The sequence below is a fragment of the Taudactylus pleione genome, unplaced genomic scaffold, assembly GCF_031769625.1.
Source record: "Taudactylus pleione unplaced genomic scaffold, aTauple2 ptg000069l, whole genome shotgun sequence".
Classification (NCBI taxonomy): Eukaryota; Metazoa; Chordata; class Amphibia; order Anura; family Myobatrachidae; genus Taudactylus; species Taudactylus pleione.
Genome location: NW_028284471.1, coordinates 5,897,395 through 6,021,041, shown reverse-complemented (window position 1 = coordinate 6,021,041; position 123,647 = coordinate 5,897,395). Strand labels below are relative to the sequence as shown.

Here is a 123,647-nt window from a genome sequence, read left to right as displayed (position 1 = left end):
GGGGTTTAAGGTAAGTAGTAATATTTTTTGTAAGTGGCTTCATTACTGGGGGCACTACTACTAGGGGGCATTACTATTAGGGGCACTACTACTAGGGGGAATTTCTTTTAGGGGCACTACTACTAGGGGGCATTTCTATAATGGGCACTAGTACTAGTGGCAATACTATTGGAGGCACTAATATTAGGGGGCATTACTATTGGGCACTAATACTAGGGGGCATTACTATTGGGCACTAATACTAGGGGGCATTTCTATTAGGAGCTCTATTACTGGGGGGGGCATTTCTATTAGGGGCACTAGTACTAGGGGAATTACTATTGGAGGCACTACTAAGGGGCATTACTATTAGGGGCACTAATACTAGGGGGCATTATTATTAGGGACACTACTACTAGGGGGGCATTACTACTGGGGCACCACTAATGGGGTCATTGCATAAGGGGCACCACTCTTGGGGGCACTGCATAAGGGGAACCACCACTCCTGGGGGCACTACATAAGGGGCACCACCACTACTGGGGACACTGCATAAGGGGCATTAGCACTGTGGGCTCCACATAAGGGGCAGCACTACTGGGGTCACTGAATAAGGGGTACTACCACTACTGGTCGCACTACATAAGAAGCATTACCACTGTGGGCACTGCATAAGGGACACTGCACTACCACTACTGGGGGCACGGCGTATGGGGCACTACCACTACTGGGGGCACTGCACATGGGGCACTACCACTACTGAGGACACGGCGTAAGGGGCACCACTGCTGGGGGCACTGCATAAAGAGCATTGCATAAGAGTCACCACTACAGTGGGCATTGCATTAGGGACACTACTGCTGTGGGCATTATGTGTAAGGGGCACTACTGCTGTGGGCATTGTGTATAAGGGGCACAAGTGTGGGCATTGTGTAAAAGGGGCACTGTTGTGTGTCATACATGAATAAGGGACACGACTATGTGGAGTAATGTGAATTGGGTGAATCAAGATTGTACTACTGTATGGTATATAGCTTAGTGGCCCTCAGGCTTCATTTAATTTTTTAATGTGGTCCACACTGTGTAAAAGGTTGAAGACCCCTGCTGTACACCATACTTGCCTACTCTCCCAGAATGGCCGGGAAGGCTCCTGAAAATTGGGTGGCACTACCGGCCACCCGGAAAAGTGGGCAAGTCTCCCGCACCCATCCTACAGTACAGAGTACAAATGGGCAGTCCAGGGGGCAGATGAAGAGATTCGCCCCCCCACTATACAATGCCTGTTTTCTCTGCACTGTATAGCGGGGCCGGGGCCAAGATGATGCAATCATTTTGTCACACTACCTGCTCAACCCTCCTTTTCAGGGTATCCGGTCTATAGATCTACAGTAAAAAGCTAGACACTGTCTAGATAGACACCAGATGTTACACAGGCAATATGTCGACAGGGACCATAGGAAGCCACACTAAAGGTAGACATGTAAGAAGGTCGACAGGGTCAAAAGGTCGACATGAAAATGATCGACATGAAAATGGTCGACAAGTGATTATTTTTTTTGTTAGGGTTAGGCACTTACCGGAGAGTTCGGTTTAGGCACTACAAGGGACGGTTAGGGTCAGGCACCTACCCCAACGGTTAGGGTTAGGCACCAAGAGAGAGGGTTAGAGTTTGGCACCTTACATGTCTACCTTTAGTGTGTCGACCTATTGTCCCTGTCGACCTATTGCCTGTCTAACATCTGGTGTCTATCTAGACATTGTCTACCTTTTTACTGTAGATCTATCAATCCATAACCCTTTTCAGCCACCACGCCCCCTCTGTATACACATTATATTGTAAGAAGCAGGAATTTGCAGAAAAGGATCTTAACAGAGAAGTCACCTGTGACAATTTTGTCTTTTATTCACTTACAGCAAAAGCTGTTCCCATCCTCTCCACCACAGACCATAGCTAGTCCAATGTACATTAGAGAAGTAATATGCTCTAAAGTGCTGTATGTAAGCATTATATAAAGATTAACTACACAGATACATATCTGTTTGAATTATAGTCTTTCTCAGTCCCATACGTCACTCTTAACCATCCTAATTGGATCTGCATATACACCTCTCTCTGGATTTACGTGCCTTCAGCATGTGCACCAATAAAAATAATGCTTTCTAGAAGGGGAAGGTGGCCTAGCAGGTCTGGTCACACCAACTATGATGCTGCCACATCCCCAGAGTGCACAGACATGTGCCTGTGTGTCCTTATTCTAAGATTACACATTTTTTAGAAATATGCAGTCCCAAACTCGGAATGCACTGAGATACCGCATTCGTCAGGTCAGCCTGGTGGCAAATCAGAATGGATGAGCTTCATGTCAGTCTGTCCATGTACTACGGTGGGGTCTCAAATGTGTTACAAGGAAGAGACACGGCTCACTCTTAATGTGCCCACACCCAGTGGTGGATTTGACCTAGGGGCTGCTACCCCACCCCTCCCCACGTAAAATCTGCCACCCCCAGTGAGTGTTCACTGGCAGTGGCTTCCGATTAGAAGTGTTCCCTGCTAATCACAGCCAGACAGGCAATCCCAGGGGAGGTGCTGTCTCCCCCTTGGACTGCCAGACTGGACCGCAATCAGCAGAGAGAGCGCTTTCAGTGGTAAGTTACTGTCTTACCTTGACGTGAGCCCTTTCCAGCTTCTAGGAGCTGTAACAGATGCAGTCCCTAGAAACCGGGTCACAGGCCCTGCCAGATGCATTGCACATGCGTTATGCAACTTGCAGGAGCCGAAGAGAGATGAGGACAGAGCCAATTGTGTTACTGCAGTGCAGCCCCCCTGCCAGGAAAAAGTAGGAGCCACCGCTGCCCACACCCACTACATAGACAGGTCACACACCCCAGCCTGACATAGTGTATACACTTCTGTCCCCATGGGGATTTTTTTTTTATTTTATTTTTTTAAGTGTTGAGAGCAGGGCCATTTTAACAGCATTGTAGACCATGGGCAAAGTAATGCACTTGGGCCCTACAATCGGACACCCACTACCCCCATTAATAAAATCAGACCCCAGATCGGAAACCCACAGATCCCCACGATTAATTAAATCATACCACAGAGCAGACACCCACTGCCCCCTCCCCCCAGTTAATAAAATCAGTCTCCAGATCAGATGCGCAAATGCCTCCACCTCCCTGAGTTAATAAAAGCATTCCCCAGATCTGACAATCCCCTCCCCCACACAATTAAAAAACATAAGACCCCAAATTAAAAAAAAAATCATAACTACATAACTGCAGTCTACACCGCCACCACATGCTTCCATATAGTGAATGGTTGACAGCACTCTGATTGGTGGATACCAATTTTCATTTTATTATAGACCTTTGAAACGAGTACAAATTCCCAATGTGTCTGTCAGTCCAAAAATGGATGTGCACCATTAATAATAAATATATTAATATAGCTCTTTTCTCCAATAGGACTTAAGGCACTTAACAGATTGTATGAGCATAATACAGAGGTTTAGATTTTCATAAAAATATAGAATCCATTAACATAATACAGAGGTTTAGATTAGCATGAAATACAGGATCCAGATAAGGCAGTCATTTTAGGCACACTACATCAGATTATACAGGTCACAATAATCAATTCCTGGAATTGAAGAAATATCATGGGGGAGATAAGAATACTGGGCAAGATCTAGAGAAATAATCAGAACCATGCATTGATCATTATAGTCCTCTGTTGTAAATGGATCCTAAAGTTTATACAGCCAACTTGTTAATAATGTATGGCATTTCTGAGGAGATTTGTGTGTTAAGTGGATTGAATGACAGATCAAAAAGAGTATACTCATCACCTGTGGTACTGCCATGTGGTGTTCTACAGGGTTATCCCATCTCACAAGCAATTTGCTGTACATTCTACCACTGGGTGAAATAATCAGACGTCATGACCTGATAAATCACCGCATTGAACTACATCCAAGGAGGCTTCATCTACAGAAAGATTTGGAGCCTGAAAAGCTTGAACTACAATTTCTTCAATTACATGAAAACAGGACACTACCTTAGGAAGGTAACCCTCCTTTGTACGAAGAACAGCTCTATCCTGGTGAAAAATCAAAAATTGAGAGCGACAAGAAAGTGCTGCCAAATCAGAGACTCTGCGAGCAGAAGAGTGAGCGAGAAGAAAAAGTGTCTTCGTTGTCAACCACTTCAAATGTACAGAGTCTAGAGGATCAAATGGGGAGGCTTGTAGCCCCTTAAGAACCAAAGACAAATCCTATGGTGCTACCAGTGGAACATAAGGAGACTGAACTCGCAGAACTCCTTGGACAAAAAGTGTAACATCTGTTAATGAGGCAATCTTCCTTAGGAACCAGACTGACAGTGCACTCCCAAAGTGGCCAGGCGGAGACCACAGTCTAACCCCGCCTGAAGAAAAGCCAGTACCCTGGAAATCCTGAACACCTTAGGATCATACTTCCTATGGGAACACCATTGACAAAAGAATGCCAAACTCTGTAATAGATGTGGGCTGGCTTCCATGCCCTAAGCATCGTCTGAATTACAAAACTGGAAAAACCTTTTCCTCTTAGGATGGAAGATTCAAGAGCCATGCCGTCAAAGCCAGATGAGGTAAGACCAGATTCTGGCAGGGACCCTGCGTTAGCAGATCCTGCCATAGAGGAAGAGGATACGGACTGTCTATGGACAGATTCTGTATGTCTGTGAACCAATGACGTCTGGGCCAAGCCGAAGCCACCACTATTATTGTTCCGACTTCCTGCTTGAATTTCCTGAGAACTCTTGGGAGAAGAGAAGAGAAATCGGAGGAAAGAGATACGCCAGCCTGAAGTCCCATCTTACTGCAGTGCATCCACGAAGGGTGCTGATGGGTCTCTGGACCTGGATCCGTACCTGGGGACCTTGTGGTTGAGATGTGACGCCATGAGATCTCTCTCTGTTTATTTACCAGGAGCTAAAACACTCCCTGATGGAAAGACCACTCTCCGGCGTGTAGGTCCTGGCGACTTAGGAAGTCTACCTTCCTATTGAGTACTCCCAGTATGAATATTGCCAAGATGGCCGGAATTGACATTCTGCCCAAATCAGAACCTTTGTCAGTTCTTTCATGGCTGCGTAACTTCTTGTGTCTCCCTGATAATTGAAGGAAGCCACTGTAGTCGCATTTTCCAACTGAATCTGGACAGACCTGCCCTGGAGCAGGTCCTGTGCCATGATAAGTGCCTTGTACACTGTTCGCAGTTCCAGAACGTTTATTGGCAGATGACTTTCCTGATTTGTCCATCTTCCCTGAAAGGTGTGATGACCTGTCACTACCCCCATCCGTGAAGACTGGCGTCTTTGGTGAGAAGCACCCAATTTGGAATCCAGAGTGGGCGCCCTTTGTTCAGATGATCCTTTCTCAGCCACCACAGAACAGAGTGACGAACCTCTAGAGTGAGAATGATCCTCTTAGACTTTATTAGATGATACTGTCCATTCCACTTGGAGAGAATAAACTTTTGCAGAGGCCTGGAATGGAACTGAGCATACCCCACCATGTCGAAGGTGGTTACAATTGATCCCAGGACCTGCATTACTAAAAGAATGGATACACTTCGCTTGTGTAGCAGCTTGTGAATTCGTAATGACAGGGCCACAATCTTGTCCTCTGGCAGAAACACTGTTTGTGCCCGAGAATCCAGCAACGCTCCCAGAGGTACTATCTGCTGTATTGGAGAAAGTGATGATTTCTTCCAATTGATGATCCAGCCGTGCTTTTGTAGGCAGGCTATGGTCAGTTGAAAATGGCTTTGTAAATCAACCGGAGTCTGTGCCAATATCAGAAGGTCATCCAGATATGGAAGAATTCTGACTCCCTGATGCCTGAGACAGGCCGTCATGACTGCCATTATTTTGGTAAATACCTGTGGAGCCGTAGATAGGTCAAACCGTAACAATTGTTGGTGGGATGGTAGAATAGGAACATGCAGATATGCATCCTGAATGTCCAGAGAAACTATGTAATCCCCTGGCACCATTGCCAAAATAATTGACCAGAGAGTTTTCATATGAAACTTGGGTACATGGATAAACCTGTTGAGGTTTTTTAGAGTTAGTATAGGGCGATAGGCCCCATTCGGTTTCTGAACCAGAAATAGATTGGAATAATAACCGCTTCCCTGTTGTGACACAGGAACTGCGCCTATTACCCCTGCCTGCAGCAGAGAGTGAAGTTTTTACTGAAAGGTCAAGGTCTTGACCGCATCTGATGGAGGATCTGTGCAAAAGAACTTCTGGGGAGGATGCCTCCTGAAAGTGAGGGCATACCCCTGAGAGACCACTTCTCGGACCCAGGCATCTGTTGTTGTTCGATGCCAATAATCCTCAAACTGAAGAAGTTGGACTCCCACCCTGGGATCCCCCAGGAGGAGGCACGCCCCATCAAGCCGAAGGTTTGTCATCCAGTTTAGAAGCTGGACTTCTTGCCCGGCCAGACCTCTTAATTTGTCGCCTTGCAAAAAATAGTTGACCTATAGGAAGACTGTTCCCTTGCTCGTCCCTGAGGACGGAAGGGCCAAAAAGAAACCTGCCTAGACTTTATAGTTGCCGTAGATGGCAGACCTGCTGATTTTGAAACTGCCAGAGTAGCTATTATTTTATCCAACTCTGCTCCAAAAAATGAGAGTTATGGTAAGAACTTACCTTTGTTGACTTGCTCTCTTCGAAGTCCATAGGGTCCACAGGGAGACCTTGGGGTGTAGGTGGTGGATCAGGAATCCGGGCACCATGCAGTTAAAGCTTTAGCTCCCAGGATGCATTGGTCCATCCCCGTATACCCCGCCGCCAAGCCAGAGGCACCTCAATTTGTGACAAGCCAAAGGCCGGAGGAGAAGAGAGAAGGAAGACTGGTAGACACAAGAATCACACTCTCACGAAGGAGGAGACGGGAAACCGGTGACTTGATGGTTGATGTTAGCCACTGTTGTGGCATTGTCGGACTGAACCTGTACAGGTTTTCCGTGAAGTATGTGCTGGGCCAGGTTGAGGGCCTGTGTCACACGCTGCCCTGGAGACCCCAGAATCAGACCCCGTCACTTACCTTTGCGGCACTGACCCGCGCTGTGTTCCGGCTCCCGCGCTGCGTGCTGCTTTCTCCTCTCTCAGGGCGGTCTCCACTGTTGTCCTCTGGCGGGTGCCGCTGCTGTGCTCCTTCCACGCTGGCTCCTGCTGATCGCTGGTCCCCGCTGACTGCTTCCACGAAGCGCTGTAATCCGGTCCATGGACGCGGCCATCTCGGATTGCCCATGTGACTCCACTACCACCAATGAGGAGTCTTCTCCTTCTCTCTCAGCCTGTCAGCTCCCAGCGTCCACTATAAAAGGATCTCCTATGCTAACACAAGTTGCCAGTGCAACTAGTTTTCTTAGTTTACGCCTTCCCACTGTGCTCCAAAGGTATTTACGGCTACCCAGCCGCTCCAAGTAGCCTCCCAGCTACCAACGTCTCCACACGGCTACCCAGCCGCTCCACGTAGCTTCCCAGCTACCAACATCTTCACACGGCTACCCAGCCGCTCCACGTAGCTTCCCAGCTACCAACGTCTCCACATGGCTACTCAGCCGCTCCACGTAGCTTCCTAGCTACCAACGTCTCCACACGGCTACCCAGCCGCTCCATGTAGCTTCTCAGCTACCAACGTCTCCACACGGCTACCCAGCCGCTCCACATAGCTTCCCAGCTACCAACGTTTCCACACGGCTACCCAGCCGCTCCACGTTGCTTCTCAGTTACCAACGTCTCCACACAGCTACCCAGCCACTCCAATTAGCTTCCCAGCTGCCAACTCCTACCCACAGCTATCCAGTCGCTCCACGTAGCTTTCACGCTATCAACTCCTCTACTCGGCTATCCAGCCGCTCCAAGTAACTTTCCCACTATCTGCATCCCTGTACGGCTCCTTAGCCGCACCTAGTTCCTACCACATTACTTCAATTTCCTAACAGCCTTCTGCACCCTCTCATGCGGAGAAACTTCATCAAGCCTTGTCTCCTCCAGCGAGTCCCTGCGCCGGCTAATACTGATCCAAGGCCCAGCCCGGGAACACAGTCTCAAAATTCCACGATTGTGACAGTTTGCACTGGCCAGATGGACTCGGCAAGTGGTCAAGGATCTGGGGTAGATTCCTCTCAGGATGTACTATCTCGCCTGGAAAGACAGGAGACCTCTCAGGCCCAGTTGATCCAATTCATTCAAGATATGTCGTCACGTCTGGACAACATTCAGTCCTTACTGGCTCATCCCGCTCCCGTTGGCTCCCAAGCCGCCTCTCCTCCTGTGGGCGAAGAACCCATGCAGGTCAATCGCTCCCGCTTATCGGCTGAGGAACGGCAGAAAAGGCAGAGACAGAATCTATGTATGTATTGTGGATCTTCTCAACATTTAGTTAAATCCTGTCCCATCCGTCCCGGGAAACGCTTCCTCCTAACTTATGACAGAGAGGTTAAGTTAGGAGTTGCTATCGAGTCACATAGGAAGTTTGATTCCACCATCCAAGCTCATTTAAAGCTTCCTCGAGGTTCCAAAGCAGTATTAGCCCTTCTGGATTCTGGAGCGGCAGAGAACTTTGTCACCACAGACTTTGTCCAGAAATATCAAATTCCCATTGAAACATTGCCTCGAGTCATCACTTTAACCGCCATCGATGGTAGTCGCATTACTAGTGGAACCATCACCCATCGTACAACACCACTTAAACTTACCATTGGAGTGCTCCATTCCGAACAACTATCCTTCCTAGTGATTCCCAAAGCGTCTCATTCTTTAGTCCTCAGATTACCCTGGCTACAGAGACATTCACCACAAATTGATTGGACTACCATGCAAATAACCTCCTGGGGTTCTAATTGTTTCAAAGGCTGTCTTCAGCGGGTAGTACCTGTTCGATCTTCTGTCGTACAGGACTCTACAGACCTGCCCAAAGCCTATGTTGGTTTCTTGGACGTCTTTAGCAAACAGCGCGGATCTATTACCTCCCCATCGTGATTGGGACTGTCCCATAGATCTGATTCCCAGGAAGAATCCTCCCAGAGGCCGAACCTATCCTCTGTCTCTCCCTGAGACTCAAGCTATGTCGGAGTACATTAAGGAAAACTGAAATAAAGGCTTCATTCGTCCTTCCACGTCTCCAGCCGGGGCTGAATTTTTCTTCATAAAAAAGAAAGATGGTGGGCTACGCCCGTGTATTGACTACCGGGGCCTTAATGAAATAATTATTAAGAATCGCTACCCTCTTCCTCTCATAGAGTTATTCGATAGAGTCAAGGGAGCCACAGTTTTTACCAAGCTCAACCTAAGAGGAGCCTATAATTTAATTTGTATCCGCCCAGGAGATGAATGGAAAATGACCTTCAACACCAAGGATGGGCACTATGAATACCTCGTTATGCCCTTCGGCCTCTGTAATGCTCCGGCCGTCTTCCAGTTTTTCGTTAACAAAATCTTCCGGGATCTTTTATACAAGTGTGTGGTCGTTTACTTGGACGACATTTTGATTTTTTCTCAAGACCTCCAGACTCATCGGGATCAGGTGAAAGAAGTCCTTCTAAGGTTGCGGTCCAATCAACTTTTTTGCAAATTAGAGAAGTGCCTGTTTGAAGTCTCAAGTATACCATTCCTGGGCTACATCATTTCCGGAACAGGACTTCAAATGGATTATTCAAAACTACAAGCCATTCTTGATTGGTCTCTCCCTTCCTCCTTGAAATCCATACCAAGGTACCTAGGATTCGCCAATTATTATCGCAAGTTTGTGAAGGGTTTCTCAACACTGGTAGCCCCTATTACAGCCCTCACCCGCAAGGGAGCAGATCCAACTAAATGGTCCGTCGAAGCTACCGCTGCATTCCAACTTCTTAAACAAGCCTTCATCTCCGCTCCCATCTTAAAGCAACCGGATTCCACCCGGCCATTTATCCTGAAGGTGGATGCATCCTCCGAAGGTGTCGGTGCAGTGCTCTCCCAGCGATTTGAAGATGAAAAACTTCATCCCTGCGGTTTCTTTTCTCAGAAGTTTTTGCCAGCAGAAAAGAAGTACACTATTGGAGATCCAGAGTGCTTGCCATAATACTGGCCCTCAAAGAATGGCGATATCTTCTAGAAGGAGCTCAATACCCCATTACCATTTTTACAGTCCACAAGAATCTGCTTTATCTTAAATCTGCAAATTGCTTGAACCCTCGTCAAGCCCGGTGGGCGATGTTTTTCTCCAGATTTAACTTTAAACTCTCCTACGGTCCCGGCTCACAAAACCTCAAAGCCGACACACTCTCTCGTTCCATGACGAGCAACCCTGATCTACCCTTGGAACAACCTCATCCAATCCTGGATCCAGCTTTCTTCGCTTCTATCAAGTTATCTTCAATGCCCCCTGTCGGGAAAACTTTCATCGCTCCAGAATTCCACAAGAGGTTAATACAGTGGGCCCATGTTTCTCGCTTCTCTGGTCACTTGGGTATGGATAAAACTCTTGAATTCATCCAGCGGTCCTATTGGTGGCCTTCAATGAAAGAGGACGTAAGGTCTTATGTGTCGTCATGCATCAAGTGTGCCCAACACAAAATACCTCAGCAGGCTCCACTCGGACAACTCCAGCCTCTAGCAATTCCATCAAAGCCATGGACTCACCTATCTATGGACTTCATCTCTGATCTTCCTCCATCTCGGGGCCACAATACAATTTGGGTTATCGTGGATCGTTTTTCCAAAATGGCTCATTTTGTACTTCTTACTGGGCTTCCGTCTGCATCTCTACTCGCCCAGAACTTTATAAAAGAGATCTTCAGGCTCCACGGTCTTCCTCAAGAGATCATCTCCGACAGGGGAGTACAGTTTGTAGCGAAGTTCTGGAGGTCACTCTGCTCAGCTCTTCAAGTAAAACTCAAATTCTCTACCGCATATCATCCCCAGACCAATGGTCAGACCGAAAGGGTCAATCAAGACCTGGAACAGTTCCTGCACACTTTTATCTCCTCCCAGGATGACTGGATTGAACTTCTCCCCTGGGCCGAATTTGCTCACAATAACCATTATCACACGTCCACCAACTCAACTCCTTTTCTTACAGTTTTTGGTCATCATCCTCGGGTGCCAGATTTCCCTCTTCTTCCAACGTTAGATGTGCCTGCGGCCAAGATGTCTCTTCAATGGTTCTCCAACTTCTGGGAAAAGGTTCATTCCTCTCTGACTAAAACCTCAGCCCGGTACAAGAAATTTGCTGACTGCCAAAGACGAGCGGTTCCAAGTCTTCAACTTGGAATATGGTCTGGCTCTCTACCCGAAACCTAAGACTCCGAGTACCCTCGATGAAATTTGCCCCACGTTACATTGGTACATTTCCTATCGTCAAAGTCTTGAATCCTGTGGCTTACAAGCTAAAGCTTCCTCCATTTCTTCGCATTCCAAGTTCATTCTACATTTCTCTTCTAAAACCACTGGTCTTAAACAGATTTCAGAAGCTCCTTCCTAAAGCTTCTAGTGTTCAAACAAAGCAAGGAGAGGAGTTCGAAGTTGATAGAATCCTAGATTCCCATTGTCGATACAACCGTCTTCAATACCTCATCGACTATAAAAATTATGATCCGGAAGAACGAATCTGGATAAATGTCCATGCGCCCCGACTGGTCAAAGTGTTCCATATGATATTTCCTCATAAACCAAGGAAGTGTCCGGTGGCCACTCATGAAGAAGGGGGTACTGTCACATGCCACCCTGTAGACCCCAGAATCAGACCCCATCACTTACCTTTGCTGGCACTGATCTGCGCTATCTTCCGGCTCCCGTGCTGCGCGTTGCTTCCTCCTCTCTCAGGACGGTCTCCGCTGTTGTCCTCTGGCGGGTCCCGCTGCTGTGCTCCTTCCACGCCAGCTCCTGCTGATCGCTGGTCCTCGCTGACTGCTTCCATGAAGTGCTGTCCTCCGGTCCATGGACGCGGCCATCTTGGATTGCCCATGTGACTCCACTACCACCAATGAGGAGTCTTCTTCTCTCTCAGCCTGTCAGCTCCCAGCGTCCACTATAAAAGGATCTCCTATGCTAACACAAGTTGCCAGTGCAACTAGTTTTCTTAGTTTACTAAGTGAGCCTTCCCACTGTGCTCCAAAGGTATTTACGGCTACCCAGCCACTCCAAGTAGCCTCCCAGCTACCAAAGTCTCCACACAGCTACCCAGCCGCTCCACGTAGCTTCCCAGCTACCAACGTCTCCACACGGCTACCCAGCCGCTCCACGTAGCTTCCCAGCTACCAACATCTCTACACGGCTACCCAGCCACTCCACGTAGCTTCCCAGCTACCAACGTCTTCACACGGCTACCCAGCAGCTCCATGTAGCTTCTCAGTTACCAATGTCTCCACACGGTTACCCAGCCGCTCCAAGTAGCTTCCCAGCTACCAACGTCTCCACACGCTACCCAGCCGCTCCACGTAGCTTCCCAGCTACCAACGTCTCCGCACGGCTACTCAGCCGCTCCACATAGCTTCCAAGCTACCAATGTCTCCACACGGCTACCCAGCTGCTCCACATAGCTTCCCAGCTACCAACGTCTTCACACGGCTACCCAGCTGCTCCGCGTAGCTTCTCAGTTACCAACGTCTCCACACAGCTACCCAGCCACTCCAAGTAGCTTCCCAGCTGCCAACTCCTACCCACAGCTATCCAGTCGCTCCACGTAGCTTTCACACTACCAACTCCTCTACTCGGCTATCCAGCCGCTCCAAGTAACTTTCCCACTATGTGCATCCCTTTACGGCTCCTTAGCCACACCTAGTTCCTACCACATTACTTCAATTCCCTAACAGCCTTCTGCACCCTCTCATACAGAGAAACTTCATCAAGCCTAGTCTCCTCCAGCGAGTCCCTGTGCCGACTAATACTGATCCAAGACCCAGCCCGGGAACACAGTCTCAAAATCCCACGATTGTGACACCCTGTAGACAGCTCCAAGTTCCAATATGTTGATTGGCAGGGTTGATTCGACTGACATCCAACGGTCCTAAAAGTGGTGCAGACCGGTCACTGCACCCCAGCCCCGTAGACTGGTGTCCATTGTTAGCTTTACCCAGTCCAGGACCTCTGGAGAGAGCACCATCGTCTGAACTTTGATCCGATGGGGTAACCTGTTCCACCCAGAGAGGATAAGCCTTTGCAAAGGCCTGGAATGGAACTGAGCATATTCCACCATGTCGAAGGAGAACACCATGGATCCCAGAACCTGCATTGCTGAGTGGATCGACACTCTGCGACTGTGGAGACATCTGCGCACTCGTAGTTGAAGTGTAGAGATCTTGTCTGATGTCAGAAAGATTCTCTGATTCTGAGAATCCAGCAGGGCTCCCAGATGAATCATTCTCTGTGAGGGGTTCAGGAGGACATTTTTCCCGTTGATTAACCATCCGTGCTTGTGCAGGAAAGCAGTGGTTAACTGCAGATGGCGGTGAAACACTTCTGGGGATCCTGCTAGGAGCAGGAGGTTGTCCAGATATGGTAACAGTCAGACATCTGACCACGTAGGTGGGCCGCCATGATAGCCATAATTTTGGTAAACACCCGTGGAGCTGTGGATAGTCTAAAGGGCAGAGCCTGAAATTGTAAGTGTTGCTGTACAGCAACCCGGAGATATAGCTGTGAGGACGCTATAGGTACCTGTAGGTACGCATCCCGACTATTCATAGATACCATGAAGTCTCCAGGCTCCATAGCTAGGATAAAGGACTGTAGGGTTTTCATCCTGAACCTAGGTAACCTGAGGAAATTGTTTAAGGATTTGAGGTTGAGGATAGGCCGATGAGACCCATTCAGCTTCTGAACTAGAAAGAGAGTAGAATAATAACCAGTCCCTCGCTGAGATAGTGGGACTGGCACAATTCCCCCTGCTTGCAGCAAGGACTGTATTATAAGGCCTTATAAAGGTCTGAAGGAGGGCCTGTGTAGAAAAACTGGTGGGGAGGCCATCTGAGAAATGAGAGGGCGTACCCGTGAGAGACCACTTCTCTTACCCAAGCATTCGTGGTGGTTTGACACCAGCACTGGGTGAACTGAAGAAGCCGGCCTCCCACCCTGAGATATCCCAGAGGGTGGCCCGTCCCATCGGGCTGAGGGTTTATCCTCGGGTTTTGAAGCAGGGTATCTGGTGTTCTTGGTCTTGGGTTTGGTGGCCCTAGTGGAAGCCGACTGCATAGGAAAGGACTAACCTTTAGGCTTTCCCTGAGGACGAAAGGACTAAATGATGTAGTCAGAGGCCTAGGAGAAGTAGTTGCTCAAGGCAGAAATGCGGTTTTTGATGCAGCCAACGTGGTTACAAACTTGTCAAGGTCTGGGCCAAACAAGATCTCTCCATTGTAGGGTAACCCTTCTAGGCCTTTTATGGAATCCGCATCTTCCTTCCATGAGCATAGTCACAGGGTATGGCAGGCAGACACAGCCGCGGTCGAGACTGTGGAGGTTAGGAGACTGGCATCCAAGGTTGTTTCTCCAATATAAGAAGCTGCATTTCGAAAGTGAGCATCAAAAGACATCTGATCCCTAGAAGCATCTGAGGGAAAAGAGTCTTCAAGTGCGTCAGCCCAGCTCTCTATAGCTGTAGCCACCCATGCAATAGCCATGGGTGGACGGGCAACATCCCCTGAAAGAGAATATATCGATTTCAGGCAAGCTTCCACTTTCCTACCTGTAGGATCCTTTTTATTTATTTATTTATTACCAGTTATTTATATAGCGCACACATATTCTGCAGCGCTTTACAGAAACAACTCACACAAGTCCCTGCCCCAGTGGAGCTTACAATCTATATTCCCTACCACATGCTCACACACACACTATTTTGTTGGGAGCAAATTAACCTACCAGTATATTTTTGGAGTGTGGGAGGAAACCGGAGCACCCGGAGGAAACCCACGCAAGCACAGGGAGAATATACAAACTCCACCAAGTTAGAGCCGTAGTGGGAAATGAACCCAGGACCTCAGTGCTGTGAACAGGCAACATAGCGCTTTTAATTAAACGCGTAACAGGGGGTGTTTCCCATTTTGCACAATGAGCCACAAGAAAAGAGTAACATGATGTTTAGATGTTTTTGTGGTTGAAACCTCTTACCAGGAGATTGCCAGGCTGCAGCCGTGTGTTCAACTAGTTGATCCGATAGAGGGATTCTGCTGAAGCCACTTTCTGTCGTTTAAACAGAGTGTGCTTGGATTTAGGGGCTGGCTCTTCATCTTCTATTAATAAGATGGATCTGACAGCTTGTACCAAGGCAGGAATATTTATTTTTGACCGACTCTCATCCTCCTCCAGAGGGGAGTCAGGGTTAGAGAGATCAGCATTTACTGCCTCCTCAGATGATAATTCAGAATCTGAGAGTTGTGTGGACTTGATAATAACACAGGATGCTTAGATGGCTTACTGGGTAAGGGCTTCTCACCTTGCAACATGGTTTGAAAGGCATTAGATGTAGCCATTAGACTCTGCACAGAGTTAGAGAGTACATCTACCCATGGTGGGGGTACAGGAGGTACCTGTATTGCCTGAACCTGTTGTGGCCACCCAGACAGGGGAATTACAGCCTGCTGTGATAACCCCATAGGGGGAATGACAGCCGACACCACCAGACGGTCCGCAATAGTGGCCAGAACCTGAGAAGATGAAGCCTAGGGGGGTCTTGTACAGGCGCTGGGTTGTCTGATGTGCCTGTGGAGTACAACTTACTTACTACATAACCCATCTTGCATCAAATCCTCCTCACTTAAGCCTACAGCAGATCATTTGCATGAGAGCAGTATGGGTGCAGATGCCTGTTTGTTACTCTTGCCTTCACTAGACGTAGCTGCAGAGTAACATGGCACACAATATGGCACTTTGGTATAATGCAACCACCGTGTATGTAGGATACTAGTAGGAATGCAATATACTGGTCCTGTCCTTATGCTTGGGTAAGCTGCAGGAGCATGCAACCCAAATATGGCAAAGTGCAACGACCAACTGTATGTGACAAACCTCACAAATACTTAGTTCTATATATGTGAGGTACAGGAAAACCCCTGAATACACCTGTATATTAGGGCAAAGTCAGAAAAAAAGGGAAAGATACAGTGCATCCGGAAAGTATTAACAGCGCTTCACTTTTTCCACATTTTGTTATGTTACAGCCTTATTCCAAAAGGGAATAAATTCATTTTTGTCCTCAAAATTCTACACACAATACCCCATAATTTTTGCAAATTTAATAAAAAAACAAAAAAATAACTATTCACAGCCATTGCTCAATACTTTGTTGATGCACCTTTGGCAGCAATTACAGCCTCAAGTCTTTTTGAATATGATGTCACAAGCTTGACACAGAACCTATCTTTGGGCAGTTTCGCCCATTCCTCTTTGCAGCACCTCTCAAGCTTGTCGAAGTTGAATAATTGGCTGAGACAAGTTCAGTTTAAAATTTAATCGCGGCGACGCCATCTTGCGAATGGCCGCAAGACTCCATTTTGGAAATGAGATCGCAAGACACCATTTTTGTGGTCAGCGTCAATTCAAGTTATAACTCAGGAGCTAAGAACAGATGGCAATGTTTTTGTTAACCTACCAAGGGCAACTGGAAAAACAAGCTTTCTGAGTAAAAGTAAATAAGAAGAGACAATGGGTATTTTTACATACAAATTGGGAATCCCTGGATGCAGATAAAGTATAGTTGTGGCAATTGTAATATAATATCTACACAATTGGATTTGTCTGAATCCTAGACAGAATGGCCCCAAATTCCACAGCTTGAGGTGGTAATACATTTGCACTTCACACAAGAGTCTGTGAGAACAAAAGAGGTTTTGTTTTCCTTTGAACACACAACAGGTGGGGGCCTGCTGACAGAGGACATGTAGAACTACAACCCTCAGCCATCCACACTGCTGGATGTTCACTTCGTGTATGAGAAATTATGCACTTAAATCTCACCCATTAATAACTAGCGTCCGTATATCAAACCCCGAATACTCACACACTACATATTCGCACACAAGGTTCCATTAGCATCAAATTGTATGATTCAAGTTGGTTAAGTTAGTTTAAATGCTAAGAAATAGAGGTTTTTGATATCTAAGGTATTATACATGATAAGCAAGGTGTGTTTGGTTTCGTTCTGATGCGTACGCTTTTTACAGAATCCCGGTGTTATCGGTGGAGAGATCGCATCATGCAAACTCAAGTTACGGATCGCAGAACTTACAAGCAACAAAATGTTTAGTTGATGGAATGTTACAGGAGGCGTTACCAGAAAGACTCCGGCTGTTAGAGGCAGGGAAAGTCTATTTGAAACAACCTGTTAAATGTGTCGTTACATATGCTTCTCCTCTGGGAACCAATGAGATCAGCAGGAAGTTCCCCCTTTGTCCTGTTTCAGTCTGGGGGGGGGAATGTGCCCGAACACTGGTTTGCCAGTTCATGCTGAATTTTGGGTGAACTGAGGATATCTAGTCAGAAGTCTATCTCTGGGTCCAGAGGCGCAGCGTATGTATAACTGTACTTGGTCTGTATTATTTCCTTTTACGCCTAACTTGTGTATGTATAGATTGCGTGTAACTGACTGTACTTTTACCTGAATAATACTTGTGCGTTGGAACCACAGATTCCACTCCTGTCTTTATGTGCGGTCATACTGCGTACGCAATTAGCGTTGTGTTTAGAGGTTTATAGGCAGGTTTTGTCTTAGAGGTTCTAGGCAGGTGAATCTTAGAGGTTTATAGGCAGGAATGTATTAAAAGGTTTATTTACAAATTCAACAGTGGGGGCTCATCGGTTTATCACACTATCTGATACACGGTAACACTCGGTCAGTCCTCTCTCAGCAAAAGGGTGGAGGCGCCTTTTGGGAGACGCATTAGTCTTTCATTACCACAGTGTTGCTGAGAGCGTACTGCCGGTTATTGTGTAGAGGAAGCGCTGATTAGAATCCAGGGACAAGAGAGGAAAAAAAAAAGTTTGTTTTTCCTCTGTTGATAGAACCTTTTGTTTAGAGGGGTGCTGCAGTATTTGCGTACGCAGCTAAAACGCATTTTTGCGTATGCAGTTAAAAAAGTAATTATACGCTTGTGTGGTAGTCGCATAATTGTGTATGCGGACGATCGCACAAATAGCGTATACGCACTTCCGGTTCTGCTGCCACGTGTTTGAACAAAGCCATTGAGGTTTACATTTTTTTCTATCTACCAATATCTGGGTTAAACGTTTATTTTCTGCGCAGAGAAAAAGTGTGTAACAGTGTGTGTATTGTTGGTAGGGGTAATTTATTCCCTAAAGTTAAGGGTACCGTATGATCCTTAAGGGCTAGGTGCAAGGGTTAGCCTAGTCGCTCGGTAAGCAGCTTTACCGTTCTAAACACAGTAGCAGGTGTACATGTTGTCTTTGTTGTATAGAGGTGCGTGAGAGTGGCCGACATGCAAACTCTCATAGGTTTGGAAGTTACCTTACTAAAGCTTATCCGGGTCTGGAAGTTGCCTGTTTCAAAACTTATCTAGGTGTGGAAGTGGCCTTACGAAATCTTATCCAGGTGTGTGGGCGCCGCCGACTTAAATCGTTCACAGGTAAGTGAAAGTATCTTGATTGTCTTTCACCAGTTTAAATTTTTATTGAAAAGCGTAGGAGTTGTCTCAAAATGGGAGCCACGCAAACGGTAGAAATGTTAAGCAATGATGTGCTGCTAATATGACGAGAAAGAGTGTTAGACCGTTTCCCAGAATTGGTAGTTTTGACAAAAATGTGTTAGATAATGTCCAGGATCACATCAGTATGGTGCGATCCCGAGAAAAAAAGATTAAGTATTTTGAATGTTTAAAAATATGGCAGCATGAAGGGGATGCTTGGCTTAAAAATGTGCAAACGACGCAAACTAGCGTTGCGAACGCATTGCCAGAAAATACATCCGCGACGCTGAGTTGCAATACGGGCGAGCCGCAAATTGGCGCGCACGGGCAGCAAAGTAGCGTCGTGGAGAGTATTGCCAGCAGTTCACGCTCACCTCCCCCACCTTATGTGGATGGAGGTGCAAGTACGGTTACCAAAAATACCAATAAAACTGTAACAAGTAATTTGTACCCCCTCTTAAGTAACCATAAAGAAAATGTTTATGATGTAGAAGATGAGCCTATTGTAATGTCTGCTATTTCCCATGCTCTACAAATGATAGATGCTGCATCACCACAATCACGGGTGGTGCCGCCATCTCCATCGGTAACAGCAAGGGAAGTGTTAATACACTCGGCACCCATTGAGGAAGTTGTTAATACCATACGTAGCAGCAGCAGATTAAACCCCCAGCCAGGTAACCAGGTCAGAGGTAGCAACGCTGCCGGTCTGCATCCCATTCGGACAATAACAGTTCCGAATGGAAATGCAGATGCAAACGGTGTAGTGCCCATGAGGGAAGTAGTAATGCATTGTCCATGGACAAGAGCAGAACTGAATTCCATCATAAATGATTTCCCCAATCCCAAAAAGGAACTAGCCAAATGTCAAAGATTTTTGAGAAATTTGGGTAGTTCTCATGAGCCCACTAATTGGCGTGTGGTGTTAAGGGCCTGCCTGCCACACAATGCCAACGTGACAAAATTTATCACGGACTGTGTATTGGATGGCGACGTTCCCTTAACAGACCAAGTAAACCAAGGTAACATTTCCCGCATTGTGACTCAATTGGGTGTATATTTTCCAGTAGTAGTTAACTGGAACAAAATCTTCACAATCAAACAAAAAGAGAGTGAAACTGCAGAAGAATATTGCGACCGGGCTCTGCAGGCTATCACCCAGTACAATGGGATAGAAGATATTAAAGATAGCACTCACCACAGGGGATTGATAGTCACGGTACTCATGGACGGTCTGAAAGACGATTTAAAGACTCAGGTTCAGACCTCACAGCCTGGCTGGCGGGGATTTACAATAGAAAACCTCATAGAGTCTGCCATAGAACATGACAAAAACATCTCAAAAAAGAGGGAGACCCAGAGTGAAAAATTAATGGCTGTCAGTATACAAGCTCTGGAGAGAATGACGTTAACATCACAGCCAACCGACACACCTGCACCCACACACACACCTGCACAATTACACGTCCTCACCAATCCCACACCACAGCAAACACATCCTTACCCCACATATCATACACAACAACAGGTCCCATACTCATATCCCCCACAATATCCTTACCCTGCCTATCCTTACCCATACCCACCACCTTTCCCTCTTGCTCAAATCCCACAACAATCTTTTCATCCACCCCGTTCAAAATTATGTTTTAACTGTCACCAAGTGGGACACATAAGTAAGTACTGCAAAGTGAAGAACACCACACAGGAACACGAGTTTCCCATGGGTTCATAGGTAACCCCAGTATCTTCTCCCAGGCCTTATATGACTGTTTACAATCTTTTCAACCTAACAATGGATCTGTTCTAATGAAAAATGTGGACAATTTATTGTTGTATTTTGGGTCATGTTTAAATGCTATTAAACTGTTTTGCTTTATCTCCCACTCATAGGACACAAGGTTGCTAAGGATAAACGACAGCCATGCCAGGCTGAGGTCGACTACTCGGAATACTATCCAACCCAGTGGCACAGGCATTATTTAGAGCAGTAGCTATTGATAACAAGATTTAATTGCAGGAACCTGTATGCAGATACTATATCCCTAGAATTATTAAAAATTATAGGGGGACTTATTTTATAGGTGACGTTTCCAAGAACATGTGTAAGATGATGGGTAACAACACTGAGATTATCCCAGATTGTCTTTTCCTTTATTTGCCCCCCTTTGAGATACTATCCAAACAGGCAGCCTAATGTGAAAATATGATAATGAGGTTACTGTGCAGGGTCTCACGAAGATGAATGAGAATAACCGAAATTGAAAGTGTTATTAACTAACTTGTCTAATGCAAACTGTCATGATGTCAAAATCTGGAAGAATTTGTTATGATCCAAAAAATTTTTTAGCTCAGGTTGTTTGACTGATCGGTGGAAAGGTCCGTATCTGACGATACAGCATCCTCAAAGGGTGGCCGGGGAAGATACGTGGGTCCATTCCACTCACTATAGGGAGGTTAACCAACTGGTGGAGATACAAGGCAGAGACAAGGCCGATAACGTGGACCTGTCGATTGCGAGCTTGTGCCGGAAGGATTGAAAAGGTGACGGTGAGATATCTGAGCTAAAGAAATGTGTAGATCAGTGCTTCCAGCAATGGAGTGGTCTGCTGTGGTCATCCTAGTTCATTTTCTTTCCAGAGTTTTTGTCATGATGATCTGTTTGTGGATACCTAGTGTCTGTGATGGGGGTCCAATAAAGGAGATGTGAGCTGATGGCGGAGCTGATGGAGTGGAGTCAGGAGGAGTGCAATGCCAATCGGGAGTTTCTGACCAATTTTAGTATTGTAATTGTTATGTTATTTGGGAAAAATACTTCCAAAAGTTATGACCCTCACACATGTTGAAATGCTGGGTATAAATAAAAACACACCGTCACCATATCTTCACACACAATATGAACACAGAGGCAAGAGAAATATGATACCTGGTGATATGCATAAAGCCGCTCAGTTAATCAGTGAGACAACTGGCTTCCAAGTTTTAGTCGCCCTGGATCCCACCAGGATTGCTAAGGGTACATTAAATTTTAGATATATCCAGGAACTTGCTAAATTAATAGATAATATCACCGAGATGTACGATGACACATTCAGGTACACAGGGAGAGAATTGCAAGCGTACAAGAAAGAACTAGTGCAACACAGGCTAGTGTTGAATTATTTAACTGCTGTTACTGGAGGGTATTGCGTAACGTTAGCCACCCAATTTGGAGTAAAGTGTTGCACTTATGTCACCAATGATACCAGCGACCCTAAGGAGGTGATAGACCAGAAGATGGATGAGATTCTGCAGCTAAAGTGGGAATTTCGTAAGAACCATAACGCATCAGTGGCTGAAGCAGGGGAAAAGATAGAAGGATGGGTGTCATGGCTGAACCCAGTGAAATGGTTCTCGGGTCTAGGAGAGTGGGTCCAGGAAGTGGTCGCCAGCGTAGGCAAATTCTTGATCCTTATACTGATTGTCATCATAGTAATTGGCATATGCGTCCGGTGTGTTCCTATTGTGTTGAAGTGTGGAAAATGTGAAAACAGTGAAACGAAGGGATGAAACTATGATGGTGGTCAGAAATGATAATATGTATACCGAGGTAGATACAGAACTACACTACAACCCTGAGCTAGGAAGTACCATCATGTAAATGTATAATATTTAGCCATGCATAGAAGATATTATTGAAATGTTATTTATAGAACACCCAGACAATGTAAAGTCTCAAATTCCCCTTCAAAACTACTGTTATAAGACTGGTGCATCCCCACATCTGTCACATGATCTCCCAAGATCCGCGGTGTGCGTATAATAGTAGTTTTATGCCCCCGCCTAGAGACACATTGTTGATGGATTAAGAACCACCTTGTGCCATCCCATGATAACACCAAATAATATGTAAATGTAAGCCTAAATTAAATTCTAATAGCAGATTGTGATAGCATGTTGTTTGCTATCAAAGGGTGGACTGTCGAAGTTGAATAATTGGCTGAGACAAGTTCAGTTTAAAATTTAATCGCGGCAACGCCATCTTGCGAATGGCCGCAAGACTCCATTTTGGAAATGAGATCGCAAGACACCATTTTTGTGGTCAGCGTCAATTCAAGTTATAACTCAGGAGCTAAGAACAGATGGCAATGTTTTTGTTAACCTACCAAGGGCAACTGGAAAAACAAGCTTTCTGAGTAAAAGTAAATAAGAAGAGACAATGGGTATTTTTACATACAAATTGGGAATCCCTGGATGCAGATAAAGTATAGTTGTGGCAATTGTAATATAATATCTACACAATTGGATTTGTCTGAATCCTAGACAGAATGGCCCCAAATTCCACAGCTTGAGGTGGTAATACATTTGCACTTCACACAAGAGTCTGTGAGAACAAAAGAGGTTTTGTTTTCCTTTGAACACACAACAGGTGGGGGCCTGCTGTCAGAGGACATGTAGAACTACAACCCTCAGCCATCCACACTGCTGGATGTTCACTTCGTGTATGAGAAATTATGCACTTAAATCTCACCCATTAATAACTAGCGTCCTTATATCAAACCCCGAATACTCACACACTACATATTCGCACACAAGGTTCCATTAGCATCAAATTGTATGATTCAAGTTGGTTAAGTTAGTTTAAATGCTAAGAAATAGAGGTTTTTGATATCTAAGGTATTATACATGATAAGCAAGGTGTGTTTGGTTTCGTTCTGATGCGTACGCTTTTTACAGAATCCCGGTGTTATCGGTGGAGAGATCGCATCATGCAAACTCAAGTTACGGATCGCAGAACTTACAAGCAACAAAATGTTTAGTTGATGGAATGTTACAGGAGGCGTTACCAGAAAGACTCCGGCTGTTAGAGGCAGGGAAAGTCTATTTGAAACAACCTGTTAAATGTGTCGTTACATATGCTTCTCCTCTGGGAACCAATGAGATCAGCAGGAAGTTCCCCCTTTGTCCTGTTTCAGTCTGGGGGGGGAATAAATACATGTGTCCGAACACTGGTTTGCCAGTTCATGCTGAATTTTGGGTGAACTGAGGATATCTAGTCAGAAGTCTATCTCTGGGTCCAGAGGCGCAGCGTATGTATAACCGTACTTGGGTCTGTATTATTTCCTTTTACGCCTAACTTGTGTATGTATAGATTGCGTGTAACTGACTGTACTTTTACCTGAATAATACTTGTGCGTTGGAACCACAGATTCCACTCCTGTCTTTATTTGCGGTCATACTGCGTACGCAATTAGCGTTGTGTTTAGAGGTTTATAGGCAGGTTTTGTCTTAGAGGTTCTAGGCAGGTGAATCTTAGAGGTTTATAGGTTTATTTACAAATTCAACAAGCTCCATCAGGTTGGATGGGAAGCGTCGGTGCACAGCCATTTTCAGATCTCTCCAGAGATGTTCAATCGGATTCAAGTCTGGGCTCTGGCTGGGCCACTCAAGGACATTCACAGAGTTGTCCTGAAGCCACTCCTTTGATATCTTGGCTGTGTGCTTAGGGTCGTTGTGCTGCTGAAAAATGAACCGCCGCCCCAGTCTGAAATCAAGAGCACTCTGGAGCAGGTTTTCATCCAGGATGTCTCTGTACATTGCTGCATTTATCTTTCCCTCTATCTTTACTAGTCTTCCTGTTCCTGCCACTGAAAAACATCCCCACAGCATGATGCTGCCACCATAATGCTTCACTGTAGGGATGGTATTGGCCTGGTGATGAGCGGTACCTGGTTTCCTCGAAACATAATGCCTGGCATATACGCCTAAGAGTTCAATCTTTGTCTCATCAGACCAGAGAATTTTGTTTCTCATGGTCTGAGAGTCCTTCAGGTGCATTTTGGCAAACTCTAGGCGGGCTGCCATGTGCTTTTCTACTTCAGGGTTCATAGGGGGTCCACAGGGTTGACCTTGGGCTATAGCTGGATCTGGATCCATGGGCACCACGCAGTTAAAGCTTTGCTACTCCCAGGATGCACTTGGGTCCGTCCTCCTCTATACCCCACCCCCAAGCCACAGCACCTCAGTTTTAGTTGGTGCCTGGCCGGAGTCGGGTCACCCTGGGCAGTGGGGCTGCATAAGCAGCCATATAGCTTTATTTTTTAAGAAGATTTTATTTATTCTTTTTTTACTATCTTCAGAGCGGCAGCATCAGACTGTCCATCTGGACGTCCACGCTACCGCTCCAACAGCCCCGCTGGCGCTGTGACGCCAGTACTGATCTGGGGATTGCAGCGGGACCCCGGAGTCAGTACTAGCATGGCTCCGGGACCTCCCACTGACTGCTGCCAGACGCACGGGGCCAGGTAAGCTGCGTGCAGCGCTGCGTGTGGGGGAAACAAATGCAGTCTTCAGCCGCCGGTCTCTGGGGACAGACCGGCGGTGCTAGTAGCGGCGGCGGGCTCCCCCTGCAAAGGAATACCCCGCGTGACCGCTGGACCACCAGGGTGTAAGGACCGGAAGGGAACCGGCATCCCTGGGGGTTAATCACTAGCCAGGGGAGGCAGCCTTCCCTGGTTTAGCGGCTCCTCCCCTCAACCCAGCGCGCCTTCTCTCATGCGTGCTGGCGTCGCTGGGCTGTTCCTCTTGCGGCCACTCCCCCTCAGAGCTCTCCGGCGGCTATCTCAGTGGCAGCGACGCGGAACTCCCAGGCTGTATCAAGTGGACCGGTCCCCCTGCGTACCTCTCCCCTGCAAAGGACAGTGTTCACAGCGTTATAGCCCTCCCACTGAATGTGGGAGGTTGATTGTAGCGAAAGGTGCAGTGAGTATAACTTCTCTACATGGTATGTGACTTTTTGCTAGTGCTGCTGTCTGTGCTTATTTCTACTTCACTGTCAGCTTATACCTATCTCTTTCCTTCTCCTACGGCCCGCAGGTGCGTGGGGGAGGGGTGTTCTTTCTGTGTACCTCACTTATATAGAACAACGTATTTGGAAGGTCAGTCACATACAGTTGTGTGCTACACAGTACCATATTGTGGGCTGTTTGTGTTGCATACTTGGGAGTGCACAGGTGTTATACGCCTCACCTGTTTTCGGTGATACACTTTTATTGCAAAAGTTATTGTGTCATGTCTGATGAGGAGAATGAGCGCTCCCTGGCTCCTGTGTTATGTTCCTGCTGGCGCTGTTCGGCAGGGGTTGATGGGGTGGATTTGGCTCAGGATGGTCTGTGCGGGCGGTGCCAGCTGGTATCTTGTCCCTCTAAACCCCCGGTGGCGCAGGATCCTCCTTGGGCGATGTTTACACAAGTGCTGGCGTCGATAGCGGACCGGCTTGCGGTCCCGACTGCGGTCCCTTCTAGGGTGTTGCCCCAGCCTACCAACCCCCGTTCCCCGCGTGTTACGCATCTGGCGCAGTCTCCTCCTGGGTCTCAGACTGTGGGTCCTTATTCAGGATTGCCTGTATACATGCAGTCTCCCACGGTGACGCAGCAGTCAATGGTACCTTTTCAGTGGTATCCCCAGACGGTACCCCCTCCCTGGGTGGATGTCCTCTCCAGCTCTGTTCAGAGCCTGGCAGCCTCGTCATCGGCTTTTCAGTCAATGTTGCACAGTGATTTGCCCCCAAAGGCGTCAAAGCGACCCGTTCCGGCTTCACTGGCGGCGCAGTTCATGGACACGGACGTGTCTTCGGATGACTGAGAGATAAATGAGGACTCTGACTCAGCCTCCACCTCCTGGGCCCCGGCATCTAAGTGATCGATTAATGTGCCGGCATTGGTTAGGGCGGTGCGGGCCATCCTTCCTATAGAGGAGGATGCGCCAGCTCCCAAGTCGAAGTACCCTAATTTTAAAAAGGCCAAAGTAGCTTCGACTGTTTTTCCCGTCCGACCAGTTGACGGATCATATGGCAGAGGCCTGGCAGTTGCCCAGCAAGAGATTCCAACCGCAGAAACGGTTGGCTTCCAACTATCCTTTTCCGAAGGCTCATTGCAGGAAATGGGAAACTCCGCCTGCGGTGTATTCCCATGTCACCCGCTTAATTAAAAGCGCTACATTGCCCTTACTGTCTATCTCCTCCCTGAAGGATCCCACGGACAGGAAAGTGGAGACTTGTTTAAAGTCTATCTACTCTCTCTCTGGGGCTGTGGCCCGTCCATCCATGGCCATCTCTTGGGTGGCTAAGGCCATTGAGAGCTGGGCCAACGCTTTGGAGGATACCTTTCCGGATGATGCTCCGGATATTCAGAGAGCGTTGATAGGACAAATGAGGGATGCGGCTTCCTACATTGGGGAAGCATCGTTGGATGCAAGCCTGCTGACCGCTAGGGTGTCGGCTGCAGCTGTGTCGGCGTGTCGGTCCTTGTGGCTGCGATCTTGGAGAGCTGACGCAGACTCCAAAAAGGGCCTGGAGGCCTTACCTTTTAATGGAGAGTTGCTTTTTGGTCCAGACTTGGACAAATAGTGGATTCTCTGGCTAAGTCTAAATCAGCCTTCCTCCCTTCGGCTTCTGCACCTACCAAAGTACGGAGCTCTGCCTTTCGGTCCTTTCGGGTTCAGGGCAAGGCCAAAGGTCAGTCCTTCCCGAGGCAGTCGGCGACCAAGACCGCTTCTAAGCCCAAGAAGCAGGCCTGGAGTGCCAGGCACCCTTCTTCCAAGCAGGAAGATAAACCTTCTGCCTGATGGGACGGGCCTCCCTCTGGGGGACCCCAGAGTGGGAGGCTGACTTCTTCAATTTGCCCAATGCTGGCCCAATACCACCACAGATGCCTGGGTTCGAGAAGTGGTCTCCCAGGGGTACGCCCTGTCTTTTCGACGCAGACCGCCCCACCAGTTTTTCTGCACGAAACCTTCTCAGGACAAAACCAAGACTTTACAGATTCAGGAGGCTATAGAGTCCTTGCTGAAAGCAGGGGTCATTATTCAGGCTTTACAGATTCAGGAGGCTATAGAGTCCTTGCTGAAAGCAGGGGTCAACGAGGGACGGGGTACTATTCTACTCTGTTTCTGGTGCAGAAACCCAATGGTTCTCATCGCCCTATCCTCAATTTGAAGTGTCTGAACACATTGCTCAGAGTTCCCATGTTCGGGATAGAAACGTTACATTCCATCATTCTGGCGATGGAACCTGGGGATTACATGGTATCCCTGGATATCCAGGATGCCTAACTCCATGTTCCGATAGCACCTTCGCATCAGCGGTATCTGAGGTTCGCTATCCTTCAGCATCATTTTCAGTTCCGGGAGCTACCTTTTGGCCTCTCCACGGCACCGAGGGTATTCACAAAGGTTATGGCAGTCATGGCCGCACATCTTCGGAACCAGAATGTACGGGTGCTGCCGTATGTGGACGACCTCCTGTTGCTGGCGAGCTCCCCGGAGGTACTGCTTCAACATCTACACCTGACGATCGCTTGCCTGCAAGCACACGGGTGGTTGATAAATTGGAGAAAGTCCTCCTTGATTCCATCACAGCGGTTGGTTCATTTGGAAGCCCTGCTTGATTCAGCAAAGGATCTTCCTGACTCCAGAGAAGGTCTCCTCCCTACAGCTGCGGATACACAGTTGCCTGAGCAGTTGCCGCCTGTCGGTCCATTCGGCTATGAGAGTTCTGGGGTCCATGGTGTCGACATTCGTTATGGTGGAATTTGCCCAGTTCCATTCCCGGCCCCTGCAGGGGCTGATTCTATCGGAATGGAACGGGTTACCTCACCGGATCCGCTCTCAGGTGCTGGTGTTGTCCCCGGAGGGTCAGCAGTCTTTGGCTTGGTGGCTTCAGACAGCTCATCTGGTCGAGGGGCGACCCTTTTAAATCCCGGACTGAGTCCTGCTCACAACAGATGCCAGTCCCCGGGGTTGGGGGGCAGTGACAGGCTCGTTGTCATTTCAGGGACGTTAGACTGTGGAAGAAGCACTTCTCCCCATCAACATCCTGGAACTGTGGGCGGTGTACAGGGCCCTGCAGTCGTCCGGCACCACTCTTCAAGGAAGGGCGGTTCAAGTTCAGTCCGACAACGCCACCATGGTGGCGTACATAAACCACCAGGGAGGAACTCGCAGTTGGGCTGCGATGTCAGAGGTGTCTCGCATCCTTGCTTGGGCGGAGTGCCACATTCCAGCGATCTTGGCGGTCTTCATCCCCGGAGTCCTCAATTGGGAGGCGGACTTCCTCAGCCGTCACGACGTGCATCCCGGGGAATGGTCGCTTCACCCAGAGGTTGCAGCTACTCGTGGACATATGGGGGCTGCCGGAGCTGGACTTGACGGCCTCCCGTCACAATCACAAGTTGCCCTTTTACGGGTCAAGGACAAGAGACGCAGGCGCATGTCTGGTGGATGCGCTGTCGGTGAAATGGACGTTTCACCTGGCGTATCTGTTTCCTCCGATATCCCTGCTTCCTCGGGTCCTGCGGAAATTCAAGCAGGACGGCGGCACGCTCGTGCTGGTGGCTCTGGCGTGGCCCAGACGTCCTTGGTACTCCGATCTGAGGAGCCTCTCCATCGACGCTCCGTACCTTCTTCCTCAGCGACGGGACCTGTTGTCTCAAGGGCCCTGGCTTTACCCGGATCTGGGTCGGCTGTCTTTGATGGCGTGGCTCTTGAGACAGCCGTCTTGAGGTCTCGGGGCTTCTCCAGTTCGGTTATTGGTACCATGCTCAGGGCATGCAAGCCTGCTTCCACACGGATTTACCACAGGGTGTGGCGCACTTACTTTCAGTGGTGTGAGTCCAGAAGCTATGATCCTCAGGTGTCCCGAGTTTCTAGAATCTTGGAATTTCTTCAATCAGGTTTGGACCTCGGCTTACGCCTTGCCTCTCTGAAGGTTCATGTGTCCGCTATGTCCGTGTGGTTCCAATGACAGATTTCTACACTGTCAGATGTTCACACCTTTTTCCAAGGTGTTCTCAGGATCCAGCCTCCCTTCGTGCCTCCTGTGGCTCCTTGGGACTTGGCGGTGGTGCTACGGGTCCTGCAGGGTCCTCCTTTTGAGCCTCTTGAGTCGGTGGAGCTCAAGTGGCTGACATTTAAGACTGTTTTTCCCCTGGCAATTGCTTCTGCCAGGAGGATGTTAGAGTTGGGGGCGATTTCCTGTCGCCCGCCTTTTCTGATTTTTCACCAGGACAGAGCGGTGCTCCGCACTCGTCCTGAGTTTTTGCCTAAAGTGGTCTCGAAGTTCCACATCAATCAGGAACTTGTTGTGCCAGCTTTTCAGTCACCTGATCTTTCAGCTGGTGAGGCTTCCTTAGATGTAGTCTGGGCACTTAGAATCTATGTGGACTGGACTGCTTCGGTTAGGAAGTCTGATTCACTGTTTGTCCTCTTTGGTTTTCACAAGAGAGGTTGGCCTGCCAACAAACAAACGTTAGCCCGTTGGCTTTGTTCCATTATTTGTGAGGCTTATGCACAGGAGGGTTTACCTGTGCCAGCCTCCGTTAAGGCTCTTTCCACTCATTCTGTGGGTCCCTCTTGGGCTGCTAGACGTGGCGCCTCTGCTGTTCAGCTGTGTAAGGCGGCCACTTGGTCTTCAATTCAGACGTTTTTGAGGTTTTATGCGTTTGACACCTTCGCCTCTCAGGATGCATCCTTTGGGCGCCGGGTTCTCCTTTCAGCACAGGAGCAACTGCTTTGGGACATCCCCAAGGTCAACCCTGTGGACCCCCTATGGTCCCTGAAGTAGAAAACAAGAGATATGGTAAGAACTTACCTTTGTTATCTCTGTTTCTACGAAGTCCATAGGGTCCACAGGGAACCGCCCTGACGCACCTGGCTTCATATGGGCTGTGTGGCCGGTCACCGGTTTTCCGTCTCCCATTTCTGTGAGTATGGTTTCTTGTGTGTTCCAGTCTTCCTTCTCTCTGTTTAGTCTCCTCCTCCGGCCTTGGCTGCTTACCAACTGAGGTGCTGTGGCTTGGGGGCGGTGTATAGAGGACGGACCCAAGTGCATAGATGGTTGCTGCATAGATGGTTGTCCTACTGGAAGTTTCTCCTCTCTCCACAGAGGAATGCTGTAGCTCTGACAGAGTGACCATCGGGTTCTTGATCACCTCCCTGACTAGGGCCCTTCTCCCCCGATCGCTCAGTTTAGACGGCCGGCCAACTCTACGAAGAGTCCTGGTGGTTCCGAACTTCTTCCATTTACGGATGATGGAGGCCACTGTGCTCATTGGGATCTTCAAAGCAGCAGATATTTTTCTGTACCCTTCCCCAGACTTGTACTTCAAGACAATTCCTTGGACTTCATGCTTCGTTTGTGAACTGACATGCACTGTCAAGTGTGGGACCTTATATAGACATGTGTGTGCCTTTCAAATTCAGATCCAATCAACTGAACTTACCACAGGTGGACTCCAATTAAGCTGTAGGAACATCTCAAGGATGATCAGTGGAAACAGGATGCATCGGAGCTAAATTTTGAGCTTCATTGCAAAGGCTGTGAATACTTATGTACATGTGATTTCTTAGTTTTTTATTTTTATTAAATATGCAAAAATCTCAAAAAAAACTTTTTACATGTTGTCATTATGGGGTAAAAATGAATTTATTCCATTTTGGAGTAAGGCTGTAACATAACAAAATGTGGAAAAAGTGAAGCGCTGTGAATACTCTCGGATGCACTATATATGCTGACAGTAGAATAGAAAGACAGGCAGCGCTAGCATTAGTCACATACAATGCAGAAATAGCATATAACTGCAAACTGGCACTACAATCAACTACACAGACTCTGTGTCTGGTAGGCTATAGCACTACATACGCAGACCCCAGGGAGATGTATGTAGGGGGAGCGGACCCTGCATATCCCTGAGAGACCTATGGCTGTGCACTAAGAAAATGGCCACCGGAGACCTCAGAGTGGGCGTGGTCCTAGAAGGAGAGCAGCTCAGGGAGACCTCTGTGGAATGGCGCCCTGAGCTGAGGGGGCGCTATAACGTGGAAGCTGACTTACCTTTGCCGATTTTTTACCCACCGGGATGCTGGTTCCCGCACCATGTGTACCCTGGTGGTCTAGTGGATCGTGGTGACTGGACCCTGCATCCACTTTCAGCACCTCCGGTCTGTCCCCTGAGACCGGAGGTATGACTGCCCGCACAGGTCACCGCGAGTGGTGACCTGCCTTACCTGTCCCCTTAGCGTCCGGCTGCAGTCTGGGTCCTCCTATGGGGCCTTGGCTAGCACTGACCCCGGGATGCCCGCTGAGATCCCCAGATTGATACTGGCATTGTGGCGACGGAGCGGCAGCTCAGACATCCTTATGGACAGTCTGCTGCTGCGCGCTCTAAGGTTAAAAGTAAATAATAAAATCATAAAATAAAAAAGCATTAGGGCTGCCTAAGCAGCCCCCTGCGTTAATGGTGACCGACTCCGGCCGGGCACCAACGACAATGAGGTGCCTCTGGCTTAGGGGCGGGGTATAGGGGGATGGACCTATGCATCCTGGGAGCTAAAGCTTTAACTGCGTGGTGCCCAGATTCCTGATCCACCACCTACACCCCAAGGTCTCCCTGTGGAGCCTATGGACCCTGAAGAAGAAAGTACCTTTCCATAGAAAGGTAAGACTTCCAGCGCCCTCTTAGATACTGTATCAGCTTTCTAGAATCTTAACCAAAAGGGCCCTGCGTGCCACTATTGAAGCTGCTGATGCTTTAGAAGCTAAAATTCCAGCATCTACTGCAGCTCCTCCTAGACAGGAAGCTGCTTCCCGTATGTGGGAGATATACATCCTCTGTTCTCTGGTAGCATCTGGTAGAGAGTCTTCCAATGCCCCCACCCATTCTTCAACAGTTTTGGCTACCCAGGCTCCAGCCATAGCTGAATGAGTAACAGCTCCAGATGATGAAAATATTGCCTTAAGACATGCTTCAATTTTCTTATGTGTGGAATCCTTCAGAGAAGATGCTGACGGAACAGGCAATGTAGCATTTCTGATTAAATTAGTTACATTAGCATCCACAGTAGGAGGTACCTGCCGCTTAGTACATACAGAAGCTGGGAAAGGATCCAACGATGTTATTCTTTTATTCACATAAAATCGTTTATCCGGGTTACCCCATGCCTCTTCCATAAGCTCAGTGAGCTGTTCAGATACCTGAAACTCCGTTTTGACCACCTTCCGGTGGCGATTAAACACTGAAGCCTTCTTACTATGAACATCCACTGTGGACGGATGGTCCTCCTCCCCCGAGCTAGACCCTGGAGAGGAACCCTGTGCATCATCCAATTCCTCTGATGATGTGTCTGATCCATATGTTGAGCAGACTGATAAATAGATAACTTGAGCTTGAGCTTAGGCACCTTAGTAACTACCGGTCTGCTTTCAACATTAGATGGTGTCATACTCTGACTAGAATGGCCATAAACATCCTTCCAGGAAGGATGCATAGGAGATGCAAACATGACATGCTGTGAACACTCCATCCAAGGAGGTATCGTGGAAGCAGCCATACGATCCACAAACTGCTTCATTACTCTTGTTCAGAGACAAGTAAACTGGACTGGTGAGGTGGATCTTTGTAACAGACAACACACACACCATCCTTTATGTCCTGAGAGGACACATAGGCCATACATGATTTACATGAAACCAGCACAGGGGGCTCCCCTCCTGTTTCCCTTTATCTTTTGACATGTTCATAAAGCTAATAAATGCAATGCTATGTGACAGCCGTCACAAACTCTCAAATGACTGTGAAGTACTCAAAAGAAAGACACCTCCACCTCAAAAGGATGGAAAAAAAAAAATTGTGATAGTTATAATTGACAGACAGAAATAAAATACAGTCAATAGCAGCTAGCAAACAGTCACATACAATGCATATGTAATATAATTACAATGGACTATAAATCAACTACACAAACACCAGGAATGGTAGGATATAGAGCCCTGCATACCTTAACCACAGGAGAGGTATACAAGAAGACTGACCCAATCCCTCCTGAGACCAACAGCTACAGCAGCGCACTGATAGTGGACCGTGAACGTCTCATATACACTTGGAGGGTAGGCGGAGCAACCCAGACGTGCAAATCCCTACGTAGGGACTGCGTCTAGGTCAGGGGAGGAGCTGCCGGGGGAGTGCCTACCTCCCCTAAGCTGCGTCAACCAGCCGGATACGCTGGCCTCGTGGCAGCAGAAGACTCTGCTGCTGATCCCCGGCTTCAGACAATAAGGCCCCGGTGGTCTAGTGAGAACACGGACAATCCCGGGCACTGACTTCAGCGGCTTCTGGTGCGTCTCGGACACCAGAAGCAAGGACAGCCACACTTGATTCGCCATAAGCGAGGAACTGCCTTACCTGACATCTTCGTGTGTCAGGTTGCAGTCCGGGTCGCAACATTGCTGCTAGCAAGCTCAGTCGCGTCCCGCCGGTATCACCGCCCAGTTACTGGTGTTGCGGCCTGGCAAAGGTAGATGGAGTCGCAGTACATGCGTCTTAATTCAGACGCTTAGTACTGCCAACCCAAAAACATAGAAATAAAAGCTTAGGACTGCCTGAGCAGTCCTGTTACAAACATGCGTCTTGATCCTGCCGCAACAAACGAGCAACTGAAGGCCTATGGCTAGGGGCGGGGTATATATGGAGGAGGACCCGAGGCATCCTGGGAGCTGAAGCTTTAACTGTTTGGTGCCTGGATCTCACCAATAATATCCCCATGGTATCCCCATGGAACCTGAAGAAGAAATATTGTTGCGTTACTGGGTCGGCTGGTCATCCAGGTGTGTACCCAGCTTTACACGCTCACATGCTCACTTCGAGCCTCAGATAAAGGACTATTATTAGTATGTAGAACCTCCCATACATCCTTTGAGGGTTGATCTTTCAAGAAAATTATTTTTTAACAAAACAAAAAATACTTAACTGTCTTTTCTGTATTCTGTTAATACTTTATAAGCTTATTTTGTATAATTTTTATTAGAAAGTGCTAAATAAATTATAAATAAGTGGGTTATTGTAATATGGCAATTATTCTTGATAGCTGTTCTAGTAACCAGCTGTATAAGGGAAGTAATAAAAATGGGGACATGGAAACAGATGTGATGAAATTGAGATGTTTAATGAGTGAAAAAGAGGTATGACTAACAAAGGTGTTCTGTGTAAAAGTGTTGTTACCAATGAAGTAAGAGATCTGTTTCTAGAAGTTCATGTGCAGTCTTCAGTGGGAGTTCTGCGTTCCTGTACTTTGGATAATGGACTGAATGAGGATGAACTGGAGGCTCTGGTTTATATTTGAGGAAGATGTAGTCTTTGTATGATCATATTTCTTTTGGAAACTTCGCTTTCAATAAGGAAGACAGTCAAATGAGACACTGTGGGAACTTTAATAACATTGTTCAAAGGTGCAAATGTGACATAACATATAGCAAACACCAGTTATTAGTTTTTATCTGTCTAGTGCAAGTTAGAAAATGAGACCTACTATCTAACAAAATCTGTACTGAATCACTGCAACCTGACACTCTTTCATTGTCTAATATGCATTTGACATATAATAAGCTAACTGCTGATTGCTTGGTCCAGTGCAAATTTTGCATTGTTAGTAAAAGTCATATAGAAAGCAGATCGCTTTTAACAAGGGCGCAGGGTTGAGTCTTGTGAGATTTTGGGGTCCGTTTAGTAAAACTTAAAACCGCTTTTCTCCCACATTTTAAAATGAGGAATAAAAAAATTAGTGTGAATTTAATACTAATTGGATATTCGGGTTGACTACTTCTCAGTTTGAGAATTTATTGCTAGATTCGATGTGTTCAGCATGGCTTAATAACAAATGGGGTACACCTGAGAAAACGTTCCCTTCATTTCTGTCTAGATAAGCCTATTCAAAATATTCCACTTCAAAGTGATTGCTGAGCATTAAAATTACACTTTTTTTTAACGGGAGACCATTAATTTAACTATATTTATTTTGTTTTGTATTTTGATGTGAATTTTAGATAGATAGATGGATGGATATATTTGATTTGCATGCTCCTTGCCATGATGGCAGAGAGTGATTATAGAGAAGCAGTACAACTGCATCCACACACCTGCTGAATTAACTATCAATTACCCTACCAGGAAGGAGCATAAAAAGATGCTCTACACACACACAGAGGAACTTGCTTTGATAAAGTTTCTGTGGAATTTTGGATTGACTTGCACCACCATGGAGTGAGAAGCAGCAAAGCATTTGTATTCTTGATCCAATGTTTATCAGCGCAAATATCTGCGGGGTCTTGGCATATCTGACTTTAATGTGTACAGGTGGCCACCCATTTATTTAACCAAACTGTGAGATCTAATGGAAGCTTTCCCGTAGATGAGACAAGTGCTAAGGAGTGAGTATTGAACCACACACAGCCATGGGGATAAGCTTTGTTACCGAAAGCAATGTGAGTAGAAACAGGGTCTATTTACTAAGCCGTGGATGGAGATAAAGTACCAGCCAATCAGCTCCTGCCATGTCACAGGCTTTGTTTGAAAAATGACAGTTAGGAGCTAGTTGGCTGGGGTTGGGTATTATATCCCGACGACTGAATAGCCGCCGGGTGAAATACTGATGCCGGAAGCCCGATCATGAGAGTTCCAAACAAGGGCACGTAAGTATACTAACCCTACCTCCCCCAAACCCTCCCTTGGTGGTGCCTAACTCTAACCCTCCCCCCAGTAGTACCTAATCTCCGTCAGGATCTAGACTGGCGTTGAGATTTCGACGCCTCTCTTTAGTACAGAGTCAGTATTTAGACAGACGGCTTCCCGGCCATCGGTATTTCAACTACATCCCGTTTGGCTGGTACTTTATCTCCATCCAAGGCTTAGTAAATAGACCCCAGAGTTCTTACAACTCATGTACCCGAAGCCGCTTATTACCAGGACTTTGAAAACATAATAAAATTAGCTACTCAGGTATTTCTGTATTGGTACACTCAGTGCTCCACACTGCATATACTCTGGTCATTTTATAATGTTCTAGCCATCACTCCTAATTACAGTTAACAAGTCTAACTATAATTTTTCTCCTATATGTGTATGCTTGATAGGATATTTTATCTCAACTGGTTTTCATGTACATTTGTATTTTTAGATATTAATTATATATTTTCTATATATTGGTCTCCTTTGTATCAATCATGGTTGTTTTTATAATAATCTGATGATATTAGTTGAAATAACTGATTTATTAACACTCTCCTTCCAATTTGTTTTGTGCATTTTAGCTGGAGAAAGCTGTAAATATCGTTACACTATCTTTAGTACAGTGATAAGGAGATCACAGATTTCCATTCCTATTCATTTCTCTTTGCACAGTCCTACATCCCCATAGTTTTAAATGGGGTCTGTGCAGGCTCAATATTTATATAAAGCAGAGAAGCGAAGATTTTGTTCCAAACATACCACAATCTCTGGATGGCGTTACGTCTGCTTGCAATGGATAAAGAAAGTTCTCTTTCCGCTTTCCCGGCTCCCTTACCACTCCTTCGGCGCATGACTTTGGGTTTCACACATAGGTTGCCCTCTTTCGCATTTATGAAAGATACCAAAAGAAGCACCGCGAAGGCCAGTTTTCTCTCCAACGGGACAGGTCCCTTTTAAGTGAACGGTCCCAGCATGTCTTTTTATATAAACTAAGAAGACAGTGATAACCGTCTTCCGTTTTTGATGGAGGAGAACAGCACCCCTTCTGTTAAATATGGTTTTGAATAAGGAAATAATTGTTGGAAGATTCCCAGCCTTGTCCTCTTCCGTGAAAGAAGATTTTGCGGTAAAGAGATTTTATTTACATTCACCAATAGACAAGGGTACAAATAAATAGATCTGCCTTCTTATGCCTGGACGGTTTTAGCCATTAAACTGCATTGTATTATTGTATAAAATTCACAGTAGTTATGGCTTCTTCAGGTAAGGCTGAAAAGCTGCAGCATCTCCCTATCAGACTGCATCTCCAGCCCAAAAACAATCAAGAACAAACCATTGCAGCGAGTATGAATGGACAAAAAAAACAGTGTCAGGAGCAAGTGCAGAGTGTAGTTATTGACTTGATAACATTCAATATTAAATCATGTGCATTCACATTACAGAGCAGCAAAATGACAGACTATATGAAATGGGGCATTTCTACTGAGCAGCACGATCCCAAGATCCAGCTAATGAAGTGCCTGAAGGACCATTCATTACCTCCAGTTTGCATGGAGAGAACGTGTGATTAGCATCTCACACTATGGGGTAAATTTACTTAAGTGAGAGTTTTTAGAAGTGAGTTTTAAAAGAGATGTTGCCCATAGCAACCAATCAGATTCTACTTAATATCTAACTAGCACCTTCTAGAAGATAATAGGTAGAATCTGAGTGGTTGCTATGGGCAATATCTCTTCTAAAAATTCTCACTTTAATAAATCTACCCTTATGTCCATCATCTGTGGGACTGTTATTCCTGGATGGACATTCTGGAGAGCGTGGTCACCAAGGGAGAACAAAGATTGCTGTAAGACATTAGAAGACATAAGAGCAGGAAAAAAAATTTCACTAATATACATTATAAAAGAGGATGGCTAAATATAAATCTAAGTAAAAAATATATAAATACCAACAAAGAAAGGTTAGGGAACAGAGAGATCAGTGCAGAGAGATGAGTATTTATGCAAGTACATTATATATGTACATACAATACTCCCATGTTATATCTTTGTAACAGTGCACACTTCTTGTCCTTATATTAATACAAATTAAGTTGTAGTCCTACATAGACACACTTTCCACAAAGCCGAATTCATGCCAAGCACAGGCGGTATGCAGCACTGGATGTCTTGCATTGTAGGTTAGGTTACTGAATGCGCTGTACCTATCTTCACCTCTCCAAAGCCTGGCCATCAGGATGGGGCGCGATCTGTCCTCCATGCAGTTCATACTCTATTTTTCCTTGAGAATACTTAATTCACAAAGTCACAAGTCTGCGTAATAAGATCTCTTCTTGAATTACTTTGGAACCAAACCCCTTGATTGTGGGAAATGTGAAGATCCAGAAGGGCTAGGAGTCGTGCCTGTCCTTCGTCCAGTCTTAGGTCTGGAAATAATAGATACAATATATAAAAGTACATAGACATACAAGCCAGTGTCCATTAAAATATGGAGACGAGTTAACATGGTTTTATATCGAACATTCTATATCAGATTTGGAGCTACAAGTCCCAACGAGCAATATATGGTTATTTGTTTTTGCTGGACCCCGCTCCTAAATATTGTCATGTCCCACTTTCCTCTTTTGAACTGCTCACTGAATCATTACTGTGCTGTGATAGAGCCAATAACCTTAAGAGGGGTATTCAATATGAAACGTTAACTTCACTGCCGAAGTTAACGTTTCATATCGGAGTTTTTTTCTGCGTTAAGTCTGCTGCGCGCTCCCGCTTATCCCCGTATTCAATATCAAATTAACAATAACGGGAAACTCCGAAGTTGGATTTGCGTAAAGTTACGAATTTTTCCTTAAAATAATTGTAAGACCCCCCTAAAGTAGTAAAAACATGGGGGAACACTATGGGTACCCCCGTTTTAGCCTTTAATTGAAAGTCGGGGATTTAAATAGCCGCAGCAGGTGCTTTTTTCCCGACATTGAAGAAGTGATGCAGAAGAGCACTTCGGTTATTTTTTTCGTTTTTTTAAGTGGTCCATCAAATTTGGGGTACATGAAAATGGGTACTAGCATATTTTGGTGTCCCTAAAGTAATTTTTAAAAAATACTGCATTTGTGCACCTGCCGCTATAATTCTATTCTAGAAAACATCTGCCGCATACATGCAGAATAGCCCTGAACCTATTTCCCTATTGTTTAACAATTTTTTCCCATTTTTTTTTTTGCACCCCAATTTTTAAATTAATTTTTTGGGGTGTCCCTAGTTTGTTTTTTTTTACTTTTTTTGACACAGTTCTTTTTTAAATGTCAATCTCAGGGGTGCAGGCTATTTTTTTTAAGCCTGCACCCCTAAACCCCAATTCTGCACTTTTTTCGACACCTATTCAATGGTGAAAAGTTATCACCGTTTTTTATCAAAGACTTGTCAAAACTGCGATAAGTCTTTGAAATTGAATAGGGTGTAAAAGTAAAACAAGTGATATTAACGCAAAAACGTTAAAAAGTGCGATACTAACGCAAAAAACGATGTTATCGCACCCATATTGAATACCCCTATAAGTATGCTAAATGTAAAAGTCATTTATGCTCCTGTTGTGTATAGTCGGTCTGCTTATGTTTATACTTTTGACTGCTCTTCTCATTCAGGTTTTTATTCTGGCCATACAAAGATTGTTAAACATGCAGATATGACATGGCTTAATTATTGGTGGTCTGTAAGTAATGTCACTTGTTGACCAAACTAACAGGCAACTGGTCCATGGTTGCCGACATTCTGGCCGCCCCTTCCGGGAGGGAGTAGCCAGATCGGCATGGCAGGGAGCATGGCTGGCACAAGGGGGTGGCGCCAGACAGCTTACTGTCATTTGTGGGCGGGCCACGTGATCGCATAATTTTGGGCCTGTCCCTGCTACACAATGCCAATATTACAGGCATTCACGTCCCCCTCTCCCTTGCTGTGGGGGTTTCTCAGGTTAGCGCAGGGAGGGGAAGGGGGGGTGTCGGAGGCCGCCTGGAGGCTTGCCGGCTTTCCAGGGGGCCAGGAGCGGCTCACGCATTTCGGGAGTCTCCCGGCCAAATCGGGAGTGTAGGCAAGTATGAACTGGTCTGGCCACTTGCCCTGAAAACTGGAAAGTAATCTGGTTACTGGACAAGTGTGTTGTTAGTAAGAGAATAGTTGTATGGATCTGGTCTTTCTGTATGTTTAGATGTTCATTATCTTCACTTGTTTCCATGTACTCCTTGTGATGTACCATGGGTGTAGCCAGAACATTGTGGGCCCCATAGCAACATTTTGAAAGGGCCCCAACCTGAATGCTTTAGGAAAGACATTTTTCTGCAGCCGTTGTTCATTTTATGTCTCACAGTAATGCCCTAATTAATTATATGCCTCTAAGTAGTGTCCTAGTAAATGTTATGCCCCATAGTAGTCCCCCAGTTCATTGTATGCCCAACCTCATAGTAGTGCCCTAGTTCACAATATGCCACATTGTAGTGCTGCCAGTACACATTATTATACCACACAGTGCCCCCAATTCACATTATGCTAGTGTCCCCAGTACATATGTCACACTGAAGTGTCCTCAGTTCATAATACCACAGAGCAGTGCCTCCAGTTCACATTCTGCAACTTTGTACTGGCCCCAGTTCATTGCATGTCACATTATAGTGCCCCCATTTCATATTATGCCACACAGTAGTGCACAAAGTTCATACAGTGCAACATTTCAGTGCACCTAATTTATATTATGCCACATCACAGTGGCATCAGTTCATATTATGCCACATTACAGTGGCCTCTGTTAATATAATGCCATATTATAGTGCCTCCAGTTCATACAGTGCCCATTTCAGATTATGCCATCTTACAGGCACACCTTACTATTATAACATCCACTACGCACAAAATTCTCTGAAAATGGAATGTCACCCCATTCAGACCCAACTCCTTAGCAGGCAATTCGGGGAAATGGAATACAACTATATGATCTGTATCTGAGGCCCCCTAAGCCTCATGGCAATGGCACCCCCTGCACCCGCTATAGCTACGCTCATGGTATGTACCCTCCAGTAGAACATCTCCAGCACACTGATGGCACCTCAATATAATGTTCTACACAAAGAGTCATCTAACAGTCTAGGTTAAATACGTGCAATTATTTTGTGATGATCTTCACATATCAGGGTTTGATAATCAAGTAAGACAAAACTGCACTTTAAATTCTTTCACCTAAATTTGACCCAATACACCCGGCCATGACTATGGTAATCTCATGCTATCCAGCTTTCCTTTTTCCTACCCTTTTTTTGAAATCCACCATAATTAAGGAAACTTTATTTTAGAGACAAATTGTATTATGGATATTTATCAATTAGTCGTGATTGTGGTGCAAGAAGCACTTTAGCAGACAGCAAAAAAGGGAGAGTCATGATAAAACTTACCCTTGTTAACTTTCTTTCTTTCTTTGAAGTCCATAGGGTACACAGGGAGACAATGGGGTGTAGGTGTAATTTGGAGTACCGGACACCAACAGCAAAGCTTTTCAATCCCAAGAGTACCAATAGGTCCTTCCCCCTATACCCTGTCCACAGCATGAGGGCAACTCAGTTTTCTTAACAAGCCCAAGGCAGTAGCAGGATAGGAGAGAAGGAAGACTGGTACACTGAAGAATCACACTCTCACACAGAGAAGGAAACAAGTGACCAAGAGAAGAAACCCATAAAAGCCAGGCGCGTCAGGGCGGGTGCCCTGTGGACCCTGTGGACTTCGAAGAAGGAGTTAACAAGGGTAAGTTTTACCATAACTCTAGTTTTCTTCTTCAGGGTCCATAGGGCTCCACAGGGAGATAATGGGGATCTCCCAAAGCAGTTGTTCAAGGGCTGGGACGCTTCTGAGCTGAGAGAAGAACCCTGTGCCCGAAGAAAGCATTCTGAGGCGCAAATGTATCAAAGCTATAGAAAGGTGTTTAGAGAAGACAATGTAGCCGCTTTGCATAGTTGTTCAGCAGAAGCACCACGCCGGGATGCCCACGAGGGACCCCCACAGCGAGTAGAATAAGCAGAGATACTGTAGCTGGCACAGGAAGGCCAGTCTGCGTGCAAGCCTGTGAGATAGTCATGCGAATCCATCTGGCCAGAGTCTGTTTGTTAGCTGGCCATCCCTTCTTATGGAATCATATAAGATGAAGAGGGAGTCTGATTTCCTGATGGAACTAGTGTGGTCCACGTAGATCTTCAGACCTACGACCACATCCAAAGAAGCCTCACCTGCCGAGAGGTCTGGTGATTGAGAGGCCGGGACTACAATTTCCCCATTAATGTGGAAACTAGTAACAACTTTTGGAAGAAACCCAGGACGAGTCCTAAATGATTTAAAGGCCGGAACCACAATTTCCTCATTCAGGTGGAAACGAGAAATCACTTTGGAAAGGAAGCCCGGGCGTGTTCTAAGAACAGCCCTGTCCTGATTAAAGATTAAAAAAGGGGGAGCGACATGAAAGCGCCCCTAAATCAGATACCCTACGGGCAGATGCTATAGCCAGAAGAAACAAGAGTCTTCACAGTGAGCCACTTGACTTCCACTGATTCCAAGGGTTCAAATGGAGGTTCATGAAGTGCGCGGAGAACCACTGACAAATCCCACTGAGCCGCAGGAGGGACAAAGAGAGGTTATATACATAGACCCTGCAAGAAGGTGTGAACATCTGGTAGAGGAGCAATTCTGCGCTGGAACCAGATGGACAGAGCAGAGACGTGCACGTTTAGAGATGCTAGGTGGAGTCCAAGATTCAGTCCAGCCTGAAAAAAGGCAAGTATTCTATAAACCTTAAAAACTTGAGGGTCATAGATTCTAAGGGCACACCACTGGAAATCTGTATGCCATACCTGGCGATAAATCCTGGCAGAGGCCAGTTTACAAGCTCTGATCATGGTCTGCACCACAGAGCTAGAAAATCCCTTAGACCTTAGAAGGGATGTCTCAAGAGCCAAGCCGTTAAAGACAGGTGGGCCAGGTCCGGATGTAGACAGGGACTTTAAGATAACAGGTCTGGTCGTAGAAGAAGTTGAAGAGGAACATCAATGGAGAGAATTTGAAGGTTGGAGTACCAATGGCATCTGGGCCAAACCGGAGCTACCAACAGGACTGTGCCTTGAATTTCCAAAGAACTCAAGGAAGAAGGGATATTGGAGGTACGCCAACTGGAAGGTTCATCTCACAGATAATGCATCCACGAAGGCCATAGGGTCCCTTGTCCTGGCTCCATACACTTGAAGTTTGTGGTTGTGTCTTGAGGCCATGAGATCCACATCTGGTAGACCCCATTTTTCCACCAGAAGTTGAAAGACTACTGGATGTAGAGACCACTCTCCTGCATGCACGTCATGACGGCTGATGAAATCCACTTCCCAATTGAGAATTCCTGGGATGAACACTGCAGAGATAGCTGGGAGATGGCATTCGGTCCATGTGAGAATGCAAGACACTTCTGCCATTGCTGCCTGACTTAAAGTGCCTCCTTGGTGATTGAGGTAGGTCACTGCCGTGATGTTATTGGACTGTGGCCTGCTCTGAAAAAGATCCTGAGCCAGAGTGAGAGCTCTCGATGACTAAGATATAGCTGCCATGATCTTGGTAAAGACTCGAGGAGCCGTTGTAAGGCTAAAAGGCAGAGCCTGAAATTGGTAATGTTGCTGTAGTATAGCAAACCAGAGATATTGTTGATGAGAAGGCGCAATAGGTAAATGTAGGTAAGCGTCCTGTATGTCCAGAGACACTATAAAGTCCCCAGGCTCCATAGCCAGGATAATAGAGCGGAGGGTTTCCATACGAAACCTGGGCACCCTGATAAACTTGTTCAGAGACTTGGGGTTGAGGATATGCCGATGAGACCCGTTGGGCTTCTGAACTAAGAAAAGGGTAGAATACTAGCCCATCACTCGCTGTGCGGACAGGACTGGAATTATTACTCCTGAGAGGTAAGGACTGAATGGCCTTTTGGAGCAGCAAGGCCTTGCATCGGTCTGATGGAGGGCCTGTGCAAAAGAACTGCTTGGTGGGGTGGGGTCGCCCCAGGAAGGATAGGGCATATCCATGGGAGACCACTTTTCTTGCCCAGGCGTCTGATGTGGTCTGACGCCAGTACTGGGCGAATTGAAGAAGTTGGCCTCCCACCCCGGGAGCCCCCAGGGAGAGGCTCGCCATGTCAGGTTGAAGGCTTGTCCTCAGATTTAGTAGGTGGACGTCTAGTAGCCCAGGTGTGTTTGGTCCTAGGCTTGGAAGCCTTAGTTGATGCTTGATGCCTTGAAAAGGACTGACCTTTAGCTTTTCCTTGAGGATGAAAAGGACCGAAAGGATGACGTCTGAGGTTTCGCATTATATCCCGAGGGCAGGAACGCCGTCTTGGAAGCTGCCAAGGTAGTCACAATTTTGTCCAATTCTGGGCCAAACAGGATATCCCCTGAATAAGGCAGAGACTCCAAAGCCTTTTTAGAGTCCGCATCTGTCTTCCATGAGCGGAGCCAAACAATACGGCGGGCTACTACAGAAGTGGCAGATGCCTTGGAGGCTAGGAGAGCCGTATCCATAGCTGCTTCACCTAAATAGGAGGCTGCATCTCTAATGTGAGATATGTAGGACAGCTGTTTCCTCGAAGCATCAGAGGGAAATGTCTCTTCTTGGGCATCTGCCCAAATCTCAATGCCCATAGCCACCCAGGCCGTAGCCCTAGCAGGACGAGTAATAGCTCCTGTAAGAGAGTATATAGATTTTAGACAAGCTTCCATCCTTCTATCCATAGTCTCCTTCAAGGAGGTTGCAGTATGGATAGGTAATGTAGCATTTTTAAACAGACGTGTCACGTGGGAATCCACTGCTGGGGGAACTTCCCATTAAGTGCAATCAGTAGCGGGAAGAGTGTAAAAGGAACTTAAATGCTTAGGCAGCCGAATTCTTTTACTGGGCATATTTCATGCCTCACTCATATGATCAGATAGCTGATCAGAGTGAGGGAATTCTGGTAAAATTACCTTTTGTCGTTTCGAGGATGGCTGTTTTGCCTTAGGAACAGGTTCTATCGCTTCTATTTGAAGAATAGATTTTACAGCTCTTACAAGTGCAGGTATATTCAATTTAGAGGGGGGTTCCTAGTCTCTTGAAGGGGGGTCCATGTGAGAGAGGTCTGCATCTTCTGCCTCTGACTGGGAAGATAATATAGCACGCTTAGTAGGTTTACTTGGTAAGAGCCTCTCCTTTTGCAGCATTTGCTGAAAAGCTGTAGAGGTATCGCCAGACTCTGCACTGAGGTAGAAAGTCTACCCATGGGGGAGGCAAAGGATTTGCAGGGAGTACCTGCTGTGGCCATCCCATAGGGGGAGCTACCACAGAGACCTTTAGATGGTCCGCAAGTTTTGTCAGCACCTGTGAAAATGTAGCCCATGGTGGGTCCTGAGGAGAGGAGCCCGGGGCTGATGGGCCCGGGGCAGTATAACACGATGCACAAAGACCATCCTGAAGTAGGTCCTCTGAAGTTAAGTCTGCTGAGCAGGACTTACAAGACACCAGAGTGGGAAGAGCTTGTTGCTTGTCAAACTTGCCTCTGCCAGACATAGCTGCAAGAATAATGTAACACACAATCTGACACAGTGCAGTGAGCAACCCAGCTGTATGTTTAATATGGCATATGAGATAGCCCTCACAAATATATGGAGATGTGAGGTACAATGAATCCCCTATACCTTTAGTATGCCAGGGTTATAGTATAAGAAATGGAAAGCTGACAGTCATATGAAAAAGAAAACAACAGCAGCGCTAGCATAAGTCACATACAATATAACTGCAGTGAGAAATAAAATCAACTACACATACCGCAGTGGCTGGTAGGCTATGGCGCTGTATAATTTGGCCCTTGGGAGAGGTACACAGGGAGACTGGACCCAGCGTTCCCGGAGACCTGAATGCAGAAAATGGCTGCCGTGAGTCTCAAAGGGTGCAGAGGGTGAGGGAGGAGCAGCTCAGGAAGAAGCAAGACCACAGTGGAATGGCGCCCTGAGCTGGGGGAGGGGCTGCAGGGAGAGAGCCTTCTCCCCTATGCTGACTTTAACCACCGGGTCCCCTGGCCTTGAACATGCCCTGCGCCAGTGCTTGTATTGCCCTGGTGGTCTAGTGGAGTCCCGGACAAACCGGTGTTCACATCAGCGTTTCCGGTCTGTCTCCTAAGACTGGAGGTAATACTGCACATACATTCGGGTCTCCGCGAGCAGAGATCTGCCTTACCTGCCCCTTGAGTCCGGGGAGCCTCGATAGCTAGGTCCCCCTCAGAGCCCCGCCGAGAGTACCTAGCCGAGGGCTGGTGTCACAGCGCCGGAGAGGGGTGATGGAGCAGCATAGCAGACGTCCAAAGGACTGTTTCGTGCTGCTGCTCATCAGTAGAATTAAACTAAAATGAAATCATAAAAATAAGCTTGGGCTGTTTAATAGCAGCCCCCTGTTAAAACGGTGATCCAGCTACTTCCGGACACCAGCGAAACTGAGCCGCCCTCAGAACGAACGAACGAACACAAACAAACAAACAAACAAACAAACACAAACACACACACACACACACACACACACACACAAACACACACACGGCTAATTTATTATGTTACCAGCCAACAAGAGAACCAAACGAACAGGTTGTGCTCTGGATACATCTCTAGCTATTCTAGACAGATCTGCTATCTTATGGAAGGGCAACACAAATAGACAGTTCTGCATGGAAAACACACTTCTATGAACACGCAGCTTCCCTGCAAACTTTCACCTACATTGCTACTTACTTCTGGAACTCTATCCTGTATGACCCATATAATTTTTTTTGTTCACCAACTGTCTTCAAGCCCTAATAGGACATTTACCTGGCTTTAGATTTTTTACTGGCTGAACTCTCAAATGTTGAGGCGTCTACTTGAAGATCATCTTCATCCTGAAGAGCAGCTTCCAAAGCAGCCTGGACCTTGGGGGCAACTGCTGGACCCTCATAGTCACGGGTTGTTCGACTTGGCATATCGAGTTCCAGAAGAACAATGTTCTCTGCCTGTTAAAATAAAACCTGTAATCTGCTTGGGCCGGTGACATAATATCATGTACTAAAAAATATTATAGTAGTTTCCCTCCCCCAGCAAGCTTCCGTTTGCTCAAAACATCATTATTACTTACGTCAGCAGTACAAAGCCAGCTTGATATTGTATTGTGCAAATGGTGGTGCCAAGTGGTGGCCATAATCAGTTTCCCTACTTACCCGATATCTGGGGTCCGGCCTGACCATCATCGACAGCTTGGCATGTTGACTCAATGGCCTCTTATAGCCTATGGCAGACACGGGCCGTTTCATCATCTGCTGATTACTACAGAGGAATATGTAAAGAGAATAAGTTACCAGACTGCAGAATACGTGCTCAGACTGGCACAGTATACCAGACATGTGTCACTACTATGGGTGCATGCAGAAGGCACTCACTCCAGCCTGCTGATTGGGTGAAGTTTCCATTGATCCTCCTCCTCCTCAAAATAGCACCTGTTCATCATCTTATTTTTCTCTTCCATGGGAATGAAATTCTCAATGATCAGGTGCCTGTGTAACATGAACCACCAGTTATACGGAGGCAAACCAAAGCACAATAGACAGCAATTCCAGGAACAGATGACACCACATTGGCGCACATGTCGCTGCACAGTTGCTGCTAAGCATAAAAACCAGACATTTATTTTCACTGGCTAAAGTGATATAGGAGAAAAATGCCAACTAGAATCTTATTGGTTGCTATAGGTTACAGCATCTGTTGTGCAGCTACCTGTGTGTCAATTTTCATTATACAATTATCCCAAATTATTGGTTATGTAAAGGAGAGGTAGCTATCAGCATGGCTGATGTCACTACACTTCATCACTGTGAACGGCATTCAACAATAACTATAGTGCCAAAGGCTGCCTAACATGCCACAATGATCTTATCAGCGTCAAACACCAAAAGATTACACAAAGTATAAACATGTAAGTCATGATCTTGAAAGACAAGGGGAAATTTTCCCAAGATGTAATGGTTCCTGATAAAACCCATCATCATACACACATAGGAACCAGAAATGTTTTGACCTGAACCAAAGAAAATGACACCTATATATTCCACGAAAAAAAAAAAGAAGATCTAGCTAAATCTAGCCTGTAAAATGTAAGTTAGAAGCTGATTGGCGAGTACTTTATCTCTCACAATTTTATCTTTCTCCAATCTGCCAGCATTACATAAAGCCACTGTTTTGTTTGTGTCCCATAAATTGCTCCCCAAACATTCCTGTCTATCGCACTCACAGAGGACAACAGGCTCAAGCCGCATACACACTTAACGATATGCTCCTTTAGCGATATCGTTAAGTGTTTCCCTTGCACTGCCGGGCTCAATGTCGTTAACGACCTTGAGCATACACACTGAACGATATCTTTAACGATACTGTTCAGTGACGACACCCTCCCTCATCCCCGTACTTGCAGAACCTGACGATATCATCAGGTTGCCCTGCAAGTACAGGCGATGAAAGACATCATTAACGATCCGCGGGAGCACACATAGTTAACGATGTCTTGCATACATACTGGACGATATTGAACGCGATGAACTATATCGTTATCATCCAACTTATCTAGTGTGTATGCGGCGTAAGCCTACGGTCTAGTGGTTGGGTGGGGGTGGGGGGGTAAAAGGCTAGATTAACAGTTCTAATAAAAATAACACTGACAGAGAGCAGCAAAAAGAAGGCAGACACAGCGGGGGATTGTTATAGGGTATGAGTTTGCTAAACTGTTGGTTTTATGGAGATTTTGCAGCGAGATTTAAAGCGCCAAATCTATTACACTCCCCGCAAGTTGTTCATAGCCTGCACAGAGAAAACATAGTTTTATGCTATGTCTAGGACGTGCAAACATAGTTTTGAGGCAAGTGTGAACAAAATTAATATCAAATGTACTATGTGTCATGTAGAAGACAATCATAATTCAGGTCTCCTTTGCACATTGATACACAGCGCAGAAACAGTCAGTCAGTTTTAGACACACTGCTAGAAAATAGCAGCAAGAAAGCAGATTGATAAATAATTCAGACGCACACATTCTGCTGTGTTTCAATAACAGACTACAGTGTGAAAAAAAAAAAATCACATCCAACCAGACTGTTTATCCATCTGCTGAGAATCACTGAAGCCTGGATGAGGGACCTCCTCATGTTATCTATCTAAGGAAAAATATATTTGTGATCAGGGCCGGTTCCTGACTGATATCTGAACTATAGATTTACATGGAAAAGGTCGACACGGTCTAGACAGACACCAAATGTTAGTTAGACAGACAATGGGTCGACAGGGACAAAAGGTCGACACACTAAATGCTGACATTGAAGGTCGACAGGTACAAATAGTCGACAGGGTCAAAATGCCAACATGAAAATAGTCGACAAAAATGGTTGACTCTTTATTTTAGGGTTAGGCACTAGAAAGGATGGTTAGGGTCAGGCACCGACCCATACGGTTAGGGTTAGGCATCAGGAGGGAGGGTTAGGTTAGGGTTATGGTGAAGATTAGGGTGACCATTTGTGTGTCAACAATTTCCATGTCGACATTTGACCCTGTCGACCTTCTTCCATGTCGATAGATACAGTCGATCACACCCTTCTACACTTTGTGGAGCTCAGGGTGAAAGTTCTCTTTGGTGCCTCAAAACCACACGCAAAAGTCAAAGAGGATGTTTGGGTGCGCGCTTCCTAAAAGGGGGTTGGCTTGGTGACACCCCTTGTTCATCACTCTAGGGGGCATGCCCAGCAGAAAGTGGATGTGCTGCTGCTCCATCTACTCCCACGGCCGCTCCCAGAATGCCATGCACGACAACGTCATGCCCGACACCACCGGCATTCGGGGAGGAATTGGGAACAGCAGCAGTTTGTGAATATGGCGCTGCCACAGTTTGTACGCAAAGCCACAGAGTCCATTCACGTTATGCCACACAGTAGTACTCCTTATACACATTATGCCACACTGTGGTAGTGCCCCTTACAACATATTATGCCACACAGTGATGCCCCTTACACATTATGCCACATATTATGCCCCCTACACACATTATGCAACACACAAAATTAATTCCCCCTGCACATTAATGCCCCTTACACATAATGCCACACTGTAATGCCCCCCCCCCCCTCCATCATCGACTCACCCCCTCCTGTGTCCCCCCAGGCCCAGGCTGCTCCTCCATGTCCCAGTCTTCTATTCCCTGCGGCCGCTCACAGTCCCAGAATGCCAGACGCGGCCGCAACAACATCACGTGGATGTACAGGCATTCTGGGAGATAGTGGGAGTGGCCATCATGCCGCCACCGGATTAGTGTCTCAGATGGTGGCACCACGGCAGGCAGGAGCGAGCACCGCCATGCAGACGGGAAGACTGTGGCTGCGCCCTCAGGCCGCAGTGCCCCAGGCAATTGCTCTGCTTGCCTGCCCCTAGAACCGCCACGGGTTGTGATAAAATGAGAGATATGGTAAGAACTTACCTTTGCTATCTCTCTTTCTTCGAAGTCCATAGGGAAACCTTGGGGTTTAGGTGATGGCAAGGACATCCGGGCACCACGCAGTTAACTTTTACTCCCAGGATGCATTGGGCCTCTCCCTATACCCCGCCCAATAAAGGGATGGCCAGCCAATCTCTGTTTATTGGCTGGCCATCCCTTCTTGTGAAAACCGTAGAGGACAAACAAGGAGTCTGATTTCCGAAGGGAACTGGTACGGTCCACATAAGTCCTGAGAGCACGTATCACATCCAATGAGGCCTCACCTGCCGAGAGGTCTGGGGATTGAAAGGCTGGAACAATAATTTCCTCATTAATGTGGAAAGTCAAGACCACCCTAGGAAGGAACTCAGGGAGAGTCTGAAGAACCGCCCTGTCCTGGTGAAAAATCAGAATGCAGGAAAGTACTAATGTCCGGTAAAGGAGCAATCCTACGTTGAAACCAAACTGATAGAGCCAAAACATGCACCTTCAGTGAGGCTAAGCAGAGACCATGGTCCAAACCCACTTGAAGGAAAGCCCAAATTCTAGGTATCTTAAATACCAGAGGGTCAGAACCCCTGGGATGACACCACTGAAAATAAATGTCACACTCAGTGATCCATACGATCAGAGGCTGGTTTACGGGCTCTGAGCATGGTACTGACCACAGAGCTGAAAAAACCTTTGACCTTAAGAGGGAAGTCTCAAGAGCCATGCTGGCAAAGACAGACGACCCAGGTCCAGGTAAAGGCAAGGACCCTGAGACAACAGGTCCGGATGTTGAGGCAACAGTGTGGATGGAGACACTCCGAAGATCAAGGTCTACTGGGCCACGCTGGAGCCACCAGCAGGACCATTCCTCCCTCTTGCTTAAACTTTCGAATGACCCGAGGAAGAAGGGAGACTGGAGGAAACAGGTACGCAAACTGTACGCAAACTGGAAGGTCCACTTTACTGACAGAGCGTCGACCAGGGGTGTCCCAGCATTTCTTGTCCTGGACCCGTAACTTGGCCTCCAGACTCAACCACAAGCTGCCATGAGGTCCACTTCTGGAAGGCCCCACTTGTCCACTAGGAGTTGAAACACCTCTTGGTGAAGAGACCATTCCCCTGGATGCACGTCGTGATGGCTGAGGAGGTCTGCTTCCCAATTGAGAACCCCCTGAATGAACACTGCCGATATGGCTGGGAGAAGGCCTTCCGCCCATGTTAGAATGCGTGACACCTCTGTCAGCGCTGCCTGACTTCGAGTTCCTCTTTGAGGATTGATGTAAGCCACTGTCGTGGCGTTGTCTGACTGAACTTGCACGGGTTTTCCGTGAAGAATGAGTTTGGCTTGCTGAAGGGCCTTGAAGACCGCCCGAAGCTCCAATATGTTGATTGGTAGAGCCGACTCCTTTGCTGTCCACCGCCCCTGAAAGGAGTGTGGACCTGTCACTGCGCCCCAACCCCGGAGACTGGCGTCCGACGTCAGGAGGACCCATTTCGGTATCCAAAAGGGGAGCCCCTAGGTAAGATGACACGTCTGCAGCCACCAGGCAAGGGACAGACGCACTTCTGGAGAGAGCACCATCGTTTATCCGATGGGGTAATCCATTCCACCTGGAGAGGATCAATTTCTGCAGAGGCCTGGAATGAAACTGGGCATATTCAACTATGTCGAACGTCGATACCATGGACCCCAGTACTTGTATTGCTGAGTGGATTGACACATGGAGTCTGTGGAGGCATCTGCGTACTCGCGTCTGCAAAGTGGAGATCTGCGGTCACAAAGATTCTCTGCTGTTGGGAATCCAACAGAGCTCCTCCCAGATGAAGCATGCTCTGAGATGGAGTCAGGGAGGACTTTGTCCAATTGATCAACCATCTGTGAGCCTGAAGCACAGAGACAGTCAGCTGAAGTACTTCTGAAGACCCTGCCAACAATTAGAGGTCATCCAGGTAAAGCAACAGTCGCACCCCCTGATGCCATAGATGGGCTGCCATGACAGCCATAACCTTGGTAAACACTCGAGGAGCTGTGGAGAGACCAAACGGCAGCGCCTGAAACTAGAAATGTTGTTGCTGTATAGCAAAACTGAGGAAACGCAGGTGAGATGAAGCAATTGGAATATGCAGGAATGCATTCTGAATATCCAGCGAAACCATAAAATCCCCCGGTTCCATAGCCAGTATAATTGAGCGGAGGGTTTCCATTCTGAACAGAGGTACCCTGAGGAATCTGGACCAGAAAGAGATTGGAGTAATAACCCGATTCCTTTTTGAGGAGACGGGACCGGAATGACAACTACTGCTTGAAGCAAGGATTGTATTGCTTTCTGGCTTTGTAATGCTTATTCTTTGTCTGACAGAGGGCTTGTGCAGAAGAATTGCTGGGGAGGCCTTCTGCAGAAGGCAAGGGAGTACCAGGGAGAGGCCACCTCTTACCCAAGTGTCTGTTGTGGTCTGGCACCTGTACTGGGCGAACTGAAGAAGTCGACCTCCAACTTTGGGATCCCCCAAGGGGAGGCCCGTACCGTCAGTCTGAGGACTTATCAGACTTGGCCGCAGGACGTCTGGTATTCCAGTCCTGCTCCTTGGGCTTGGTAGTCTTTTTGAGGGCTGTCTAGGAAAGGACTGACCCTTAGGCTTACCTTGGGGCCGAAAGGACGAAGTTCGAGATCCTGAAGAAGCAGATGCCGAAGGCAGACACGCAGACGTAGCTGCTGCCAACGTATCCACAATCTTGTCCAGGTCTGCACCAAGACCTTACCATTATAAGGCAAACACTCTAATCCTTTCTTTGAGTCCGCGCCTGCTCTCCAAGAGCGCAGCAATAAGGAATGGCGAGCTGACACCGCAGCAGTCGAAATCCTGGTGGATAAAAGGGTGACGTCCAAAAGCAGCCTCATTGATATATGTAGCCGAATCACGGAGGTTACCCACCAGAGTCACTTGATCAGTGGTAGCATCAGACGGAAGAGACTCCTCTAGGGAGTCAGCCCAGAACTCCATAGCCTTGCCCACCCAGGAGATAGCCATAGCTGGTCTGGAAACTGCTCCTGAAAGAGAATACATTGACTTTAAACACACCTCTACCTTCCTATCCGTGGTATCCTTTAAGGTAGAAATGGATGGAATAAGTAGAGTAGCACTTTTTATTAAGCACGTCACATGAGTCCACCGCCGGAGGAGATTCCCATTTAGTACAATGTTCCTCAGGAAAAAGATAGGCATAAGCCAGGTGTCTCTGACGCTGAAATCACTTCCCAGGTGATTTCCACGCCACTTCCATATGCTCCACTAGCTGGTCAGATAAAGGAAATACTGCAGAAGTAGTCCTTATTTCTTTGAACAGAGCATGTTTGGACCGGGGAGCAGGAGGTTCTCCTCCTCTATGACTAGGGCTTAACGAACAGCATGTATCAGAGCAGGAATATTGATTTTTGACTTGGACTCCTCCTCTCGCTGAGAGGGCTCAGAGTCATCCTCCTCTACCATCTCCCCGGTATCAGTGTCATCATCATATTGTGTAGATTGTGATGACGGCATGGGCCGTTTGGCCAACCAAGGGGTTTATACCCCTGCAGCATAGCCTGGAGGGTAAGAGAGGTATCTCTAAGGTTTTGCACTGGAGTAGACAGTGCATCCCTCCATGGCGGTGGCACAGATTGAACCAGCATGAGTGAAATCTGTAAGGGCTGGCCCTGTGAGGGCAAAACCGCCTGCTGTGTGAACACCATCTGGGAAAACACAGGGTGTGCTGTCCATCGCCTCGCCATGGTAGTTAATGCCTGAGCAAAGAATGCCCAATGCATAGTAGTTGGGACTACAGAAGGGGCTGGAGGATTATGAAATATAATCCCTCTAAGACCCAGTCCCTCACACCTAGTTACGCCACACAAGATTTACATGACTTGAGCAGGACTGGAGCTGGAGTGGAATCGTGCACATCATCCCCACACACACTATATTATATATATTGGCTGACAGTCGAAAAATACAGACAGACAGCGCTAGCATACAGTCACGTACAATGCAGAATAACAACTGCACAGTGGCACTACAGTTCAACTACCCAGACTAGGTGTCTGGTAGGCTATAGCGCTACACCCATTGACCAGGAGGAGAGGTATGTAGGGGGACCCAGTACCGGCGTCAGCGGGGTGTAGAGCAGTAGTGCGGACATCCCCTGGACTGTCCGTGCTTACCACTAGTAAAAACCAACAGTAGAAATCTTCAGGGGCTGTTTACACAGCCCCGCTGCGCTACAGTGACTAGACTCCGAGCTGGGCACCAAACGAAACTGAGATGCCTCTGGCCCGCGGGCGGGGTATAGGGAGAGGCCCAGTGCATCCTGGGAGAAAAAAATAACTGCGTGGTGCCCAGATGTCCTTGCCATCACCTAAACCCCAAGGTCTCCCTGTGGAGCCTATGGACCCTGAAGAAGAAATATACAAGACCATTTTTAATATTCAATGAAGGCAGCCATTTTCTGCACTGAACCATTATTTATAACAAGGTGGATTATCAATTCACAACAAAACAGTGAAATAACCTAGGCACTTTCTATTTATGTCTCAGTTATGTCATTGGTTCCCAGTGAAATGGAAACATGGCTGCTTCCACTGTGTGTACCTCAGTACCCCTCCCCTCACCTCATAAACGCATACATACTTTAATTTTAACTCCCTGGTAAGCTCGTTCTGTGTCTGCTCCAGCTCTTGCCGCTCCTTTATGTGTTCCTCCTGCAAGTCATGGATCTCTGCCTTTACTGCCTGCAGTTTGGAAAAGAGCTGGAAAAAAAATGAATTAATGGTGAGGACCAATCGTTAATGCGGATATCCCCAAACCACAACTAGAGCAAACAAGTGATACACCCCTTGTATACAGCCTGCTGCTGCATAGCTCACCTTTTTCAGTTTCTTAGTTTTTATGTCAACCTCTTGTTGTAATGAGCTGTAAGTCTCCTTCAACTCCAAGGTCTCCTCATCACGACTCTCCATCTGCTGCTGCATCTCTCGCTCACGCCGTTTCTAAGTGATAAAGATACAAATCAGACATTTAAACACTGTCCCACTTATATGCTATTGTCTTTAAAACAAACCTGGCACTTGCCTGCTCAGCAATCTCCTGCCTTTTCTGCTCCAGGACTTTCTGTTGTTCATTTGTATGGTCGACAATGTTCTTCCCACCAACGAGAAGTTTACTCTCCATGGCCTAAGAGACATACTCAACATTAGTTAGTAATATAGTGTTACTTTTAAATGGAGCTGGACAAATGCGCTATGGTGACGACTACTTCCTCTCTCTCTAACCCCATCTCGTCTGCATATGCCAGCAGCGAGGTTACCGGCTACTACAGCTCACATGCATGGCATAACCTGGCTCTGTGCTACTATCCTAAAGCCATGAGTTGGTAATGGAAAGATTTATTTTAACTAACAGTAGAGAGTGTTATAGAGCTGTGAAAGTTACCTTCTTTGCCAGGAACAGAAGGTGCACCTGATAGATGATAGTGAAACAACAGTGCCAAACGGCAACGTAGGTGTGATGGGGTCGCAAGTTAGCAATCGAAGATTAATGATGTTTAATATTTAGGGCCTGATTCAGACCCGGTCGCTATGAGCGTACGCTCGCTCAATGCGTATACAAATATTTGAAAGTGACGCGGCGGTGAGCGATCGCTCGCCAAGGCATAAGCACGCCCATCTTACCTGTACGAGCGTTCGTTTTGTGTATGCAGACTCCCCTTAGCGAATGCAGAGGGCCTACTGCCCCACGTCCTCTCCTGGAAGTTTATGAAAACACTGGTACATCGACCACTATCGGATGTGAACGCAGTGCTTGTGGTAGCTTTTTTATACCTCAAGCATTGCGAGGAAAACAGAGTAAAAAAATGGCTGGTGACGTGTACTATGATGCTGCCTGTTAATTATGCACGCCTCTAAAACGGCGTTGAAACACTCAGGCACGCCTGCGTTCGCACCTCCACTCCCCCATTTTTACTGGACTGCCCCTGTTACCATCCACAAACGGCCTCTCCTGTCACTCACTCTGCTGGGCTGGCTTTGCTGTGCGAGCAAGGGATCTGTGAACGCACTGTGTAGTTTGCGCACACGCACTGCGATGCATGTGCAGATTAGCAACCATTGGCAATAGCGAGCGCACTGCAGATAGCGTCCGGGTCTGAATCAGGCCCCTTGAATGCTGCTTATTTTATACAGATACTGATATGTTACTTACATCTTTCATTGCCCAAATAAATAGTTTGATTTACTCAAATTGCTTGTTATAAAACTGCTGGCTTCTAAGTTTTGGCCCTGACTCTTAATTGATGGAGAAATTTGTCCAGGCATGACTTTATATATTAACCTGCATTTATATTCGGTACATTGATCCATTTCCAATGTTGTGGCACTAGAGGTAACAACTGCACAAAGAGTTCTAGGAACCCAGCTGTGGCCACAATATGCTATGTGGGCACAGAGATGCCTGGCTTTCTTACTCTCTAGGGAAAAATGGGCCTATTTAATATCACATTCTAACGAACACATAAAATAAAGGCAAAAGTTTGGTTGGTTGCTACAACAAAGTTACTTGCAGTATGTCACACTTCTTACCTTTACTTTGGCCGTCAACATTTCCATGGCTTCTCTCTCTTTTTTTAGGTCATCCATTTTCTTCTCCTTTTCCTTTAGAAGCTTCAATTTCTCCTCTGCCACTAAACTGTGATCTTCTACAATGGCCTTCTTCTCAATTTCTAGCTTCTCTTGCTGCTCCCTCCAATAGTCTTCTTTGTCCTCCACATCATCCTCTCCCTCATAAGAGTCTCCTCCTTCTTCTTCCTCTTCATCATCCTCTCCTGATCCCTCCATACCTGGTCTTCTTTTTCCTCTTCTACGTCTTTTCACCACAACCCTTTTTTCCAGCTGTGCTTTCAGCCTTGCTATCTCCTCTTGGAACTCCCGCAGTAATGCATCCTTGGGGTCTTCATTCACTCGAGGTTTGTTCTTGATATTTTTTGCACGGTTGGAGTAGCGCAGAGTTGTCAAAGTCTCTTCCACATTATATGAGGCAGGTCCAATATTGGCTACCATGACCGTTTTAGCATTGCCACCCAAAGAGTCTTGCAATAACCTGGTAAGCTTAGAATCTCGGTATGGTATGTGGGTGCTCTTGCCATCAACAAGGGCAGATATAACATTTCCTAGTGCAGAGAGGGACAGATTAATTTTAGTGGCCTCTTTAAGCCTTTCCCCTTGAGCTCCAGTCTTTGTTTGCCGTTCACTTCCTGCCAGATCCACCAGATTCAGCTTTCCTACACGAATGTGATTCTCACCATCTAGTCCAAGTTCACTGCATTCAATGGTGATCATGAAGATAGCATGTGAGCGCGAGCTGTGTTCATTCATGTTGGTGGCACCAACAGAGCGGTTCTGATTCCCCACATTCATGACGTGCTCTATTTCCTTTACACTCTTCGTGACAAAAGAGGAAAGGTCCTTGACATAGACACCAGTGTCAGGTCTTTCCTTAAGCTCTAATCGTTTAGACTGATCTTTAGAGAGAAGGTCTCTAATTTCCTCCTGATAGATTTCTAGATACGAAGCCCTTACCAGGTACTGTTGGTTTTGGGACCTTGAGATGTGTGTGAATACGTGTTCAAATGAATTTGGTATGACCCCTCTCTTCTCAGGGTCACCCCGCAGGCCTTCCATTGTGTAGGTTTTCCCAGTTCCTGTTTGGCCATATGCAAAGATTGTTCCATTGAAGCCAAGCAAGACAGAATCCACCAATGGCCTAAATGTCTCATCATACAACTCCACCTGCTTGGAGTTACTATCATACACCGCATCAAATGTAAAGGTTTTCGGCAAATCGTTAGAGGCTCCTTTTTGAATTCTTACCGACACCTGACCAAGCTTTACATCCACATTTACCACTTTATCATATCCAGCAGATATCTCCTTGCTGTTCATGGGCCGGCACCGCACCACAACCCGGACAGACTCGGAGCTCTTCAGCTTTGACATCCTGTATTCATGCAATTCAGTCTGGTGCTCAGGACACTTTACCAGTCGGAACTCCCACTTACCACCCTGCATTTATAATAAAAGAATCCTGAGATTAGGTGTATTTATATTGCACTGCATGCAAATGAATACAGTGTGAACTTATAAAACACAATTCAACTTCTTAAAACAGAAAACAGACTACAGAGTGAAAAAAAAGCTCAGTTATGTAATCAATGCACTGTCTCATTGCTTTTGTTTCAGATATGCCTCCATCAGAACTGGCACACTTATATAGTCTGGTTCGCAGTGTATATATATCAACTCTACAGAACATCTGCTGTCTGTACATCCCCCCCCCCTTTTCCCCTGGATGCATTCAAGGTCAGTATGTCAGCAAAGTGGGTCACAGAAGAGGATGGGAGAGGAGGGGGCAATCTGAGATGAGAGGAATCTGGGTAAGATAGAGTGTGAACAAGACATTGTTACTGAGAACTAAGCTGTACTAAATCAGAAGGGGTTAGAATACATGTGCAGTTTTACATTTACCTAGAACATGCATTACGGTGTTATTCATTGCAGATCTCAGCCACTTCGGTTTCAAAACACGCCAGGGCAGCTTACTGCTCCCAAGACAAACCTTGGCCCTGGTGGAACCCAACCCAAGAAAAATGTAGTTGTGATAATATATACACCTGCTCCTGGGTCAGAAGGTTTTTTATTTTCAAAGGGTAATCAGAAAATACCTTATAGGACCATAGAAATGTTGCTGCACTTGAGTTTATATACAAAAGCATATTTTTCAACTGCAGCAGAGTCAGTGTAATGGTTAGCATTACTGCCTCATAGCACTGAGGACGTGGGTATGATTCTCACCACGGTCCTGTGTGGAGTTTGTATATTCTCCCTGTGCTTGCGTGAGTTTCCTCCGGGTACTCCGGTTTCCATCCAGTGTGCATGTGATAGGAAATATAGAGTGTAAGCTCCACTGGGGCAGGGACTGATGTGAAGGCCAAATATTCTCTGTAAAGCGCTGCGGAATGTGTGTGTGCTATATAAATAACTGGTAATAAATAAACTGTGTTTCAGTGTGCTAATGCATGCAAAATGCTTAAAAGCTTGTAATATGTAGTAAATCATTAGTTTCTACCGAGTTGTATACATGGGCAACTTACAAGTCATGGCATTATTTTATTTTTTTACTTTAATATGTTGCTTTCCGTATTTAAATGTTTTACATGTCAAAACTTTTCTTGTGCTTAAGTGTACTTAAAAAAGGTAATATACTCTACTCTGTGGAACGTGATACATAGGGGTATATTTACTAAAGTGATAGTTTTTAGAAGTGGAGATGTTGCCCATAGCAACCAATCAGATTCTACTTAACATTTAACTAGCACCTTCTAGAGAAGATAATAGCTAGAATATGATTGGTTGCTATGGGCAACATCTCCACTTCTAAAAACTCTCATCTTAGTAAATAAACCCCATAGTGTTTTGAATACTTGTTACTGAATAAATATTCAATTAATTACTGATACAAATATTCTGTGTCTTACACATAAGTGAACTATTGTAAGTGGAATTTATTGGTGCTTTTTACTTTTAGCCTCTTTTTCTGACTGACTGAATCATTGTCAGAGTTGAAAACCCTGCGGCGCGTTAAAAATAGACACTTACCTGCTCGGGGGTCTCTGTGGCCCCTGGTGGCCTCCCCTCCATCTTGTTATTAGGGAGGGGGCTGCTGGGAGATGTAGTCATGCCAGCACCGGTTAAAGGGAGGAGGACACACACATGGGGGGGGGGTCTCACACACACACTGACATACTCACCCTGCTGCAGGAGACCGGCTCCTGACGCTGAAGGAAGAATACGACGCTTCAGAAGGTGAGTAATTAAGGACTAAGTAAGCTAATTGGAAACTTCCAATTGCTTAATTAGTCCTCAGGGTGGGTGATACCGGTGTCCCAGAGCAAGTCCCACTGATTGTTCCCAAAATTAACGATTTTAGGAAAATTCAGACTTGCTCTGGAGGTGCAAGGAAAAAACCTGGCGCTCAAAACCGGGAAAGTCCTGCACCTAATTGAATAGCAAAAATTCCGCACCTGCAGGAAAAACCTCACAGGTGCTGTATTTTTGCTAATCTCGCACCTAAATGAATATGCCCCATTGTATTCGGTTCCAGGGAGCACCACCAACAGAGCTATGATTAACAATACGTCACAATATCATTAGTTGGATGTAGGTTTTTCTGAGAGATACGATGCGATTATTACTTTCCTGTTCAGGATTCCCTCTTTTGTGTGTGTCTATTATGCTTTTAATGTATCAAAAAAAAAAAAACAATGTACAAAAGAGACATTGGCTGAATTATTTAAATTTTTGTGAGTGAAGACATTAAATCTTTCAATGTTGTAAACTATCTGATTTGTAACATTATAATATTTTGATACATTCCTTTTGGTTACCTGGTGAAAGATTGAACACTCCAGTTAATTTAAGACACGTTTGATCTAAATAAATATTTGCTTTAATATATTTTATTTATCTGCATCTTACAAATAGGGGCCTATTCTTCCGGCCCCTGATAATTAGGTATTCAACTTGCTGCGAGTAGCAGCGGTGGACACAAAACCTCTGTAGCAATTCAACACTGCTCCGATGCGGAGACAGCTGATCCGAAGATCAGCTGTCCCCGCGATCATTAGCACTGACAAGTCTGACTCTGCAGTACTAGTGTGTATGCGTGAAACTTGGGTTCACGCATGACGCATGTGCACAAAGAATCCTGCATCTAGTGGAAGGAGCTGAACAGGGATTCACAACCCTACGCTCCTTCCCATAGGGAAGCAGGGTGGCCCCCGATAATTAAGTATCCAACTTCCTGCGAGTGGCAGCGTTGGATACAAAATTTCCGTAGCAATCCAACATTGCTCCGATGTGGAGACAGCTGATCCGAAAATCAGCTGTACCTGCGATCCTTAGCACTGCCGAGTCTTACTTAGCAGTACTAGTGCACAAGCGTGAACAGGGGTTGGTTGATGGAGCCGATCAGGGTCCAAAAGGATTCCTCTTCACAACCCTGGACTCCTTCCCACAGGGAAGAAGCGTTGTCTGGGAATCAGCGCCATCTGAAGATGGCGAAGGTTCCCGCTGTCGAGCTCCGAAAAATGTGTATTTTCAGAACTTGGATGAATTTAGGTCCCCATATTGTATGGTGACAGTGGGCTACATCGGGACTGAAAGTTCCGTGATATCTCCTGTGTTACCTTTATAATGAATGGCCCTGATACTTCATTTCTACAAAAGTAGGTGAAAATGTTAATTGTCACCTACTTATGTAGAAAGTAAGGGATAATAAATAGACTCCATAGTGAGCAATACATCTACAGTCCCGATACTCCGTTATGCCAATCAAAAAAACGCAGATCTGCGGACATCAATGATCGCTGATCTGTCAACGGATCAGGGAAAAATAGCATATTAAAAATCCCAGACTCGTCGATTCTGATCATTTTTTGATAGGGATAGGGGAAATTGTGGATTTCCAACATGTTGGATTACCCCGATTTCCTGGCAGAACGGGTTATTGGAACAATACATCGCAGACGTATGGGACCCTATAAGAACAGGTCTCTATCTCTAACCTCAAGATTAGAAATATCCTGAATTAGAGCCCATAATCACATTAGAGGTCTAATATTCATGGTAAACTTGCACCACTTAGTGGACATCACTATATGCCATACTGATATTCCTTGGGCCTCTATTCCAGTGCTGGGGATAAATATTCTATCCTAGTCTGTATATGCAAGTCAGGTTTATAGTAATGCCATGGATTTCAGAATGTATCAGCAACAGGAATCCTGCATTGATTCATTGTTTATGTCTGCACATTTGCAGGTAATGTAAATACTGGGTTTCGGTCACTAAGGGCTCAATCCAAATAGCTGCGAAGGGGACTAGTTGCCATTGCAACGGCATACAAATGCTGGCAACGGCACTGAAACTCGCCCCCAATCTCACCCTGGACTTGCATATTTTTGTACGCAGCCCTATGGGGCCGTGAACAAAAAACTGCGAGTCCGGCGATATCGTGTGGCATACAACTAATTGGATGGACCCTAACAGGCAAATGTATTAAACCTTCTAAACAGTGGAGAAGTCGCCCATAGCAACCAGCCAGCTTCTAGCTAGAATTCATCAGGTAGATTCTAAAATGATAGGTAGAAACGCATCAGTTGCTATTAGAAACTTAGGTTTAAAACATTTACCCCTAGAATGCTGCTGTCTCCATAGAGTGTATGTGCAGTAGTGCGATAGGTGGATTAATAGAATACATGCTAGATCCATGTGGCTGATATAAGCTGAGCAAAGAAAAGGTCAGTGAGCTTTACATTCACCTGAGGCTGTATATTACGACCAATATAGGCTTTTCTTTCTTGAATCTATAATTTCAACACAGAATAATGATTTGCTATTTTAACAGTTTGTTTGTTTTGTAGCTATTGCTGAGGAATGGGTTAGTACAGAGGTTCCCAAACGCGGTCCTCAAGGCTCCCCAGCAGTTCAGGTTTAGGGCCGTATTCAATTCGAGGTGAAAAGTCCGAATTCGTGGAAAATGTATTACGGATGACGTCATTTCGCCAGGCGGAAAGTTTCCGCCGTATTCAATTTCATAGACTTTTCACGTACGCAAAAAGTCAATGCAATGTAATCGGCGTAAAAACTTCGCCTATGAGTAGCAGGTGGAAAAAAGTGCAGAATTGCGGTTCTGGGGTGCAAACTTCGGGAAACCCCCTGCATCCTTGGGACAGTCCCCCAAAGTTAAACTGTGTCAAAAAAAAAAAAAAAAAAACTTTAACACCCCAAAAAAGTACTTTTATTTTGGGGGTGAAAAAGTTCAAAGTTGGGGGACAAACTTAAAAACTAGTGAAATAGACTTCTGGGGGGTCCCCAAGTATGGGGCAGGTGTTTTTTTAATTGCAGGTGCTTGCTGCAGGTGGATTTTTTATGTCATTTAAAACTTCACTTTAGCAACTTAAAAATATGCTAACACCCATTTCCAAGTACTCCAAATTTGCTGGGAGTAGTTTTTTTCACCAAAAAATACTGATTAATGCTATTCTTCACCACTTTTGTTAATGCGCTAATTGGCATAAATTGACAACTTAAGTACCCCAAATACCTTCATTAGGGCTAATCGGGGGCATCTATCGTGATCCCCAATGTTGTGCATCTTTTGGGGAGTGTCAGGCTGAGTTCCCCATTTTTGACAGGACTTTTCGCCTGTTTCAGTTTTGGCGTCCTAATTGACTACGGTGAATAGTGGGAGCGCGCCCGATACTTTTCCACATGCAAAACACACGATGTGGGTGAAAAGTCCGGCAGGCGAAAGAGTATCACAGGTGCGAAACTAATTGAATACGGCCCTTAGAGATATCCATGGTTGAGCACAGGTGACTTAATTAGTGCCTCAGTCAATTTGATTTAACCACCTGTGCTCAACCATGGATATCTCTTAACAGTGTTCTCCCCAGGCTGTTTTCTGAGGGCACATCGCCCGGCAGAAACAGCCTGCCGCCCGGCACTTGCCCCCGCCGACCTCCGCTGGCCTCTGTAGTGACCAGAAGCTAAAGAAGCCTCCGATCGCTTCAGAGGCCAGCATTCCCAGTGATGCACTGCTCGGGTGATGTCATCCGCGACGTGAGGAGCCTGCCCCATGCGCCTGCTGGATCTAGTTAGATCCAGTCAGCGCGAGGCAGCAGCAGCGGAGCGGCCAGCAAGTAAAGGTAAGTGCTGGGGCTGGGACCATCCTGGGGGCACTGCATAAGGGACCATCCTGGGGGCACTGCATAAGGGATACTTTAAGCCTGGGGGCACTGCATAAAGGGGTCAGCCTGGGGGCACTGCATAAAGGGGTCAGCCTGGGGGCACTACTTAAGCCTGGGGGCACTGCATAAGGGGGCAGTCTGGGGGCACTGCAGAAAGGGGCCAGCCTGGGGACACTGCAGAAAGGGGCCAGCCTGGGGACACTATTTAAGCCTGGGGGCACTGCATAAGGGGCCAGCCTGGGGGCACTGCATAAGTGGGCAGTCTGGGGGCACTATTTAAGCCTGGGGGCACTACATAAGGGACCAGTCTGCGGGCACTACATAGGGGCACTACTTTAGCCAAGGGGCACTGCATAAGGGCAAAGCTAAACAGGGGGCAATGCATAAAGGGGAAAACTACAGGGGGCACTGTATAAAGGGCACAAATACAGGGGTCACTGCGTAATGGACAATTCTGATTGAGAGCCAGTGGGGGAGCAGCCTGAGACATGTCGGGCTGGATTGATAAGGGAGATACCCCTTTTCCCGGCGTGCGCATAACTGCGAATTCCCCCACCCGGCTACTTTTGGATGCCCAACCGGCTGGAAAAAAATTCTGGGAAGAACACTGCTTAAGGTGCATACACACGGAACGATTTTTTTTTACGATTTGTCGTTAACGACGTTGTTATCGTTTAAAAAATCGTTCAGTTTCTGACTTATAACGATGAACGATAATCGTTGAAGCGCACTCCCATTTGTAGTTTATTGTCCATTTCAGACTGTCCAACATAACGATTTTCATTAAGGGAAGGAACAGTTTTCGTTCATCGTTGTAAAAATCGTTCATTACACTTCCAAAAAATCGTTCACTTTTTCAAGGGAAAATCTGACATAAAATCGTTGGTTACAAAATCGTTACGTGTGTATGCACCTTAAAACCTGACCTGTTGGGGAGCTTTGAGGACCACGTTTGGGAACCTCTGGGTTAGTAGTTGGCTATTTATGCAGAAACATCCCATTAGTGAAAAGTACCATTGTTCTCATAGATAATATTTAGTGATGTTATAATAAATTCTCAGTGTAAGTATCACAGTCATGCTGCTACCATGTGATAATATTCTGCCTCAACATTTTCTAAGTTTTTCAATAGCAACACCAAGGGCTGAATGTAATAACTGATGTAGCTATCACTCAAAAGTGATGAAGAGTTTCTGTGCACCAGAGAAGTTTTAATTTGCTACTGTAGTTCAATATACCGTATCATCACACTGATATGGGTAATGCAAGAGCGGATTCGGTATGATACACCGCCGGCCGCATGGAAGGAAAACCCGGCAGCGCCAGCCCGACATGGAAGGAAATCCTGATAGTCTAGAAGGTAAGTATAAACTAACCTAACTCTACCCCCTAACCCCCCTTTAGGGTGCCTAAACCCTAACCTCTCCCCCTGTGCCTAACCCTAATCCCCCCTCTAAGTGCTTTCCCCGCCGCCCAAACCTAAGTCCCCCGGGGGGTACCTAACCCTAACCCTCCCTTCCCCTAGCCTAATCCTAACTCTCCCGGGGGGGTGCCTAACCCTAAGTCCCCCCCCGGGAATCCTAAACCTAACACACACCCCCCCCCCCACACACAGCTGTCCGCACTCGGCGCCTGGCATCCCTTCGATCGGGATGCTGGGCGCCGGTCTCCCGGCGTAGGTTAGATAACCCTCGCCGGGATTCTGTAGTCTAGATGCCAGCGGTCGGCATTGTGACAGCCGGCATCATAAAACGTATACCTGCAAGAGCAGATTATCAAACTGTGTAATGGAAATTTTCAGTATTGGTCATTATCACAAAAAATAAGTGAGGTTGTGGAAAGTTTGTGCATGTTAAATGGCTCAATCTGGGAAAAGCATGAGCAGGATATAATCACACTGTGATGCGAAGGAAGAGTGGAATATTATCATATTATGACATGGGTCAGATTAGGCAAAGGAGAAGAAGATCACCATGGACCATAATGGGTAAAGGAGGAGAATATGAACATATTGTGACATGGCTCAAGATGGGCAAAGCAGATTATGCTTATACTGTGACATGGCTCAGAATGAGTAAAGTAAGAGCAGAATATGATCATATTGTAAAATGGGTATAATCTGATTATATTGGGACATGACTCACAATGGGTAAAGGAGGAGCAGAATATGATCCTACTGAGGCATGACTTGCTGGATAAGGCAAGAGCAGAATGTGATCACCCCGTGACATAGAAAATTAGCACACTGACATGGCTCAGGACTGGGTAAAGCAGGAGAAAAATATGATCACACTCTGACATGGCTTAGGCTGGGTAAGGAGAATATGATCACAATATGAAATAGCTCAGGCTGGAGAAACCATTTGCAGAATATGATCACAATGTGACATGGCCCAAGAGGGCAGCAATGGATTGGTACACAGCTAAAAATAAACATACATCGGGGTTAAGCACTGCACAGCACACACACTAGTTACCGGCTCAGCAATAAATTGCAGCATTGCTGACACAGAAACCATAGACAGTCTATCTGCTCTGCAGCGCAGTCACATGCATCATGTGTGCACTACATGTGTGCTTGGGGTACAGGGCTTAGCTCCGACAGAGCAATGAGGAAGGATGATATAATGTATTGATCACCTGTCTCCTCCAGGACAGTGCTCTGATCTCTGTATGGAGGCGCTGCAGGTCAACAGGCCCCAACGCAGGGCCACCGCCCGAGTGTATGAGAAGCAATCCACCCCTTGTTCATGGGAGCGGCACCTCACCTGCCATGTCCCCACTGCGCCGGCTGCTGTCGGTCAGTCTGTCGGTCTGTCTCAGCGCCGGATACTGACCGACCGCCGGCTCGGACTTCCTTAGCAACAGGCCTGGGCACGACGCGCTCACTTCCTTAGCAACGATCAACATGCCCAGGCTGGCACTTCCTTAGCAACTGCAGCTTGGACACGCCCCAAAACTGCATCTCTGTCTTAATACATAATCATGCAGCAGACCAGAGGAGGCTCCATTGGTTCTCCAGCAATGGTGGAATTAGAGATCTTAGCTTGCCCAGTTATAATTTCCTAGGACCTGACCTGTAGCTCCAGTACAGGCTACCTGTCCCCGCATCAGATACACAACAGCAAAACACACATAAGTGCTAGCACTGCTAACTAGAATTGTACCAACCCTTCCAAAATGAAATGCTGTTTTTACTTTATACCAGAAAAACATTTTTTTCTTTTTAAAAAAATAAACAATGTGGTTACCATTATGGATGTTTTTTTTTTCTTTTCTCCAGGGCTTTGCAAACAAGTTTAACTTCATTGCTAAATGTCAGTATTTCACAGCGTCTGCATTGTATCATTTGTCATTCATAAATAGTAATTAGCGACTGTAAACACAGGAATTATTGTATGACAAACATCTAACCCCTTTACATTCTTGAAGAGGTATCTGCGATGCTGCATTTCATCCACACAAATTATTGTATGAATAATTTAATGAAGCTCTCAAGTGCAGAGCAAAAATAAATGATTACTGTTATGAAGTCTTTATTTTGGCTGCCTTTATTCATTTTGTCACGCAGGGTAAAAGACATGGAACTGTAGTGTAATTAAACGACAAGGTCCTTAATGTCCTTTTTTAATTATTGCATGGAAATACAATTAAATATAATTGTATTTAAAATATGGGGTCTGGCATGTCTTGACAATCAATGTAGACACCAAAATGTCACACTGACATAATGTCAAGTAGCACATTATGCTAACACCCAATTTTAAGGCTAACCCTAACTTCAATCATAAAATTTCTATCGTCAACATTTTGATTGTCTACATTTCATGTGTTGATATTTTGCAAGTGTTGACATGTTTGGTGTCAACATTTTAACCATAGAGACATTATGGGGGCAATTGAATCGTTTTTTGGGCGGCGATAATGGCCACCCGTGGAGCTATTTAATTGCTTTTTAGCGTCCATTAATTATTGCGCTTGTTGAGCCCAAAACATCGGGTTTAGCCATGAAAAGAGTCTAAACCCAAACTACCGTATGGGTGCTCAAACCACAGAGTTTTTGCACCTTTTTTGTGCACCACCTCAGGAAGCTGCAAGCAGAATTGTTGGTGCAGGCAGCTCTCGTACCCGAACCAAGCAACAATTGAATTTCTCTGTCGGGCGCCGCTGGGGAAAACAACTGATACGCCCCAAGGCATTCAACATTATGATATTGACCTTTTGACTGTCGACATAGGACTACATCCCAAAATATGACTTAAACCCCACAACCTATTTTTTATTCTTCGGGGTCCATAGGCTCCACAGGGAGACCTTGGGGTATAGCTGGATCTGGATCCCGGGCACCACGCAGTTAAAAGCTTTGCTCCCAGGATGCACTGGAACCATCCTCCTCTATACCCCGCCCCCGAGCCAGAGGCATCTCAGTTCTAGTTGGTGCCCGGGCGGAGTCGGGTCACTGTTTTGTGCACTGTTAGCAGCCCCAAAGCTGTTTTTATTTTATGAGTTATTAGTTTTTTTTTACCTTAACTCTTCAGGGCGGGCAGCGGCAGACTGTCCATAGGACGCCTGCACTGTCGCTCTGTCACAGCGACGTACAGATCTGGTGATCTCGGCCGGGCCCCGCGAGACTCTCTGGACTGCTGCCGGATGTATGTTGACAGGTAAGAGCGGATCACCGCTTGCGGTGATCCGCGTGTTAGCAATCCAAACCTCCGGTCTCTGGGGACAAACGGGAGGTGCTGGCAGGCCCTCCATACCCTGTGCTTCCACTAGACCACCAGGGACTTGAAGTTGGTAGCGGGAACCAGCGTCCCGGGGGTTAATTGCTGGCCAGGGGAGGCAGCCTTCCCTGTTTACCGACTCTTCCCCTCAGCTCAGAGCGCCTTTCCACTAAGGTCTGGCTTTGCGGAGCTGCTCTCCTACGGCCACACCGCTTCTGAGGTCTCCAGCGGCCACTTTCTCTTGGTGCATCGCAGATCTCTCCGGGCAGCATGCGGACCAGTCCCCCTGTATGCCTCTCCCCTGGGGTTAGTGTATACAGCACTATAGCCTTGCCAGACACTGAATCTGGGCAGTTGATTGTAGTGCCACTTTGCAGTAGGTGATTTCTATCTGCATTGTATGTGACTTATGCTAGCGCTGACTGTCTGTGTCTTTTTTCAGATTCTGTCAGTTTATACCTATCCCTTTCTACAGCCCTAACAGGTGTATTTGGGGAGGTTCTTTGATCTCACATACAGTATATAGACTCAAGTATTTGTGAGGTCTGTCACATAGAGTTGTGTGCTGCACAGTGCGATATTGTTGGGCCAGTGATTTGCCTACTTTGTGAGTGTCTAGTATTGCGCTTCCTGATTTAGTTCTCTCTCTCTCTCTCTCTCTCTATATATATATACTGTATATATTGTCAGACATGTCTGACGAGGTGGTTGAGCGCACTGCTGCACACACTCTGCTCTCTAGCAGGCTCTGTGCTGGAGGGGTGGGAAAGAAGGATTTATCTCAAGATGGATTATGTGTGAGGTGCTATCAGTTGCCTGGCCCCTCAAATCCCCCAACAACGGGACAGGATCCCCCTTGGGCGTTTTTTTCTCAGGTGCTGGCCTCCATTGCGGATCGCCTAATGGTCTTGGCCATTTTGCCCCATATGGGGTTACCCCAACAAGCCATCCTTCCCTCTCAGGGTATCCCACAGTTGTTGCAGTCTACTCCTGTGCCACAGACTGTCACTCCCTACCAGGGGTTTCCGCACTATGGGCCTGATTTAGACGGGAATAGAGAGAGATATCTCTCTCAACTGATCATCTTGGTGAAACCATGCTGCACTGCAGGTGGGGCAGATTTAAAATGTGCAGAGATTTAGATTTGGGAGGAGTGTTTGCAAACTGACATCTAACTTGTAGAGTAATAATAAAGCTGTGCAGTATTTGTGGGCTACATGCAAAAGCAGCCAGTATTTACCCATGTAAAAAAAATTATGTATTTACACCCCTTGCGTAGCAATATGGTTTGTTCAGGTTCACAGTTGAGCAGTGGCGGATCCAGAGGGGGGCGATTGGAGCGATCGCCCCCCCCCTAGCGTCATCCTGGTTGGTGATGCTGCTGGTGATGGGCCCGCCTCCTGCTCCCGTGACTTGCGCTGCTGCAGGCTGATGGGCCTGCCTCCCGCTCTGCTTCTCCCCCTCCTGCTCCTCCTGTGTCCAGGGACTGAGTGCTGCTGATGGGCCCGCCTGCCGCTCTGCTGCTCCTCTTTCCGAGGCCTGAGTGCTGCTGCTGCTCTCCCTCCTGCTCCGGCGGACTAGTGCTGATGCTGGCTAATGGGCCCGCCTCCCGCTCTGCACCTTCCCTTCCTGCTTCTGTGTCCGGGGTCAGATGCTGCTGCTGCTGGCTGATGGGCCAGCCTCCCACTCTGCTGCTCCTGTGTCTGGGGCCTCAGTGCTGCTGCTAGCTGAGACCCGCGAATCGCGAGATTATGCCGCGGGGAGCGGAGCCTAATGATGGAAACATGTCAGGATAGGATCCAAAAGTAAGTGTGTCTTATGATTACATTTATATAAGTGTGGGTGTGTATGTATGTATGTCCCTATGTAAGTGTGGGTGTGTATGTATGTATGTATGTTAGTGTGGGTGTGTATGTATGCATGTCCCTATGTAAGTGTGGGTGTGTATGTATGCATGTCCCTATGTAAGTGTGGGTGTGTATGTATGCATGCATGTCCCTATGTATCTGTGGGTGTGTGTGTATGTATGTCCCCATGTATGTGTGGGTGTATACGTATGTCCCTATGTAATATGTGCGTGTGCTATAATATATATATATATATATATATATATATTAAATAAAATAGTCACAGGTGTGGAATTCCAAACAATAAATCCATCACTGGACAGCGCTTCTGTAGGTCAACGTTTTAATCACATTTTCACCAGGACATAAAAACACAACCGGAGCTTACCTTATCGCCCAGTGGAAGGGGCGTACTGAAGCGGGGCGGGACTGCACACCCGCCGTCGGAACAATATGCTACTGACATAGATGACCAGGTGATGACGTCAGTAGCATGTTCCGACGGCCGGGTGTGCAGTCCCGCCCCGCTTCAGTACGCCCCTTCACTGGGTGATGAAGGTAAGCTCCGGTTGTGTTTTTATGTCCTGGTGAAAATGTGATTAAAACATTGAAACGTTGACCTACAGAAGCGCTGTCCAGTGATGGATTTATTGTTTGGAGTGCCACACCAGTGACTATTATTACTTTTGTGAAGGCACACAACACAGCATCGTATGTATACTCCCTGGTGTTAACAAAAAAATTATATATATATATATATAGTGTGTGTGTGCCTCCAGGAATACTGGGCGGCACCTTGCATTCACCATTGTACTGTACTGCACCTTATGGCACTAACTGAGGGGGGAGCATGGAGGGCACACACACATTTCTATGTGAATTCCAAGCAACATCTGTCATCTATTGTATATTGGAGTTAAATGAGAATTCACACCAAGCATTTGTATACATAGGTGCTCCCAAATAAGAAAGATATAAATTGGAATAATAAATGTGACCATCAAACTAAAAAAAAAAAAAAACAGCTTTAAAAGGTAAGGAGTTGGGACTAGAAAGGGGTGGTGCCAGAATAGAAAAGAGGAGGAGTCAGGGTTATTATTAAACCGCCCCCCCTAAAAGAAAAGTCTAGATTCGCCACTGCAGTTGAGAGATATCTCACTCTATTCCCCAGTCTGAATCAGGCCCTATATGCAATCTCCTCCAGTACCACAACAGTCTGTCATTCCCTTCAAGGGTCTTACGCAAGCTGTACAACCACCATGGGTGGATGTTTTATCTAGTTCAGTTCAGAGTCTACTGTCTTTCAGACCATGTTGCGGAATGAAAGACCTCAGAAGGCATGTAAACGCCCTGTATTGTCATCCCAGTCTCCGCAGGACACAAACATGTCATCAGATGATGGGGAAGTAGCTGAGGCGTCTGATTCTGATTCTCCTTCACAGGAGGTGAAGCCTAAATCAAATTTTAATATTCCAGCATTGGTACGGTTGGTCCGATCCATACTAGATAGAGAGGATGACGTTCCTGCCCCTAAATCCAAATACCCTAAATTTAAACAGGTAAAGGTGACTTCAGCAGTTTTCCCTCTCTCTGACCAGCTAGTAGACCACATGGCAGAGGCCTGGCAATCGCCTGGTAAGAGGTATCAACCGCAAAATCGTTTGGCCTCATGCTATCCGTTCCCTGAGGGTCACTGCAAGAAGTGGGAATCACCACCTGTGGTAGATTCTCCCGTTACTCACCTGATTAAAAGTGTTACGCTGCCAATGCCTTCCATTTCTTCCCTGAAGGATTCTACAGATAGGAAGGTGGAGACGTGCCTGAAATCGATTTTCTCTCTCTCGGGAACCGTGGCCCGTCCGTCCATGGCTATTTCATGGGTGGCCAAGGCAATAGAGAGCTGGGTGAATGTCCTGGAGGACATCAACCATCAAGTGGGCACTCGAAGTCGGACAGCAATGACAGAAGTGTCCCTCACCCTGACTTGAGCAGAGTGTCACCTCCCAGCCATCTCGGCAGTGTTCATTCCGGGAGTCCTCAATTGGGAAGCGGACTTCCTCAGCTGTCACAACGTGCATCCAGGGGAATGTTCTCTTCACCAAGAGGTGTTTCAACTCCTACTGGACAAATGGGGCCCCCCAGAGGTGGACCTCATGGCCTCCCGTCAAAATCACAAGTTGCCAGTGTACAGGTCCAGAACAACATATGCCGAAGCAAGCTTAGTGGACGCTCCGTCAGTGAAGTGGACATTCCAGTTTGCTTACCTATTTCCTCCAGCATCCCTGCTTCCTCAGAAGTTCAAACAGGACGGTCTTGCTAGTGGCTCCAGCTTGGCCCAGAAGTCACTGGTACTCAGATCTGCGGAGTCTCTCCACTGACAGTCCATTCCTGCTACCTCAGCGTCCAGAATTGTTGTCTCAGGGTCCTTGCCTTTACCCGGTCCTGGATCGTCTGTCTTTGACCGCATGGCTCTTGAGACATCCATCATAAGGTCCAGGGGATTCTCTAGCTCGGTCATCAACACGATGCTTTGAGCACATAAACCTGCCTCAGCCAGGATCTATCACAGAGTGTGGCATACTTATTTCCAGTGGTGTCGCACAAGGCATTATGACCCTCAAGTTTTTCGTGTTTCCAAAATACTAGCATTCCTTCAAGCTAGTTTGGACCTTGGCCTACGCCTGGCCTCGTTGAAGGTGCATGTCTCTGTACTGTCAGTGTGGTTCAAGCGAAGGATAGCTCCGCTCCCGGATATCCACTGGGATTTGGCGGTAGTTGTCCGGGCCCTCCATTTGAACCACTAGATTCGGTGGAAATTAAGTGTTTAACAGCTAAAACTCTTTCTCTTCTGGCAATTGCATCTGCCAGGAGGGCAGTGGCGTAACTATAAATTTTGCTCCCCCATGCCAAAAACGTTTCAGGCGCAGTACCCCCCCAACCTCCCCCCCCCACACACTAAGTAATGCCACTTATAATACAGTGTGCCACACCGGAATGCCCCTTACAACACATTATGCCACACCGGAGTGCCCCTTACAACACATTAAGCCACACAGCAATGCCCCTCACACATCCCACACAATAATGCCACATATAACATAATGACATACAGTAAAGCGCTTATAACAAATTTATGCCATGCTGTAATGCCCCTATTTCACATTATGCCACACTGTAATGCCACATACAACAGATTATGCCACATACAACACATTATGCCACACAGTAATGCCCCTTACACATTATGCCACACAGTAATGCCCCTAATAGCACATTGTGCACACAGTAATGCCAAATACACATTATGCCAAACATTAATGCCCATTACATCCCACCCTGACAGATCTACTTCACCAACCCTCCTTTCTGCTCCTGCCAGTCCGTCACCTCAGCTCAAGACAGGTTGCACAGTTTTTATGTCCGTGTAGAACCAGATTATTGGGAACATAGATTATAACCTGTAAACTGTGTATCAAATTAGTGCCCCTTATACAGTGCCCCCTGTAGTTTTGCCCCAAAATGCAATGCCCCCTATACTAGTGCCCCTTATGCAATGCCCCCTGTAGTAGTGCCCCTTATGCAATGTCCCCTGTAGTAGTGCCCCTTATGCAATGCCCCCTGTAGTAGTGCCCCTTATGCAGGGCCCCCTGTAGTAGTGCCCATTATGCAGGGCCCCCTGTAGTGCCCCTTCTAGTAGTTAGCCGTCTGTAGTTGCTCCCCCCCTCCGCGCGCACACAAACAAACACACACACACACACACAAAAGAAAAAAACAGACACTTACCTTTATCCCCGCTCCAGTGCTGCTACCGTCCATACCCCGGCGTCCGCTCCTCGGCACTATGGGAGTGACGTCATTACGTCACTTCCATAGTGCCCTGCGGGACCCGGAAGCCGGAGGGAGCTACGTCCTCCGGCTGCCGCCGGGGGTTTGAATAGGAGCCGGGCGCCCGCTGGTAACACACTCAGCGGGTGCCCGGCAGATGGAGGGTGCAGGGTGTGCGACCCCTGCACCCTCCGTAGTTACTACTACTGCTCCCGTCGCCCCCAAGCTACCCAGCGCCTCCAAGCCACCGCGGGGGCTGCGGGGGCAGTAGTTACGCCACTGCAGGAGGGTGTCAGAATTGGGGGCGCTCTCCTGTCGCTCTCCCTTTCTAATATTTCACCAGGACAGGGCTGTGCTTCGCACTCGCCCTGAGTGTCTTCCTAAAGTGGTTTCTAATTTCCACATTAATCAGGAAACTATAGTACCAGCCTTTCAGTCACCTGACCTCTCGGCAGGTGAGGCATCCTTGGAAGTGGTCCGTGCTCTCAGAATTTATGTGGACCGGGCCAGTTCCCTTTGAAAATCGGACTCCTTATTTGTGCTCTGTGGATTTCACAAGAAGGGATGGCCAGCCAAAGAGCAAACATTGGCTAGATGGCTTTGTGTGACTATATCAGAGGCTTACACAGAGGCAGGCCTGTGGGCCCCTAGTGGGCGCCGTGGTGCCTCGGCTGTTCAGCTTTGTAAGGCGGTCACATGGTTTTCTATCCAGACCTTTCTAAGGTTCTATGCATTATATTACAGTGGACCTGTCAGCGATACTTGATATTAAGGAGTGTAGCTAGCCTATTAGTTTCACCTTCCTTGTCAGGGGCACCTCAAAACTGGATTTGTCTTCAATAATTCCCTCATAGCAAGTTAAAACCATGAGCACATTACCTTTTTTTATTTCGGTCTCCCTCCGTTACATTATTTGACATGGATGTGGAGGACAGACATACACTCGCATGCAGTTCATGCCATCCCTGTTCCAGCATCCCCTTCTGTAAATTCTCATATGAGGACATTGCATTACCATTAATTGTTCATAGAGTTCTATGCAACTGTTTTCCCTCCTTTTACCAGTTAAAAAAAAAAATAAAGATGGACAGATAAAATAAAAACAGTTGTAGCATATGGCTTAATTAGCCACAAATGGGTTCAGTACTCCATGACTAAAAATGTCTCCCATTGCTCATGTTAGTCAGCAGGAGCGTCTTAAGAGAGGAGGGGGAATGTGTGCACTCACCATGCGGGGCCCCCTCCTCTCTCCCTGGTGGCATTGCAGCCGACTGACGCGGCTGGCCAGCACCGAAGCCTTAGTAGACTCCGGGCACTAGAGTGTGCTCAGAGTCTATTGCGCATGCGCAGAACGCCAGAAAATGGCCTCGGCGGACAGTTTTCGGTGTTCAGCGCATGCACAGTAGACTCCGGGCACACTCTAGTGCCCGGAGTCTACTGCGCATGCGCAGAACACCGGGAAAATGGCCGCAGCGGCCATTTTCCGGTGTTCTGAGCAGCGCTGAGACCCGACGCGGGTCCACGGAAAGGTAAGTTAAAAAAAAATAAAAAAATGGGTGTAGTGTGTGCGGTGCGGGGCCCCCTGGACCCGTGTGCCCCGCACACATTGCACCCATTATAGCCACTGTTAGTCAGATAATGTTAGCTGCCCAGATGGGAATTCCACTGATGGAATGGGGTATCTCAATATAAACAAGCGTTTAGTGAAAAAATAAAATAAGCATCTTTACAAAGCTTGATATGAAAACATTAAAAAAGTTACATTTTAAATAGAAATACATATTTCATTCTTTATTTAAAGCGGATGTGAGGAGGGATCTATATTTTAAGACCACATTTAGAACAAGAAACACTGAGTGAGGTAGCAAACTTAAAACAATGAAGAATGTTCATAGTTAGGGTGACAGATCCTTGGTACAGACTTACACAGTAAAATAAAACAATACATGGTGCAAGCATATTGCTAGTGTTAACACTTAAGGCCTGATTCAGTAAGGATCGCTATTGCGATAGTAGCTCCGAAATCGTACGCAGATCCACTGCGAAAATATGCTAATGATTGCAATTGCGATGCCGTCGTAGCCTACCATAAGGATCCCCACATCCCCTTACGCACATCTATAATACTTAGCTAAATAGCAAAACCATTGAGTACTATCGGTTCCTCACGCAGAATCACAGCAGCCCTGACTTACTTAGGAATTGCGAGCTCAAGCTGCGTATCCCATCGCAATGGCTAATTTATGCACACCCATGCAACGGTGTCCAAACGCACTGACACACCTGCGTTTCTCCGACACCCCCCCCCCTCTTTAACGGTGCTTCCTGTCACACTGCGATGGGTCTGTGTAGTTACTCCGATCTCTGTGGAGTCTTCGCGCACTGCGATACATAGTCATGCGCAGAATGCAAAAATCTGCCTACTGCGTGCGTATTTGCAATAGCGATCCTTACTGACTCAGGCCCTTAGATAGAAAAGATCAAAAATACCCTACCCACTCAGAAGAAAAAAACACACAAAACATTTTAAAAGGATCGGTGGGTTTCTTTCACCCATCAAACTCCATGTTTTTTACGACAGTTAGACGACTCCTTTTCATTTGCATGAAGATGCCACTGGCAGGGGGATGAAACTAGCCGAATAACATAAGCAGCTAAATAAGCAGAATTTTAGGTAATCTTTTGTTAGTTTGATAAGCAAAGGGGCTTCAGAATTATACAAGTTTGCAATGATTTCCACCATAGTTAGCCATTAAATACACCACCTTTCAATTATTTCAGGTACTTTTATTTGCCTAAACATTTAGTTTTTTTACTTTGTTTTTGTTAATCTAATACTATGGACAGCCATGCAGAAATCAGACAGGTCCATTTGTTGTAGAATATATGCATACTTGTAATTTCTCTTCCAAACCATCTGATCTCACAGAAAAAACATTAAACATTCGGATTTTTAAAAATTTTATTATAGAAGTCTGTACAAAATAATTATTAACATTTTAATAAGAACAGCTATTTTTTATTATGTGCCATCAGACATTAATTATTGTATGTGTTCCGCTCAGTAAGTGCCATCCCAATAATACGGATACTCTGTCTGGTACCAGAATAACCAACTGTTCTAAAGAACGTTTATCGGAAACAGGATTTTTTGATACAGGACTGATGAATTTTTCCACAGGTCTGTTTTCTATTCATTTGGTTGAGAATGTCATAATACGGAGATCCAGATGCTTCTGAAAAGGACACAGGAATGGTCAAGCTGTCTCTGGTCACCTCGCTCAGAGCTCATCTTGCTTCCTAGCCAGGGAGTCCATGCCAAAGAAAGAAGAAGGTTTCCCCTGTATATCACGTTCCCTCTTCACAAAGGCTGTAAATGACGAAACGCAGTTCCCAATAAAATGGTCAGACTGGCTGAGAATATACAGATCTATTTGGGCCACCTCTGGCTCTAGACTCACCACATTTACCTAAACATAAAAAAAAGAAATAAATCAGTTTAAACATAAAATACAGTCTTCCACTGACCTTATAGTGACTATAGACATGATGGTTCCTAAGTGCCCTCCTTTAACATTTACACAGTGTTTTGCACTGGGTTATCTCCCTGATGTCCTTCTATGCAAGGTCCTCACTTCCAGGCTTGGTGAACTCACAGGAAGGTAAAAGTGAAGTACTTTGTAAAAATGACAGGACTACACGTACAAACCAATAAATTAAAGTGCTCTGTAGATGGACACCCCCTTCATAAATTGTTATTGTTGCAATCAACTCACAACAATGGAATCTTTAGCGAAGTTTAGCCCAACTAATAAAAAATTAAGATATGAGATGCAATTGCCTCACAGTATTTTGATCTATTATTGCAAACATAGCTGAAATTCAAAACTAATTGGTATAAATAAGGATTTATTGTCCAATAATTATACAAAGCGTGTTCAAAGCACATCCACCATATACCTCAAAAATTCTTCAAATAGAGATGACTGCGGGTGGCACAAATATTAAGGATGCTCGAGCACCCACATAACTGGCACATACAGCTAGTAGATGGGAATAACTCACCCTTTCCCCCAAGAATCTCTGTAATTCAGCAGTGTAAGAGGTGGAGTCCGTAGCAATATACACGGCTCGGGACTTTGTCTTCTTTACCCAATGTGCCAGCGCACGTTTAATCTGTTTGAGGTCTGGCAGACACATCTCCATAGTGAGGGGGCTTGCATTCTGTTGGTCATACCCGACACATTGTGGAGAAGCCATGAAGTGAGGTCCGGCTGTGCCATCCTTCACCATTTTACAAGCATTTACCTGCAGTGTAGAAAAAAACAATTAATTTCACTTTCATAATACTTGAGTGGTTCTGGCAGCCTTCAGTCAAATTATACATTGCTTAGTCATCTTACAGATGTATCCTCATACACCTAGCCTCAATACGTCGCAAGGCATGAGACACCTGGCACGACTGAGCCGTACCGAGCTATGTACTGTAGCGACCCGTTTTTAAAATAAATTTTGGAGTCATTTTTGCATCACAGACGCAGCGAAATACCACTCAAAGGGGTCATCCCAATTAGCTGTGAATCCATCGTGGGTGCGAGTCAGCGCTTTATGGCAGTGTGAATTCACCGAAAACTAAAAATAAGCGAATTCGGGCTGAGTGGACCAAGAGGGGTGCGAGATGCTGTGCCGTTGCCAGCGTTTTAATGCTGTGGCAGCGGCAATTTTGGAACTAATTTGATTGACCACATACTGCACGAAAGACCATGGGCTGCCACTTTAACAGCCACAGTGGGGGAGATGTATGCAGGGGGCGACTAACACATGTTAAATGTCTGGACCTGCTTCCCCTTTTTATCGCGGGGAAGCAGTTGCAGTCACCATCTGCATGTATGAACAGTAGGCTTGCCGAAGATGGAGTGTGTTAAATTACCTGGTTGCCAAAGTGCACGCTCCCTCTTTTGGCTTCTGACCGGCGCTTGTAATGCATCTGCACATGTGCTGGTCAGAAACCCTGCAGCGGCACCTGCAGCATGGTTAAAAAAAAAAAAAATAATAAGTTATTGTTTTTTGAATGCACAATTCCTGGCTGTGGAACAGACAGCTGCAGCTGTCAAAATCAATAGCTGCAGCTGTCAGAGCGGTCAGTGCGACTGACCGTCATACATCTGCCTGTACATCGGCGCCCTATCTTGACGACAGAAGTACCGATAATGACAGGGGCGCATAGCTGTTCACTTCCCTGCATTACTACATGCATGGAAGCGGTAGCTGCAGCATTTAATGTGCGCAGTTACAGTTTTCCCCCTATCGTCGCTTTATATACACCTTCCCCAGAGTATGAGGACATATCTGTATCTTGTAGCTCAAAACACATTCAAAGATTGTGAAGAACAAGGAAAACCAGTAAGAACCAATTATGGCAAACATTTTATAAGAAGGGCACATCAAACAGTTTAATCCTATAGTGATTTAAGGTGCTGCCTAGTCTTACTTTGGATCTTAGAATGGCTGGAGCAAAGCACATGGCGGAGACAAGTAAGATCCCATTTAGTACAGTACTTAATGTATTCAGCACTTCCTAGATTAATTTGTAGTGCTCTAAATATAGGCCCAGCACACTGCCACAAATTCAGCCAGCTTCAGTGTTTGAACCAATGTTTCAGGACAATTAATGTGTATCGAAATAATGGATAAAAAACAAAGACTTACTGCATCCGCGACGGTTCTTTTTTACCTTCATTTCCTACACTAACCACCATTAAAGTGCCTCATTGTACAAGGGTCAGCAGGAAAGGGGCGTGATTTTAATTTCACTTACGACAAAGAGGGTATTTTCTACTTTAGCCAACTGAAAAAGGTTAGTTTGTATTGTAGTCCTCAAGAAAGGGACATGCATTTAACTATGGCCACTAGAAAAGTGTGGGATACATCCAAGCGCCGGTCCCAATACTGATAGTGGTTAGTTTTAGGAGGGGGAAGGGGGGAGGGTAAGTATACTTATCCGACCCCTGACGGGATAACAAACATCGGGATGCCACTGTTGGTATTCTGACAGGAGGCATCCAGACAGCCGGCATTACATACCTATTCCCATCCAAGGATACTAAAAGTGCTGGTAACACCATTAACAGAATGATTCAACCAGTCACTAGCTACAGGAATAATTCCAGAGGACTGGAAAAGAGTGACTGTAGTCCCACTACACAAACGTGGAAGCAAGGAAGACGTAAGTAACTACCGACCAGTGAGTCTTACATCAGTAGTTGGGAAATTGATGGAAACTCTTAAAAGAGTTGTAGAATATCTCAGATCCAGCATTTTACAGAATCCCAGACAACATATATTTGCAGGGGGGAGATCATGTCAAACAATAATGGAAACTACTGAGGAGGAAAGTGATCTAAGGGGTCAATCCTATTAGCCGCGAAGTTCTCGCCGGTGTGAGTCATCGCGGCAGTGGCCGCACTTTACGGCAGCCTGGATTCGACGTACTTTACTCGCAGCCCCATAGGGAAGCTAGCAAAGTTTAACAAATTCAGGGTCGAGTCGGGCTGCAAAGGGTGTGATGTGCCAGTCTGTTGCCGTCGTTTTAACGCCTTTGCAATGGCACATCGCACGGAATAGGCTTGACTCCTAAGAGTCACTATTTCAGGTGACTTAAAAGTAATTAAATAATGTAACAAAGCAATGAAAAAGGCAAATCAGATGCTTGGTTGCATAGGGAGAGGAATCAGCAGCAGGAAGACAGAAGTAATAATGCCACTGTATAGGTCATTGGTACGGCCTCATCTAGAATGCTGTGTTCAGTTCTGGAGGCAATATTTCCAGAAGGGTATAAATACATTAGGGACTGTACAAAGAAGTGCAACTAAAATGGTGTATGGACTACATCACAAAACATACCTGGAAAGACTAAAAGATCTTAATATGTATAGTTTGGAGCAGAGAAGGGAAAGGGGGGGCATGATAGAAACTTTCAAATATATCAAGAGTTTTAACAGGGTGCAGGAGGGAAACATTCTTCAAAGGAAGAGAAGTGTTAGAACACGAGGCACTGAAACTGGAGGGAGGTAGGTCCAGAGGAAATTTGAGGAAAAATTAATTTGCAGAAAGGGTAGTGGATAACTGTAAAAGCCTCCCATCAGTGGTGGTAGAGGCTAATACAGTTAATCAATATGAACATGTTTGGGATAGACACAAGGATATGCTTACAAAGAACAAAGGATCACATAGGGTTTGAGGCTACCATAAGGTTATAAAAGGGGCATACTAGATGGGCCAAGTTGTTCTTATCTGCCACCAATTTATATGACATTCATACTTACCCAGTCAGAGCCGATCCTCAAATGAATGCCCACATAAGGTCTGACCAGCAGTGAACTTATTTGTTTCTCTCCCTCTTGAGCTATCTTTTTAGACCAAACCATATATTTTTGCAAGCCTCTGTGCTCTTCTAGAACTGGAAATTGGGCAGGTGCCCCTGGAAGTGCAAGAATTGGGTGCTCCAAAGGGGGATATCTAACAAAATAATAGAAAACAAAGGGCTATGACCGCAAGAGTTTATTTGTACATCATTCTACTCCTTGCATGCATTGTGCTTCCAACCCCAGCATTATGGCACCTGCCATTGCTACGATTTGAGTTTCTAAGAAATCGGCATGTGTTCGGTTACCAACCTCACCTGCGAGTGGCTTATCGCAACATGCGCTACAAAGGGATGTTGCACAGTAAATGAAGGGAAGGCACAAATGACTACGGAATAAATCATGTCTAGGTAAGTTACAGCAGAAGTATATTGTTTCATTAGTAAAGGAAAATAACTAGTTAACAAAACTTGTATGGAAAATGTACATTATCAGTTATTTATACAGTGCATGCATTTCCGCAGTGCTTTTCAGAGAACATTTGCCCATCCACATCAGTCCCTGCCCTAGTGGAGCTTTCTGTCAGGAGACAATTATCCTACCAGTATATTTTTGGATTGTAGGAGCAAACCTAAGATTCTTGTGTTATTATATTAACATTTTTTCATATCAATAAATCTATTATAAAGCAATAGTGATATGCAGTGTGCATGTTGTGGGTTTTTCTTCCTTTTTGATGGTTATAATTACTCCACCCATTTGCACCACAGCTGAGACACATCACACACACAGGCACACACACACACACAATTGGCTTTGGTCCACGGCACTCAAACATCTGCGGTGCCAGTGGTATATGACCACACCATTTAAATTTTAAAAAAATCATACAAACTCAGCACTCACCATTATGTTCCAAACTGTACTTTTAATTCCAGGGAATGTTAGTTACAAAGTATTGCAATAATTTGTCAAGCTGACCAACCACGTCACGGTCTTCCCATTCTAGTCAGTTCCTACAGTGACTCTCAAAAATATGATCATTTGGCTCCAGGTATCACATAGATTTTAAATACACATTATGCTCTTCTGTGTCAAATCAAAATACTGATTTTACCCTCACCAGCTCAGATTTTGTTCAAATTTGGTATATGGAGAGTATATATGTAGTCTAAAAAAAATACTATATATTATTTAAATATATTATGCCGTTTCCAAAATATGGCTATGTAAAGTTTTCAAAAATCTGTCAATAACACACAACCAGCATATTTTCAAATCGCCATAGCAGCTCTCCTAATTAAGCTAGAGAGGTGGGAATGATGTCATTTTACTGTGTTTTTTATGCCCTTTCCTATGATATACAACAATAGGCTTTGTGAGGAAAAACTTTTCCGAAATTCAAACTGAAATTTTCGATCATGATTATCTCAAAAAGTGCGTCGACAAAAAAGTAAAAAAAAATTCTGGAAATAGTCTATACTAATGTTAAATCTTTGTCAAAATGTAAAAGTGGGAGGATAATGGGTTGATAGTTAAAAATAATTTTAAAGCAAGGTAGTTTATTCAAAAAGCCGGGTGTATTACAAGTAGTAATAGGTAATAATAGATTTGATGGCTTCATTAGTTTAATTATACAAATCAAGTTGAATAGAAATACTTGACATTGTATTAGTCAGTCAACAATGTTAGCTGAAGATAGTTTGACAATGCCTCAGTGGTTTTTAAAGTGTCATCAGGAGACATGATATAAATTCTTCCAGTTGGAGTTATAGGGTCGACTTTACATAAGACATCTATTAGAGGTATCCATAGTACATCAGGCTTTCTTGGCTAGAAGAATGATGGTGAAGGTCCAGCTGGATGAAGGAAGGTCACTTTTAATTCGTCTTCATCTTCATTCTTGTCCATCACATAAGCAAGCCACCATTTCTTGTTATACACAACAAAAAGTGTTGATTTGACACAGAATGGCCCATTAGTTATTATGCTTGGGTGTGGTTCTGTCTCTTTAAGCCAGTACTTAAACCCATTATAATATATATATTATATACACATACATACAGTCAGGTGCATAAATATTGGGACATTGACAGAATTTTCATATTTTGGCCTCTATTCACCACCACAATGGCTTTGAAATGAAACAAACAAGATGTGCTTTAACTGCAGACTTTCAGATTTAATTGAGGGTAATTACATCCAAATCAGGTGAACGGTGTAGGAATTACAACGGTTTCTATATGTGCAACCCACTTTTTAAGGGGCCATAAGTAATGGGACTATCAACTCAAAAGCTATTTCATGGACAGGTGTGGGCTATTCCCTCGTTATTTCATTATCAATTAAGCAGGCAAAAGGTCTGGCGTTGATTCTAGGTGTGACATTTGCATTTGGAATCAGTTGCTGTCGACTTTCAATATGAGATCCAAAGAGCTGTCACTATCAGTGAAGCAAGCCATCATTAGACTGAAAAATCAAAACAACCCCATCAGAGAGATAGCAAAAACATTAGGTGTGGCCAAATCAACTGTTTGGAACATTCTTAAAAAGAAAGAACGCAACAGAGAGCTCAGCAACACCAAAAGACCCAGAAGACCACGGAACACAACTGTGGTGGATGACAGAAGAATTATTTCCCTGGTGAAAAAAATCCCTTCACAACAGTTGGCCAAATCAAGAACACTCTCCAGGAGGTAGGTGTATATGTGTCAAAGTCAACAATCAAGAGAAGACTTCACAAGAGTGAATATAGAGGGTTCACCACAAGATGTAAACCATTGGTGAGCCACAAAAACAGGAAGACCAGATTAGAGTTTGCCAAACAACATCTAAAAAAGCCATTACAGTTCTGGAACAACATCCTATGGACAGATGAGACAAAGATCAACTTGTACCAGAGTGATGGGAAGAGAAGAGTATGGAGAAGACAAAAGGAACTGCTCATGATCCAAAACATACCACCTCATCAGTGAAGCATGGTGGTGGTAGTGTCATGGCGGGGGCATGTATGGCTGCCAATGGAACTGGTTCCCTTGTATTTATTGATGATGTGACTGCTGACAAAGGCCCTGATTCAGAGCCGGACGCAATTAGCGCTCGCTCGTCCAGAAAATAGGGGTGGCTATTCAAATGAACCGTTCGCTCTTTGCGGACTGTTTTGCTACCACAAATTTGCGAGCAGTTCTGGCTATAAAATAACCCAGTGACGTGGTCAGTGATGCTGCTGTATTAATTATGCACACCCATAAAAAGCCCGTTTTGACCTTTAAGCACGCCTGCGTTCTGATCTCCACTCCCCGTTTTCAAGCACCTTCCCCTGTTACCACCCACAAACGCCTCCTCATGTCATTCAAAATAGCAGGCATTCGCTATATAGCGAACAAATGATTTTCGGCCGCACTGACGGGTTCGCGCATGCGTATTGAAAAACCGTACGCATGCGCAGATGGGCGAACACCGCTCGGAACGAGCGTACTGCCGCTTACGAGCAGCTCTGAATCAGGCCCAAAAGCAGCAGAATGAATTCTGAAGTGTTCGGGCAATATTATATGCTCATATTCAGTCAAATGCTTCAGAACTCATTGGACGGCGCTTCACAGTGCAGATGGACAATGACCCGAAGCATACTGCAAAAGCAACCAAAGAGTTTTTTAAGGCTAAAAAGTGGAATGTTATGCAATGGACAAAGTCAATCCCCTGACCTGAATCCGATTGAGCATGCATTTCACTTGATGAAGAGAAAACTGAAGGGAAAATGCCCCAAGAACAAGCAGGAACTGAAGACATTTGCAGTAGAGGCCTGGCAGAGCATCACCAGGGATGAAACCCAGCGTCTGGTGATGTCTATGCGTTGCAGACTTCAGGCTGTAATTGCCTGCAAAGGATTTGCAACAAAGTATTAAAAAGTGAAAGTTAGATTTAGGATTGTTTAGTTTGTCCCATTACTTTTGGCTCCTTAAAAAGTGGGAGGCACATATAGAAACCGTTGTAATTCCTACACCGTTCACCTGATTGGATGTAATTACCCTCAAATTAAATCTGAAAGTCTGCAGTTAAAGCACATCTTGTTTGTTTCATTTCAAAGCCATTGTGGTGGTGAATAGAGGCCAAAATATGAAAATTCTGTCAATACACACACACATATATATATATATATATATAAATAAAAAGTTTGCATGGCGATATTCTATTTCTAATATGGGGATTTTATTATATACTTCTTTATATACTATATACTTCTTTATATGCAAATTTATTTATCATACACACATGACCAGACATCCTTATTAGTATGCTTATTATGCCCTCTTATCACCTATTTTAACTGGCAGACATTGTCTGTGACCATGGTGACGGGTGCACATGGGTGACGTCATCGGGAGTGTGCCCTCTGATGAGACCAGCGGGAGACAGTGCGCCAGTTTGGTGACGGGGAACACGTATTTAATGTTGAGTGTTATGTTTAGTCTTTGTCCTGACAAAAATACTTTGACATTGAAACGTTGACCACAGGAAGACGGTTGGTGTGTGTGTGTCATTGAAGCAAGCCTCCACTGCTGCTCTTACATTATCTCATAGTTACAGCGTCTCTACACTAACACGCTTGGATTAGCGAGTGCCAGATTAAATATAAATATATATATATATATATATATATATATATATATATAAACAGTTTGGACGCCACAGCTATAGACCTTGTTAAAATGTAAATGTGAATAGAGAATTTGTTTACAGTGAAGACTGGCCTCTCTAATTTGCTGAACCCCAGACATTTTACCAATAACAAAGAAAATAATCTCAGTAGCCTATTAATCAAGCAATTCTGTCCTTAAAAGAACAGAAACTTCCATGTTGCATTTTTAAGGGAAGAATTAAATACCCCTAACATGTAACATGATAGAAACCAGGAGATATATAAAATATCTCCTGCTTTCTGATCGCCGGTCCTTGCAGCAGCCGTCCCCATAGTTTTCTACGGGAACGTTATGTAACAAGATCCGCAAAGTGTACATTTTGTATTTTGCATGCTTGGCAAATGGCATTAGAATGCTAATTTCCATGGGGTAGGCCAATACATTTCTCCTCCCCCCAAAAAAACATATTCCTTATTGCCACAATATGCACCTTTAAGGATTCTTAATTTTCAGGGGCTGGGCAGATTTTTTCATGATTATGCTCCTACAAACTGAATTAGAATGGGTCGGTTACCTGCAGAGAAGTGAAGCAGCCATTTTGTAGGCTATGCCTCTATTTCTGTCTCAGTGTGTAGGGGAATTATAAATCTAAAATTAGGGTAATTCAATAGGAAATAACTGTGTATTCAAGGTCTATGGTCATCTTAGGCTCTGATAAGCACTCTGCAGTGTCCTTCAATAAACTTGATTCCTGGAATCTGATATGCATAAGGAAAAAAAGGGCTTCCTATCGCTGTCTCTCAAATATCATTAGTACAATCACATTCCAATTTTTGTTTATATACATTAAAGAATGTTTGGTAGCCCTGAAGAAAACTAGATTTTAGGTTTGAAGAAATATAAAGTGCTGACATTTTATCTTTTTCATTGGTTAATAATGTGCACCACTGACCTGCTTATCCAAATGTCTTTGTAATAGGCACTGAAGTTGATGCCATCAAAAAGCTCAGAGTGAATGAAATCCACATGAAAATGGTCCCAGAAAGGACCAAATGGGTTTCCATCCTAAGAAAAAAAGGAAGTAGAATTTTTATCCTTAATGGGTATCTGTTGATTACAAAGTGGGAGAAGCCATTTTGTGCTTTGTAACAACATTAGTAAGAAAGCAGCTTATCAAGTCACTATAAAATGGTGACATCACTAAAGCATGAGACACATAGCACCAATATTCATAAATGACAGCAATGTTTCACTTAGGTCAATAGTTCCCAGAGAATGTATAGCCTGAACCCTCAACTGCAGAAGATGAATACACATCAATCACACCAATCAGCCATAATTACAGTCACATTGTGAGCCTGATTCAAAGGTGCTATTGCGGCCATGACTGCATCTTTTGCAACAGCGTGACTGCGATATTATGCTAATGCCACAGCTAAAGGGATTCGTAAAGAGCCGCCCACTGGCTGAGGCGTCAATCCGCCGCTGTGCGCATTAAAACGCACCATTGGAGATTGCAACGGCAGGTGCAATGTCTCCATCGCCCGCCGGAATCAGTGCAACTGTGTCTTAAGACCCACTCACTGATCGCTATGCGCCCGCATGTGACTACCGCCACCCTCCTTTTACCAAAAGAGTCCACTGAAATTGCCCCTCTCGGTGTCTAAATTCAAACCTTTAGCTCCTGGTGGTAGCAATCGGGACACCTATGCAGTGCAACTCTGACGCAATATCCCAGCACATAGGATGCCAGCGCTTGGAATACAAGCGCCGGAATCCCGACACCTGTCAGCATCCTAAAGGTAAGAAGAGGGGTTAGGGGGAGGGTTAGCACTGGGGATAGGCACTAAGGGGGGAGGGTTAGGTTTAGGGTGCAGGGAGGAGGAGGTTGGGTTTAGGCACCAATGAGGGTTAGGGGTATGGGAGGGGTTAAGATACCGGCATCCCATACCCAACTTCTGTGTGCACCGAACAAAATTTGCCCATATGCCAAGTTCTATGCAGCTGTACGACTGTACCACCACTATCCTTATGTTTGGGTTTATAGCCGTCATCACCATCACACATGAACCAACCCTATACTGCAAGAGAGCAAGCTGAAAACAACAGGTCTCAGCATGCACACTACTGTCCTTAGCCGACACTTCCGTCTACACACCCTTGCTAAACTTAGCCTACGTGCAAACGCCCTGTTACCACCAGTTGCACTGCTACAGCAACCAGTGGAGATGCAACTCTGAATCACCGGTAGATGCATGTGCTCAGCTATCAAAAACATGCAAAAACTCTAGGCCTCTATAAACATCTGATTTATTACAGAACCAATCACATAATAAATTAACTACTACCTTCATGGGGCAGGTCTTCCCATCAGAGCTTCTATGGGCAGCTGCTGTGAAACAATATGCCACACGCTTGTTGATGGGCCAGTACTTCGGAGCAAACTTCTCCATGAACTCCTCCATACTGATTACTCTGTGATACTTGCCCAAAGGCTCCAGCTGAAAAAACTCTTTAAAAGATACATGGACCTGTCCAAAAGACAAGAGAAAAAAAATAGAGAGTTATTGTAGACTTACCTAGCTAACTCCTTTTCTTCGAGGTCCATAGGGTCCACAGGGATGCCTTTGCTCTGCCAAACATGGGAGATCTGAATATGCCACATTTACTTCATGTGGAATTATGCTGAGCCTGTTATATATAGATATATATATATATATCTATATCTTTTCTTCTTCGGGGTCCATAGGGATACCATGGGGATACTATGGTTGGAAGACCAGGCACCAAACAGTTAAAGCTTTGGCTCCCAGAATGCCTCTGGTCCTCCTCCATATATATATCCCGCCCCTAGCCAAAGGACTTCATTGTAGTTAACAAGCCTAATGGCAGGAGAAGGAAAGAGAAGGAAGAACAATCGTACACCAGAAACACTCTCACACAAGATGAGGGAATCTGTGACCGAAATAAATTCACCCAATGAAGCCAGGTGCATTAGAGTGGGCACCCTGTGGACCTCGAAAAAAAAGGAGTTATCTAGGTAAGTCTACCATAACTCTATATTTCTTCTTCGGGGTCCATAGGGATCCCATGGGGATGTCCTAAAGCAGTTTCCCTAGGGTGGGGGACGCTCCTGAGCAGAAAGAAGAACTTGTCGCCCAAAGGAAGCAAGATGGGAGGCAAAAGTATCAAAGGCATAAAACCTAAGAAAAGTGTGGACAGAAGACCACATGGCAGCCTTGCACAATTGTTCAGCAGAGGCACCACGACTGAATGGCCACGATGGCCCTACAGACCGAGTAGAATGTGCTGTCATCCTGCTTGGGACAGGAAGATCAGCCAGTGTGTACACCTGAGAGATAGTCATGCGTAACCATCTCGCCGGAGTCTGTTTATTAGCCGGCCATCCCCGTTTGTGAAAACCATATAATACAAAAAGAGAATCTGATTTTCTAACACCGTTTGTACGCTCCACATAAATACGGAGAGCACGAACTACATCCAGGGAGGCTTCACCCACAGAAAGGTCTGGAGCATGAAAAGTTGGAACAACAATTTCTTCATTAACATGAAAACAGGACACTACCTTAGGAAGGTAACACTCCCTTGTACGAAGAACAGCAAGAAATAGCAAGAAGAAGTGTCTTTGCTGTCAACCACTTCAAATCTACAGAGTCTAAAGGTTCAAATGGGGAAGCTTGTAACCCCTTGAGAACCAAAGATAAATCCCATGGTGCTACCGGTGGAACAAAAAGGAGGCTGAAATCGCAGGACTCCTTGGAAACAAATTCTAACATCTGGTAAAGAAGCAATCTTCTTCTGGAACCAGACTGACAGTGCAAAAACCTGCATTCTCAAAGTGGCCAGGCGGAGACCATTGTCTAACCCTGCCTGCAGAAAAGCCAGTATCCTGGAAATCCTAAACACCTTAGGATCATATTCCTTATGAAAACACCATTGACCAAAAGAATGCCAAACTCTGTAATAAATGCGAGCAGAAGCAGGCTTCCGTGCTCTAAGCATTGTTTGAATTATAGAACTAGAAAATCCCTTTGCTTTTAGGATGAAAGATTCACACCGCCAAAGCCAGACGGGGCAAGTCCGGATGTCGGCAGGGACCCTGCGTTAGCAGATCCTGCCACCGAGGAAGAGGATAAGGACTGTCTACGGACAGATTCTGTATGTCGGTGAACCAATATTGTCTGGGCCAAGCCAGAGCCACCAGTATTACTGTTCCGCCTTCCTGCTTGAATTTCCTGAGAACTCTTGGGAGCAGGGAAATTGGAGGAAAGAGATACGCCAACTTGAAGTCCCATCTTACGGCCAGTGCATCCACGAAGGCTGCTGATGGGTCTCTGGACCTGGCCCCATAACTGGGGACCTTGTGGTTGTGGTGTGACGCCATGAGATCCATCTCTGGTAGACCCCATTTGTTAACCAGGAGCTGAAACACTCCCGGATGGAGAGACCACACTCCGGTGTGTATGTCCTGGCGACTTAGGAAGTCTGCTTCCCAATTGAGCACCCCCGGAATGAATATTGCCGCGATGGCCAGAAAATGACGTTCTGCCCAAATTATAACCTTTGTCACTTCCTTCACAGCCGCATAACTCCTTGTGCCAGCCTGATGATTGAGGTAGGCCACTGTAGACGCGTTGTTGGACTGGATCTGGACAGGCCTGCCCTGGAGCAGGTCCTGTGCCCTAACAAGTGCTTTGTATACTGCTTGCAGTTCCAGAATGTTTATTGGCAGACGACTTTCTTGATTTGTCCATCTCCCCTGGAAGGTGTGATGACCTGTCACTGCCCCCCATGCGCAAAGACTGGTGTCCGTGGTGAGAAGCACCCAATTTGGAACCCAGAACGGTCTCCCTTTGTTGAGATGCTCCTTTTTTAGCCACCACAGAAGGGAGTGACGAACCTCTGGAGTGAGAAAGATCATCTGGGACCGTATTAAATGATGCGGTCTATTCCACCTGGAGAGAATCAACCTTTGCAGAAGCCTGGAATGGAACGGAGCATACCCCACCATGTTGAAGGTCGATATAATTTATCCCAGCACCTGCAATGCTGACAGAATGGATACTCTTCGCTTGCATAGCAGCATGTGTATCCGCTTTGATAAGGCCAAAATCTTGTCCTCTGACAGAAACACCCTTTGTGCCTGAGAATTTAGAAATGCTCCCAGATGTACCATCTGCTGTGTTGGAGAAAGTGATGATTTCTTCCAATTGATGATCCGGCCGTGCCTATGTGGCAGGCTATGGTCAGTTGAAGATGGTTTTGCAAAACCACCGGAGTCTGCGCCAATATCAGAAGGTTGTCCAGATATGGCAAAATTCGAACTCCCTGACGCCTGAGATAAGCCGGGGAGGGGAGCCGTAGAAAGGCCAAAAGGGTAGAGCCTGAAATTGGTAATGTTGCTGAAGGATAGCAAATCGTAAAACTTGCTGGTGGGATGGGATAATTGGAATATGCAGATACGCATTCTGAATACCCAGGGAAACCATGTAATCTCCAGACTCCATAGCCAAAATAATTGACCGGAGAGTTTCCATGTGGAATTTGGTAACATGGATAAACCTGTTGAGGGTTTTTAGAATCAATATAGGGAGATATGCCCCATTCGGCTTCTGGACCAGAAATAGATTTGAGTAATATCCCATTCCTTGTTAGGGCACAGGATATGGGACTATTACCCCTGCCTGTAGCAGGGAATGAATGGCTTCCTGAAAAGCCAAGGCCTTGTCCACATCTGACGGAGGCTTTGTGGCAAAAAACTTCTGGAGGGGATGTCTCTTGAAAGTGAGGGCATACCCCTGAGAGACCTCTTCTCAGACCCAGGCATCTCTAGTTGGTTGATGCCAATAATCCGCAAACTGAAGAAGTCGCCCCCCCACCCTGGGATCCCCCACGAGGCCTACTCCATCAGGCCGAGGGCTTGTGTTCCGGCTGACCATCTTGTATTAGTTTATCGTTTTGACTTACGAAAACTAGTCGGCCTAGAAGAAGTCTGTACCTTACCTCTTCCCTGAGGACAGAAGGACTGAAAAGAAACCTGCCTAGCTCTACTATTTGACTTAGATGGCAGACCTGCTGACTTTGAAGCTGCCAGAATAGAAATTATGTTATCCAACTCTGCTCCAAAAAGTACCTTTCCATGAAAAGGTAAAACTTCCAGCGCCCTTTGATCCTGTATCAGTTAACCAAGACCTTAACCAAAGGGCCCTGCGTGCTACTATGGATGCTGCTGATGCCTTAGATGCTAAAATTCCAGCATCCACTGCAGCTCCTCCCAGATAGGAAGCCGCTTCCCGTATGTGGTATATATTAATCATCTGTTCTCTGATAGCATTTGGTAGAGAATTTTCCAATGCTTCAATCAATTATTCAACAGCCTTGGCTACCCAGGCTCCAGCCATACCTGAATGAGTAACAGCTCCAGATGATGAAAATATTGTCTTAAGACATGCTTCAATTTTCTTATCTGTAGAATCCTTCAGTGAAGATGCTAACGGAATAGGCAACGTAGCATTTCTGATTAAATGCGTTACATGAGCATCCACAGTAAGAGGTACCTCCGACTTAACACATACAGAAGAGGGGAACGGATACAATGATTTTATCCTCCTATATACACAAAACCGCTTATCAGGGTTACCCCATGCCTCCTCAATAAGCTCAGTAAGCTGTTCAGACACAGGGAACTCCGTTTTGACCACCTTTCGGTGGTGACTAAACACCGAAGTCTTCTTACTATCAGCAGGTTCATCATCCTGAATATCTAGGACTGATTTAACCGCCCTCACCAAAAAAGACCCATCCACAGTAGATGGACGATCCTCCTCCACAGAAGTAGATCCTGAAGAGAAATCCTGTGCATCAACAAATTCCTCTGAAGATGTGTCTGAATCCATATGTTGGACAGACTGAGATAAAGACAACTTGTGTTTACATTAGATGGTGCCACACTCTGACTAGAATGGCCATCAACATCCCTTATTGCGGAATGCATATGAGGTGAAAACATATGTGGACACCCCATCCAAGGAGGCATCGATGGAGTAACCAAACGATCCACCAACTGCATCATAACCTGGGACAAAGATGGCTCTTGTCCAACAACAGGTAAACCGGACTGGTAAGGTGGTACTTTATAACAGTCAACACACAAACCCTCCTTTATGTCCTGTGAGGACACATAAGCCTTACATGATTTACATGAAACCAGCACAGGTGGCTCCCCCTCATGTTTCCCTTTATCCTTTGGACATAAGCAAAGTAAAGGCACAATCACAATCTCAATGAATGTGAAGTACTTCAGAAAGAAATAACAGTGATAGTTATAATTAACAGATAGAAATAAAAACAGTATCAGTCAGCAGCTAGCAAACAGTCAATTACAATGCACATGTAATATAATTACAATTGGCTCTAAATCAGCTACAACAATGCAAAGGAGTGGTAAGACATAGAGCACCGTATACCTTAACCAAGGGAGAGGTATACAGGGAGACTGACCCATACGCTCCTGAGACCACAGCTACCGGGTTCACTGCGTGGACCGTGAGCATCTCATACACATGGAGGGTAGGCGGAGCAACCCACATGCGCAAATACCTCGTAGGGACTGCGTATGGGTTGAGGGAGGATCTGCCGGGGGAACGCCTACCTCCCCTAAGTTGCATTAACCAGCCGGGTACGCTGGCCTCGTGGCAGCAGATTATGTCTGCTGCCTATCCCTGGAGTCAGACGATAGGGCCCCGGCTGGTGTAGTAAGGATGCGGACAATCCCTGGTCCTTACAGCAGCGACTTTTGGTGCATCACCGACACCAGAAGCAAGGACTGCCACATGCGATTCCCCGCAAGCGAGGAATCGCCTTACCTGACATTTCCGAGCATACGCTGCAGTCCAGGTCGCAGCCTCGACGCTTGCTAAGCTCAACCACGACCCGCCGAAATCACCAGCACAAATACTGATGTTGCGGCCTGGCGGAGGTAGATGGAGTCGCAGTATATGCGTCTTAATACAGACGCCTGGAACTGCCAATTCAAAATAAAATAGAACCAAAAATAAAAGCTTAGGACTGCTCTAAGCAGACCTCCTATTACAAAGGTGCATCTAAGTCCTGCCACACCAAACAACAAACTGAAGACCTATGTCTAGGGGTGGGGTATATATGGAGGAGGACCCGGGGCAACTGGGAGCCAAAGGTTTAATTGTCTGGTGCCTGGTCTTCCAACCATAATATCCCTACGGACCCCGAAGAAGAAAAGAGATATATATATATATATATATAGATAGAGATATATATATATATATATATATATATATATAACAGGCTCAGCATAATTCCACATGAAGTAAATGTGGCATATTCAGATCTCCCATGTTTGGCAGAGCAAAGGCATAAGCTGGGTACACACAAAGATTTTCTGTCCAACCATCCAACTAGTTGATTGGTTGGAATGAAAATCTGGTAACGTATGGGAGTAATGGATGATCAGCAATTTGCTCCTAAATGCCAGAAAACAGATCAAAATGGTCGTCAGACAAGTTTGTTAAATGTTTGATCTAAACAATTTGTTCAAACAACAGTTTTTGTCCAGTTTCCGGTGTTTGGGAGCAAATTGCTGATTGTAATTTGGGAAGGAAAATCTGGTCCGTTTTCTAGTGTTTGGGAGCAAATTTCTATTGTTATTTGCTCCCATACATTACCAGGTTTTCATTCCAACCAGCCAGATTGGACAGATATCTGACAGATAATTGTAAAGTGTATGCCCAGCATTAGGATTGTGTAAATATCCAGTTCAGGTGTTGCCTCAATCAGTGCCTGGAAAGGCAGCTGATTACAGACACTTGTGAGAAGTTGGTTTAAGAACTGCAGAGACAGTGAAATAGTCGCACAGCTGAGCCTGACAGTGAAATAGTCGCACAGCTTATAGGTCTGGGGGTGACTAGTGTTAGGGTTCCTGGACCTGCGAGTCCACTGAAGAAATATTGCTGTATTGGAAGACTTTGTATGACATCTTGCCTGCGAAACTGCCATATCCTGCGTACCTGCCTGTGTAGAGCAATAAAAGCTACTGATGGATTTTACCTGGTCTATGCGATTCTTGTCACAATATATACACACACACACACACACACACACACACACACACACACACACACACACACACACACACACACACACACACACACACACACACACACACACACACACACACTGCTGTGCATTTAGTGGATCATGCTGCAAGTAAATAGCATACAATGCCATGAAATAGAAGGCAAAGGTGCTTTGCTGGAATGAGGAACTGACATCAGCCAACAATGTTAAAACACCATTGGCTACCAACATCTCACTGCATCTACCGCTGATATGTTACGCATGGAATAGAATAAACATAGATAATATAGGATATTTTACAAAGCGGTAACAAGAACTTGAACTCTTTGAATGTATCGTCAGAAAGCTCAAGCTAATAGCCCACTGACTACCGGGAAATGTAAATTTTTCTCAGTGCCCTCCAAGGCTGGGTCATTGTTTCATGGATGCATATTAGCAGCCAATTTTTCTTTATTTCAGACTTAATATTTTGTCTGAATTACACACAGCTTTCTACACGCTCCTTGGAGCTTAGCAAGCTTTGTACCTACTTAGTTCCCTCCATCTAGTCACGGAATCAGTGGAAAGAGACATTGATCCCTTTGTGGTCTCAGAACAGCCCTCTTTGGACTCCATCTTGGTCTCTGGAACTGGCACAGTCTTGAGGTTCTGCTGTAACTGTCCTGTTCTGTTATGACTGCCTCCTTCTTCTAGATTTCAGAAGTAGTAGGTTCTGGCAATTTCCCAGTTTCAGGAGGAGTCCTCTGATTTGTCCTGCCAGGAAGCGAGGAGGCAGAGGGTACCTCAGGTACATCAAGGAATCAGAGATACCAGCACCCAAGGAGCACACAACTCCGCGAACCAGCAGCACCACCACTTGCTGTGTAAACAGAAAAAAATCTTCTTGGTGAACTGGACTAACTGTTTGCTGAAACGTGAGCTAAACCTGAATGCAGATTGCACAACTTTTATCCTCTCCTTAGTGGGGTTAAGACGATATGGGAATCCCTACCTAAGGTGAAAGCTCCCAAAGCTCTCATTTCTAAGACCCCATGTCATTCCGATTCCAAACACTTCAACCTTACAAAATAGCATGGAGAGGAAAACTGAGACCTCCTGTAACATGGTTTACGTCACAGCAGTGGTCTTCGTTAGGCCCAATTTAGCTTCAGCTTGGGTCAATAAGGCTGCACATCTGTGTCAATCAGCTCTACGAATGCCGGTGAAGCATATATATTGGTGAGGTGCCTGTGCTTTCGGGGGAATCCACCCATGGCATGGGTACTTGTTGGCTAGAACATCAGCTTCATCAGTTTCAGCATGCTGTGTCCACTCTGGCATTGTACTTGGAAGATGAATGCCAAATCCAAGAGGACATTGAATAGGTCGTGGTCAGTGTAGGGGGCTTATGTAATAGGGTGCGACTTGCAGCTGCTGCGGAAACTCCTGCAAGTCTTCCCGTATTTTTAAAGCAGCAATTATTTTAAAGGACAAAACCAAGCTGGTTATGTCTTTAAAACGATTGCCGGGAATGCCGATAACACTCAGGGAATGGAGGCCTTTCAACAGTTGGTGGATTGGTGGGGACGACCAGATGTCAACATAATGGCATCTAGGTTGAACCACAAGGTGAAGCGCACATGCCCTGACGAAATTTTTGGTGGATGCCATTCTAAGTTCTTGCTTCCGTCTGGTCCATCAGTTCCTTATGGTAGCTATGCTACCATTCGTCCTCAAAAAGGTATAAGGAGGTTGTTCTTTTAATTTTAATAGAACTGGACTCCTTATACAGCTGGCTTTAATTGCATTGCTAAAAGTTAGGATTTTTCTGACAGTGTGGTTCAGCTTGAAAACCTGTTTCAGCAAACAGTTACCACCAAATCTGAAAGACTCACATAGCATGGTGCAAAGCAAAGGGGTTTCTTATGTCTTATTTTAGTTTGAACTGGTTGCTGGTGTTACTGCAGGACCATCTATTTGAATCTAGGTTCAAGTGTCAGCCCATTTGGTTCTTTTTCAGAGAAAATTGTCACTCTCACATAAAGTGCAGACCTTATTACAGTGCAAGATGCATGTGCAGCCTCCATACATTCCCCAATAGCTCATTGGGATCTCAACCTGGTGCTACATGCATCACAGCACTCTCCTTTCAAACCTTCCCAAGCAACCTTTGGTGTATAATGGAGAAGGAACTTGGGTTCTTTACATTTCTGGGAAAGAAAAAACTAATCTCCCTGCAATTACATTCTATACCCATGGTGATTCAGTTTCCCCAACTAATAGAAGTACAAAAAACCCATTATATCATTTCTACAATAGTCTATTAAAATTTTGTGTTCATTCTAGCACCATGCACCTGACACAACCCGTGCAGTTCCTCTTTCCTTCTTGGGGTGTCGCTCTCTGCTCTGGTGCTTCTAGCACACTCAGCTGATGCAACAAAACTTCTGATATACAGACCAGTGTGTGATAGAAGCACCATAGGAGAGAGAGCAACACCCCAGGCAAGAAAGAGGAACTGCACGGGTTGGGACAGGTGCAGGGAGCTAGAATGAACACTATGGGTCATATTCAATTAGGCTGCAAAAGTTTATCGCCGATGATGTCATTTTCGCATGTTTGAATTATCCCCTCACCGGTGAAAAGTCTTTGAAAAAAACGAGGATAAGTTTTCACCATGTTTTACGTGGCGAAAAAAAATGCAGAATTGGGGTTTAGGGATGCAGGCTTAAAAAAAATAGCCTGCACCCCTGGAAATAGCCCCTAAAAATTAACTTTGTCAAAAATAAATAAATAAATAGGGAGACCCCAAAAAAATTATTTAAATTTTGGGGTTAAAAATAAAATAAAATATGGGGAACAAGTTTTTAAATAACGAAATTAATTCAGGTGGGGTTCCCAAGTATGCGGCAGGTGTTTAAAAGAATGCGGATGGTAGTGGCAGGTGCATTTTTGAAGAATTTTCTAAATGCACTTTAGGGACTTAAAAATATGCTTGCACCCATGTTCATGTACCCCAAATTTGATGGGAATAGCTATTTTAAAAAAAAAAATCTAAGTGCTATTCTTCACCACGACTTCCTTCTGCAGGTAAAAATGGGGGTACCCAAAGTGATCCTCCATGTCTAGACATCTTTAGGGGGGTCCCTGGAATATTTCCCGAAAATTCCTGTTTTTTAGCGTCACTCACCTTTCTGCCGGTTCCCGTTTTCGCTGATTTCTAATTGAATATGGGAATAAAGCGGGCACGCGCCCAACACTTTATACCCAGAAAACCTCCGATGTGGAGCGAAAAGTCCAGCACAGACTTTTCGCTCCAAGTTGAATACCCCCTATATATGATCTCTCAAAGTGGGAAATACTGTGCTGTATTGACTGAAAAAAATTAGGTAAGAATAAAGAGGATGGCATTATTCAATAGGTCATTATATTGTATATACTCTACTATAGTATACACTAAAATATTGAAGAACATTGCACCAATCCTTTTTTAAAAAAAAATAAAACCTTGAACTATAAACACAAGTAAAAAGAATGCAAAGAATGTAAAATACACCTGCCCTGGCATGAGTCTTTTCTGGTTGCAACTCAACAAATTGTCTTCTGCCATCAGTCATTTTAGGAAAGAAATACTCTTGTTAAAAGAAAAAAAAAATCATATTGATGAAACGGTATCTACAATATCTTCAGTTCGGACAAGTGGCAAACTATCAGTACATTATTATGAATAAATATAAGCATTTCATTCATTTTCCTACTGTAAAAGGACATGATAATGCAGCAAATACACCAATGGCCATTTAATAATTAATCACATTAACCACACGCAAAGACAGTTTAGCCAAGAAATTCTATTCCTTCTCAACTTTGCATTTGTTAATTCAAATACATTTTAATAGATCTGTAGCAATATTATACTATATAATAGTCTCCTTATCACAAAATGTACTCTATGAATCAAACTGATTTTGTATACCCAGTACACATAATATATATTATGGCAAGATCAGGGTAAGGGTGCCGTCTCCTAGGGTAAACAGTTGCACTTGTCATACAGTAGCCAAGTAGTAGTACACCGGTCCAGGTCCTTGGTACAAGAAACTGCAGCTAGTTTTATTAGCAGCACAAACCAACAAAAAACATAAAAGTAAATCCTGGTCAGTTCGACTCTAACTAAATAAAAGAAACTTAATGTCCCTCTCACAAAAAGTAATAAGTATTTAACACAGCACTTACATTCAGTAACAACAGTGTCTCGCAACAGAGTGAGACACAGCACTGATCTCATCAGCAAACATGTAGCATCAAGCAAGAGGCCAGACGGCCATTTCAGGGGAACACACCACCTCCATCAAGGATTATCTAGTGTTCATTCTAGCACCCTACACCTTTTAAAACCCGTGCAGTTCCTTTTCCTGCCTGGGGTGTCATTCTCTGCTCTGGTGCTTCTAGCACACAAACTGCTGAATCCCAGCAGTTTGTTGCATCAGCTGGGTGTGCTAGAAACACCAGAGCAGAGAGCGACACCCCAGGCAGGATAGAGGAAGTGCACGAGTTGTGACAGGTGCAGGGTGCTAGATTGAAGACTTGATTATCCTTTCATTAAGGTTTTGTGAACCACCGAAACAGCCTCTGTCAATACGTCCCCTGTTTAATACTTTCACAGGTTCTCAAATATATATATATATTTTACAGGAAAAATGGGTGGCACTCGTAGCTGTACGGGGGTCAATCAATCGGGACAGCTGCGAGTGCCACCCATTTTTCCTGTACTATTTGCCTTCTTCCACAAGGGAAGGCACCCAGCGCCTTGTTGTTTATATTCAAACTGGAGTGCCGAGTATTCCATATTCTCTCTCTCTCTCTCTTTATATATATAATATACATATAGAGCTATAAAATAAGTTTCAAATAGGTTTCTCATATCAAAAGGTATAGTGACACAGTAAAAAAAATAATAATGCTATGTAGTCACACATTTGCTTTTTCAGATTGAATAACAAAACAAGTGGAGGCAAATCCTGGTGCTCACATTTGTGTATGGAGGACGATGATGGTTATAAACGATCCATGGGGGTACCACCAGGGTCCGATTTATCATCTTGGCAAACGCTAAAGATCCAAGGAAATGATCTGCTTGATTTCCAAACCGTCCTGTGCAAAACAACAATTTGGTTATATGAGGTTTGTTTCATATACATGTCAGTATGACACCACAGTCTCCCTCTATCAATTTGCCATAAGCCACTATTCTGTGTTGTTGTTAATGTTTAATTATCGGATTGGCTGCATGTTGACTTAGCCCAGCCAACTTCAAACTTAATACTTATGTACAAACAGGATTGGCTGAGCTGGAAATACACTGGTCTTGCCTATAGGAGTCAATGTGAAAATGAATGTGAATGCTATCGTTATGACCATAAAATGCCATGCACCAACATGGCTAGAGGCAGTACAAATATTTTGGGTACCCAAGCACCAACAGACTTGCCTCCTATGGCCGTGTCCATTTCATTTACAAGTCTGTGTATATTCATATTTAAGTTATGTAAGCAACACATGCTTTTGTCTAACACTTAAAAATTAAGAACTCATTGTTATTTACTATTACGCAAAGGTGTAAAATCTGCATAAAAACCATAGCAATCAATTAGATTATTTACTTTCATGGTTATTGGTAAAAGCGAATTTTGTTGTTGTGCGTTTACTGGTCAATATCCAGACCGTGGGGATTCCGGCAGTCAGAATGCCGGCGCCGGAATCCCGACACCTGTCAGAATCCCGGCGCCGGAATCCCGACACCTGTGAGAATCCCGGCGCCGGAATCCCGACACCTGTCAGAATCCCGGCGCCGGAATCCCGACACCTGTCAGAATCCCGGCGCCGGAATCCCGACACCTGTCAGAATCCCGGCGCCGGAATCCCGACACCTGCCAGAATCCCGGCGCCGGCATCCTGATGATAAGTAGTGGGGTTAGAGGGAAGGGTTATCGTTAGGTTTAGGGTGCGAGGAGGGGTAGGTTAGGTTTAGGCGCTAGGGAGGGAGGCTAGTTCAGGCACCAGGGAGGGAGGGTTAGGGTAGGGAGAGGGTTAGAATACCTACTGACAGGTGTCGGTAAGCTAAACCTGTCAGGATGCTGGTGTCGGGATTCTGACCACCGGGATCCCGAGCGCCGACATCCCTTACCCAACCCATCTCACTTGACCAATGTTAGTAAATAATTTGCATCAAATGCAACCTAAATTAACTAAATAACAAGTGTCAGTTCCTTAGCAACGTTATAAATACCAGTAAAACATTAGAATTTGTAATGCCCAGAAAACAAATAATTTAAGTACATTCCATACATCTTAGATGCACATTAGCAGCTCTAAGAGAGTATTTCTACATGCCAACTTTAGTTTGGAACTGAAGATTCCAGAATTGGGTGGATAAAATCTTCAGAGAGTAACAAAAAGCAGTGAGGATTGCAAAAAGAAGGAAAAAGGAAAAAAAATAACATAATATAGGATTACTCATATTTTCTTTCAATCTTAGCGTGTGCAGTGACCTATGCTCCTTGGACAGTACATATAAATTGGATACTCAACATTTTCAAGTACATCTCTGGACTTAAAACACAAATTCCAGGCTCACTCAGTCTAGAGTCCTTTACATCAAATACTTTATAGTTTTTCAGTTAGTGACACTTATTCTGTACTTTACACCTGATGCTAGCTATTAGCATAGGACATAACCCTGTACTTTGCCCTTCCTTGCTTATAACAGAGCTTCAATGGTTTCGTCTCAGTGTTTTCACCATAGTAGACTGTTCTAGGTACTTAACAGATGCTCTATTTAAAGCTATTTTCAAGGAAATAGATGCAAAGCACAGAAAACATAAGTATATTCGCCCATATGCAAAGTTATATGCTTTTGCAATGGACAAGCCCCCACGTCTACGCTTTGTTTGCTACTAATCAGCATCAGTGCACATTATACTTTGCCTACATGAGAATACTGTTTAGACTTCTTCAAGCTTAGATGGAACAGAAATGTGTACTTATTGCAAAAACACACAAAATCTGGTCCGCAAATATTTTTGGGGACAGGATTCGCAGGAGACATAATTAGGAAAGGATATAAACCAATAAGAACATAGGCGGTAATACAGAATTTAAACGAACCAATCAGCATGTGAACTGGGGGATAAATGAGGGCGAGTATGACCACTCGGGTTAACTGCCGTGATAAAGCAGCCAGGCGAAACGCGCGTCTCCGTTTCCATTCCTAATACCGCTGGTTACATCTGATTTTTATAGGGATTGCTTAATCAATGTTATAATATACATTCTTAACCACAGCACTGTGAGGGCTATTTGGCATTGAAGACAGCGGTATACGTACGAGAATGACGCTGCCGTGACTGTGTACATAGTGGAAATTACATGGAGCTACTTAGCTCAGAAGAAAGACAGTATTTATACTGCTGTGAGGCAGGGGGAATGTGATTTGTTACTAATGTAACCATCCCCAGACAGTCAATTATAATTAGATACATTACAATCTATCTGTTATATAAGCTGTCACATCACAGTAGCTGTAGGAAGAAATCCTCACCATAAAGAAACATTGCCCATATAGGGTAATAAACACAGAGTGATAAGTCCATGTGTAATAAACAAATAATATTGTGAGAATTTTGAGAATTACAATATATGTAAACCAATCCCAAGGAGGAATTTACATACTTAACCAGCAGTATTTAAGTTTCAAACATATTATTTCTTCTTTCTATGCACATACTTTTCTATATTCAATTCTTATTTGGATTTTAAATATTTCGCCTGATTGGCAATCCAATGTAATAAGATTTTAATGACAAATTAATAATGAATAAAACGTTTTAACTGTACAATGCTCAGTGTGGGCTGAATATAGTGCACCATAATAAAGACTCTACCTTTCTCTCTACTAATTAAGTTGCCGAAAATATTTTAACCAGAAAGTATTAAATATGTTCTCTAAGTCTATATAATAGTTTTTGTAACAGCATATTGGTTGTTTGTGAAGTTTAGCAATGTATATTCTGCATCACTGTAATTGTGCATTTACAGCCGAAATTAATATTCTGTCCTCCACAACACCACCAATTAGACTACTTAACTAGTCAGGTCATTGCCACTTCTTTACTGACCTGAAATGCAGATGCTTGGTCACCTCTGACAATGCAGAGGCTCCATGCCAGTCTCCCTAAACCATTGAATTCTTCTTTGTTCTCCTATCTCCAAAACTCCTGTCATGCTGCATATTCCTGGCGCTCCATCTTCTCGCTCTAATGTTAAGCGACTATGGGGGAGATTTATCAAGCCTTCTAAACAGAAGAAGTGGAGGTGTTGCCGATAGCAACCAGATTCTAGCTATAATTTTAAATAATGTACTAAATAAATGATAGCTAGAATCTGATTGGTGGTCATCACAACACCTATAGCTGTTCTCTTTAGAAGGTTTGAGAAGTCTCCCTGTAAATGGCAGGTCATGACCGGAGAAGATGCAGCAATCATGAGACAGTACAAAAAATTAAGCAAGGCTAGAGGGTCATGAAAATGCTTACTTATTAGGGTGACAGGTCAGTACAGGAAAAGCAGTTGCTGTTGTTTGGGTTAGGAGAACATTAAATCAGGTAATTAATTAGTCCAACAGGTGGTAGGGTGGTCAGAAGAGAAAATGGGAAATAATGACCTTTAGATGGACAAGATGTACAAAGCCACTGATGCACAATGTGTCACACTAAACTTCATGAGTACATTTTATTTACTCTAGAAAATGTTAATACCCAAGCTAATTGGGTTAATCTATGTATGTCTATTCTCTCTTATAATTAGAGTCATCCCCCTCTGTAAAGTAATTAGAGTAAACCTCACTACCTTTTTCTCTACAGTATAATTAGTGAAAAACCTCCTTTCCAAGTGCACAACGCTCCCCTGTGGAGAGTGATTAGTAAATCCTCCCCTGCCCTCAAAGCAATTGGTATAAACCCTCCTTCCTCTCTCTGGAGAGTGATAGTGTAGGCATCTGCCCTCAGGAGAATAATTAGTGTAACTCCCTACTCAATCTCTGGACAGTAATTAGTGTAAGCATCCCCCGCCTTGCCTAAAAATTAATGCAAGCTCCCCCCTTCCTTGGTCAGTAGTTAGTGTGAGCCCTCCTTGGACAGTAAATAGTGTGAGAACCTCCTCCTATAAGTAATAAGTGTAAGCACAGTCCCACTGGTCAGTAATTAGTATAAGCATCTCCCCACCAATTTCTAATTTGTGTAAGCACCTCCCCACCTGTCAGTAATTAGTGTAAGCACCTCCCCACCGGTCAGCAATTAGTGTAACCCCCTACTCTATCTCTGAACAGTAATTACTGTAAGCACCCTCTTCCTTGGTCAAAAAGTAATATAAGTACTCCCCACCTTGGTCAGTAATTAGTGCAAGCACACCCCCTCCTTGGTCAGTAGTGTCAGACCCCCCTGGACAATAACTAGTATAAGCACCTCCCTTAAGTCAGTAATTAGAGTAAGCACCACCCCACCGGTCAGTAAAACTGCTTTTATACCAAAATTCCGGGTCTGACCCGAAGGTTGGAACAGAGTTCCAATCCGTATCAGACCCGGAATCTCCCTGGCGCCGACCCAGGATTTTCCCAAGTCGGCGCCATTCACACCGGAGCCGGGTTTGCAGAGACCCAGCTTTTCCGGCGTTGAAGTGGACGCTTGGAGATTACGTCATCTCCAAGAGCCACTAAAAGACGGCCAATCGGCAGGCATGCATTATGATCAAGGTCACCCTGACCCGGATCGCGCCATTTACACTGCAGTCTTTCACGAGTTATTCCCGTGTTAAACCCTGCAAGACACCTGGGTTGGATTGCCTTGTCACTAGTGTAAGCACATTCCCACTGGACAGTAATTAGTGTAAGCACCCCCTTCCTTGGTCAAAAATTAGTATAATCAATCCCCTCCTTGGTCAGTAATTAGTACAAACACACACTCTCCTTGGTCAGTAGTGACCGCGCTGGACAGTAATTAGTGGAAGCACTTCCCCCTGGTCAGTAATTAGTTTAAGCACCTATTCTATCTCTGAACAGTACTTAGTGCAATCACCCCCTTCCTTGGTCAAAAATTGCACTCCCCTCCTTGGTCAGTAAGTAGTGAGACCCCCCTGGACAGTAACTAGTATAAGCACCTCCCCTAAGTCAGTAATTAACGTAAACACAACCCCACTGATCAGTAATTAGTGTAAGCACATACACTATCTCTGGACAATAATTAGTGTAAGCACCCCCTTCCTCGCTCAGAAATTAGTGTAAGCACTCCCCTCCTTAATCAGTAAGGAGTGCAAGCACACCCCCCCTCCTTGGTCAATAGTGACCTCCCTGGACAGTAATTAGTCTAAACACATCCCCCCGGTCATTAATTAGTGTAAGTACCTACTCTATCACTGAACAGTAATTAGTGCAAGCACCTTCCCACTGGACAGTAATTAGTATAAGCACCTACTCTATCACTGAACAGTAATTAGTGCAAGCACCTTCCCACTGGGCAGTAATTAATGTAAGTTCCCACGCCGTCTCTGAAAAGTTAGCAGCCCCTACTCCCCAGACACTCACCCATGCACGGACAGTACAACAGATATCCGGCAGTGTCCCAGTCCCCCTCCGTAGCAGACAGACCCGGCAGCAGCAGCATGAGGAGGAGGAGAAGGGAACCCCCTGCCCGTGCCATCACAGCAGCAAAAATTCTCCTTGGCGCCGCCATGTTAGCGGGGGCAAAGTTGCGGCCGGGTGGGAGGAGCCGCCATGTTGGTGGAGGCAGAGAGGTGAGGGAGGCTCTTAGGGGAGGTACCACTGGGACCGGGCCCCGGATAGTTCACAGTGGTACAACTACCCTCCTGCACCCGGGGCATCTGTGCCCAGCGCCCTCCGACACCCCCGCTCAGCCCCACGCCGCGCTGGCACGCTGGAGACGTCACTCCCAGAATCCTCTGCGGCCTCCGGCTCTGTCCTGCGGCCTCTGGGAATAACGGAACCGGCGGGAAGAGGAATAACGGGGGGCTGGGGTACGTATATCACCCCGCTGCCGTGACCGGCACACTCCAGCCTAACCTCCGCTTTAAGCACCCCCATCTACATTACATCATATACTCCTGTACCCCAATACCTCAACCCACATACACTCCGACTCCATACTCCCCGCACCCCATATTCTCCCCTGCTGCCACCCCAATATCTCCCCCCTACGCCTCACATATCCCACACATTACTCCCTCAGCATGTTTGTCTCCCTCTAAACCCTCTCCCAAACTCCTGTATCCCACTCCAAATCCCCCCCCCCCAAATTTGTATCCAGCCCCCATAGTACTCTTTCGCCCAGTACATGTGCCCCATTGTCTCTACCACATTATATACACACCCCCTGCCCGTTTACACACACTGGGCTGTACTGGTGGGGGCTTAGTAAGCTGCACATGAAGCTATTATTAGTGCTTAGACAACTTACTGTCAGGTACATATAGTGGAGGTGGCAGCCTCAGTGTGAGATGTTGCAGTGACAGCCAGAGGTGGGCTTCCCAGAGTCTGCTCCAGTAGGTCAGATGTATTGTGAGGTACAGTTAAGGGAGGGGAGGTGATGGGAGGGGGGTCAGCAGTAGCAGCAACAACTTGTTTAGGCATCTTAAAAAGATAATCTGGTCCTGCGGATCAATCATCCACATCTTATAAGCAACAAGCAGAATAAGGTCCAGCAGGTCGGTGAGCATTAGTAAAAAAAAAAACAGACTGGTCCATAAATTGTACTAGCAAAAAGTAAAATATATTTTAACAATCTCTTTACAAGTGATGTTTATCCACATGATAGCCAGTTATCACTGATGTGATGGCAAATCATTTACTGTTTTCTTATTGGACGCAATCAGGGACATGGTTGAAAATTGGTTCGGAGGGTGATTACACAAAGCAACCAGTCACACTCACACACACTATTATTTTGTGACCTGTACTAGAGTATTTAAATGTTATTAATTTCCATGTGTAATCCATTTTTTCTTTCTTATGTGCTAGTGTTAATAAATGTCCACCATTTTTTAATAGGTGTGTTTGTTTAATAGGTGTGGCTATTAAATAACGAGACTGTACTTGTAAAAAAATAAACTATATGGCGTGAGTTAAATAGGATGCAAGATATATAAATAAACAGTGGGCGCTAAGAGACAATTAAAAATCTAATTTGACAGTGAGTTGTAAATCTGCACAATCTGGACTAGCTGCCCCCACAACGTGGATCTGTATTCTCCACTACCAGTGACTACTGAATAGAAAAAATAATGGGAGCACTCCTGACATCGTTTGCTATTTTAAATACAATCTTTACTAACATCAAGGAATATTTTAGAATCGCATAGATTAATATCTTTATAAGTGGGATACATTCAATCGACAATCTTATAACAATATTGTACAATCAAATCAATACAGATGGAAAAGGTTACTCAGCAAACCGTCAGTTGATTAGCAGAAAAGCATAAATAGTCAGCAGGGTATTGGTTAGTCTCTTATTGCAGCGTAGAAAGGCAGATTGTTAGAGATATGTAACTGGCATTTGCTAATGTTGTTAGTAAGTCTTGCTATTCCCAATGTTATATTGCAGTCAATAGACAGAGTATATATAAGACAATCTTAACCTCTACCCTATCCACAGGGGAGGTTATTGCTTCCTGATAATGCTCTCAATCCCCGTTGTACATGGCAATAGATAGTTCTCACCCGGTGGTAAATTTAGCCGAGTCCCAGCGCAAAGGGGCCGCGGCTCCTAATTCCTCGGTGTTAGCAGGCTAGCCAGGGAATGCTGCTGGGCTAGTGCTGGCGGCTTCTGGAATTTGCGTTCCACCTGCTGTCCAAAGCTTGATCAGTCACCTGTGAGTTAAATAGGAGTGGGGGAACATTGACCTTGGACTATCCCAAAACAGTTTTGCAAGTTTCACCCCTTTCACACAGAGTTTGCTGTCACACAGCGTTCAAAGAAGGTGTGTTTTTCCTGTGCATCGTAAAAACGAACAAAACGCTCACATAATTTTTCCATATGCTAACCAAGGCTTATGGGGCAGATTGTATGTCACATGTGGCACTAAAGATTTAGTGATAGTTGTGAGGATGTCGAAGATGATGAATGCGCCGAAGGCCTTATGAATTGATCATCGACGCAGCATCTAAATGATAGCAGAAATGGAAAACATAGACAAAGAAACTGTTAGGCAAGTTTTACATCAAGATCCTAACACGACAAAAGTTTGTGCTAAGATGGTTCCAAGGCTTCAACTGCTGAACAGAAACAAAAGCGAATTTGTACAGTCATTTTGGAACAAATTCGAGTGGATTAGCATTTTTTAGATAGTTATTACCTGTGATTAAACAGGGATCTGCAGTACGATCCCGAGACAAAACGCCAGTCCTTGCACTCGAAAATACCGTCACCAAAAATGAAGAAAGCACATCAAAGCAAATCCAAATTCAAAGTCATGTTAATTGGTTTTTTTTTTTGTGTTTAATATCAAGGGTGTTATTTTGGAAGACTGGGTACCAGAAGCCGTAACAGTGAATCAGCATTACTACAAAAATGTTCTCGCAAATATTGAGGGAAAGAATTACAAGAAAGAGGCCAGAGTTGAGTAAAACTTGTTTAATCCTCCATCAGGACAACGCACCAATCCACACAGCTCTCTCTGTGAAGCAGTTTTTGGCTGAGAAACTGACTGCAGTGCTAGAACACCCTCCATACTAGCCAGACCTAGCACTGTAATGCCCCTTGCACATCTCCAAAATAACCCGGGTTATTGCTATGTTGAGGCGGCTCGATCCGGGTCGAGGTGCAGTCTAAAAGCGCCACTTTGGAATAACTCTGGTCGAGCAACCCGGCATTTCAAACCGCGGGTTATAAGCAGTGTTAAACATGGGTCGGACTCTGCTCTATGTGCAATTAAAAGTGTCTGACCCGGGTTATTCAACCTGGGACTCAGGGAAAAGTGCTGATTGGCTGCTTTTTGCATGCCTTGATGATGTCAGCAGCCTGAGCCCTGCCAGCATACTACGCAGAGAAAGAGTGAGCTCTTAAGATTTTAAGGACCATAGAAAATTGGAGTCCTGAAGTGGTGAAGGAGCTTCTGAGAATTAGGGGTGAGGCAGAGATTGCCAGACAGTTGACAGGAACTTTAAAAGATTCTTAAATAACTTCTCACTGGCTGAATCTAGCAGGAGTGTAGAAGAAACTATCATGAAGTCAGGGCTCCAACCTTGTGCTCTGTCAGCCATGATTGCTGCAATGCTGTGAGCTGTCCCCACCCCTCTACTTTTGTTCCATTCTGACACCTCCATCTTTCTGAGGCTAAAAGTCCATTTAAAATGACATCCATGGAGTTTTGGAAAAGGGCCAACCCGGAAATAACCCGGGCCGAAAGTGCAGTGAAAATAGACCAACATGAGTAGAAAGTGCAGTGTGAAAGGGTTGGACCCAGGTTCAATATCCCTGGTCGGACCCGGGTTTGAGATGTGAAAGGGGCATTAGTGTTCACGCTAGGTGCTGATCTGTAAGGAGGGCCAAAATTTTGTTGAGGCAGCTGACAGATAATGAGCTATAGTACGGCTTTGACCAATGGAAAATAAGAATGCATGGTGTGTGAATGCAGAAGGGCAGGACATAGAAGGGGAACTGAGTTAAAATGTATTTAATAACATTAAACTTAAATTATAGCATCAGTCTTGGTATTTAATAGCCACACTTTATAGTTGGAACATGGAACCGTACCAATATTGTGGCACATGTCAAATTTCCTTTTAAAAACGAATTGAGATGTCTGTCTTGCTCTGCAGGTTGGAAAATGGTGAGACTTTTATTGCAGTGTCTCCCAGCAGGGTGATTAGAAACATACAGGTACAGGTGAGTTATATTTATGCAATGAACAACTTATTTATAGCTTTTAGACTCTATTATTAATATCATACTCCTTTTTTTGTTTTTTAAATGACCAACACATTACTTCATATTCCGGACTTTCCAGAGAATGTTTAGTCATTCACGTGTTCTTTCTGCAGTGAAGCTCACAGCCTATATTCTCTACCACACACATGCACTCTGGTGGATTTTTGTCAGAAACCAGAATGGAACCCATAGCCCTGATGCTGTGAAGCAGCAATTCTAGTCACTGTGTCACCTTGCCATTTAATCTAAATATAAACAGCTAAATTAATATTCTCTGAAATATTAATAATGTGTTATATAAAGTAATTATACATATGCTAATAAAGTATGTTACCTAAAACATTTATTTATCACTTTGGTAAAAATATATGTATTAAAAATGGCTAATAGCATCTAATTAGCAATTACCTTTCATCTACCGTTGTATGCAAAATAATGGTTTCTGCAGATTTGTGAATGGGAAAAAAAACAATAACATTGTATTCCAAATAGCATTCATTGCTACAATTTCATTCAAACTATTCTACATTTCTAGGACGGCTGGCACTTTGACACCAATGGGGAAATGACAGCATACATAACAGTGTTACAAGTGGTTCTGCCATGAAGACTCTTTTCTTTAATGCTGCAAAACACGAAGATACCACAGTGTGGAAAGTGGAGGCCAAGCCCCAGGGTGAGGAGGACCTGTCGCAGAGCAAGCTCCTGCAAGACACTACAAGATTTGATGTCCCATGTACAAGTGAGCAGGAGAATCCACACCACAGAGATCAGAGGCGGTTTACCTGCCCACAGCTACTGTGTGACAAGACCTTCGCATCCAAATACAAACTCTGCAGGTATGGAGACCAGTGCTTTACATACAAGCCACTATTTCTCCATCTGCAGTAGGAGACAAATATGGCCTATGTTCACTCTTAGGAGGCAAGACAATGGAAGAAAAACTGGCTTCTCCTCCTCCTCCTCCTCCTCCCCTAAAGTCTGCTTTAGGATAAATATTCTTTTTTTTTCCAGTGCTCTGAACAGGAGTTGGGCAAAGGCCCTTTTCTCTTATAGTTTATTTTATTTGCTAATCGTTGTTGTTCTGAATGCTAAGGGAACAGCTGAAGGTGTCCCCTGGATCATTGGGGTACCTTGCATCCTTTCTTCCACCTGTGCATAATGTTGAATCGCCTTATCCCTCACCTATAACCCTGGCAATGGGTGAACTGGACGAGTTGCCTGTTGTGAAGAGGTGATGTTAATAATGTGGCTCTTGAAGCGTCTTCATCCCAGGCAACCTAGTTTTGTGCGCATGGAAATCCTGTGGAGACACAGTAGCCAGTCAAACAGTGCATCTGTTCAGCAGAAGCATAATCCCTCTATCAGGTGCCTAGATTGTGCAGACTGGTGTGACAGTCTGCTAGTTCCACAATCTCCTGCATGCAGTGGTTCAAACTCAGCAATGGACACTGCACCAGCCTTACTCCATCTCTCCTTGAACCAGATTATAGGGAGGTGCTTCTTCTTTTCGTTATCCATTATTTCTTTCCCTGTACGCTCAGCCTAGTGTGTGGCCATTTGGAGCTCACAATACTAGATTATATATCCTGTGATTTTTTTTTTTTTTATATTACGTGTATCCTATCCTGTGTGGATGTGTCTTAATCTTAGGAGATCCCATGCCTTAGTAAGGGTTCCGTGGACGCAGTATTCGTATCCAACATAAAATCTTCATGTGCATCATGCCTGATTCAGTCCTTTGGGGATCAGATGTACCATTTTTCATTCCCATGCATTGGCAACTCCAGAGGTGGTGTCCAAAATTCATATAGGGGAGTGATACCAACTGCCAGTGAGTCCTGGCCAGCGATGTTTGGCAGCAGTTGGGGTGGCTCCCCTATTTGAATTTTGGACAGTGCTGCAGCCCCACCTTCTTAATTCCAGGCAAGTTTTTCTGGACCATAGCAGTGTAAGAATAAGACTTTCTAGCCCATGGGCTTAAATGTGATGGAAAGTTATTTCAACTAATGGTCACCTTTCTTAGCCCCCCTCACCCAAGAGTTTTGGTAAGCAGGTTATTGTCATTACCCTCTCCAAGGGACACAGTCTTCTCGTTATTCCTCTCCACTCAACGATATGTTGCAGCTGTGGGGCACTTTTCTGGATCTGAGCATCTGGTTGTTTCTCATCAAGGGCCGGATGATGATGATCCAAATGCCACTGCATTGGCTTACCTAACCAATCAATGAGGGGGTCATTTGCAACCCCAAGGCCATCTTAAATTCTGCTGTGGCTGGAATGATTTGTTCTAGCTGTCTCAGCATTTAACATACCAGGATGTGGACAGCTGGAAAGCAGTCTCTAAATTGCCAGCACTTGACCCAAACAAATGGTCTTTTCATCAGTAGGTAGGATATTTGTCTGAAAAGATTGAGCACTGAAACCTGCAGTGCCATTGCAAATGCCCTCTCTAAAATGCAAGCTCCTGAGACTTGTGTTGTGTGTGTGTGTGTGTGTATATATATATATATATATATATATATATCATGAAAATCTGGCAGTTTTCGTGGACTCTTTAATCCATCTGCTCACACTGCTCTTTTACTTCTGTGATTCACTAGTTCTTAGATGGTTCTAGTATGTCAAGTTGGTTAACTCTATTGACAAGCCTTTGTGTCTTTTTTTTGAAAAAACAAAAAACAAATTTCCTTCATCAGAACCCATAGCAAATAACTTTAATGTTATGGCTCTTGAAGATATGATTATAGTGACTTGGCAACATTGATTCAGACAATGCTCAAGTTGCAGAAACACCTCTCTACTCATACCTACAACAGGGTTTGGTAGCTGTCTTGTTCACTGCGACAATGTTCTTTTTCCACTCACTCTTGTTGCTTTTCCCACAAGGAGATTTGAGGCAGATTTGTCGTCAAGTCCCCTAAGGTGCAGATTTCTACCTTTTTCAGTGCCAACTAGCTCTCACAGAAGTAAAGTTTTTCTTGCAGGGGCAGGCCCTTTCTGCCTACATTTTGTTTTACAGTTGTTACATTTGAGCTCTAATTTTGTTCTAAAGGTCCTACAGAGAGCTCCTGTTGGAGCCCTCTTGTGAGTTCTCACATGGAAGATGTCTTGGCTATGCTTGTTTGAGCGGACAGCTTTTTCCCACCAGTCTTTGATGGTATCGCTAAAGTATTTCCCCTCCCATCAAGCAGTTTTTTTGTACATTACATTTAAAATGTAAAACCTTTTTTCCAATGTCATAGGTGGGACAGAGCAGCCCATCCAGTATTGTGGACTCTGTCATTCCAACTACATTTTTATTTTATTTCTGGGGGTTATTGGAGAGAGAAGGAGGTAATTTATTTATTTGTATTATTCCATCCAATGTCCTGCCCCCAAGGGTTTGGACCTTACCCATTTCCTGTTGTCTTGCTACAGCATCACAAAAAGGATTTAGGATATTATTATACTTACTGTTGCATCTCTACATGTTCTAAACAAAAACATTATTGGAGTACAATATATAAAAGTGTCTTGTTTAATTTAAAAAGGAGTGTCCACCAATGAGTTTTAGGGCTATTACTTATGTTCACTCTAGGTGTAGGGTGCTGCTCAGTGATGGGGGCATATTTAAATTTTGAAGGACAAAATTTTAGACGTGATGTATCGCTACAGTAGCTGATGTATAAAATATTGCCCTTCAAAATGTAAATATGCCCCCATCACTGATCAGAGCACCCTGCACATAGAGTGAACACTAGCACTTGTATAAATGGATCTGCTAGTTGCACCTGAAACAAGGCATTCAGCCCATAGCAACCTTAATAGGGCAGCTATTGCCAACATTGGATGAGCTAATGGCAAATTTATTACAGTAAAATATAATTTGTAAATGTTCATTGTTTAAAAAACAAAAAACATTGATCAGAGTTTGCAATACACGCTTAATATACAGTACATCGTAGCATGCTTAGACTTCTGACTAGGGGCCGTATTCAATTAGACGCGAAAAGCTGTTTCCGGCAAAAAAGTTTTGCTGATGACGTCATTTTGCCAGGCGGAAAAGTATCGCTGTATTCAATTCCAAATACTTTTCGTGTACGCGAAAACGCAATGCAATTTAATAGGCGAAAAAGATTTGCCTATGAATAGGTGGTGAAAAAAAGTGCAGAATCGCAGTTTTGGGGTGCAAACATCGGGAAACCACTCGGCACCCTTGGGACAGCCTCCCAAAGCATAACTGCGTCAAAAAAATCCTAAAAAAACAATGAACACCCCAAAAAATGACTTTGAAAAAAGGGGGCGAAAAAAAAAAGTCGGGGTACAAACTTAAAAACTCACAAAATAAGCTTTTGGGGGGTCTGCATGTATGGGGGAGGTGTTTTTTTTTTTTTTTTTTTTTATTGCAGGTGCTTGCTGAGGGTGTGTGTGTTTTTTTTTTTGTTTTGTTTGTTTTGTTTGTTTTTTTTAAACTTCACTTTTGTGATTTTTAACCATGCTTGCACCCATTTTCATGTACCTCAAATTTGCTGGGACTAGTTATTTTCCCCCACAAAAAACTGATAAATGCTATTCTTCACCACTTGTGCAAAGACACGAAATAGCAGCTATTGAGAGCATTTAAGTACCCCAAATAACTTAAGCAGGGCTATTTGGGGGCATCTACCTTGATCCCCAATGTTAGTGCATCTTTGGGGGGTGTTAGGCTAATTTCCTCAAATCTGACGGCACTTTTCGCCTGTTTGCGTTTCGCCGGGTCCCGTTTTCGTGTCCTATAGATTTGGGCGAAAACCAGGGCCGCGCACAAAAAGTTTTTTCCTCCAAAACATGCGAAGTCAGTGAAAAGTAGATTCCACCGACGGCAGTTAAATTATCGCCTCTAGGCTGTTGGGAGCCTTTTATAATGTCAGGATTCTAAAGCCAGTTTCAAAAGCCAGATACGCTGCGAGTATACGAGTTTATAGCTAACTTTTATCAATATCTCTTTTTTGCTTTTGAGATGTGAAAATAGTAGCATAAAGTATATGGTATTGTGTCTATAATGCTTCGATGCCTGTATTGTACGTTCAAGTTATTTTGATTCCTGGTGGTATATAATGCATTGCTTGGCAAATAGTTGCATAACCACACTTCTCCTGGCCCCACTCACATCTACATCTAATTAGTCTACTTTATAGACCTTTTTACATCAAATAAAAAGTTTCTCTTGCTAATGCTACAAATAGAGAACAAAATTTGTGTTTTGCTGTCAAAAAAAATAAAAAAATAGAATTCACGTGGGCTGGATTTTTAGTCTGTAGAATACACTTTCTGCATTGAATAGTAGTCCAGAATTTGTATGCTAAACTAGGAACAGCCCGCTTTGGAACAAGGTTGGAAACCCGGCAAAAGCAAACTCTGGTCTTAGACATATAGGGCGAATTCAATTGTTTACGCAGTCTGGATCTCCCGTCTGACAGGAGATCGCGGGCCGCTATTCAATTGTGCACTGATCGTGCCCAAAGTGGTCGGGTTTAGCCGCGTAAAGCAGCTACCCCCGACCAAATTGCTGGGCGCGTCCGCAAAAAGTGATGTTTGGGCACCCAAACAGGTCACTTCGCACATTTCAGCTCGCACCTCCACTGGGGCTGCAAGCTGAAATGGGGCGCTGGCAGCTGATTGTGCCCGACAGGAGCAAGAATTGAATAGCTCCGTCGGGCGCGAAGGGGGGCTCGAAACAATTGAATTCCGCCCATAGAGATGTCCTTGCTTCAGACCTGCCAAGGATTTTTTTCTATTTTCATTTGCACTGTCAAGTAGGATCGTCGTGATGTAGCGATGGGAGCGGAAACGTTTGTCGGATATGCCGACCGGGGACCACCGATGTTCAGCGATCCGTCGCAGGATCGTTGAAATTTCACATGTGAAATTTCTCCGATTTGCAAATCACGATCATTTTTTGATCGCGATTGTCATATCTGTGAATGCTGGGTTGCAGGATCGCGGCAATCCATTGCAGATGTATGGGGCCCTTAAGTTTGCTTTCCATCACCTGCAACAGTGTTTCTTTAATTTTTTTTTTTATTACTGCTACAGACAGCAGGCATATAAGAACGAAGTATGACCAGGCTATGATATTTGCAAGTTTTCCCAGATTCACTTGTTTTTAGTTTTATTTAAAAAATCTGATACTATATCTGTTATGGGCTAACTACCCTAGGTAGCAAAAGCTTTATTTAGTAACTTTTGGGGAGGTTTATGCCCATAGTATGACCCATAAGATGTAATGGGAAACGCTTGTCACCTGAGCACCTAACCAGAAGAAATACTTCCTCAATGTTTAGTGTCATTAGCTTGCAGTAAAATTAAGCATAAGAAGCTGTAAGGTAATAATGTCTTATGATACAGTACATGGTATGTTTGATTACAGATGTGTATAATGCATATGCCCAATCAAACATCATCTTGAATGAGCCTGTTCTGTGCTAGATTGAAGTAAGTGTATATCCAGCAGCTGTAGATTACGGCATATTTGTGCCATTTACACTAGTCATAAAGATGAGCATTGTGTACATGCGTTCACTGAGTCCACATTGTTTTTATTTCCATACCCAGGCACATGGCCACACACTCTATGCAGAAGTCACATCAATGCTCACACTGCGGCAAAATGTTCCATAGGAAAGATCATTTAAAGAATCACCTCCAGACTCACAATCCTAACCGAGTTGCCCTTCAGTGTCCAGAATGCAGCAAAAACTACAGCACCAAATATGGACACCGCCGCCACCTTGCCTTACATGCCATTGCCAGAGGTGACCTCAGCTGCACAATTTGTCTTCAGGTATTTAGAGATCGGCAGTCAGTGCTGGAGCATCTGAAGAGCCACAATCACAGGCCGTCAGTGGGCAACCGGGAGAAGAAATACCCATGCGAACACTGTGATCGGTGTTTTTACACACGTAAGGATGTACGGAGACACCTGGTGGTACATACTGGGCGGAAAGATTTCCAGTGCCACTGCTGCGCTCAAATGTTTGGACGCAAGGACCACCTGACACGGCACATAAAAAAGAGCCATTGTGAGGAAGCCCCACGGATTAAAATGGAGCCTCCAGATGAGTTGAGCCACATGAGTTGCCGATCAGCAGTTGTGAAGGAAGAGTTGGGATCAATCATGTGTATGCAGCCAAGAGACATGATACCAGGAGGAATGTACACTACGCCATTTCAACCCATGCCGAATCCTGGCATTCCCCACTCTCTAGTGCCAAACTCATTGTCCTTGGGATTTAACTACCCCTCAGAGAGTACATCTTGCTTTTCTACAGACCCATCTAACAGGTTCCAGTATACATCTACCTCATATCATCCCAAAAGTGAAATGGATCCTTTTGTGTCTGATGGGTCTGGGGGACTCTGTCTTTCCTCCAGCGAGTTGTCCTCCTTTACACCTCAGGCTACATTTGATGAAACTTTTCTCTCCACTCTGTGTGATCCTTTGTCCTCAGGTGTGGATTTCAGCCATTTCCTCAGCTTTTTGCCTGTTAATATCCCTCCTTGTAACGTCCCTGTGTCAGCCCCAGAAATGATCATAGGAGAAAATCAGCAATTTCTTGCCTCTCTTAGCCACATGCCTACCGGCTCCATCGCTGGAGATCTGACTCTGCCTCATTTTACCTCAGACATTAATTCTACCACATTGCCTCAGTTTCACCAAGCCTTCAAGTAAACATGGTGAGACCATTTCTTATCTTACCTCATATTGCCCTTGGACATTTGTCGCCATCTTTAAGTTGAATGTTTGTTTTCCTGTTGTGAGTATCAACTCCTAGGAGTCTTGGGTGACAATTTATATGTCCAGTTTTCAAGAGATCATCTCCTTCCAGTTGTACAAAAACAGAGCCTGTTACCTCAAGATCAGAGACCGCACCATTCCACACTTAGTGGAAATCTGAAACATCCCATAAAATGTGAAAACCATGGCATTAGCAGCGGAAGTGGGATAGATTTGGAACAATTATGGCGGATTAAGCACTTCAAGCACAAAGCTTGTGTCTACGTTCTAACGTAGGGTCACCCTCCCTCCCAGTCGGCCCCTAGGTGTCTGTCGTAGTGGTCTTCTGAACAAGAACCTGTTGAGTCCTCTGTTACCGTACCAGTGTCAGCTCTAATCTACCTCTTCTAAATCTGTCTTTGTATATACAGTTCCTCATGGAGGAGACCAGTTGGAGCCGTTCTAATGGGTTTGTTTATTAATCCTGATCGTAGCACCCACTTCCAAGTCCTATTTCATATTACCTCACTATGCAGTTTACAATGTACATATGATTCTGAATAATTACATAAGCTATTCCAGAGGTATCTGGTGCCGCACCCCAAAGGGGTTTTTAAAAGTGCTTTACTATGCCCAGAGTGTCAGTCTTTAGTGTCCCAAACCAAGTTTCTACACATACATATCTAATGTATTTTTATTTTTAATCTGTTTGAATAGAATTCTCAGAAAACAATGATAATACAATATATGTGCTTTTTTTTTTTTGTAAAACACAAGGATGATGCGATGTGCCGTTCCAAAAAGGCACATCGCGCCAATCGGCATCACAATTTTTCCCTTGCACCCCATAGAGGTCTAAGGGAAAACTTGGGAAGTCGACATAGCTGTAACTGGCGAATACTTGCGTAGCTGGGCATCACAACGATGCCCAGCGGAACATAGCACACAATCAAATAACTTCCTTTGGAATGATTTGAAGATTTGTTTATTGACTAGTTTAATAACAGGGTGATGTGAATGTCACCATTCAGCAGGCAAATTGTTTCTCACATTAGGCCTACTATTGCATTTAGGTGCACTAAACCAGTCAGACTCTTGTGGTTTAGCGCAAATTTGCACCATAATGTAATTTTAATAAGTGAGGGCTAAAGAGTTTATCTGCAAAGTAACGCTGGCTACAAAGCTGGCCAGTCTGTTAAGGATTTAGTTGGCCAGGTCTGATCATTTCATTTGGTCCATATATTATGCAATTGCCCTATCTGACCAGTTTAATCTGTTTAATCTAAATCAACCAGACTGGCCAGTCAGATTTTTGTGTCTTTATATCTTAACATGGTTTTGGGTGCGAGATGCTTCTGTTTAAAAGTAGGATGCTACCACATTCACAAATGAGTAAGTTCCTCATAGATAATCAAATGCTTAAGGTAACTCCGCTTACAAATTTATTAAAGTATTTTGTTTATTAAAATGCTTATGCGGAGTTCCTCAGTGTAGTGGAATAACGCCAAATACCGGAAGTAAGGCTTCTACATGACATTGACATTTGGGAGGCTCAGACCTGGCTGTTGCTGCCACTCAGTAACTGTGGAAGCGGTGATTGCAGTCCACTGTTTCATTTTCATGGGTACAGATGTTGCTAAAAAGTGCCAAATAGTCATAACTTTTTTGCTTGTGTTTGTGAACGTTATCCCTTACTGGCAACTAGCCTTAAAATACAAATTGATTAATTGAGAAAACTAATCTTGGAATATTCACAAATATAGCTATGGAATTTTCATTCCAAGCTAGAACCCCTGTTTTCTGAGACGGTATGTTATGAACCCTATTCTTGTGTCCTGATGATTCTAGTGCTTACCCTGCCGCACTGTGCATTTTGATTTTGTTGTGGCCGCACTGTGCTAACTGCTTGCTCAATAGTCTACATCTGCAGCAAGAGTCAGTTACTCATTATTAACAGTTACTTATATAGCTTACATATATTATGCAGTGCTTTATTAGTCCTTGCCTCAGTGTAGCTTACAATCTATATTTCCTACCAAATATACATAAGGGTTTACTTTTGTCAGAATCCAATTAACCTACCAGTATGTTTTTGTAGTGTGGGAGGAAACTGGAGTACCCAGGGGTAACACATGCAAACTCCCCACAGATATGACCCCAGTTCAGTGCAGCAGCAATGCTAGTCACTGTGCAGACCACGGCATCTATGTGATGCAGCTCTTTTCCCATGCATACTTGAATGCAGGTTACAGTTAAACACTAAACGTCTGGGGCAGAGTTGTGCACATGATGGCTGCAATTGTACCAACATTGCTTGCGCAGAACTAAATGAGTTGCACTCATCAATGTAACCGCCCCTCCCCTATCTATATGCATTTGGCAATAGCAGTCATTATCGGCATGCATTTGCACCAGCCAGCAATAGACGTGGTGCAATCGATCAGTCAGAAGCAGATCTTTGCGTATGTATCTCGGCATAGCCTGCTGTTCAGTCTACACGGCCTCACTCAACTTATCCTCTCTCTAGTTTGCGTTAGCATGTAGGATAACACCAAAAGCACTATCTATCTGAATGGCATATTGAGCCCTCCAGCTGCTAGTATATATTCATTCTCTCTTGTCAATTTGGAAATGTCTATTCACATTTCTGTGTGGACTATTGCAGAAACCCGGATTCCCATTGGGTATATGAAGTGGTGGCAAACTGATGTGGGGGTATTTGTATTTTATTGCTCTTTCTAAGAAAATATGACTTTCGTTTAATAAGAACACTGACAAGACTCTATTCTCTTATGATATGACACTTACATTCTATTGTGTACAAATAGGGTAATATGGCTATTGTATTTATAAGTAACACTCAAGTATATGCATTTGTACACCTGACATGGAAATAGTGCCATGTTTTGAAATGGACATATCTTAACTAAACAAACAGGACACATAATATAATTCATTTTTACACATACAGTATGTTTGTGACACAAGATGCATGAAACTAAGGCTCTATTACTGGATACACACTAGGACCATGTCAGCCCGATATGATGTTCCGATACGGCCGGAAACATCATATCTGCCGGATCATCCAGTATGTATGGACTGCGCACTCCTGCGATTGCATGTGATATCGTCCAGTATCTCATGCGGCGCCGTCGCAGATGATGAAATACGGAACGAGGGATCGTTCCGTCCTTCATTACATCGCTTGATGTGTACCCGCAGTCAGCCTCTTCGGGACAACATACGAGGGTTGTTCAAAAAGTAATGCCTAAATGCTCACAACTCAAATTTTATTATAGATACAGATTTGAAAATTTGCAGTAAAATACTTTGAAGTCTTAGTAACAATGACTCTACTCAAAAAATTCACCGTCTGCCCTCAAACATTTTCTCCACCTGTCAACCCAACCTGTGATTCCACTTTGGAAAAATTCCAGTGGTTGGTATATGACCCAGGAACGTAGGGCGTTTTTAACAACCTTTATGTCTTCAAAATGTTGACCACGGTAACAGTTTTTGAGAGGGCCAAACAGATGAAAGTCAGAAGGGACCAAATCAGGACTGTATGGTGGATGTGGCATTATTGCCCACCCCATTTTGCCAATGGCTGCAGATGTTGCCATCGAAGTGTGAGGTCTGGCATTGTCGTGGTGCACGATGACATTTGACAGTCGAATTGTTGACCTTTTTTTTTACGGATGGCTTCTTTCAGCTTGTGTAATAATGTATCGATCACTGTTGATTGATTGGTTTTGTTCCAAGTAATCGATGAGAATAACACCTCGCCAATCCCAGAAGAATGTGGCCATGACTTTGTTTACGGATCGCTGTGATTTAATTTTTTTTGGCCTAGGTGAACTTAGTTGTTTCCATTGCTTTGATTGGGCCTTTGTTTCTGGGTCATAAAGGAATACCCAGGTCTCATTCCTGTAATGACATTTTCCAAAAACATTTCAGGGTTGGCTTCAAAGTTGGTCAAAAGGTCATTGCACACTTCCACCCTGTGGGCCTTATGATCCCTGGTTAATTGCTTTGGAACCCAGTTAGCACACACTTTACGATATCCCAAATCATTGATTAGTGTTTTTACAGTGCCATGGCTACATTCCAGTTCATCACTGATATCTCTGATGGTACCACAATGGTCTTTCTGAATCATGGCATCGACTTTATTTCAGTTCTCCGCTTGTCACTGCAGTTGATGGTCTGCCACCACGAGGTTTGTCGCACACGGACTATTCTCCCAATTGAAAAAGCTTCATCCACCTTCTGACAATGCTATAGTCAATTGTACGCTCACCATACACTTTTTTTCAGTCTTCTGTGGATTTCTGTAGCCTTTTTTTTCCAGAAATTCAATGACTGCTCTTTGTTTAATTTTGGATTCCATGGTATTTCTTGGACTACCTAAACAAAACTACATATATAGTTAGCAGACATATTAAACTACAAACTGACAAAGTTTCAAATAAATGTTGCATATTATTTCAGAGTTATGAGCATTTAGGCATTATTTTTTGAACAACCCTCGTATCTTCCGGATACCCGCTTGTTGTTTCCGACATCAATCATCCCACGAAAATGCTCAGGTTCATGTAGTGGATGATTGATGTACCTACACTGAATGACTGCTCGTTCAGTGAAGGCACAAACGACTGCACGATTACAATGTCGTAATCGTGCAGTCGTTTTGATGTTTGCAAGTGGATGTGTGCCTAAAGTGTGTACCCAGCTTATAAAGCAAAACTGCTTTATAAGCTGGGTACACACTTTAGGCACACATATCTACAGTAACTGTTTTGTTCAGTGTCTCTAGA

At 45.0% G+C, this 123,647-nt stretch overlaps 3 protein-coding genes across 8 annotated transcripts; 1 reads left to right on the top strand and 2 right to left on the bottom strand.

Annotated features, from left to right (window-relative positions):
• Positions 1–37,098: 37,098 nt before the first annotated feature.
• KIF3B (kinesin family member 3B) lies at positions 37,099–67,501 on the bottom strand. The gene is made up of 9 exons (XM_088467096.1): positions 67,351–67,501; positions 57,357–58,835; positions 55,852–55,953; positions 55,647–55,769; positions 55,411–55,529; positions 47,684–47,797; positions 47,465–47,570; positions 47,082–47,260; positions 37,099–38,618 (listed from the first exon to the last, which is right to left on the bottom strand). Exons 2-9 carry the CDS (start codon positions 58,767–58,769, stop codon positions 38,531–38,533), a joined length of 2,244 nt encoding a protein of 747 aa, XP_088323222.1. The 5' UTR covers positions 58,770–58,835; positions 67,351–67,501; the 3' UTR covers positions 37,099–38,530.
• A 10,425-nt stretch (positions 67,502–77,926) lies between these two features.
• POFUT1 (protein O-fucosyltransferase 1) lies at positions 77,927–107,112 on the bottom strand. 3 transcript variants are annotated; one of them, XM_088467093.1, is made up of 7 exons: positions 106,730–107,109; positions 101,126–101,247; positions 89,331–89,513; positions 87,935–88,047; positions 82,304–82,496; positions 79,044–79,286; positions 77,927–78,448 (listed from the first exon to the last, which is right to left on the bottom strand). In XM_088467093.1, the coding sequence occupies exons 1-7, from the start codon at positions 106,875–106,877 to the stop codon at positions 78,260–78,262; spliced, it is 1,191 nt and encodes a 396-aa protein (XP_088323219.1). In that variant the 5' UTR covers positions 106,878–107,109; the 3' UTR covers positions 77,927–78,259. The 3 variants fall into 3 exon arrangements, with proteins under 3 accessions (XP_088323219.1, XP_088323221.1, XP_088323220.1); XM_088467095.1 differs by lacking the exon at positions 106,730–107,109 and adding an exon at positions 104,688–104,770; XM_088467094.1 differs by lacking the exon at positions 89,331–89,513 and having other exon boundaries at positions 106,730–107,112.
• PLAGL2 (PLAG1 like zinc finger 2) lies at positions 106,645–119,509 on the top strand. 4 transcript variants are annotated; one of them, XM_088467091.1, is made up of 5 exons: positions 106,679–107,178; positions 110,981–111,047; positions 111,625–111,928; positions 117,666–118,787; positions 119,259–119,284. In XM_088467091.1, exons 3-4 carry the CDS (start codon positions 111,693–111,695, stop codon positions 118,780–118,782), a joined length of 1,353 nt encoding a protein of 450 aa, XP_088323217.1. In that variant the 5' UTR covers positions 106,679–107,178; positions 110,981–111,047; positions 111,625–111,692; the 3' UTR covers positions 118,783–118,787; positions 119,259–119,284. The 4 variants fall into 4 exon arrangements, with proteins under 4 accessions (XP_088323216.1, XP_088323217.1, XP_088323215.1 ...); XM_088467090.1 differs by lacking the exon at positions 106,679–107,178 and adding an exon at positions 106,645–106,673 and having other exon boundaries at positions 117,666–119,509; XM_088467089.1 differs by having other exon boundaries at positions 117,666–119,509.
• The last annotated feature ends 4,138 nt before the right edge of the window (positions 119,510–123,647 follow it).

Excerpts from the sequence above, each read along its gene's own strand:
- POFUT1 (XM_088467093.1), bottom strand. The coding sequence starts at position 106,877 with ATGGCGGCGCCAAGGAGAATTTTTGCTGCTGTGATGGCACGGGCAGGG. Across the intron at positions 89,514-101,125 it reads ATCGTCCTCCATACACAAAT|GTCCATGTATCTTTTAAAGA; the intron begins GTGAGCACCAGG and ends TCTTTTGGACAG. Across the intron at positions 79,287-82,303 it reads TGAGGATCGGCTCTGACTGG|GTAAATGCTTGTAAAATGGT; the intron begins GTAAGTATGAAT and ends TCTACACTGCAG.
- PLAGL2 (XM_088467090.1), top strand. The coding sequence starts at position 111,693 with ATGAAGACTCTTTTCTTTAATGCTGCAAAACACGAAGATACCACAGTG. Across the intron at positions 111,929-117,665 it reads TCCAAATACAAACTCTGCAG|GCACATGGCCACACACTCTA; the intron begins GTATGGAGACCA and ends TTCCATACCCAG.
- KIF3B (XM_088467096.1), bottom strand. The coding sequence starts at position 58,769 with ATGTCAAAGCTGAAGAGCTCCGAGTCTGTCCGGGTTGTGGTGCGGTGC. Across the intron at positions 55,954-57,356 it reads TGTTGACGGCCAAAGTAAAG|GCCATGGAGAGTAAACTTCT; the intron begins GTAAGAAGTGTG and ends TATGTCTCTTAG. Across the intron at positions 38,619-47,081 it reads AGTAAAAAATCTAAAGCCAG|ACCTAAGACTGGACGAAGGA; the intron begins GTAAATGTCCTA and ends TATTATTTCCAG.